At 38.8% G+C, this 144,179-nt stretch overlaps 1 protein-coding gene across 1 annotated transcript; it reads left to right on the top strand.

Moving 5' to 3' along the window:
• Positions 1–26,802: 26,802 nt before the first annotated feature.
• Positions 26,803–139,734, top strand: LEAP2 (liver enriched antimicrobial peptide 2). Its single transcript, XM_053717176.1, has 3 exons — positions 26,803–26,902; positions 61,459–61,601; positions 139,564–139,734. The coding sequence occupies exons 1-3, from the start codon at positions 26,840–26,842 to the stop codon at positions 139,598–139,600; spliced, it is 243 nt and encodes an 80-aa protein (XP_053573151.1). The 5' UTR covers positions 26,803–26,839; the 3' UTR covers positions 139,601–139,734.
• The last annotated feature ends 4,445 nt before the right edge of the window (positions 139,735–144,179 follow it).

Below are 144,179 nucleotides of genomic sequence, written 5' to 3'. Positions count from 1 at the left end.
GCAAAGTTCTCTTTTGCAGCTTGTAAAAGTAGAATGTCCCTTTAAGCAGGTTTTGTTTATCAAAGATAAGGTTTAAAGGTAAAGGCAAAAGCAAGGTCAGGCAGGCAGAAGTCGGCATCCAAATATCAGCAAAAGGTATAGGCAAAAGACAAGGTCAGGCAAGCAGAAGTCGGCATCCAAGTATCAGCAAAAGGGTAAAAGCTGCAGGCAAGGTCAGGCAGGCAGAAGTCTATGTCCAAATATCAGCAAGTAGGGATAAGGCAAGAGGCTTGGTCAGGCAGGCAGAAAATCGGTACACAAAAGATCAGAAAGATACGGTACTCACAATCCAAAGGTAGCAAACAAACGGGCCCAGATTCAGATCTCCCGCCGTTGTTTAAAGGGCAGGAGCGTAACCGTCATCAGAGGGGTGTGTTGAGAAAGCGTCATGTTGCTAAGCAACATGACGTCAGACACACAGAGCAGTTCCGGGAGCCGCGGCGACACGGCGATGAACGGATGCAAACATGACAAGGAGTGAAAAAGCATCAACAAAGGAATTGGAATAATTGTGCTTTATACAAAAAAATCATAACCACCATAAAAAGGGTGGGCCTCATGGACTCTTGCCAATATGAAAGAAATGAATTTATCAGGTAAATTCTTACATAAATTATGTTTTCTTTCATGAAATTGGCAAGAGACCATGAGCTAGTGACGTATGGGATATCAAATACCCAAGATGTGGAACTCCACTCAAGAGTCACTAGAGAGGGAGGGATAAAAATAATGACAGACAATTCCGCTGAAAAAAATTAATCCACAACCCAAATCATAAGTTTTAATCTTATAAAGAAAAAGAAAAAAACTGAAATTATAAGCAGAAGAATCAAACTGAAACAGCTGCCTGAAGAACTTTTCTACCAAAAACTGCTTCTGCTTCTGAAGAAGAAAAAACATCAAAATTGTAGAATTTAGTAAATGTATGCAAAGAAGACCAAGTTGCTGCTTTGCAAATCTGATCAACTGAAGCTTCATTCTTAAAAGCCCAGGAAGTGGAAACAGACCTAGTAGAATGAGCCGTAATCCTCTGAGGCGGGGATTTACCCAACTCCAAATAAGCGTGATGAATCAAAAGCTTCAACCACGAAGCCAAGGAAACAGCAGAAGCCTTCTGAGTTTCCTAGAACCAGAAAAGATAACAAATAGACTAGAAGTCTTCCTGAAATCTTTAGTAGCTTCAACATAATATTTCAAAGCTCTCACCACATCCAAAAATGTAAGGATCTTTCCAAAGAATTCTTAGGATTAGGACACAAGGAATGGACAACAATTTCTCTACTAATATTGTTGGAATTCACAACTTTAGGTAGGAATTTAAATTAAGTCCGCAAAACCGCCTTATCCTGATGAAAAATCAGAAAAGGAGACTCACAAGAAAGAGCAGATAATTCAGAAACTCTTCTAGCAGAATAGATGGCCAAAAGAAACAACACTTTCCAAGAAAGCAATTTAATGTCCAAAGAATACATAGGATCAAACGGAAGAGCCTGTAAAGCCTTTAAAACCAAAATAAGACTCCAGGGAGGAGAGATTGATTTAATGACAGGATTGATATGGACCAACGCCTGTACAAAACAATGAAAATCAGGAAATTTAGCAATTTTTCTGTGGAATAAGACAGAAAGAGCAGAAATTTGTCCTTTCAAAGAACTTGCAGACAAACCCTTATCCAAACCATCCTGAAGAAACTGTAAAATTCTAGGAATTCTAAAAGAATGCCAAGTGAATTTATGAGAAGAACACCATGAAATGTAGGTCTTCCAAACTTGATAATAAATCTTTCTAGAAACAGATTTACGAGCCTGCAACATAGTTTTAATTACTGAGTCAGAGAAACCTCTATAACTAAGCACTAAGCGTTCAATTTCCATACCTTCAAATTCAATGATTTGAGATCCTGATGGAAAAACGGGCCTTGAGATAGAAGGTCTGGTCTTAACGGAAGTGGCCAAGTTTGACAACTGGACATCCAAACAAGATCCGCATACCAAAACCTGTGTGGCCATGCTGGAGCCACCAGCAGCACAAACCATTGCTCCATGATGATTTTGGAAATCACTCTTGGGAGAAGAACTAGAGGTGGAAAAAGATAGGCAGGTTGATAACTCCAAGGAAGTGTCAATACATCCACTGCCTCTGCCTGAGGATCCCTGGACCTGGACAGGTACCTGGGAAGTTTCTTGTTTAGATGAGATGCCATCAGATCTATTTCTGGAAGCTCCCACATCTGAACAATTTGAAAAAACACATCTGGGTGAAGAGACCACTCTCCCGGATGTAAAGTTTGACGACTGAGATAATCCGCTTCCCAATTAACTAAACCTGTGATATGGACTGCAGAAATTAGACAGGAGCTGGATTCCGCACAGGCAAGTTTCCAAGATACTTCTTTCATAGCTTGGGGACTGTGAGTCCCACCCTGATTATTGACATATGCCACAGTTGTGATATTGTCTGTCTGAAAACAAATGAACGGTTCTCTCTTCAAGAGAGGCCAAATCTGAAGAGCCCTGAAAATCGCACGGAGTTCCAAAACATTGATTGGTAATCTCGCCTCTTGAGATTTCCAAACCCCTTGTGCTGTCAGAGATCCCCAGACAGCTCCCAACCTGAAAGACTCGCATCTGTTGTGATCATGGTCCTTGAACTATATGAAGGTGATCTAACCAACAAGTCAGAGATAGTCAAACATTGGGATTTAAGGATATTAATTGTGATATCCTTGTATAATCCCTGCACCATTGGTTCAGCATACAAAGCTGAAGAGGTCTCATATGAAAACGAGCAAAGGGGATCGTGTCCGATGCTGCAGTCATGAGACCTAAAACTTCCATGCACATAGCTACTGAAGGAAATGACTGAGACTGAAGGTTCCGACAGGCTGCAACCAATTTTAAACGTCTCTTGTCTGTTAGACATATATCTAACATCAATTCTGATGATATAAAAAATGGCATCACAAACAAAATTATTAGCATGTTGAATTAACTTAACAATGCTATACATATTATGGTCTAATACTTGTTGCGCTAAAGTTTCCAACCAAAAAGTTGAAGCACCTGCAACATCAGCCAAAGAAATAGCAGGCCTAAGAAGATGACCTGAACATAAATAAGCCTTCCTTAGATAGGATTCAAGTTTCCTATCTAAAGGATCTTTAAAAGAAGTACTGTCTTCCGTAGGAATAGTAGTACGCTTAGCAAGAGTAGAAATGGCCCCATCAACCTTGGGGATCTTTTACCAAAACTCCAATCTATCAGTAGGCAAAGGATACAATTTTTTAAACCTTGAAGGAGGAGTAAAAGAAGTACCCAGTCTATTCCATTCCTTTGAAATCATATCTGAAATAGCATCAGGAACGGGAAAACCCTCTGGAATAACATGAGGTTTATAGACCGAATTTAAACGTTTACTAGTTTTAGTATCAAGAGGACTAGACTCCTCTATATCTAATGTAATCAACACTTCCTTCAATAAAGAACGAATATACTCCATTTTAAATAAATACGAAGATTTGTCAATATCTGAGGCAGGATCCTCTGAATCAGACAGATCCTCATCAGAGATAGATAAATCAGTATGTTGTCGGTCATTTGAAAATTCATCAACTGTATGAGAAGTTTTAAAAGACCTTTTACGTTTTAGAAGGCGGAATGGCAGACAAAGCCTTCTGAATGGAATCAGAAATAAATTCTCTCAAATTGACAGGAATATCCTGAACATTAGATGTTGATGGACCAGCAACAGATAATGCAACACTACTGATGGAAAAGTTTATCATGACAACTATTACAAACTACAGCCGGAGGAACAGTTACTACAAGTTTACAACAAATGCACTTAGCTTTGGTAGAACCGATATCAGACAGCAGGATTCCTGTAGTAGATTCTGAAACAGGATCAGATTGAGACATCATGCAATATGTAAGAGAAAAAAAAACATATAAAGCAAAATTATCTATTTCCTTATATGATAGTTTCAGGAATGGGAAAAAATGCAAACAGAATAAGCCTCTGACAAAGAAAAAAAGGACCAGAGGCAAAAGGAAATGAAGTCTTAAATAATGACAAACAGTTTGGCGCCAAGTATGACGCCCACAACTGAAAAGATTTTTTGTCGCCAAAAACGTCCGCAACAAACATAATTCTCGCGCCAAAAAAGTCTCGCGCCAAGAATGACGCAATAAATTATAGCATTTTGCGCTCACGCGAGCCTAATACAGCCCGCAATCTAGAAAAAAGAATCAATTTGAAAACCTCAGATAAAATTTGTTTTTTTAATGCATTTCCCAAATATGAAACTGACAGTCTGCAAAAAAGGAAATATACTGATAAACCTGAATCATGGCAAATATAAGTATAAACATATATTTAGAACTTTATATACAAAGTGCCAAACCATAGCTGAGAGTGTCTTAAATAAATGAAACATACTTACCAAAAGACACTCATCCACATATAGCAGATAGCCAAACCAGTACTGAAACGAGAATCAGTAGAGGTTATGGTATATAAGAGTATATCGTCGATCTGAAAAGGGAGGTAGGAGATTAATCTTTACGACAGAGAACCTATGAAATAGATCCCTGTTAGGATGACCATTATATTCAATAGGTGATACTCTCTTCACATCCCTCTGACATTCACTGTACTCTGAGAGGAATCTGGCTTCAAAATGCTGAGAAGCGCATGTCAACGTAGAAATCTTAGCACAAACTTACTTCACCACCTCCATAGGAGGCAAAGTTTGTAAAACTGAATTGTGGGTGTGGTGAGGGGTGTATTTATAGGCATTTTGAGGTTTGGGAAACTTTGCCCCTCCTGGTAGGATTGTATATCCCATACGTCACTAGCTCATGGACTCTTGCCAATTTAATGAAAGAAATATACTTTAATCTTTGATATTGTACATCTGCAACCTTGATTTAATAAAGCTTGTCGATGTTAAAAAAAAACTTAAAATTCCTATGTTCTTCACTTCGATAAATATGTTTTTTATTTTATAATATATATACACAATACAATATATAACATAATTTATGTAAGAACTTACCTGATAAATTCATTTCTTTCATATTAGCAAGAGTCCATGAGCTAGTGACGTATGGGATATACATTCCTACCAGGAGGGGCAAAGTTTCCCAAAACCTCAAAATGCCTATAAATACACCCCTCACCACACCCACAATTCAGTTTAACGAATAGCCAAGAAGTGGGGTGAGAAGAAAGGAGTGAAAAGCATCAAAAATAAGGAATTGGAATAATTGTGCTTTATACAAAAAAAATCATAACCACCACAAAAAGGGTGGGCCTCATGGACTCTTGCTAATATGAAAGAAATGAATTTATCAGGTAAGTTCTTACATAAATTATGTTTTCTTTCAAGTAATTGGCAAGAGTCCATGAGCTAGTGACGTATGGGATAATGACTACCCAAGGTGTGGAACTTCCACGCAAGAGTCACTACAGAGGGAGGGATAAAATAAAGACAGCCAATTCCGCTGAAAAAATAATCCACAACCCATATCAAAAAGTTTTAATCTTGTAATGAAAAAAACTGAAATTATAAGCAGAAGAATCAAACTGAAACAGCTGCCTGAAGTACTTTTCTACCACAAACTGCTTCAGAAGAAGAGAAAACATCAAAATGGTAGAATTTAGTAAAAGTATGCAAAGAAGACCAAGTTGCTGCTTTGCAAATCTGATCAACAGACGCTTCATTCCTAAAAGCCCAGGAAGTAGAAACTGACCTAGTAGAATGAGCCGTAATCCTTTGAGGCGGGGATTTACCCGACTCTACATAAGCATGATGAATCAAAGACTTTAACCAAGACACCAAAGAAATGGCAGAAGCCTTCTGACCTTTCCTAGAACCAGAAAAGATAACAAATAGACTAGAAGTCTTTCTGAAATCTTTAGTAGCTTCAACATAATATTTCAAAGCTCTTACTACATCCAAAGAATGTAAAGATCTCTCCAGAGAATTCTTAGGATTAGGACACAATGAAGGGACAACAATTTCTCTACTAATGTTGTTAGAATTCACAACTTTAGGTAAAAAATTAAATGAAGTCCGCAACACAGCCTTATCCTGATGAAAAATCAGAAAAGGAGATTCACAAGAAAGAGCAGATAACTCAGAAACTCTTCTAGCAGAAGAGATGGCCAAAAGGAACAAAACTTTCCAGGAAAGTAATTTAATATCCAGAGAATGCAAAGGTTCAAACGGAGGAGCCTGTAAAGCCCTCAGAACCAAATTAAGACTCCAAGGAGGAGAGATTGACTTAATGACAGGCTTGATACAAACCAAAGCCTGTACAAAACAATGAATACCAGGATGATTAGCAATCTTTCTGTGAAAAAGAACTGAAAGAGCAGAGATTTGTCCTTTCAAGGAACTTGCAGACAAACCCTTATCCAAACCATCTTGAAGAAATTGTAAAATTCTAGGAATTCTAAAAGAATGCCAAGAGAATTTATGTGAAGAACACCAATAAATGTAAGTCTTCCAGACTCGGTAATAGATCTTTCTAGACACAGGTTTACGAGCAGGTAACATAGTATTAATCACTGAGTCAGAGAAACCTCTATGACTAAGTATTAAGCGTTCAATCTCCATATGTTCAAATTTAATGATTTGAGATCCTGATGGAAAAATGGGCCTTGAGACAGAAGGTCTGGCCTTAACGGAAGTGTCCAAGGTTGGCAACCTGCCATCTGAACAAGATCCGCATACCAAAACCTGTGTGGCCATGCTGGAGCCACCAGCAGTACAAACGAACGCTCCATTAGGATTTTGGAAATCACTCTTGGAAGAAGAACTAGAGACGGAAAGATATAAGCAGGTTGATAATTCCAAGGAAGTGACAACGCGTCCACCGCTTCCGCCTGAGGATCCCTGGATCTGTGTGAGGTTCAGTGTTATGTCATAACACTGAAGCTCGAAATACACAACCATATAGATCCCTGGATCTAAACAGATACCTGGGAAGTTTCTTGTTTAGATGAGAGGCCATCAGATCTATTTCTGGAAGCCCCCAGATTTGAACAATCTGAAGAAATACCTCTGGGTGAAGAGACCATTCGCCCGGATGTAACGTCTGGCGACTGAGATAATCCGCTTCCCAATTGACTATACCTGGGATGTGAACCGCAGAAATTAGACAGGAGCTGGATTCCGCCCATACAAGTATCCAAGATACTTCTTTCATAGCCTGAGGACTGTGAGTCCCCCCTTGATGATTGACATATGCCATGGTTGTGACATTGTCTGTCTGAAAACAAATAAACGATTCTCTCTTCAGAAGAGGCCAGAACTGAAGAGCTCTGAAAATCGCACGGAGTTCCAAAATGTTGATTGGTAATCTCGCCTCCTGAGATTCCCAAACCCCCTGTGCTGTCAGAGATCCCCATACAGCTCCCCAACCTGAAAGACTCGCATCTGTTGAGATCACAGTCCAGGTTGGACGAACAAAAGAGGCCCCTTGAACTAAATGATGGTGATCCAACCACCAAGTCAGAGAAGATCGAACATTGGGATTTAAGGATATTAATTGTGATATCTTTGTATAATCCCTGCACCATTGGTTCAGCATACAAAGCTGGAGAGGTCTCATGTGAAAACGAGAAAAAAGGGATTGCGTCCGATGCAGCAGTCATGAGACCTAAAATTTCCATGCACAAAGCTACCGAAGGGAAAGATTGAGACTGAAGGTTTCGACAAGCTGAAACCAATTTCAGACGTCTCTTTTCTGTTAGAGACAAAGTCATGGACACTGAATCTATCTGGAAACCCAAAAAGGTTACCCTTGTCTGAGGAATCAAGGAACTCTTTGGTAAATTGATCCTCCAACCATGTCTTTGAAGAAACAACACAAGTTGATTTGTGTGAGATTCTGCAGAATGTAAAGACTGAGCAAGTACCAAGATATCGTCCAAATAAGGAAATACCACAATACCCTGCTCCCTGATTACAGTAAGAAGGGCACCGAGAACCTTCGAAAAGATCCTTGGAGCTGTTGCCAGGCCAAAAGGAAGAGCAACAAACTGGTAATGCTTGTCTAGAAAAGAGAATCTCAGGAACTGATAATGGTCCGGATGAATTGGAATATGAAGATATGCATCCTGTAAGTCTATTGTGGACATATAATGCCCTTGCTGAACAAAAGGCAGAATAGTCCTTATAGTCACCATCTTGAATGTTGGTATCCTTACATAATGATTCAATATTTTTAGATCCAGAACTGGTCTGAAAGAATTCTCTTTCTTTGGAACAATGAACAGATTTGAATAAAACCCCAGGCCCTGTTCCAGAACTGGAACTGGCACAATTACCCCAGCTGACTCCAGATCTGAAACACATTTCAGAAACGCTTGAGCCTTTACTGGGTTTACTGGAATGCGTGAAAGAAAGAATCTTCTCACAGGCGGTCTTACCTTGAAACCTATTCTGTACCCTTGTGAAACAATGTTCTGAATCCAAAGACTTTGAATCGAATTGATCCAAACATCTTTGAAAAATCATAACCTGCCCCCTACCAGCTGTGCTGGAATGAGGGCCGCATCTTCATGCGGATTTGGGAGCTGGTTTTGACTTTCTAAAAGGCTTGGATTTATTCCAGACTGGAGAAGGTTTCCAAATGGAAACTGTTCCTTTAGAGGAAGGGTCAGGCTTTTGTTCTTTATTCTGACAAAAGGAACGAAAACGATCAGCAGCCCTATATTTACCTTTAGATTTTTTTATCCTGAGGTAAAAAGGCTCCCTTCCCCTCAGTAACAGTTGAAATTATTGAGTCTAACTGAGAACCAAATAATTTATTACCTTGGAAAGAAAGAGAAAGCAAAGTTGACTTAGAAGTCATATCTGCATTCCAAGACTTAAGCCATAAAGCTCTTCTGGCTAAAATAGCTAAAGACATATACCTGACATCAATTCTAATGATATCGAAAATAGCATCACAAATAAAGTGATTAGCATGTTGAAGGAGTTTAACAATGCTATAAGCATTGTGGTCTGACACTTGTTGCGCTAAAGCCTCCAACCAGAAAGTTGAAGCTACAGCAACATCAGCCAAAGAAATAGCAGGTCTAAGAAGATGACCTGAACATAAATAAGCCTTCCTTAGAAAGGATTCAAGCTTCCTATCTAGAGGATCTTTAAACGAAGTACTATCTGCCGTAGGAATAGTAGTATGTTTAGCAAGAGTAGTTTGTGTTAGTTGTAAGCCAGAGATACCAAAAGTTTACAACAAATGCACTTAGCTTTGGTAGAACCGACATCAGGCAGCGCTTTTCCAGAAGTAGATTCTGATCCAGGGTCAGGTAGTGACATCTTGCAATATGTAAAAGAAAAAACAACATATAAAGCAAAATTATCAAATTCCTTAAATGGCAGTTTCAGGAATGGGAAAAAATGCACAATGAAACAAGCCTCTAGAAAACCAGAAGCAACTAAAAAGTGAGACTGAAATAATGTGAAAAAAACTGGCGCCAAGTATGACGCCCACATTTTTGGCGCCAAGTATAACGCCCACATATTTTGGCGCCAAGAATGACGCCCATATTTTTTGGCGCCAAAAAAACGTCCGCAATACACATACGTCAGAAAATGACGCAATTACGTGAAAACTTCCGGCGCAAACTATGATGCCAGAAATGACAAAATTTTTGCGCCAAAAAAAGTCTCGCGCCAAAAATGACGCAATAAATAGAAGCATTTTCTGCACCCGCGAGCCTAACAGCCCGCAATTTTTGAAAAAAAGTAAATTGAAAATTTTAAGGTAAGAAAAATAAAATTTATATGCATTTTCCCTAAAAAAATTAAACTGACAGTCTGAATGAAGGAATATCCTGAATCATGGCAAATATAAGTTTAAACACATATATTTAGAAATTTACATATAAAGTGCCCAACCATAGCTTTGAGTGTCATAAATAGAAATAAGACTTACTTACCCTAAGACACTCATCTACATATAGTAGATAGCCAAACCAGTACTGAAACGAGAATCAGTAGAGGTAATGGTATATAAGAGTATATTGTCAATCTGAAAAGGGAGGTAGGAGAAGAAATCTCTACGACCGATAACAGAGAACCTATGAAATAGATCCCCTAGAGGAAGACCATGGTATTCAAATAGGCAATACTCTCTTCACATCCCTCTGACATTCACTGCACTCTGAGAGGAAAACCGGGCTTCAGCCTGCTGCGAAGCGCATATCAACGTAGAATCTAGCACAAACTTACTTCACCACCTCCATGTGAGGCAAAGTTTGTAAAACTGAATTGTGGGTGTGGTGAGGGGTGTATTTATAGGCATTTTGAGGTTTTGGGAAACTTTGCCCCTCCTGGTAGGAATGTATATCCCATACGTCACTAGCTCATGGACTCTTGCTAATTACATGAAAGAAATATATATATACACACACACACACACACACACACACACACACACACATGTATTTATTGATATGAGCGCTAAAAAGCAAAGGATCTCTGTAGCATGCCCCATAGAAGTCTATGTGGAGATGGAGTTACTAAGGTTGCAATATCTGAAGTCCTGAAGTTAGTGTGCCTAAGTCTTTCACTTGTGCTCTAACTCTTTACTTTCAACTTGAAATACCAACACTATCCTGAGAGCGTTCATTTTTTACCTTGAGTGCAGTTAATGCTCATGAGTGATAAAAATGTATTGCTCCACTTGTGATCTAGGACATTATAATTTTGTGCATGTACATTTAATAGAAATATATTTATGACAGTTAACATCTTGGGAACCAAGTAATTATTTTGATATCAGACATGTCTTGTCCGATACATTTACACAGCTCCTCTGACAGTTTTAGAAAACTTCCTTTTCTCTTTTCCCTTAGCCATAAAACACAATCCAGAGACTAAAATAAATTGCCCACAGATCTTGTGGTGAAAGAAACAATCAATAAAAATTACTAAATTTTCATTTGCTTACTAGACCTTAGTAGTAGAAAATTATATCCACTTAAATAATTAACAGAAATTCACTTTCAGACAAAAAATATCTTAACTCACATCATTCCATATAGTAGTTACCCTGGGATATTGTCATGACAGTACGGATCCCTTGTTTTGTTTATTGAAAAACACTGTTTTTGCAGATCCACTTATTTTTTGTATTCATATACGGTCTATCACATATAAACGCATGAACCATAGCTTTAGATTTTTCCTTTATTTTCCTTACAAATAAATCAGAGGATAAAAAAAGGAACATATGAAAGCACCTTTCTTTTTTTTTTTTTTTTTTTTTTTAAATAATTTTTATTGATTTTCCAACATTATAAAAGATAAAACCAAAAACATAATTTATGTAAGAACTTACCTGATAAATTCATTTCTTTCATATTAGCAAGAGTCCATGAGCTAGTGACGTATGGGATATACATTCCTACCAGGAGGGGCAAAGTTTCCCAAACCTTAAAATGCCTATAAATACACCCCTCACCACACCCACAATTCAGTTTAACGAATAGCCAAGAAGTGGGGTGATAAGAAAAAAGTGCGAAAGCATATAAAATAAGGAATTGGAATAATTGTGCTTTATACAAAAAAATCATAACCACCACAAAAAAGGGCGGGCCTCATGGACTCTTGCTAATTAATATGAAAGAAATGAATTTATCAGGTAAGTTCTTACATAAATTATGTTTTCTTTCATGTAATTAGCAAGAGTCCATGAGCTAGTGACGTATGGGATAATGACTACCCAAGATGTGGATCTTTCCACACAAGAGTCACTAGAGAGGGAGGGATAAAATAAAGACAGCCAATTCCTGCTGAAAATAATCCACACCCAAAATAAAGTTTAATGAAAAACATAAGCAGAAGATTCAAACTGAAACCACTGCCAAAAGTACTTTTCTACCAAAAACTGCTTCAGAAGAAGAAAACACATCAAAATGGTAGAATTTAGAAAAAGTATGCAAAGAGGACCAAGTTGCTGCTTTGCAAATCTGATCAATCGAAGCTTCATTCCTAAACGCCCAGGAAGTATAAACTGACCTAGTAGAATGAACTGTAATCCTTAGAGGCGGAGTTTTACCCGACTCGCCATAAGCATGATGAAATAAAGATTTCAACCAAGATGCCAAAGAAATGGCAGAAGCTTTCTGGCCTTTTCTAGAACCGGAAAAGATGAGAAATAATACAAAGCTCTAACAGCATCCAAAGAATGCAATGATTTCTCCTAGAATTCATAGGATTAGGACATAATGAAGGAACCACAATTTCTCTACTAAGGTTGTTAGAATTCACAACCTTAGGTAAAAAATTCAAAAGAAGTTCGCAGCACCGCCTCATCCTGATGAAAAATCAGAAAAGGAGACTCACAAGAAAGAGCAGATAATTCAGAGACTCTTCTGGCAGAAGAGATGGCCAAAAGAAACAAAACTTTCCAAGAAAGTAATATAACGACCAAAGAATGCATGGGTTCAAAAGGAGGAGCTTGAAAAGCCCCCAGAACCAAATTCAAACTCCAAGGAGGAGAAATTGACTAAATGACAGGTTTTATACGAACCAAAGCTTGTACAAAACAATGAAATATCAGGAAGATTAGCAATCCTTCTGTGAAAAAAGAACAGAAAGAGCAGAGATTTGTCCTTTCAAAGAACTTGCGGACAAACCTTTATCTAAACCATCCTGAAGAAACTGAAAAATTCTTGGTATTCAAAAAGAAAGCCAAGAAAAAATGATGAGAAAGACACTAAGAAATATAAGTCTTCCAGACTCTATAATATATCTCACTAGATACAGATTTACGAGCCTGTCACATAGTTTTAAACACAGAGTCAGAGAAACCTTCTTTGACCAAGAATCAAGCGTTCAAACTCTATACCTTAAAATTTAAGGATTTGAGATCCTGATGGAAAAAAAAAGACCTTGCGACAGAAAGTCTGGTCTTAACGGAAGAGTCCACAGCTGGCAAGAGGCCATCCGGACAAGATCCGCATACCAAAACCTGTGAGGCCATGCTGGAGCTACCAGCAGGACAAACGAGCATTCCTTAGAATCTTGGAGAATACTCTTGGAAGAAGAACTAGAGGCGGAAAGATATAGGCAGGATGATACTTCCAAGGAAGTGATAATGCATCCACTGCCCCCGCCCGAGGATCCCAGGATCTGGACAGATACCAGGGAAGTTTCTTGTTTAGATGAGAAGCCATCAGATCTATTTCTGGGAGTTCCCACATTTGAACAATCTGAAGAAATACCTCTGGGTGAAGAGACCATTCGCCCGGATGCAACGTTTGGCGACTGAGATAATCCGCTTCCCAATTGTCTATACCTGGGATATGAACCGCAGAGATTAGACAGGAGCTGGATTCCGCCCAAACCAAAATTCGAGATACTTCTTTCATAGCCAGAGGACTGTGAGTCCCTCCTTGATGATTGATGTATGCCACAGCTGTGACATTGTCTATCTGAAAACAAATGAACAACTCTCTCTTCAGAAGAGGCCAAGACTGAAGAGCTCTGAAAATTGCACGGAGTTCAAAAATATTGATCGGTAATCTCACCTCCTGAGATTCCCAAACCCCTTGTGCCGTCAGAGACCCCCACACAGCTCCCCAACCTGTAAGACTTGCATCTGTTGAGATTATAGTCCAGGTCGGAAGAACAAAGAAGCCCCCTGAACTAAACGATGGTGAACTGTCCACCATGTCAGAGAGTGTCGTATAATCGGTTTAAAGATATTAATTGAGATATCTTTGTGTAATCCCTGCACCACTGGTTCAGCATACAGAGCTGAAGAGGTCGCATGTGAAAACGAGCAAAGGAGATCGCATCCGATGCGGCAGTCCTAAGACCTAAAATTTCCCATGCATAAGGCTACCAAAGGGAATGATTGTGACTGAAGGTTTTGACAAGCTGATATCAATGTTAAACTTCTCTTATCTGACAAGGACAGAGTCATAGACACTGAATATATCTGGAAACCTAAAAAGGTTACCCTTGTCTGAGGAAACAATGAACTGATTGGTAAATTGATCCTCCAGCCATGATCTTGAAGAAACAACACAAGTCGATTCGTATGAGATTCTGCGAAAATGTGAAGACTGAGCAAGTACCAAGATATCGTCCAAAAAAGGAAATACCAAAACCCTGTTCTCTGATTACAGACAGAAGGGCACCGAGAACCTTTGAAAAAAATTCTTGGAGCTGACGCTAGGCCAAACGGTAGAGCCACAAAACTGGTAATGCTTGTCTAAAAAGAGAATCTCAGAAACTAAAAGTGATCTGGATGAATCGGAATATGCAGATATGCATCCTGTAAATCTATTGTAGACATATAATGCCCTTGCTAAACAAAAGGCAGGATAGTCCTACAGTTACCATCTTGAATGTTGGTATCCTTACATAACGATTCAATATAGATAGATCCGGAACTGGTCTGAAGGAATTGACCTTCTTTGGTACAATGAAGAGATAGAATAAAACCCCAGCCCCTGTTCCAGAACTGGAACTGGCATAATTACTCCAGCCAACTCTAGATCTGAAACACATTTCAGAAATGCTGAGCCTTTGCTGTGTTTACTGGGACACGGGAAAGAAAAAAATCTCTTTGCAGGAGGCCTTAACTTGAAGCCAATTCTGTACCTTAAAAGAAAACGTAAACTGCCCCATACCAGCTGAGCTGGAATGAGGGCCGCACCTTCATGGGTATTTAGGAGCTGGCTACAGGTTTCTATAAGGCTTGGATATATTCCAAACTGGAAATGGTTTCCAAACTGATACCGCTCCTGAGGATGAAGGATCAGTCTTTTGTTCCTTGTTGTGAGGAAAGGAACGAAAATGATTATTAGACCTAAATTTACCTTAGATTTTTTTATCCTTTGGTAAAAAAGTTCCCTTCCCTCCAGTAACAGTTGAGATAATAGAATCCAACTGAAAATCGAATAATTTATTACCCTGGAAAGAAAGGGAAAGCAAAGTTGACTTAGAAGACATATCAGTATTCCAAGTTTTAAGCCATAAAGCTTTTCTAGCTAAAATAGCTAGAGACATATACCTGACATCAACTCTAATGATATCAAAAGATGGTATCACAAATAAAATTATTAGCATGTTATAGAATAATAATAATGCTATAAAATTATGATCTGTTACTTGTTGCGCTAAAGCTTCTAACCAAAAAGTTGAAGCTGCAGCAACATCCGCTAAAAATATAGCAGGTCTAAGAAGATTACCTGAACATAAGTAAGCTTTTCTTAGAAAGGATTCAATCTTCCTATCTAAAGGATCCTTAAATGAAGTACTATCTGCCATAGGAATAGTAGTACGTTTAGCAGGAGTAGAGACAGCCCCATTTAACCTTAGAGATTTTGTCCCAAAACTCTAATCTGTCAGATGGCACAGGATATAATTGCTTAAACGTTTAGAAGGAGTAAATGAATTACCCAAATTATTCCATTCCCTGGAAATTACTTCAGAAATAGCATCAGGGAGAGAAAACACTTCTGGAATAACTACAGGAGATTTAAAAACCTTATTTAAACGTTTAGATTTAGTATCAAGAGGACCAGAATCCTCTATTTCTAATGCAATTAATACTTCTTTAAGTAAAGAACAAATAAATTCCATCTTGAACAAATACAAAGATTTATCAGCATCAACCTCTGAGACAGAAACCTCTGAACCAGAAGAACCATTATCAGTATCAGAATGATGATGTTCATTTAAAAATTCATCTGAAAAAAGAGAAGTTTTAAAAGACTTTTATGTATACTAGAAGGAGAAATAACAGACATAGCCTTCTTAATGGATTTAAAAAATAAAATCTCTTATGTTATCAGGAACACTCTGAAAATTAGATGTTGACGGAACAGCAACAGGTAATGTAACAGTACTAAAGGAAATTTTATCTGCATTAATAAGTTTGACATGACATGCAATACAAACAACAGCTGGAGAAACAGATACCAAAAGTTTATAGCAGATACACTTAGCTTGGTAGCTCCAGCACTGGGCAGCGATTTTCCTGAAGTATCTTCTGACTCAGTTGCAACGTGGAACATCTTGCAATATGTAAAAGAAAAAACAACATATAAAGCAAAATTGATCAAATTCCTTAAATGACAGTTTCAGGAATGGGAAAAAAATGCCAGTGAACAAGCTTCTAGCAACCAGAAGCAATAAATAATGAGACTTAAATAATGTGGAGACAAAAATGACGCCCATATTTTTTAGCGCCAAAAAAGACGCCCACATTATTTGGCGCCTAAATGCTTTTGGCGCCAAAAATGACGCCACATCTGGAACGCCGACATTTTTGACGCAAAAAAACGTCAAAAAATGACGCAACTTCCGGCGACACGTATGACGCCGGAAACAGAAAAAAAAATTTGCGCCAAAAAAGTCCGCGCCAAGAATGACGCAATAAAATGAAGCATTTTCTGCCCCCGCGAGCCTAACAGCCCACAGGGAAAAAGTCAAATTTTTTAAGGTAAGAAAAAATGATTGAAACAAATGCATTTATCCCAAGTATGAAACTGACTGTCTGAAAATAAGGAATGTTGAACATCCTGAGTCAAGGCAAATAAATGTTTGAATACATATATTTAGAACTTTATAAATAAAGTGCCCAACCATAGCTTAGAGTGTCACAGAAAATAAGATTTACTTACCCCAGGACACTCATCTACATGTTGTAGAAAGCCAAACCAGTACTGAAACGAAAATCAGCAGAGGTAATGGTATATATATAAGAGTATATCGTCGATCTGAAAAGGGAGGTAAGAGATGAATCTCTACGACCGATAACAGAGAAACTATGAAATAGACCCCGTAGAAGGAGATCATTGCATTCAAATAGGCAATACTCTCCTCACATCCCTCTGACATTCACTGCACGCTGAGAGGAAAACCGGGCTCCAACCTGCTGCGGAGCGCATATCAACGTAGAATCTAGCACAAACTTACTTCACCACCTCCATAGGAGGCAAAGTTTGTAAAACTGAATTGTGGGTGTGGTGAGGGGTGTATTTATAGGCATTTTAAGGTTTGGGAAACTTTGCCCCTCCTGGTAGGAATGTATATCCCATACGTCACTAGCTCATGGACTCTTGCTAATTACATGAAAGAAACATAAACATACAAGTATCAGGTACATGAAATTTCCAACTATAAATTCCTTTGTCATCATCATTAGACATTTATCTTTTGTCATCATTTGTCAACATTTCGCATTTATACATTTGTCCTCATTTATCATTTATCTTTTGTGATTAATCCTTTATTCTTTCCTTTTAAATATTGCAGTAAGTGTACCAAAAAATACATAAACACGAGAAAAATTCTTCTTATACATATAAATCTTAACAGGGCTTAACATAGTTTACAGTGTATACGGTGCATATTTCTAAACAACGTCAAAATCAAAAAAGGAACAAAAACGCAGCAAAAAAAAAAAATTAAATCCAAAAACCGAAGAGAACAAAAGGGTCCGCCCTCCTCTACCAACCCGCCTTCCCAGGCTCCCATACGTCCCCCAGGCCTCAGTCTTAACCCACTACCCATTCTCTGGGGAAGTGGCCTGCATATATGTTTGTCAGTATGAACTCCGAGTCCCGGAATGGTTTTATCACCTTTCTTTGGCATGCCGGGGGCAAGGACATAACAAAAGTTTCCCACTTCCGAAAAAAAGTGTCTAAGTGCTCTTCCTGAGGGTAAGGAATATTAAATTGTTCTAAGGTAAATTGATTTAGTAAGGCTTTTTTGAAGAGGGATATTTGGGGAGCATCTCGCGCTTTCCACAATTTAAAAATGAGAATACGTCCCGTTAGTATAATTGTGTTAATAAGACTATAATTTTTAATTATGCCTTGATACTTAACCAAGAAGAAAATATCCGTGGGCTTTAATTGATGGTCTAAATGTAGGATTATATTCATCAAGTAAGATATCTTTTTCCAGTATTGGATAATTTTAGGACAAGCCCACAAGCAATGAAATAAATCCGCCTCTGTCGCCGAGCATCTGGGGCAAAAAATATTAGTCTTATACCATTTAGATAGCAGCTTCGGTGTCTGATATCTCAGTAGACCTATTTTGACCTGAGACTCTCTCCATGAAGTTGGAACCCAACTTTGTTGTATTATCTTGAAACTATCGATAATCGTCTGCTCTTCTATGTCTGGGAGATAGGAGGACCATTTTACTGTCATATCCTTAATTTGAGTATTAGAGGGCATTTGAACTATGAGTGAGTATAATGGGGAGATTGCATATACACCAGATGCATACAAAGTTAGCCTAGCTTGGATATCTCCTAAAGACCAATTGTTTCCAAAGTTATAGAATAATTCTTGAAGGTAATGTCTTATTTGCAAGTAAGCGTAGAACTCGCGTGTCCCCAACTCGAATTTCTGCACTAGTTCTGTGAATGATACTGGCGCGCCCGTATTTCCCAGAATCTGCCCTACAAATTTCAAACCCTTTGTCTCCCAATCCTTAAAGATCTGATTAAACAATCCGGGTAAAAAGTTAGGGTTACCACATATGGATAAATAATTTGAGACATGTACAGGGCATTCTAGAGTGCTACATAATTTCTGCCATGCCATTATGACATTCTTGAACATAGTTAGATAAAAAATGTTTGATGGTAGTGACGTCAAGGGGCAATGGAGTAAGGCTTTCAAGTAGAAGGGAGCGACCAACTCTGATTCCCCGAAAAGGAAGAAATTTGATCCTTTTCCGAAAGCCAGTCTATCGCAGTCCTAGAGATACATGCCAAGTTATAAGCCTGAATGTTGGGAAGAGCAAGACCCGCTGCCAGCTTGTTATTCATAAGTCGATAGCTTGCAATTCTAGGTTTGGAACCTTTCCATAGAAAGCGCGTGCATGCTTTATTGTACTTAGTAACCTCTTTATTGTGCAGAAATAACGGTATATTTTGTAAAATATATAGGAGTTTGGGGAAAATTACTGTTTTAATCAGCATCACACGTGTCGAAAGAGATATGGGTAGATCAACCCACTCCTCCAGTTTTTTACCGCATTGTTCCAAGCATTCTATAAAGTTTGCCTTATACCACTCCGCCGGATTACACGATAATTTCAAACCTAAGTAAGAGATTTGTACAACTTCCCGAAATGGGTGATCTATAGTGGATGTGGAGTCCTTATATAGCCATAATAATTCTGATTTAGTGGTATTTATCTTATACCCTGATATCTCTCAAAAATCCGAAATAATGCCCTTCAAAATTGGCAACGCTTTACTAAGATTAGATAAGAATAAAAGTAGGTCATCCGCATACAAAAGGAGAACATGTTTCTCTCCTGCCAACGAAATACCCTCTTGCTCTTGCCGTAATAGTAAAGCCAAAGGTTCTAAGCTGATGTTGAATAGAAGTGGATAGAGGGGGCAACCCTGTCTAGTACCTCTATGTAAGGTCAGTCTTTGGGATAGAACGTTATTAATAATCAATGCGGATGTCGGAGCTTTATATATTAATCTAATATAGTCATTGAATTTACCAGTCAAGCCAAATTGCTTGAGGGAGAATAACAAATGTTCCCAATTAACACGGTCAAATGCCTTTTCTGCATCCACCGTTAAAATTGCTTTGTCCGTATTCTTATGCTGATTGGGAAGCACCTGTCTGTTCCAGTAAGACTCAATTAATATTAACAGTTTGCGCATATTTTTTACGGGATTTCGTCCTGGCATAAAACCCGATTGGTCCACATGTATTATACTCCCAATGCATGGTTTCAGACGGTTAGCGAGAATGGCGGCTAGAATCTTATAATCCGTGTTTAGGACAGATATGGGCCGATACGAATTGGGTATCTCGGGGTCTTTGCCCTTTTTCAGGATTAGGGAAATATTTGCGGCAGCAAAATACTGGGAACAGCTAGCATTTTCTGAGAAATAGTAGTTAAATAACTTTTCTAATACTGGTACCACATGTGGCTCTAAAATCCTATAGAATTCAATGGGAAACGCATCAGGTCCGGCCGCTTTATTTGGTGTGGCATTTTTAATTGCCACTGTTATCTCCTCTGCAGATATAGGAACATTTAAGGAGTTCCTCATTTCCTCAGATAATTTTGGGACCTTTATCTTTTGCCAGAATTCTATTTTCTTAATTGGATTCGGGGTCTCTGATTCGAATACCTCTTGAAAGTATTCCACGAACACCCGTTCAATATCGGGGTGCTTCGTGTAACGTGCACTACCCTGCTTAATTGCAGGAATGGCTTGCCGTGGGGCAGACTTGACCAACCTAGCCAAAAATTTTGCAGACCGTCCTTTATGACCGCCATATAATGCTTGCGATCTGATGTCCTCCTGAACGCTATTTTGTCTTATATGGATATCGCGTACAGTCTTAGCGTTTACATATGTCTCCCAATGTTGTTTAATGGGATTATTAATGTATACTCTGTATGCATTTTTGACGTGATTAGCCATTTGCCTGTCAACCTGAGTGTATTTCTTTTTCAAAGAAATAGTATAGGATTTTATCTCCCCTCGGAGAACAGCTTTGGAGGCTTCCCAAAATACCTCAATCTTTTCCTATTATTCTTTGCGTATTCCACCCACTTGGATTGAAGCCAATTTTGAAAACCTACGTTATTATTTAGGAATTTCGGGAAGAGGAAGCGATTGGCACCCGCATTTCTTACTGCCATATTACATGACAATGAGATGACCACGTGATCCGATATTATAATATCTTCAATTTGTGAGGTCCAGTTCCAACCAAGGAGAGAGTCCGAAATCAAAAAGTAGTCTATCCTGGACAATGCCTGCTGGGCATGAGACATGCATGTGAATGTGCGACTATCCGGGTTCTGTGAACGCCAGATATCGATTAGACCTAATTGTGAAAATTTATGAAAAATACGAACCCTCCTACATCTCGCCCGCAGTGATCTTTTTTTCAAATTATCTAGCACAGTATCAGCAATCAAATTGAGATCACCTGCAATAATTAAGTTATTGCCTATAAATTTATGTAGTTTACATGTTAACTTTGACCAAAAATTATAGTCTATTTGGTTCGGACCATAAATATTACATAATACATAATGTATTTTATTAATTTCAATTTCCACTATTAAAAACCTCCCTTCCGGGTCTACATCCACGTTATGCAAATGGTAGGACAAATTTTTATTGAGTAATATGGCCACCCCTCTTTTCCTAGATAGAGCAGGCGCTGCCACAACCTCCCCGACCCATTTGAATTTAAGTTTGGGGAATTCTTGGGACTTAAGGTGTAGTTCTTGGAGCAGAACTATATCAGGCTGGAATCTACCCAGGTGTTTAATTATGGATTTACGTTTCATTGGGGAGGTTACACCACCCACATTCCAAGACAAAAAATTTAATTTACTTCCCATCGTATTTTACTCGTATATTGCTAATGAGGCGGATGATCGCGCCCGGGGAGCGGGTCGGAAGGAGGAAGGAGGAGAGAGAAGAAAAAAAAAAAAAAAAACATCCTTCTTGCCATAGTTCCTATACATAACAAACCAAATACAGGCAGAGAAAATAGAATATTACTCCCTGCTGGCTACTTTATGGAACCCCCTCCTCTCTACAAAAAGTCTCTGCTTCCACAACATTATTGAGTGTAAGATATTTGCCATCTCTCAGAACTACCAATCTCGCAGGATACATTAATCTAATGTTGTATTGCCCCTTCATAAAAGAAAGACATATCTCTTCTCTTCGCCAGGGTTTCTGATGAGAAATCCTGAAAGATTAGTAGTCTGTGAGAGCGAAACACTAAAGGGTTACATTTTCGATAATATTGTAAGTATAGCATCTTATCCTGAAAATTAAGAAATTTAAATATCACTGGTCTGGGTCTATTCCCCTCATTGTCGTCTCTACGCGCCCCTATCCTATGGGCCCTCTCTATCTGAAAGGGGACAGCAGGAGCCGGAATCTGCAAGGCCTGAGGTAGCGTAATAGATACAAAGGCCATCAAATCCTGAAACTCTAACGTTTCTGGAAGGCCTATCACTTTCAGATTATTTCGTCTTGAGCGATCCTCAAGATCTTCAATCTTAGCTTGTAAAGATGCAATCATTTTTTTATGTGACTCTGTAATGGGTTCCTGTATATTAAATCTATCCTCTAAATCCGAAATCCGATTCTCCGCTTCCTCCATTCGTGAGGAGAATTGTCTGACTTCTACAGTAAGATTTGCGATTTCGGATCTAATTTCTACTTTTACAGATTCGAATTGGGGAGTTAAAATTTTTGCCACCTCAGCGGCAAATTCAACCATATTATTACCCATTGGGGACGGTGAGCTTTTCTCTACTGGAGTATCAATACTAGAGTCCAGCATCCTGCTGCCCCCCTTCTTGTCCTTAGATTTAGGCGGCATAGTGGAGGGAGAGCTCTTTTGGTGCATGTATCTATCCATATACCGCTATTTAAAGCAAAATAAAGCAAAGAAGAGAGAAGGGAGAGAAAAAAGAAAAAAAAAGAGAAAAAAAAAAAGGACTTCTTATGTTTAACCCTTACTATGTCAAAGTAATAGTATACTATCAACTATTATGCAGCGCGAATTTAGGGCCTTACCAAACCTATCTTGTGTTCCTCAAATTTTTATTGTGCGCCTTAATCAATCCCTATAGTGGTGTGTACCCTAATCTAAAACCTAGATCGATTTATAATACGTGTTTTTATCTAAAGAAAAAAGAGGTGAACCATACACTAATCGACCTCTAATAATGCGTGTTCGTACTAAAGTATGTCTGTAGTCCTTATACCCAACTAATTCTATCAGAAGTTCAATTTACCACTATGTGTGAGGAGTCTCCGAGGTGGGGACTATTACTTCTGTCCTACCCCAAGGTGTATTACCGTGTTATTCACTCTTAATAAATTCTATATACGTGCCTAATATATGTACTCCTTAGAGAGCGAGAAAAAAAAAAAAAAAGTGGATGTGGATCAGCTCGTGATTTGTGGAACTTATAGCTTAATTTGTACTATAAGCGAATGTATCCAACCTATGATAATAAAAGCTTCTGATAATCAGACTGATAAAGCTGAATTAAATGGGTGAATTAATCTAAAGCCCACACTTAGGTCGTTTAGGAATTTGTAAGTGACAGAAATGCAATATAGGTTAAAAATTTTTAACTGTACATATTAAATTCCTTTCTTATATGGTTACAATACTATCTACCTTCAGAACTTAATATCTAGGCGCAACAATATACATACGCTGTGGTGCAAACAATGACTGAACAGGATGTCTTTAAACTATCTTAAACAGATTGTATCACTGTTTCATCTATATAGGCCCAACAATATTATTCGGTGTAGCAATACCCTGACTGAACAGATTGTAATGAAACCCTCTTGTGCAGTTTTGGTATTAATATATCTATGTGCCTTTCCTACGTGGTAGCCGTATTATCTGCCTTCAGAACTTAACAACTGAGCACAGCAATATATATTCAGTATAGCATAAGACAAAAAACAAATTGTAATTTTACTGTCTTAAAAAGCTTTGTTACTGTTCGCTCTGTGTACCTATGAGGCTATAGTATTATCTGCCTTCAAGCTATTTAACTGGTCACGACAAAATATGTACAGAGTAGCAAAAACACAGACTGAACAGATTATAATTAGGCTATCTTAAACCCCTTTTGTCGCTGTTACTTCTATATACCTGGATATATTCTAAGCACTGAAACTTATGTGGCAAAACAGGGGAAGATTTTATAGTGTGTCAGAGTTAGTGTAAAGGGTCTTATATACAATCTAAGAGCCCTATGCAAACAGCTCAGAGTGTTTTCAGAGAAAATCGTTTCCAGGCTCAGCCTCCAAACACTTTAGTGTATTGCCACAATAGAGTTAAGATGACATCATAGTCATAACCCAGCTTACTTAATATTTGCACACAACCAGGTCAAGATTGTTACAGAAATTTAGTCTGAGACCCAGTCCATGCAGATTTTGCCCCCATCAGGAATGGTCTTAGCAGCTGGAAGAACAACAATAAATCAGGACATGTCATTCAAGCATTCAAGCATAGAGACCGATATATTTCTTTGATGCAGTTCTGAATGTGTATTATTTTAAACAAAAAAACTTTAGTTCAATGGCTCACCAAAGATGATCTGTCCATACAGGTTTCTATGAGCACCAGCCGCTAAAGCGGTACTTCTATACCGACCTTGTGATGTACCCTCGGGCGTGCATGGTAACCACCGGAAATTATCTCTGCAGAGCTGTATTAACCACAAGCATTCAATTGCTATACCCGGCTTATTATCCCAAAACACACTACTACACCAGGGAGCAGTGTATGGGACGCTGTGGCTGGTAACCGCTCTGCTCCGAGAATGGGTTACAAGAAGATCCGGAGGGAAAGGAAATCATCCGCCGGCTCTGGAAGCCTGGCAGCCCGCACAAACTTTACCAAGCTTCGGGCTCCAGCGCTACTTCATCTGGGGCCACGACAGATAAGAGCTAACAGACCAACCAGGACGCCGTTCCAGCATCTCTCTCCAAGCTTGGCAGCAGACTCCAACTGCGGGAGGCGCGGCGCGCCCTTCTGTATTCGCTCTCTCGAACTACAGGAGGCAGGTAACGGAAACCAAGGAGCAGGTAGGCAGGATCCTCAATGAAGGTGAGTAAGACATCCACCAATACAAGTCTAGGCCAATCAAAAGGTCAAATTTTGTATGTCTGGTTGCAACGCTGAAGGATTACATATGAGCACAAAGTGGGTACCGTGTACTTATTGCCTTATTAAATGTCATGCACGGCCCATCTTATCTGTGAGTTCGATTTATATGTGCAGGACCGGGTGCTGTCTGACCCGACTAAGTAAGGAAAAGCGTGTGCTTCAGCCAACAAGCACTAGTCAGGCTGCTTTAGGGGACTCCTGTTGCGGGATCCGAGGATCCGATATCCGGGCCGGAAGCGTTTCCACAGCCAAGGATAATTCGGCAAACCGCTGGTTGATAGTTTTCTCCAGGCAGCGTGTACCTGGAGCGGGAGCAAACACCTGTGCTACCTGTGTGCTCCGCCTCCAGCAGGAAGTCCCCCCGAAAGCACCTTTCTAATGTACTGTGCAGGGAAAGGTACAGTTCATTGTTAGGTACTTAGGCTCTGATATTCAAAGATTCTCCAGCTTAGAGAGAAATTGTAGTACAGACTTCACAAAGGCTAAACTCACTGAATTTTCAAAAGACAAAGAGCATAACTCTCAAGCACTGCAAGATCTCTCTAATGTATGTATGTGAAGTAGAGAAAAGCCCACTGCAATATAGCACTGCATGATATGAGAGTTTTCTTACACTTACACTTTGTACATTGTATTTTATATTACTATATGTTCCAGATTGGATCCTTTCAGTATTATTGCATTTAAGCTTTGCACTCTCATTTGTATTGTAATACATTTATTTACAATTTTGATCTAGCAGTGATTTTACACATTCTGATTATGCTTTGAAAATTTCTGTTACTTTAATAACTTAGGATCATACTTTGTATATTTCTGTGTATCTTTTACAAATTACATTGTACGTTGTATTTTCTCCATTGTAAGCTTACAGTTTCAGAAAGTGGGAGGGACAGGGTAGTTCTCTTCATTTCTAAAGCTTTATCACCACTCTTGTGAAATTTTGTAAGAATTTTAAACAAGTTGGTCTCACTAATTTGTCTTGCCAGCTGTATGCAGATTAAGTTTGATCAAAGTTCACAATACACTATAGACAAAAGCAAGTTCAATTGTAGTGAAAACATTTCAGTTTAATTTTGAGTTGATACAAATAAGGCCTTTATATCAGCCCTATGGGGTTCTCCAGTTACCTTCTGTCTCCCATGTAAAATTTTGTATCCCAGAGAGCTTTGTTATTTTATATGGAAGGCATCTCTCTGGGATTTCAAGTTTCCTTCCCTTTTCTTAGAATATTCAGTGAGTTTAGCCCCTGTGAAGTCCGCACTATAATCTCTCTCCAAGCTACAGAATGTTTGATTATCTGGCCAATAGAAAGTAATGATGCTGAAGCTGACAGTTTTTCAGTTTTAATTTAAATAAAAGACATGCAAAGTGCAATCTAATTTGTAAAAGATACACATACATATGCAAAGTACAAGATTAATTTGTTCAAGTTACACACAAACTTCTGAAGGCATATATTTAGAATTTGTAAAATCACAATCCTAAATACACTGCTGTATACAAAATAAATTACAAAATAGAAAGTGCAAAGTTTAAATGTAATTCAATTTAATCATAGGTGTAAAGTGATATAAAATAGAATGCACAAAATGTAAATGCAGCAGAAATGTTTTGTTATGCAGTGCTATATTGCACTGGGCTTGTCTCTCCTTCACATACAGAAATACAGGGAACGTCCCTTGAAGTAAAGCAAAATCTGCCTTTTGAAAATTTCACTAGGGATCCTGCAGTGCTGTAGGATAATTTTAGAATATCTCACCTGAGTAGGGAGGTTTTGAATAACAGGGCCTGAGACTGAACTGATTACCATAGAACAGTGGATTGCAGCAACCAGAAGACAGCAGGACAAGGGTTAGTTTACCATCAGTAAAATCTGAATGGTATATTGAGAAATGTTGGCAGTATTAATGTGCTGTTTGTCACAGTGTGTGTAGACATTAACTTATTAAATGTGACTGCTGCACTTTGCCCTTTTTCAAGATGAAAATGATGAAATCTCCCCAGGCTCAGGGGTATAAAGTCACACAAAGAGAAGAAAATTCCCTCTCAATCCTACATCTGACCTCCTAGGAACAGCAGTATCATGGCACTGCAAACTACAAAAGTGACAGCCATCCTTTTATTGTGCACTATATTTATTCACCAGGTGAGCCTAGCTAAGCAACCTAATAGTATTGGGTAGGTGATGTTTTTGTTAACTTTTCTTATGTTTGTGTGTCAGACTGGTAATTTGTTTAATATGCATTTCCTTATTGATTATTAGACTTATAGTTAACTGGAGTATTTAGATCCGGGTCACACAAACTACATCCTGTAGAAAACAGAAATAAATTTATCAAAAAAGCTTCTGGTTAATCCCACTATCAGTGATCAGACCTACTTACAAAAAACATTTGTGCATCTTTGAAGTCAATCAATATAAATATGTACCCTGGTGTGTGTGTGTGTGTATATATATATATATATATATATATATATATATATATATATATATATATATATATATATATATATATATATATATATATATATATATTATATGTTCAATGTTTCACCTGGAATATCCTAGTACAAACGCTAGTGCTGGTCTATATAATCATTTCCTCGGATCAAGTGGGAGTGCTTGCTGACTGACCTGCTGACTTGCAGAGTGAATGGTCCTCAGTTATTAATGGGGAACGGCCTCTCAATTACTCCACTGCATAACAAAACTGCAATGTGGTGGATAGAGTTGATATATATGGGACATAAATATTAAAGGGACAGTAAAGTAAAAATTAAACTTAAAGGGATATGAAACTCACATTTTTTCTTTAATTTTTCAGTTAGAGAATACAATTTTAAAAAAGTTTCCAATTTACTTCTATTATCAAATTTGTTGCATTCTCATGCTATTTTTTGTTGAAGAGATATCTAGATAGGTAGTGTGCACATGTCTGGGGCACTACATGACAGGAAATAGTGCTGCCATCTAGGGCTCTTGCTAATGTATAACATTGTTGCAAAACTGATGCCATATAGTGCTGCAGACACGTGCATACTCCTGAACTTACCTTCCTGCTTATCAACAAAGGATAACAAGAAAACAAAGAAAAAATGATAGAAGTACATTAGAAAATTGTTTAAAAGTGTATGTTTTATTTGAATCATGAAAGAAATTTTTTGGGTTTATGTCCCTTTAAATGGATTGGATAGAGAATACAATCTTAAACAACTTCTAATTTACTTCTATTCTAATTTAGCTTAGTACTTTTTGTATCCTTTGTTAAAGAGTAATCCTAGGTGAGTTCAGAAGTGTGCATGTGTCTTAAGCCATCTGGCAGGAGTGTTTGCAACATTGTTTATAGCAATGTTATTTATAGTTGCAAACACCACTACCATATACTGTTATAGACACATACACACTGCTAAGCTTCAATCAGCCTACATAGGGTTAGTCTTCAATAAAGGAGTACAAGAGAACAAAGCACATTTGATGATAAAAGTAATATGGAAATTTGTTTAAAATTGCATGATCACGCTGAATCATGAAAGCTTAATTTGGACTTTACCTTTAAACTTATGCAATTTATTATGTGTGTGTTTATTGTATACATTTTTTAATTTATATATTTAGTCATAAATTGAAAAGTAATCTCTAAATCCTAGTAAGCACATAGTGATGACTACATGTGCCTATGATATTTCAGTATAATAAGTACATACCATTTCATTTATTATAATTATACATTTTTGTAAATGTAAAAAATAATTTTTATTGTAATATATAACATTTTAGAGTTATATCTATTGTAATGTTATATATATATATACATTACACATATATATATATATATATATATATATATATATATATATATATATATATATATATATATATAGAGAGAGAGAGAGAGAGAGAGAGAGAGAGAGACAAAAGGAGGCACTTGCTGGTCTTTTAATGAGTGAATTTAATCTTTAAAGCGTGACGTTTCGGGGGGACACTCCCCTTCCTCATACAAACAAACACAGATCTCAAATGACATTTTAAACAACATAAGCCCCACCCTAAGTGAGAAATTGCGACAAAATCATAACCATAGTGATCCTCAGTAAACAGGACTTTTGCCTGTCCAACACTTATCCAAATCGAAATCATCTAAAACATTCCAAATACAAAATACATCATTGCAGTGAATATATGTCAAATGGACTTTACTGTACCTTTAAACTTATACAATTTATTATGTGTGTGTTTATTGTATACATTTTTTAATTTATATATTTATTCATAAATTGAAAGGGAGTCTCTAAATCCTAGTAAGCACATAGTGATGACTACATGTGCCTATGATATTTCAGTATAATAAGTACATACCATTTCATTTATTATAATTATACATTTTTGTAAATATAAAAAAACATAATTTATGCTAACCTAATAAATTTATTTCTCTTGTGATGTATCGAGTCCACGGATTCATCCTTACTTGTGGGATATTCTCCTCCCCTACAGGAAGTGGCAGAGAGAGCACCCACAGCAGAGCTGCCTATATAGCTCCCCGCTTAGCTCCACCCCCCAGTCATTCGACCCAAGGCTAGGAAGAAAAAGGAGAAACTATAGGGTGCAGTGGTGACAGAAAGTTTAAAAATAAAAATATATATGCCTGTCTTAATAAACAGGGCGGGCCGTGGACTCGATACATCACAAGAGAAATAAATTTATCAGGTAAGCATAAATTATGTTTTCTCTTGTAAGATGTATCGAGTCCACGGATTCATCCTTACTTGTGGGATACCAATACCAAAGCTTTAGGACACGGATGAAGGGAGGGACAAGACAGGGACCTTAAATGGAAGGCACCACTGCTTGTAGAACCTTTCTCCCAAAAATAGCCTCCGAAGAAGCAAAAGTAACAAATTTGGAAAATTTGGAAAAAGTATGAAACGAAGACCAAGTCGCCGCATTACAAATCTGTTTAACAGAAGCCTCATTTTTAAAAGCCATGTGGAAGCCACAGCTCTAGTAGAATGAGCAGTAATTCTTTCAGGAGACTGTTGGCCAGCAGTCTCATAAGCCAAACGGATGATGCTTTTCAGCCAAAAGTAAAGAGAGGTAGCCGTAGCCTTCTGACCTCTCCGCTTACCAGAATAAACAACAAACAATGAAGATGTTTGACGGAAATCTTTAGTTGCTTGTTAGTAGAACTTTAAAGCACGAACCACATCAAGATTGTGCAACAGACGTTCCTTCTTTGAAGAAGGATTAGGACACAGTGAAGGAACAACAATCTCTTGATTGATATTCTTATAAGCAACAACCTTAGGAAGAAACCCAGGTTTGGTACGCAAAACCACCTTATCTGCATGGAAAATAAGATAAGGGGAATCACACTGTAAAGCATATAGCTCAGAAACTCTTTGAGCCAAAGAGATAGCTACTAAAAACAAAACGGAACCCCTTGAAGAACTTTAAGAACTAAATTTAGGCTCCATGGCGGAGCAACAGGTTTAAATACAAGCTTGATTCTGACCAAAGCCTGACTAAATGCTCGAACGTCTGGGACATCTGCCAGACGTTTGTGTAGAAGAATAGACAAAGCAGATATTTGTCCTTATAAGGAACTAGCTGATAATCCCTTCTCCAAACCTTCTTGGAGAAAAGACAATATTCTAGGAATCCTAATCTTTTTTTTTTTTTTTTTTTTTTAATTGAGGTTCATAAACATACAAAGTAAAAAGAAACAAAAAGAAAACATACAAGAAATAATGAGACTGATTACAATTTTCATAGTCTAGTACAATAAGAACTAGGAAATTATATGATATATACGTACCATAGTTATTAGTCTAGTACAAACAAACAAAAAACATAGATCAATAGTAATCAGAAATATAACATATACTAATATCAGAAACCTCATTTTCTCTTTATAAGCAAACCTTCTGTGTAGGACTAGTGGGGCCACTCTAGGACCCCCGATCACTTATAAGAGGAAGTAACAAAAGGTAGAAGATATAAGACCACTTTTGGGTCTTTATAAACCTAAGCATAAAAGTATCTATGCACTTCAACTATTTTATACAAGCAATTATATATGGGACTAGTAAAATTTTTGTAATTTCTGATTCCTAGATAGGGAACATATAAATGGCTAGAAACTGTTATAGGCGAATCTATGCCATCATATCAGGACCATGAATAGCCATTAATAACCTGTATATCAGCTATAGAACTAAAATATCCGTCCTGAAACCTTAGCAGCTAATATATAAATAGATATAATTATATGTGATCCCATTTTCACTCTCTAGAAGAAAAATCAGTAGGGATTATTTCACTCTGGTGGGGGTCTCTCACCGACATTAAAACTGACCCTTTATTAAGTAATGCTATGAAGGGCTTGTTTGATCGGTGTACACATTTTTAAAATTCTAATCGCCTCTAGTGGAGATTTTCAGTATTGACAAGAGACTATGTTTAGAAATACTTGTTAATCCGTCTAATGGCAGGAGACATGGCTTGAACTAAATGGAACACTAAATAGGGAGAAAGCTTATTCGGGTGATTATAGGCAATACTGACTAATAATTATGAGGCTCCACATTCTAAATATGTCCCTAATTCTCTATAAGAATATAAGATGCCAGGCTACTTGTGAATGTGATACTAAAATCCTCCTGCCCTTATCAGCACATGGAAGGTATCAATAGCGCTGCCAGAAAGTCAGATGTTAAAAGGTGTTAAATTCAGAGTAGTAGTTAATCAACAAATAGCCTTTTTCACTTAGCAGCTCTGTAAAAAATGACGCTAATCTATTAAACAATACTATTCTATAAACATTCACTAACATCAGCAAAAACCTCTATATTCATATGCATTTAACGCACCCAGAATTAAATGCAATTTCTACTATGGGAGCCACAATAGCCTACCCCACACCTGTACGCTCAAGTTCTTGTAAAGTAGAGGTATGAAACCTGCCGCTTTCTCCGCTGACAATCGACTCTGCACTGCAGTTCCAGAGTTCAACAGTTCCTGAGACTGTAACTAGTACTGCTGATAGGGTGCCCAGTTTGACAGACTCAGAAACAAGCGAGCAAAAATCCTCATCCACCATGTTGGACTTGGAGTCTGGAACTATTAGCCCCCACACAGATGTCCAAGTGACTGGGCTCCGCTTCAGAATAGGGTTCTCCCTCACCAATGATGATAAAGCAATGATGGGTAGGAGCTCCGTGTCTGTTAAGGGTATGCTCAGTTGGTATCTCACTCTTTCTTGTTGCGGTAGTTCCCCTTGCTCTCGGTAATCAACTGCATGGTATGTGTCATCAAACTCAGGTCGAACAAGACCGTGCTGCACCTCTCCAACCAGGTGGCTGCAGCAAATCAGGTCTGAGGGCGACATCATCTCCACATAGTGTCGTGACACAGCCAGGCATGACTGGAAACTTGCACCAGAGGCGTGGGTCTCAGATCCAGTCTCCTCCACGCCGTTATAGCATGACTGGGGTATGAATGTCTCCCGTAGCATGGCGCATATGTTATTCTCAAAGTTCAATAGGATTTGCCCTATAGCATTTGTTAAAGCCTCCATTCTCATATTATATGTTGAAATATTTTTATTCAAGAAATTTTTTTACAGATACAATAAATCAATGATTGAACTTTCCAATGGTCAAAGGTCATTCAAATAATAATAAAGATATTACTCCAGAAATACACGTTATGTCCCGCTGATTCAACTTTGTAACAGAACATTCGATAAAATCAATATGGATACCACAAAGAACATTTCGTCTGGCCTAGTCCGTGTCTGCCCCCCCCCCTTCTTCTGGAAGCCTCATGATAATGTATAAAAGGTTCCCACTGTAGTAGGAATGTTTTTTTATCGTTTAGAAATTCTGCTGAGGCACTTGTTTTATCAAAGTGGTATATCAACTTTTTTTTTATCTGTTCAAAGCTCGGGGGGATTCCCTTCCAAAATTGGGCTATGCCTAACCGAACTATTGTGCATATCCATCCTCCCAATTTGTTATTGTGTCTAGAGAGCCCTGGTATCGGGAAGTGGAGTAAAGCTTGTTCCATAGTTAGCTGTATTGTTTTATCAAAGATCTCACTCATGAGAGCTGAAGTTTGATCCCATATCTCTTTAACATATCTACATTCCCACCACATATGTGGGTATGTCCCAAGCTCCCCGCATCCTCTATAACAAAACTTGGTTGATGGGTCACCTCCTCCTCCTGATCTAGTCGGGAATAAGTACCATCTAAAGGCTACTTTAATGAAATTTTCTTTAAGGGTTGCGTTTTGTGTAAAAGCTAATCCACGACTGAGTGTTTCTCTCCAAGTCTCAACTGACCAGGTTCTTCCTGTATCATTTTCCCATTTTATCATTAATGGGGGTTTGCTGTTTGAGGGTGGGTTGTTAAATAAAGTGTATAAAGTTGAAATTCCACTTCTAATGTGGTGATCAGCCAGGCAGAGCCTTTCTAGCGTAGTGGTTACAGGGGCTCTTTCATTCCCCATTATTTGATATACTCTGGATTTTAGTTGTAGATAATGGTACCAGATATTTCTATCTCCTATGTCTAGGTCTTGATATTGTGTGTAAGATATCATTCTACCCTCTTTAAATACATCTGCAATCCTATAAAGTCCTTTATTGTGCCATTTCTGTTGTACAGTGCGGTCAACTGAGGAGGTTTGGGTTATTAGTGGTGTGATTGCTGATTTGTTATTTAGCAAGGGGAATTTAGCATTCAGTATCTTCCATATGTGTAGGGTGTGTTGTATTGCTATGAATTCATTTTTTGTGTGCGAGGTAGGGGTGTCAGGGGTCCATAATAGGTGCGAGAGTGGTGTAATGTTCATAACAGCAGATTCGATATTTAACCATTGTGAGTTGTTTTTAGTTTTGAACCAGTGTAAAGTTTGAGCTATGCGGGCCGAATAGTAGTAGGGGATTAGGTTCGGGAGTCCCACTCCTCCTATCTTTTTGGGAGAGCACATGAGTGTTTTATTGATTCTGGCTCGTTTACCTTGCCACACAAATCGTAAGATGTCTTTTTGAAGCTTATGTAGGTCTGAGAGAGGGAGGGTGATGGGTAAGGAGCGAAATAAGTATAATAATTTAGGTAAGAGGGACATCTTGACCGAGATAATTCTACCGTAAAGGGAAATTTTGAGTTTCATCCATTTGGTTATAAGAGCTCTGATTGTCTTAAACATGGGGAGATAATTTATATGAAAGAGGGAGTGAATGTTGCTAGAGAGATGAATTCCCAGATATTTAATGGATTTTTTAGGCCATCTAAATGAGAAGTTTAGCTCTATTAATTTTTTAGTATGGGCGGGGATTCCAACCCCCAGGGCTTCACATTTTTCCCCATTAATTTTATATCCCGATAGGGTCCCAAATTGTTGAATTATTTGATATACTAATGGGAGGGATAATAGTGGTTTTGTTAATGTCAATATCACGTCATCCGCGAATAGAGATATCTTGTGTTCTAAGTGTCCCACCTCAATTCCTGTTATGTCCCTGTTATCTCTGATTTTGATGGCCAATGGTTCGATGCTTAAAGCGAATAAGAGTGGGGATAATGGGCACCCTTGTCTGGTTCCGTTGTTAATATGTATTGGTGAAGATTGATAGCCTGATAATTTAACAAATGCTGTCGGGGAGGAGTATAATGATTTGATAGCCTTTTGGAACTCCCCCTTAATGCCTACCTTTTCGAGTACTGCGAACATAAAACCCCAATCAACTCTATCGAATGCCTTCTCTGCATCCAGAGATAGAAACAGAGAAGGCATCCGTCTAACAGTGGCCACATTAATAAGGTCTATAATTTTCCTTGTGTTATCTGGGGCTTCCCTTTGAGAAATAAAGCCTACTTGATCTGGGTGGATTAATTTAATAAGGAGTGGGTTTAGACGATTTGCTAATATTTTGGTAAATAACTTGATGTCCTGATTGATCAGGGAAATGGGCCTATAATTTTGGCAATGACATTTATTCTTTCCTGGTTTTGGGATCACTGAAATTCTGGCCATCAACATTTCTTTTGGTATTTCCTTGCCCTGCATCATAGCGTTGAAAACTTTGACTAACTGTGGAACTAATAATGGTTGTAGGGTTTTGTAGAAGATGCCAGGGTATCCATCAGGGCCCGGGGCTTTAGAACCTTTTAGATTTTTAATACTAAGTTTTATTTCTTCTTGTGTTATGGGGCGATTTAAGGAGTTTAATTCCTCCTCTGTTAGCGATGGCATTTTACTATCTCCGAGAAACGAGAGTAAATCTGGGGTTCTATTTTTGTCTTTATGTGGATTAGGGATGTTATACAGTTTAGTATAGTAGTCTGCAAATAAGTTGGCGATATCTTGAGGGTCATTAGTGGTCTTGTTATCTGGGGATTGTATTTGTGGGACAGTTGTGGTCCTAACAATTTCCTTCAATTTGTTTGCTAACATTCGGTCAGGTTTGTTCCCGTAAATATAGTATTGTGTGTCAACAACTTTTATTGATCTGACTGCCTCCGAATTTAAGAGTGAATCTAGTTCTGTGTTTTTGGCTTTAAGCTCGGTTATTAGTGTACGTGAAGGATTGTGTCCAAGTTGTGACCTAAGTCTATTCGTCTCTACTTTTAAACTTAGCAGTTTGGCCTCCCTTTGCTTATTTTGTTTGCTAGATTCGGATATGAGTAGACCCCGTGTGAAGGCTTTCAGTGCCCCCCATTCTAGGGCTGGATTGTCGGTGGAGTTATTGTTAATTTCGATAAATTCAGCAATTTGTTGCTTAATCGTGTCTAAGGTTGGGCCTTCTTTGAGTAATGATGCATTAAGTGACCAGGATTTCACTCTTTGTGGGTTAATTAGTCCCGCCAATGTGGTTTCCACTATAGAGTGGTCTGACCATGAGCAGTTAGTAATGGCTGTATTGACTATTAGGGGGACTAGGATTTGGCTTACAAATATGTAATCTAGTCTAGACTGTGATGCGTGCATGGGGGAATAATATGTGTAGTCGTGTACCCCTTGATTCATAGCGCGCCAGCTATCTGTCAAGTTGTGATCTAGGGTGAAGTCAAGTAATATTCTACTAGATTTTGTGGTTGTGTTAGTGATAGTGGATGCTTGTGTAGATCTATCAATTTTATCATTCATGGTAAGGTTAAAGTCACCCCCTATTATAGTTTTATATTTTTTCCACAATGTTAAGTGTTTGCTGAGCTTAGAGATAAAGTTGGACTGCAGCTCGTTAGGAGCATATACATTCACCAATAGGATTATGATATATCTGCCTTCTTTATCCCTTATTATTGATTCCTCATGAAAATTTAGGGAAGAGTGGATGAGCACTGAGACTCCGCATTTCTTTTTCGGACCTATGGCGTGAAATTGTGTGGGGTATACCTTATCCCAATATTTAGGAGTGAACTTAGGTGTAAAGTGTGTTTCCTGTAGCATCACAATCTTGGCATTCAGGGCTTTATATTCTAGGATTGCCTTTTTTCTTTTGATGTCTGAGTTTAAACCCCTAACATTGTGTGAAATGATTTTTATAGACATGGTGTTTGTTTAGAGGGAGCTTTCTTATTGCGATACCTTAATATCCCTAGAAGTAGAATCAGGATTTCTATCTTTTGAGGGGGGGCTCCCCGGACCAGGCCAAACTTGATTCCCATAGCTGAAAAGCAAAATAAACCTTCATGGAAGATAAGAAGCAAGTATAATGTTATAGATATCTTATCAACAGTTAGTGTCTTTGGAGTGGCAGGTGCATAAACCATCTCATAGGTAGCATGAAGTAACCAAAATAAAGATGACCAATTATATAATAATAGAACATTAGAAATCAACATTGGAAATAATAGAATATAAGTGAATTGAAAAAACAATAACATTTAAGCAGCATCAGAGCCTGAACCTGAATTTAGCTCGATTTGAGTATGGGGTTAGGGAGATCGGAGGGGGGTTAAGGAGGGGTATTGGGATGAATGAGGGAGGATGAGGATGGGGGGGGGGGGAGATCCCAAGATTGCACTGAACTGGAATGAGCACTAATAACCCCTCTTAACTGGGGATACGGGAAGTATAACTTAAGTAACCCTTTAAAAGGCTAGGTGTATCTCAATCTGTCTACCAGGCTAAAAACTTTAAGGCACTAGAGGTTGGTTAGGGTTGGTAGGTAGTTAGTGCTTATGTGGTATCTCTCAGGGGTAAGGGTTATATAATGAGTATGTCGCCTGGGTACTTGACTTTAAATGTAACTATGTAGAAGAAAGGGAACACACAAAAATATTAAACTTCAACAAAGGGAAGAAAAAAGAAAGACAACATATCAATCAGCATTGGGCATAGCCCAACTCAGTGAAACAGTCACAGCCGGAAGTGAGTTAGTCTTATAGTGCTCAATGTATATTGATCTACTTAGCTCTCAAGACAAAGTATTCTCAGTCTCTTCAGATTCCGCATCCCCGGATTCTTGTCTGGGATCAATTCTTTGTTTCTTTGCTTTGCCATTTCTTCTGGAAAGATTTTCTTGGTGGTGATGACCCAGTAGGTGTGGATGGTATATCAGCTTGGATTTGAAGGCGGTGAAGCAGAGCCTTCCCTTCTTCCAGGGTATTGCAGCTATAGCTTCCATTCTGATATGAAAAAACCAGTCTGAAAGGAAAATTCCACCTATATTTTATGTGTTCCTTCGTTAGGGCTGCAGTGATTGGTTTCATATCTCTTCTTTTTCGAAGTGTGATTGGAGCTAGGTCTGTGAAGATTTGTATGTTGTGTCCTTCAAACTCTATGCATTTTTTATCCCTGGATGCTTTCAATATTCTTTCTTTGGCATGAAAATAATGCATTTTTAGAATTATGTCTCTGTTTGTGTTTTGTTGCGGTCTTGTGAGGGCCCTGTGGACCCAGTCCATTAGGAGAGATGTTGGATCAATATCCGGGACTAGTTGCGTGAACAACTCGGTGATGGTTTCTTCTAGATTTTTGTAAGTCTCTGGGAGGTTCCGGATTCTCAGATTAGACCTCCTAGATCTATTTTCTAGATCTTCTATTTGATCTTCAAGCCTGCTAATGTATGCTGAATTATCTTGGATGGAGTCTGTCAATATAGGAATTTCCTCAGTTACATTATCTAACTTCTCCTCTAATTCTGCCGTTCTTTCCCCTATTTCCCTGAGATCTTGTTTTATTTCAGATAGGGCCGTCTTGAATTCCTCATGGAATAGAGACTTGATCTGTTGCAGAAGTTCTTTGTTAGGTTCATCTGTTCTGGTTTCTTCAGATACTCCAGGGCTCTGTGCCTGTGGGCTAGTAGCAGAGTTAGGAATGCTTTTATCCAGACTTTTGTGCTTAGATTGTGATCTAGAAAGGCACTCCTTCACAGTTTGTGATTTATTTTTCATCTTAGAACTGTTAGGAAGTGGGAAGAGAAATCTTGTATGTAGGCTTCCTTGTGGAGCAGCTTCTATAGGTGATATTTAAGCCAATTCAATCTTAGGATCTCTGTGTGCTAGTCAGGGGTTTTTATTCATAACTTGTATTACCCCATACTCTGTAGATATTTATGTTCAAAGTTCAGGCATCTTAGCTATCTCATGTCTCATCTATTTCACATGAAGCTTGTAGAAGGAGGGATATGATGCTAGGGTGATGTCTCTCTTGTCCAATGACTAGTAGGCTCCTGTTAATCCTCTACAATTATTCCCAGGCAGACCGCGTTGTTTACAGCAACCTAGGTAGAGGATTTGGTCTTATTGGAGTCTTGTAAGGAGACTATTTAGGAGAGTTTGGATTAATACTCACATTGGTATGAGTTATTAAGGGATGTTATGCTTTCTGTGTCCCAGCGGTTGTCACGCTTCTATATTCACCAGGTGTAGTGTGTATGGTGAGCAATAGGAGTCCTGGGGGGAGTCCCCTATTGTCGGCAATGGCTGAAGCGTATTGCTAGTATCTATAAAGTGGCAGGGCCCAATTCTGTATCTAAGGGTGGTCAGTAATATGGTGTAGTCAGGCCCGTGCTGTGAGTCTATGTGCCCGGTATCTCTTGCAATAGGTTAGTCGGAGGGTTTAGTGTTTATGCTTACCCCTATCAGAGTTCCAGATGCTGTTGTCAGCCTCTTGAATTAGGCCTCTCAGTTGGGCCCACTTTGGCGTGTCTGCAGATGGGTAAGATGGCGGGTTTTCGCGCCACAGTCTCTCACGATCTCTGACTTGTGGTAATCGACTTGGTTATTGTCTGCTTTTTATTCCTCTGATGGTAGTGATCTTGTTGGTAGCCGCAGCTAAGATCTTAACTGCTGAGCCGTGAGAGACCGCGTGTGCGCCCACGCCTGTTGCTTGTTGGTAAGCCTCGGTATTTTGGTATCTCTGAGCCGGAGTGTTCACTCCTTCTTGAGTCCTGGGATCTTCAATGTCCCTCCGGAGCGGAGCCCCGACCCTCCGGAGTGGCACAGTGATGTTATTTCTGTGAGATGCTAGATCCTTTTTGGCAGCGCTTGTTTCCGGCATTAAAAGTGGTGTGTCTTCACCTCAGGTTTCTAGCTGATGCCTCTGGGGGTTCGTATGTCAAGGGTGGCTGCTTGTGATTTCCCCTTTTATTTTTCTCCGTTTTTGGGGTCTACCACGGGTTCCGGAGCAGGCCGCAGCCGCGGTCTTTCCTGATTTTCTTCCGGTACTGATGTTCCGGCCCCCGGTGGTCTCGCCCAAATTCTTTCAAAGTTTGTTCTAAGGGGATTTAATACCTTTTATAGTGCCTATGTATTGAGGTTAGGGTTTTTGCACTCGAAAATAACAGCTTTTTATCCACTTTTTAGTGATTTATGTGCGGAGCTGCCTGAATCTGCTTCCTCTCCTCTTGCTGGCAAACTCCGCCCTCCATTCTCATATTATAATAGGTATAATTCACTCCAAAACAGAAAATGCTTCAAAACGATCTTGTTTCAAATAAATGAATGCACTTCAGCACAAATGGCTGGTTAGACTGACGGGTCAGAATGATGAAGGGGGGTAGGGAAAGGTATAAGCCGCTCCAAGGCCCCTGTTGCGCACCTTCCCTAGTCAGGTCTGCTCGCTCTTATTATTCCAAAAAAGTTATATGGATCTGTTCCTTAGGTTGCAGTAAACCCAGCTCTCACAAAAAAACAGGGTCTGCTGATCTCTGGAAGAACAGCAGTTTATAACAGCTTCAATGTGGAGCACTAACAGCAGCCATCTTTGTCGGTGGTTGGACACGCCCCCCAGGAATCCTAATCTTACTCCATGAGTAACCTTTGGATTCATACCAATAAAGATATTTGCGCCAAATCTTATGATAGAACTTCCTGGTGACAGGCATACTAGCCTGAATCAGGGTATCAATGACGCAGAGAAATTAGATTTGGATGCGTGAACAGACCTTGGATTAGAAGGTCCTGCCTCATTGGCAGAGTCCATGGTAGAACCGAGGACATGTCCACTAGGTCTGCATACCAAGTCCTGCGTGGCCATGCAGGTGCTATCAGAATCACCGAAGCTCTCTCCTGCTTTATTCTGGCAACCAGACGTAGAAGGAGAGGAAATACATAGGCCAGATTGAAGGACCAAGGCACTGCTAGAGCATCTATCAGTACTGCCTTGGGATCCTGGGACCAGGACCCGTAACGAGAAAGTTTGGCATTCTGACGGGACGCCATCAGATCCAATTCTGGTGTGCCCCATAGCTGAATCAGCTGGGCAAATACCTCCGGATGGAGTTCCCACTCCCCCAGATGAAAAGTCTAACGACTTAGGATGTGGATTGCTGAGAGATGGCAAGAGTGATCCTATGCCCATTGGATTATTTTGGTTACCTCCATCATCGCTAGAGAACTCCTTGTTCCTCTTTGATGATTGATATAAGCTACAGTCGTGATGTTGTCCGACTGAAACCTGATGAATTTGGCCGCAGCAAGCTGAGGCCACACCTGAAGCGCATTGAATATCGCTCTCAGTTCTAGAATATTTATCGGGAGAAGAGATTCCTCCCGAGACCATAAGCCCTGTGCTTTCAGGGAGTTCCAGACTGCATCCCAGCCTAACAGGCTGGTATCTGTCATTACAATGAGCCACTCTGGCCTGCGGAAACACATTCCCTGAGACAGGTGGTCCTGAGACAACCACCAGAGAAGAGAATCTCTGGTCTCCTGGTCCAGATGCAGTTGAGGAGACAAATCTGCATAATCCCCATTCCACAGTTTGAGCATGCATAATGTAGTGGTCTGAGGTGTAGGCGGGCAAAAGGAACTATGTCCATTGCCGCTACCATGAGTCTGATTACCTCCATATACTGAGCCACTGATGGCCGAGGAATGGAATGAATAGCTCGGCAAGTGGTTAAGAGCTTTGATTTTCTGACTGCCATCAGAAATATTTTCATTTCTACGGAGTCTATCAGAGTCCCTAGGAAGGAAACTCTTATAAGAGGGAAGAGAGAACTCTTTTTTATGTTCACCGTCCACCCGTGAGATCTCAGAAAAGCCAACACAATGTCTGTGTGAGACTTGGATAGCTGGAAAGTTGACGCCTGAAATAAGACGTCGTCTAGATAAGGTGCCACTGCTATGCCCCGTGGTCGTAAAACCGCCAGAAGGGACCCTAGCACCCTTGTGAAAATTCAGATGTGTAGATACGCATCCTTTAAGTCCACGGTGGTCATATATTGACCCTCCTGGATCAGAGGTAGAAAAGACCGAATAGTCTCCATCTTGAATGATGGAACTTTGAGGAACTTGTTTAGAATGTTGAGATCCAAGATTGATCTGAAAGTTCCCTCTTTTTTGGAAACCACAAACAGGTTTGAGTAAAAACCTAGCCCCTGTTCCTCTTTTGGGACTGGGCGGATCACCCCCATGGTATGTAGGTCTTCTAAACAGCGTAAGAACGCCTCTCTCTTTGTCTGTTTACAGACAATCGAGAAATGTGAAAAGTCCCCCTTGGAAGAGAGCCTTTGAATTCCAGAAAATATCCCTGGGACACAATTTCTAAAACCTAGGGATCGTGAACATCTCTTGCCCAAGCCTGAGCGAAGAGAGAGATTCTGCCCCCTACTAGATCCGGTCCTGGATCGGGGGCTACCCCTTCATGCTGTCTTAGAGGCAGCTGCAGCCTTCTTGGCCTGTTTACCCTTGTTCCAAGCCTGGTTAGGTCTCCAGACTGACTTGGATTGGGCAAAATTCCCCTCTTGCTTTGCAGCAGAGGAAGCTGAAGCGGGACCACTCTTGAAATTCCAAAAGGAACGAAAATGATTTTGTTTGGTCCTCATCTTATTTGATCTATCCTGAGGGAGGGCATGACCTTTCCCTCCAGTGATGTCTGAAATAATCTCTTTCAGTTCAGGCCCGAATAGGGTCTTTCCTTTGAAAGGGATGTTCAAAAGTTTAGTTTTAGATGACACATCAGCAGACCAGGATTTAAGCCATAATGCCCTGCGTGCTAAAATGGCAAAACCTGAATTCTTTGCCGCTAATTTAGCCAGTTGAAAAGCGGCATCTGTAATAAAAGAATTAGCCAATTTAAGGGCCTTAATTCTGTCCATAATTTCTTCTAATGGAGTCTCCATCTGAAGAGCCTCTTCTAGAGCCTCAAACCAGAAAGCAGCTGCAGTAGTTGCAGGAACAATGCACGCAATAGGTTGAAGAAGAAATACTTGATGGACAAAAATTTTCTTCAGGAGACCCTCTAATTTTTTATCCACAGGATCTTTGAAAGCACAACTGACTTCAATAGGTATAGTTGTACGCTTAGACAGAGTAGAAATAGCTCCCTCCACCTTAGGAACTGTCTGCCACGAGTTCCGCATGGTGTCAGATATGGGAAACATTTTCTTAAAAACAGGAGGGGAAATGAACGGAATACCTGGTCTATCCTACTCCTTAGCAATAATATTCACAATCCTCTTAGGGACTGGCAAAAACATCAGTGTAAACAGGAACCTCTAAGTATTTATCCATCTTACACAATTTCTCTGGGACCACTATAGGGTCACAATCATCTAGAGCCGCTAATACCTTCCTGTGCAATAAGCGGAGGTGTTCAAGCTTAAATTTAAAGGCTGTCATATCAGAATCTGTCTGAGGAAGCGTCTTTCCTGAATCAGAAATTTCTCCCTCAGAAAACAAATCCCTCACCCCTACCTCAGAGCATTGTGAGGGCATATCAGATACGGCTACTAAAGCGTCAGACTGCTCAGCATTTTTCCTTAACCCAGAGCTGTCCCGCTTTCCTTGAAAACCAGGCAGTCAGGATAAAACCTCTGTGAGGGTTGTATTCATAACTGTGGCCATCTCTTGTAAAATAAATGAATTTGACGCACTAGAGGTACTTGGCGTCACTTGTGCGGGCGTTACTGGTTGTGACACTTGGGGAGAGCTAGATGCTAAACCCTCATTTACTTCTGACTGAGAATAATCTATTGCTCTATTTTTAAGTGCTAATATATGTTCTTTATAGTTTATAGACATATCAGTACAATTGGGACACATTCTAAGAGGGGGTACCACAATGGCTTCCAAACATATTGAACAAGGATTTTCCTTGGTGTCAGACATGTTAAAGAGGCTAGTAATGTAACAAGCAAGCTTGGAAAACACTGTAATCAAAGTAAATAACACTTAGAAATAAAACAGTACTGTGCCTTTAAGAGAAAAAAAGCTGCACAAATTCTGCAAAACAGTGTAAAAAAGCACTAAACATAACGAAATTTTTACAGTAGTATCATATAGCCTTAGTAACTTTGCACAGCTATGCAAATAAACAATTAATCCCTTAATGGCAAAACCGGATTGAAAAAACATCAAAACCAGTAAAAAAGACTTTCAGCACTTTGCCACAGTTCTGCTGTGGCTCCTACCTGCCCTTCAGAACAATTTGTCGGGGAAAAAACTTCTTTTACAGCCCTCAAACACGGCAGGAACCTTTGGAGAAGCAGTTAGAAGTCTCAGAGGAAAAGAAACCGCACAACTGACTCGCGAAAATAGGCCCTTCCCACCTCACTCAATGTTTTGAGGCCTAACAGACAAACACTAGAGTGTCTCTAAATTAACCATGTGGTTTAGAAAACTCAAAAACAAGCCACAATGACCCCTTTAGTCCCTTAAAAAAAACGTTATAATTGCATCATTCACTGAATAAACAAAAACGTTTTTACCAAACAGTGTCACCAGTAACTAATGAGCCCTTCATGCAAGATGAAACTCCTATCCAAATGTCTGAATACAGCTTACCCTTCCCTCATGGGGATATTCCCAGCCTTTTCTAGAAATAACATCCTAACATTTTTGTCACCACACTCCTCTTTGCCTTCCTAGCAGTTAAGCAGGCAGAGAGAATGACTGGGGGGTGGAGCTAAGGGGGGAGCTATATAGGCAGCTCTGCTGTGGGTGCTCTCTCTGCCACTTCCTGTAGGGTAGGAGAATATCCCACAAGTAAGGATGAATCCGTGGACTCGATACATCTCACAAAAGAAATTATTTTTATTGTAATATATAACATTTTAGAGTCATATCTATTGTAATGTTATATATACTATTACACACACACACATATATATATATGGACAAAAGGAGGCACTTGCTGGTCTTTTAATGAGTGAATTTAATCTTTAAAGCGTGACGTTTCAGGGACACACTCCCCTTCCTCAGACAAATAAACACAGATCTCAAATGACATTTTAAACAATATAAGCCCCACCCCCAGTGAGAAATTGTGCCAAAATCGTAACCATAGTGATCCTCAGTAAACAGGACCTTTGCCTGTCCAACACCTATCCAAATCTAAATCATCTAAAACATTCCAAATACAAAATACATCATTGCAGTGAATATATGTCAAATGTATAGTAGATAAAACCAAACTCCCTGTGTGGTCCACATATGTATAAATTCTAAAATTGAAAAATCATAATAACGTGAACACCAGTGGAAAAAACCTGAGTGGAGATACAATGCATGTTATACATTACTATAAATCTATAGACCAGAGCTATGCGCCACTTGTACCTACAACATATCAAAGAAGCATATTAATACTCGGATCATCATAACAAAATAAATAAATTACCATGAACCACTAGCATGGCACTTAGCAATTCGATTAACTTAAAGAGCAGCCCATTGTATTACCCTCTATGAACTATTTCTCAAAGTATTACTGCAGTGGCACATGACGCCGGTCCGCCTATTTAAAATATCACACACCAACTCCCCAAATGCTGGAGGGGTTGTGATGCTCTAGGCACTCCAGCCCACATTTGGTGGTCCTGCCCGGTTATTGCACCGTTATGGCAAAAAGCAGTTCAATACTGTAATATGAAGGGCATTTCAATACCAGCAACACCCAGTGTAGGCTTGTTCCACATTCTCCCTCCAAAGTTACCCCTTCCACAGAAACTGTTCTGCGTCTATCTATTCCTAGCGATCAAGTTATCCATTGCCAAAACATGGCTTCAACCGACCTCTCCACTCTGGGAACAAATTATGGATACCTTAAGATACATCAAATCAATGGAAGCATATGTCTCTCATATACATAGTTCTGAAGACCTCCATAACTTGGTTAGGGACTATAGTCCTGTGTAGTTTTCTTTAAACTTAGAGGTCTTTTCCTCAGCTGATTGGGATACCGACCTATTGCGACTTATGGCTATACAGCCAGAACTTTCAGTCACTAAGAGGCTGTATTTAAGCCTTATTCACCCGCCCTTAATAATGTAACCCCCCCTCCTTTTTTTTTTTTTCTCTCTCCTCTTCTCCCCCCCTTCTTTCTACTGGTATATATGACTTCTTCTTTCTCCACATTTCCACTCGGAGTTATCTTATTCATTGAAGATCTTTGAATACAAAATAATTTACTGAGTTGATCTCATTTGTTAATCCATATTTCCTTATCATAAGTTAATCTTGAAATATGTTAATCATATGTTAGTTTTATGATTGTTACTGTGTCATAACTACGTATTATTGTTGAACATAAATGTTGTCTTCCTGTTTGCACTGATGGACATTAGACGTTGATGGGACTTGTGAGGTTTAAGCTCTTATATCACGCAACAAGGACTATACTGAGACTATCTCATTACTATAAAAGCTTTATTGAATGTTGTTACTGTTCACACAATATTGATGTACAATGTTTCTCATTAAGACTGTATTACATATGTCCTAATAACAAATTTATATATAAAAATAAATAAATAAATTAAATAATAACATCTACCTTCTATACCGCTTTTCTGGTGGTTCTAGGGCTGTAACAATCTTACCTACAACTGCGTGCAGCACAGCCTGAGTATCCCTGTGTAACATGCATCATGTCGCATACTAGCGGAACAGCGGTGCTATATCAGACAAAGAGGTATCATAACACCTAAGTGGAGACAACAGATGTAAGGAATGAATAAGTGGGGAACAGGAAGTGCAAGAGAGGAAAAGAATAAGGGGAAAGCCAATAAAGAGAAGCCCATAAAGTATGATAGTAAGAATTGCACTTCCTGTTCTCCTATTTTTCATTCCTTACATCTATTGTCTCCACTTAGGTGTTATGATACCTCTTTGTCTGATATAATACTGCTGTTCCGCTACCTAGTGTGTAAACATGTATTCCTTCTTTGGCTGATGGTTGCTATGACAATATGCGAAGCTGCTAGGGCAGGTCTCCTTTGTATTACGCCATCAGTATGCGGCATGATGCACGTTATACAATCTTGTAGGTAAGATTGTTACAGCCCTAGAACCGCCAGAAAAGCGGTATAGAAGGTAGATGTTATTATTTAATTTATTTATTTTGATATGATGATCTGAGTATTAATATGCTTCTTTGATATGTTATAGGTACAAGTGTCGCATAGCTCTGGTCTATAGGCTGATCGTAATGTATAACATGCATGGTTTTTTCCACTGGTGTTCATGTTATTATGATTTTTTCCAATTTTAGAATTTATACATATGTGGACCACACAGGGAGTGTGGTTTTATCTACTATTCATTTGACATATATTCACTGCAATGATGTATTTTGTATTTGTAATGTTTTAGATGATTTAGATTTGGATAAGTGTTGGACAGGCAAAGGTCCTGTTTACGGAGGATCACTATGGTTACGATTTATGCGCAATCTCTCACTGGGGGTGGGGCTTATATTGTTTAAAATGTAATTTGAGATCTGTGTTTGTTTGTCTGAGGAAGGGGAGCGTGTCCCCGAAACGTCACGCTTTAAAGATTAAATTCACTCATTAAAAGACCAGTGAGTGCCTCCTTTTGTCCTTATATTTAACTGTACACCCTGGCATTTGTAACTGAGGTGAGAGTGCTCTCTTTTGAACATTGTATTATTAACTTTTGTAGCACCCACTATTTATAGATTGCCTCTCTCAGTGAGGGTTTTCTCAACAGTACTTTCTTTTCTTTTTACTCCATTGCACTGGGCGATCAATCACCACAAGATTGCACATCACTTAGCACTGTATAGCAAGCTATCAGCCCTATGGATACAGACACTGGGATTGAGGACACTCAAACTCTAACTTTCACAGAAAGTGATGCAGCATGCATCTTATTTGAATATGAGGAGTAAACACAATCCAATATAGATTCAAGTAACTCAATCTTTTTAGCCTTATTAAAACTAAAGAAAAAAGAAATAGATTTGAAGCTGCACGGCATCTATTTATCTGAATACTATCGGAAAAAGCTGGTACCACAGGGATTTCCCATCAAAAACATACCCACTATAGGCAGAACCAACACAGATTTTTGTAAGAAATGGTGCGCAATTTTGAATAAATGCTCCTTAGACCTAATATTGCTGGTTACCGAAGAAATTAGAGCACAGCTGGATAAGATCAAGAGTGACATACCTGATAAATTCATTTCTTTCATATTAGCAAGAGTCCATGAGCTAGTGACGCATGGGATATACATTCCTACCAGGAGGGGCAAAGTTTCCCAAACCTCAAAATGCCTATAAATACACCCCTCACCACACCCACAAATCAGTTTAACGAATAGCCAAGAAGTGGGGTGATAAGAAAAAAGTGTGAAAGCATAAAAAATAAGGAATTGGAATAATTGTGCTTTATACAAAAAAATCATAACCACCACAAAAAAAGGGTGGGCCTCATGGACTCTTGCTAATATGAAAGAAATGAATTTATCAGGTAAGTTCTTACATAAATTATGTTTTCTTTCATGTAATTAGCAAGAGTCCATGAGCTAGTGACGTATGGGATAATAAATACCCAAGATGTGGAACTTCCACGCAAGAGTCACTAGAGAGGGAGGGATAAAATAAAGACAGCCAATTCCGCTGAAAAATAATCCACACCCCAAAATAAAGTTTAAATCTTATAATGAAAAAAACTAAAATTATAAGCAGAAGAATCAAACTGAAACAGCTGCCTGAAGTACTTTTCTACCAAAAACTGCTTCAGAAGAAGAAAACACATCAAAATGGTAGAATTTAGTAAAAGTATGCAAAGAAGACCAAGTTGCTGCTTTGCAAATCTGATCAACCGAAGCTTCATTCCTAAATGCCCAGGAAGTAGAAACTGACCTAGTAGAATGAGCTGTAATCCTTTGAGGCGGAGTTTTACCCGACTCGACATAAGCATGATGAATCAAAGACTTTAACCAAGACGCCAAAGAAATGGCAGAGGCCTTCTGACCTTTCCTGGAACCGGAAAAGATAACAAATAGACTAGAAGTCTTTCGGAAATCTTTAGTAGCTTCAACATAATATTTCAAAGCTCTTCCTACATCCAAAGAATGTAACGATCTCTCCAGAGAATTCTTAGGATTAGGACACAATGAAGGAACCACAATTTCTATACTAATGTTGTTAGAATTCACAACTTTAGGTAAAAATTTAAATGAAGTCCGCAACACCGCCTTATCCTGATGAAAAATCAGAAAAGGAGATTCACAAGAAAGAGCAGATAACTCAAAAACTCTTCTAGCAGAAGAGATGGCCAAAAGGAACAACACTTTCCAAGAAAGTAATTTAATATCCAGAGAATGCATAGGTTCAAACGGAGGAGCTTGTAAAGCCCCCAGAACCAAATTCAAACTCCAAGGAGGAGAGATTAACTTAATGACAGGTTTTATACGAACCAAAGCCTGTACAAAACAATGAATATCAGGAAGATTAGCAATCTTTCTGTGAAACAGCACAGAAAGAGCAGAAATTTGTCCTTTCAAGGAACTTGCAGACAAACCTTTATCCAGACCATCCTGAAGAAACTGTAAAATTCTAGGAATTCTAAAAGAATGCCAGGAAAATTGATGAGAAGAACACCAAGAAATGTAAGTCTTCCAGACTCGATAATATATCTTCCTAGACACAGATTTACGAGCCTGTAACATAGTATTAATTACAGAGTCAGAGAAACCTCTATGACTGAGAATCAAGCATTCAATCTCCATACCTTCGAATTTAATGATTTGAGATCCTGATGGAAAAAAGGACCTTGAGAAAGAAGGTCTGGTCTTAACGGAAGAGTCCAAGGTTGGCAAGTAGCCATCCGAACAAGATCCGCATACCAAAATCTGTGAGGCCATGCTGGAGCCACCAGCAGAACAAACGAACGCTCTTTTAGAATCTTGGAAATCACTCTTGGAAGAAGAACTAGAGGCGGAAAGATATAGGCAGGATGATACTTCCAAGGAAGTGACAATGCATCCACTGCCACCGCCTGAGGATCCCTGGATCTGGACAGATACCTGGGAAGTTTCTTGTTTAGATGAGAGGCCATCAGATCTATTTCTGGAAGTCCCCAGATTTGAACAATCTGAAGAAATACCTCTGGGTGAAGAGACCATTCGCCCGGATGTAACGTCTGGCGACTGAGATAATCCGCTTCCCAATTGTCTATACCTGGGATGTGAACCGCAGAAATTAGACAGGAGCTGGATTCCACCCATACAAGTATCCGAGATACTTCTTTCATAGCCAGAGGACTGTGAGTCCCCCCTTGATGATTGACATATGCCACGGTTGTGACATTGTCCGTCTGAAAACAAATGAACGATTCTCTCTTCAGAAGAGGCCACGACTGAAGAGCTCTGAAAATCGCACGAAGTTCCAAAATGTTGATTGGTAATCTCGCCTCCTGAGATTCCCAAACCCCCTGCGCTGTCAGAGACCCCCATACAGCTCCCCAACCTGTCAGACTCGCATTTGTTGAGATCACAGTCCAGGTTGGAAGAACAAAAGAAGCCCCTTGAACTAAACGATGGTGATCTGTCCACCACGTCAGAGAGTGTCGTACAATCGGATTTAAAGATATTAACTGTGATATCTTTGTATAATCCCTGCACCACTGGTTCAGCATACAAAGCTGAAGAGGTCGCATGTGAAAACGAGCAAAGGGGATCTCGTCCGATGCAGCAGTCATAAGACCTAGAATTTCCATGCATAAGGCTACCGAAGGGAATGATTGAGACTGAAGGTTTCGACAAGCTGAAACGAATCTCAGACGTCTCTTGTCCGTCAGAGACAAAGTCATGGACACTGAATCTATTTGGAAACCTAAAAAGGTTACCCTTGTCTGAGGAATCAATGAACTCTTTGGTAAATTGATCCTCCAACCATGTTCTTGAAGAAACGACACAAGTCGATTTGTATGAAATTCTGCTAAATGTGAAGACTGAGCAAGTACCAAGATATCGTCCAAATAAGGAAATACCACAATACCCTGTTCTCTGATTACAGATAGAAGGGCACTGAGAACCTTTGAAAAAATCCTTGGAGCTGTTGCTAGGCCGAACGGCAGAGCCACACACTGGTAATGCTTGTCTAGAAAAGAGAATCTCAGAAACTGAAAGTGATCTGGATGAATATGCAGAAATGCATCCTGTAAATCTATTGTGGACATATAATGCCCTTGCTGAACAAAAGGCAGAATAGTCCTTATAGTTACCATTTTGAATGTTGGTATCCTTACATAATGATTCAATATTTTTAAATCCAGAACTGGTCTGAAGGAATTCTCCTTCTTTGGTACAATGAATAGATTTGAGTAAAACCCCAGACCCTGTTCCAGAACTGGAACTGGCACAATTACTCCAGCCAACTCTAGATCTGAAACACATTTCAGAAATGCTTGAGCCTTCACTGGGTTTATTGGAATGCGAGAAAGAAAAAATCTTCTTGCAGGAGGCCTTACCTTGAAACCTATTCTGTACCCTTGTGAAACAATGTTCTGAATCCAAAGATTGTAAATCGAATTGATCCAAATTTCTTTGAAAAATCGTAATCTGCCCCCTACCAGCTGAGCTGGAATGAGGGCCGCACCTTCATGTGGACTTGGGAGCTGGCTTTGGCTTTCTGAAAGGCTTGGATTTATTCCAGACTGGAGATGGTTTCCAAACAGAAACCGTTCCTTTAGGGGAAGGATCAGGCTTCTGTTCCTTATTCTGACGAAAGGAACGAAAACGATTAGCAGCCCTATATTTACCTTTAGATTTTTTATCCTGAGGTAAAAAAGTTCATTTCCCCCCAGTAACAGTTGAAATAATAGAATCCAACTGGGAACCAAACAATTTATTACCTTGGAAAGAAAGGGAAAGCAAAGTTGACTTAGAAGACATATCTGCATTCCAAGTTTTAAGCCATAAAGCTCTTCTAGCTAAAATAGCTAAAGACATATACCTGACATCAACTCTAATGATATCAAAGATGGCATCACAAATAAAGTTATTAGCATGTTGAAGAAGTTTAACAATGCTATGAGTATTATGATCTGACACTTGTTGTGACAAAGCCTCCAACCAAAAAGTGGAAGCTGCCGCAACATCAGCCAAAGAAAAAGCAGGCCTAAGAAGATTACCTGAACATAAATAAGCTTTCCTTAGAAAGGATTCAATCTTCCTATCTAAAGGATCCTTAAAGGAAGTACTATCTGCCATAGGAATAGTAGTACGTTTAGCGAGAGTAGAGATAGCCCCATCAACTTTAGGGATTTTGTCCCAAAACTCTAATCTGTCAGATGGTACAGGATACAATTTCTTAAACCTTTTAGAAGGAGTAAATGAATTACCCAGATTATTCCATTCCCTAGAAATTACTTCAGAAATAGCATCAGGGACAGGAAAAACTTCCGGAATAACTGTAGGAGGTTTAAAAACCGAATTTAAACGCTTAGTAGATTTAGTATCAAGAGGACTAGATTCCTCCATCTCTAATGCGATTAAAACTTCTTTAAGTAAAGAACGAATAAATTCCATTTTAAATAAATATGAAGATTTATCAGTGTCAATATCTGAGACATAATCCTCTGAACCAGAAAAATCATCATCAGAAACAGACAAATCAGAATGATGATGTTCATTTAAAAATTCATCTGAAAAATGTGAAGTTTTAAAAGACCTTTTACGTTTACTGGAAGGAGGAATAACAGACATAGCCTTCCTAATAGATTTAGAAACAAAATCTCTTATATTAACAGGAACATCCTGAGTATTAGATGTTGATGGAACAGCAACAGGTAATGGAATATTACTAATGGAAATACTATCTGCATTAGCAAGCTTATCATGACATTCATCACAAACTACAGCCGGAGGAACAGTTATCACAAGTTTACAGCAAATACACTTAACTTTGGTAGAATCAGCATCAGGCAGCGTTTTTCCAGAAGTAGCTTCTGATCCAGGGTCAATCTGAGACATCTTGCAATATGTAAGAGAAAAAACAACATATAAAGCAAAATCTATCAAATTCCTTAAAAGACAGTTTCAGGAATGGGAAAAATGCCAATGAACAAGCCTCTAGTAACCAGAAGCAAATGAAAAATGAGACTTAAATAATGTGAAAAAAAGGTGGAGACAATAATGACGCCCACATTTTTTAGCGTCAAAAAAGACGCCCACATTATTGGCGCCTAAATGCTTTTGGCGCCAAGGATGACGCCACATCCGGTGACACCGACATTTTTGGCGCAAAACATCAAAAAAATTACACAAACACGAACAACTTCCGGCGACAAGTATGACGCCGGAAATGACAAAGGAATTTTTTTGCGGCAAAAAAGTCTGCGCCAAGAATGACGCAATAAAATGAAGCATTTTCAGCCCCCGCGAGCCTAACAGCCTACAGGGAAAAAAGTCAATTTTAAGGTAAGAAAAAATGATTTATTCATATGCATTATCCCAAATAATGAAACTGACTGTCTGAAATAAGGAATATTGATCATCCTGAATCAAGGCAAATAAATGTTTAAACGCATATATTTAGAACTTTTTATAAAAGTGCCCAACCATAGCTTAGAGTGTCACAAAAATAAAACTTACTTACCCCAGGACACTCATCTACATGTAGTAGAAAGCCAAACCAGTACTGAAACGAGAATCAGTAGAGGTAATGGTATATAAGAGTATATCGTCGATCTGAAAAGGGAGGTAAGAGATGAATCTCTACGACCGATAACAGAGAACCTATGAAATAGATCCCGTAGAAGGAGACCATTGAATTCAAATAGGCAATACTCTCTTCACATCCCTCTGACATTCACTGCACACTGAGAGGAAAACCGGGCTCCAGCCTGCTGCGAAGCGCATATCAATGTAGAATCTAGCACAAACTTACTTCACCACCTCCGTGGGAGGCAAAGTTTGTAAAACTGATTTGTGGGTGTGGTGAGGGGTGTATTATAGGCATTTTGAGGTTTGGGAAACTTTGCCCCTCCTGGTAGGAATGTATATCCCATACGTCACTAGCTCATGGACTCTTGCTAATTACATGAAAGAAATATCAATACTCAGAAATTAGAAGCGGACACCAGCACAGATTGGTTGAACCAACTTCAGTCACAGATCAAGGAGTACAAAGAGGCCTTGATATTTAATTATACTTTAAGAACAGGAAATTGGCAATAGTTACAGACGACTACAGAGAAAAAAGTGTATATAGGTGGTTGACCGTAGGTGAAGGGGGCAATAGAGGATACAGACCTAGAAGACAGAGGCGTAACAGACAATACACAAGGGAAGCCTCCAGACTATTGATATCAGCTCAGGCACTGATTCGGATACCCCGTCGACCACACAGGCTTCTACACTACCTTACAGAGGAACCACACTGCCTTATAGAGGAAACAGACAGCCACAACCTTTTTTAGGGGTGACTACTCGATCAGCAATAAGGGGAAGAGGAGGCCACATCCAAGAAGGGGTGGTCAGAGGCAGACCACCGTTCCCCCACCAATCCCTATAGAGGTATTACCAAGTAACAATTTGGTCATTAATATCAGTGACCATATATTATCGGACTCTGAAATTCAGCTTCTAAACAAAGGACTTAATTTTGTACCGACCAGAAAAAGTGACCCCTTTGACATATGGATAGACCATCAGAAATTCCAGCGATCCCTTAGGTTAAAGGAACACTTCAGCAGTAACCAGACTTCTGACATCAGTACCCCATTTCCCAAACCTAGTAAATTTGACCCTACAAGCTACAACTCAAGTATTAAGACATACTCTTGTTTGATAAGCAGGGATGCCAATATGGCTCCAATGCCAAAATATAGAAATAATCTGACAAAAGAGGAGGTTCTAGCAATAAAATCTCTAGCCACGGACCCTATGATTATCATCCACCCGGCAGATAAAGGGGGAGCTACGGTGGTGATGAAATTGAGTACTATCAATCAGAGATTATGCACCAACTCAGTGACACCACAACCTACCAACATCTACAAAGGAACCCGATCAAAGAATTTCAGAAAGAGATTGAAACACTGGCATTGGGGGGTGTATCTCAGGGCTTTATTGATGAAAAAAATAGGAGATTTCCTGGTAAAGGATCACCCGAAATGCCAAATATTGTACACTTTGCCAAAGGTTCACAAAAATCAAACCCATCCGCCAGGTAGGTGTATTGTCTCTGCCCGAGACTCTATTACATCACCACTATCCCAATTTGTGGACTTCTTTTTACAGCCCATGGTCAAGAATGTGAGATCATATGTCAGAGATTCAATTGACCTTATACAGAAATTGAAGGGCTTGAAAATGGAAGATAACTGGATATTAGCAATGGCTGATGTTACCAGCCTCTATACGATTATACCACAAAAGGAGGGCATTAATACGGTAGCAAGAGCATTCAGCAGGTACCCTTATGTGGGCCCACCAGCGACATTCCTGCTACAAATTATGGAGTTGAGTCTTAAGTTAAATTACTTTAAATTTGAAGAGTCCTACTACTGTCAAAGGGAACAGCCATGGGCTTGAACGTTGTCCCCTCATTTGCGAATCTTTATATGGAGTACTATCAGGAGGAAATTATGAAAGTCTTCCAGAAAAAAGAAGTAATAATATACCAACGGTATATTGATGATCTCTTCATCGTCTGGGGTGGTTCGAGTGAAACACTACAAAACTGGTTTCAAGAACTGAATGAATTAAAGCATCCTATTCAATTTAAAATATCCTATAGCCAAGACAAAGTGGAATTCCTGGACCTGTGTATATATAAGGATGGTGTTGGCCTAGGAACCACATTATACCAAAAACCGACAGAAAGGAATTCAGTACTACATGCACAGACTTGCCATCCAACATCTCTCCTCAGAGCCACCCCACAAGGTCAAATGTCAAGGGTTAACAGAAACAACAGTGACTCAGAGACAATGAAAATACAACTTCAGGATATGGTGAATAAGTTCATGATAAGGGGATACAAATGGCAATATCTTTTAGAGTGCATAACTGGACAGGACAACCGCAAGAATAAGAGTGAGAGGGATTGTACAAAACGTATGACCTTTGTGACAAAATATTGCCCTGACACCAAACATAATGGACAGAATATAAAAACTCATTGGCATATTATTCAAAGTGATCCTTCACCACCTTTTGGAGATTGGGGCAGCCCAAGAGTGGGCTATAAAAGGAACCGGAACCTAAAGGACCAATTGGTGTTGACTGATCCTAAACATTGCTATGAAAAGAACACATGGCTGACAAATATTAAAAAGGGATTTTTTTCGTTGCATAGGGTGCACCACATGCCATGCTATGATCCCAGGATCCACATTTCATCACCCTGACACGAACCAACAATTCAACATTATCTCACATGTACAACACCATTTGTGGTTTATATGATCAACTGCCCATGTGGGCTTTTTTACACAGGAAAAACAGTTGATGATGTCCGCACCCGCATGGCTAACCAAAGGTCAGCAATCAGAACGGCAAAGAACCAAAGAAGTGATCAACCGGTGGCACACCACTTTGCCATTAGTGGACATACTGTACAGGACCTTCAGTTCAAGATTATTGATCATGTGCCCATACTCCTAAGGGAAGGAGATAGACATTGCAAGTTATTGCAAATAGAATCTAAGTGGATATTTAAATTGAATACCTTACGTCCAAAGGGACTGAATGTGAGCCTAAACTGGCACTGTTTCTTGTAATTGGGACTAGTTAGTCTACAAAGGATCTGAGTGCTTTCCTCCTGTGCAGTAACAACGTTGAAGAAGAAGACCCCCCCCCCTATACTCCCTATTTGAGACTGTGTTTTACATAAAGACTTATAATGTTAAGCATGAGAGTCTGGAGTCCATTCTATGAGTGACAACAGTTCATTATGTTATTTGTACTTGTATTTTATTTTATTTTTATTTATTATATTATTATTTTTATTTATTTTTTATTTTTCATTTATCATTATTATTATTTATTTTTTATTTATTTCTATTATTATTTCTATCACTATATTTAATTTATTTTACTTTTTATTCTTCTTACTATGCCCCAGCAGCTTCACATATTGTCATAGCAACCATCAGCCAAAGAAGGAATACATGTTTACACACTAGGTAGCGGAACAGCAGTATTATATCAGACAAAGAGGTATCGTAAAACACCTAAGTGGAGACAACAGATGTAAGGAATGAAAAAGTGGAGAACAGGAAGTGCAATTCTTCTTACTATCATTCTTTATAGGCTTCTCTTTATTGGCTTTCCCCTTATTCTTTTCTTTTCCTCTTTTGCACTTCCTGTTCCCCACTTTTTAGGTGTTATGATACCTCTTTGTCTGATATAGTACTGCTGTTCCGCTTCTTATTGTGTAAACATGTATTCCTTCTTTGGCTGATGGTTGCTATGACAATATGCGAAGCTGCTGGGGCAGGTCTCCTTTGTATTACGCCATTAGTATGCGGCATGATGCACGTTACACAGCAATACTCAGGCTGTGCTGCACCCAGTTGTTGTAGGCAAGATTGTTACAGTAGGTTGTAAGTAAGATTGTTATGGTACCTCTTTGTCTGATATAGCACTGCTGTTCCGCTATCTATTGTGTACACATGTATTCCTTCTGTGGCTGATGGTTGCTATGGCAACTATGCGAAGCTGCTGTGGCAGGTCTCCTTTGTATTACGCCATTAGTATGCGGAATGATGCACGTTGCACAGGGATACTCAGGCTGTGCTGCACGCAGTTGTAGGTAAGATTGCTACAGCCCTAGAACCGCCAGAAAAGCGGTATAGAAGGTAGATGTTAGTATTTAATTTATTTATTTTGATATGATGATCCGAGTATTAATATGCTTCTTTGATATGTTGTAGGTACAAGTGCTGCATAGCTCTGGTCTATAGGCTGATCGTAATGTATAACATGCATTGTATCTCTACTCAGGTTTTTTCCACTGGTGTTCACGTTATTATGATTTTTCAATTTTAGAATTTATACATATGTGGACCACACAGGGAGTGTGGTTTTATCTACTATACATTTGACATATATTCACTGCAATGATGTATTTTGTATTTGTAATGTTTTAGATGATTTAGATTTGGATAAGTGTTGGGCAGGCAAAGGTCCTGTTTACTGAGGATCATTATCATTATGATTTTGGTGCAATTTCTCACTGGGGTGGGGCTTATATTGTTTAAAATGTCATTTGAGATCTATGTTTGTCTGAGGAAGGGGAGTGTGTCCCCAAAACGTCACGCTTTAAAGATTAAATTCACTCATTAAAAGACCAGCGAGTTCCTCCTTTTGTCCTTATATTTAACTGTTGGCACTCTGGCATTTGCAACTGAGGTGAGAGTGCTCTCTTTTGAACATATATATATATATATAAATAATACAATGTAAAGGGAGATTACAAAAAGATTATAATTACCTCTTTTTACATAAAAAGGGAATACAGCACTCTTTTATTGGATATAAAACATATTTATTTATTGGTTCATCCAATTCATACCTCTTATGACCTCACCAAGTTCATTGTGAAAAAAAATCAAAGACCCAAACTTACTGAATATACATTGCTGAAATCAGAAACTACTACATACATGTGGCTCTAAATATACATAGCGGAAAGCAGAACCTACCACGTGTATAGCGCCAAAATGCTGATGAAGTACCTTCATTTTACATTGAACAATCATATGCAATGAATAAACATAGTCCCTGCTCGAGTCCTCTATAAGTATGAATTACAGCAAGGCAGGTTAGTTCATAGTAAACAATCTGATATGAGCCCAGTTAGAAAGTTTTCACTTTATAGTGGCGGTTTTCACAGCTTGCTCATAAAGACAGACAAACAACCGTTGAAGACAATTACTCCAAAGGTATAGCGGTTGCCGGTAAATGACCGCAGTATTCATACCGCACTTATGGTCTATCCGGAAGGCTCTCACCCTTAATTTGCTATTTCAAAATAGAAAAGAGTACCTTTCCTCTAGGTGTTTATTCGTTACAGGATCGGGACACACAGCTCAGCCAAACGCCTCCAAGGCGTTATCGAGAGGCCTTGGAGGCGTTTGGCTGACATGTGATACCCAATGTAAAATTAAGGTTTTGCTAGCTCACTTTAAAAAGCTACATTTTTTATTTTATTATTACCAACACTACACTGAAATTTGGGAGCAATTGGGGAACATTTAGAAAATTAACCAGAGTTCTGGTTATTTATTGTGCGCCCGTATTTACCCGTTTCCACTTGTAATCTACCCTTTAATCTATAAAGGTTTTGAAGGTCATGGGGGCATTCCAGGGGTGTATTTTGAACTAGGGTGGCTTAATTTGGGGGGGGGGGAGCAAATTCTTGGGATAATTTCTTTGGGATGATGCCTTCCCACTCCAAATGTTTAATTTATTCATTTTATTGCAAACTGATTATCCCTGATTTTCTAGCTGGGGAATTGTATTGATGCATCTTTGGTCGATGGTCTTGAGAAATATGTGAGCAAAGATATCTTTTGGGGATGGGGTTTCAGAGGGTAGAAGACTTTCCAGTGCTTAGGTCAGAACAAAAACTAAAATACACAACTGAGCATTCATTGAAATTCCATAATGAAAACATTCAGCTATTACTAGTGTTAATATTTAGGAACCTACCCTCTGGAATGCTCTCCCTTGCACTGTCAGACTTTTCCTAATCTACTTTCTTTTAAACGCTCCCTTAAGACATTTTTATTCAGGGAAGCCTACCAACCAACTCAGTAACAAATTAATTCCACTTACCCAATAATTGCCCTCATCTAAATCTGTATTAACATCATTCTCACATATAATAGGGAAAGCGAGATGAAGTATCCCACAGCATACAAAATGAGATCAGTAGAAAGTGTGAGTACCCATAAAATTGTAAACCTACACAAACACTTAATAGGTATCTTACTATAGCCTACTCACCCCTAGGAAGTCCAAGATCTCAGCGCATCCGTGTCAGGATAACGAACAATTTGTCACTTCTCCTATCAAGCAGTTCTAGTAAGCCGTCAGAGGAAGCAGGGTATCCAGGGATCCGTATGTCTTACGGGGCTGAGAGCTTACTCAGCACAAAACTATACGTCTACCCTTCGATTAGAGCCTCTGTCTGAGATCCGGCATACGGCACTGAGCTGTAAGGAGATGACGTCAGAGTAGGCGTTTCGGCATGAAAAGAGGGGTGAAGGCTTTCTTCGTCCAGTTCAGGTACTCACAGCAAGAGTTATAAAGCAAGAGCCGAGTAGCTGGTGGTAGTCACAGTAAAAAATAGGAAGAAGTGGTCTTGCTTAGAATAAAAGATCCTTTATTAGACATAAAACATTTTTTAAAAAAAAACATGCAGGTTCAGAGTGCAAAAAGAGAGTGAAAGCACTAGACAGTTGACATGTACAACATTTTGCCACCACACATAATTGTGAATTACATACATTTAGATGGACAGCCAATGAAAAGGTTATGGTACCCAAGAGAGGAGGTGATATTGACATTCTTCTAGCCAAAGTGAGGTGTTCTGGAGGACCAGAACACCCCAAGGCTTAAATTCTAAATACAACCTCATACATTTTTGGGAGTAATAGTTCATGCCTGTACACTTTAATATGTCTTCCATAGTGTCCTAATAGTGGTTTAATACTTGGTTCCACTTTCACATGACCCTACATATTTCTTTACTTTGCTTCTTATGACAATTCCTTCTCCAATATAATTTAGGTCTCATTTTTATACCAATTTATATTGGACTTCCTCTGCTCGTTGTATAGCTAGAGTATATATATATATATATATATATATATATATATATTCTATATTTGGTATTTATTATGTGCATTTTCTGGACAATTGGCCTATATGATATATACAATGAATCAATTTATATAATTAAATTGATATATATATATATATATATATATATATATCCCCCTATTGTTCCTTACTATTTCAGCGATGGACAGTATGATATTTAGTGCCTTGTATATTTTTATACTCCTGTTTATCCTATTTCATTTCAGCATATTATCCTCTTTATTTACTTTCTAGGAGCATATCATTGTTGTTACTATATCTGTTTTCTTTTACAGTACATTATAATATTATTATTTTCATATCATATAACATGTACTATAGCATTATCTATATTGTTTCAGTATATATATACCGCACTCTGTATTTTTTTATTTATTCTTTATATTTATGGCAGTGTGCCTAATCCAGTATTTGCCATTAATATACATTGTGTATTGCTATATGAAATATTTTATTATAGCTTTTGTGCTCCTGTCACATGTTTTATGTATGTATTTACCAGTCCTTTCATTTGCTCATGCAGCATTTTGGGTAAATTTATTTCACTGCACAACATCTGAGGGTGTTTCAATCAATTAGTTTTAACCAATTATTAGTCTTATCTGTTATATTATCTGTTATATTCACCTGTTATATTCACCACGGCCGAAACATGTCAACCGTCTAGTGCTTTCACCCTCTTTTTGCACTCTTAACCTGGATGTTTTTTTTTTACATTTTGATGTCTAATAAAAGAACTTTTATTCTAAGCAAGACCACTTCTTCCTATTTTTTACTTTAACATCATTCTCACCGCATGTTTCCCACCCTCCTACATTGTACTTTCCTACGGGAAAAGGGCCCTCAATTCCTCATGTATGCATTTGTCAAATTTTGTTATTGTCTCTTTCAAGTTTTGTATCATTTTTTTTAATTTAAACAAATTGTACAGATGAACAGCGCAGGAAAATATGATGGCGCTTTATAAATAAAGTATAAGAAAAATAATAATTGAAAATTGAGCTGGGAGCATACAAAGTTTAGGCATTGCCTTTAACAAGGTTTTGGAAACATTGCAGTAGATCTATGTATTACTTAATGTTGTCTCATCAAGCTTCAGTGTGCTCAGATATAATGAGTGGAAACTAACATATGTCAATTTATTTTCTTTAGTTTGATTGTGCTTCTTTAAGTCACATGGCATTAAGAGCAGCAGTGAGAATCCCAAGAATGACACCATTTTGGAGAGGATTGTCCTTGCGCCCTATAGGGGCCTCATGCAGAGATGCAACAGAGTGCTCTACAAGGCTGTGCAGGTAAATACCAGATATATTTTCCATGTTTATTATTAAAAGAACACAGAAGTCTAAAAAAACAATTTATGTAAGAAGTCCATGAGCTAGTGACGTATGGGATATACAATCCTACCAGGAGGGGCAAAGTTTCCCAAACCTAAAAATGCCTATAAATACAACCCCCACCAGACCCACAATTCAGTTTAATGAATAGCCAAGTAGTGGGGTGATAGAAAAAGGAGTAAAAAGCATCAAAAAGGGATCTGGAAATATAATTGTGCTTTATACAACAAAACATAACCACCATAAAAAGGGTGGGTCTCATGGACTCTTGCCAATATGAAATAAATGAATTTATCAGGTAATTTCTTACATAAATTATGTTTTCTTTCATGTAATTGGCAAGTGTCCATGAGCTTGTGACGTATGAGATAGTGATACCAAATATGTGGAACTCCATAGAAGAGTCACTAGAGAGGGAGGGAAACAATAAAAAGCCATTTCTGCTGAAAAATGTAATCCACAACCAAAAGAATAAGTTTTTCTTATAATTGAAAAGAAAAAAAACTTAAAACATAAGCAGAGGAATCAAACTGAAACAGCTGCCTGAAGAACTTTTCTACCAAAATCTGCTTCCGAAGAGGCAAATACATCAAAATGGTAGAATTTAGTAAATGTATGCAAATAAGACCAAGTCGCTGCTTTGCAAATCTGATCAACTAAAGCTTCTTTCTTAAAAGCGCACAAAATGGAGACTGATCTAGTAGAATGAGCTGTGACTCTCTGAAGGGGCCTGACCCGACTCCACATAAGCCTTATGAATCAAAAGCTTTAACCAAGATGCCAAGGAAATGGCAGAAGCTTTCTGACCTTTCCTAGAACCAGAAAAGACAACAAATAGACTAGAAGTCTTCCTGAAATCTTTAGTAGCTTCAACATAATATTTTAAAGCTCTTACAACATCCAGAGAATGTAAGGACCTCTCCAAAGAATTCTTAGGATTAGCACACAAAGAGGGGACAACAATGTCCTTATTAATGTTGTTAGAATTCACAACTTTAGGTAAAAATGTAAATGAAGTCCACAAAACTGCCTTATCTTGATGAAAAATCAGAAAAGGTGACTCACAAGAAAGAGCAGATAATTCAGAAACTCTTCTAGCAGAAGAGATAGCCAAAAGGAACAACACTTTCCAAGAAAGTAGTTTAATATCCAAAGAATGCATAGGCTCAAAAGGAGAAGCTTGTAAAGCTCTCAGGACCAAAATAAGACTCCAAGGAGGAGAGATTGATTTAATGACAGGCTTGATACGGACCAAAGCCTGAACAAAACAGTGAATATCAGGGAGTTTAGCAATCTTTCTGTGAAATAAAACAGAAAGAACAGAGATTTGTCCCTTCAAGGAACTTGCAGACAAACCTTTATCCAAACCATCCTGAAGAAACTGTAAAATTCTAGGAATTTTAAAAGAATGCCAGGAGAATTTATGAAAAGAACACCATGAAATATAAGTCTTCCAAACTCGATAATAAGTCTTCCTAGAAACAGATTTACGAGCCTGTAACATAGTATCAATCACTGAGCCAGAGAAACCTCTATGACTAAGCACTAAGTATTCAATTTCCATCCCTTCAAATTTAATGATTTGAGATCCTGATGGAGAAACGGTCCTTGAGACAGAAGATCTGGTCTTAAAGGAAGTGGCCATGGTTGACAACTGGACATCCGGACAAGGTCCGCATACCAGAACCTGTAAGGCCATGCTGGTGCTACCAGAAACACAAACAAATGTTCCATGATGATCTTGAAAACATAAAAAAGACAGATGCGCCACATGGCCCAATATTGTATGTTCAGCGGGGTAGATATATTCTAGTGGTGTCAATATTAACTCACAATCTAGGGAGCACTTCAGTTAGTGCAGCAGGAGCAGTCTGGGATCAATCACAGTCACCCAGCAGACCGACCTCTAGGGCAAAATAGTATGGTTCTGTAGTGGAGATACAAGCAGAAACAAAAGTGCCTATATGGCCTAGTACTGTTTGAACCAGAGGATGGTGTTCTGTGTATTTGAAAATATACTCACAATTTGTATAGCATCTTTATTGATGCTAATCAGGCAGGAAGGGATCAATGCAGTCACCCAACAGACTATGGCAGGTTTTTACAGCAGGCAGAGCCGCAGAGCTCTCAAGAATCAGGTTAGGTCCAAATGATACACAATAGCAAGTGTTTAAATAAAAAGTTGGTACTTTACTAGATAAAACCAATAAGAACAAGCGACGCGTTTCTCAGTCTCAGACTGTTTCCTCAGGCTTAATAAAATAGTTTACAAACACTTGCTTTATATACCTAACCAAACTAATTACCACAATTGACACCACTTGTTGTGGGTGTGGTCTATGACATCATTAGTATCCTAGCTGCAGAGATATTTTGACAACAACAATGTCTACATATACCCAATTTGTATGTTCTAAATCACACAATATAAATATACATTGTAACATACAATGCATAAATTCATCACAGATGGTTTATACAATACAAAACAATTTGCATGTTTTTTTGTGAAGCAGACCAAAAACAATTGTAACTTGTGATGGATGAATTAGTCATAAATCAAAATTCATTATATACAATGTATAAGCTAAACATATATAGATTAAACACTTTAGTTATTTCTACACAGTTCCTTATTTTATTATTTCTAACGGATCATTCTCAAACGACATTGCCCCATTGTGATCCCTAGTAGAGAAGTAATACACTTTGTGTTGATAGTACTCAAACAGGCATTGGTATTAAGGCCATTGATTTATCTTAATCTAAATTACAGATGCAATAACATTACCCTTTTGTGATGAGGAATATTCCTACTAGGGAGTGAATCGAGATAAACCAAGCTTGTACATTAATTTCAAAGCTAGATCACTTACTTTATTCAAACCGCCAGTTTGACTTTCTAACTGGCGTGCATGTGAAGCTAGTGCGCATGTCTGTAGCGTTACCATAGGTACCCGGAGACCTATTCGGCTCCACGCTAAGCGCAAGTGAATGTGATTACGTGATAGGATAATGTAATCCTATGAGTGAGAGTAGCTATTGGCTGGGTTCCATCTATGGGCGTTGGTTATACCAATCGCTCTGATCATTGTCAACATTAGCGCTAAAAATATTCTACCTATAATTAATGATCACAATATTGTCATGTTGATGATTATTGTTATTTGCTATTATATCATACACGAAATGTGTTATATAGAATTAAGGTGTATATATATTTTGTATTACTAGATAAAGTGATAACATAGTAGTAGACATGATATGTGGGGATTATATGTCGGCGTTTCTTAATGCAGTCAGCGCATGCGTATGCGTTCGTCTATAGGTCATTACATAGCGAGAGCGCATGCGTATGAAAGAATAGGCACATTGGGTCTAGCCAATGAAAGAGAGTAGAGCCTTGGGCCAATCAAATGGTTGTTTCCCATCACGTGATGTGCCCGATTTCGTCACTAGAATATATGTTATAGATCGGAGCTGCGGGTAGCAGGTTCAATCCATAACATTAGAGACGGAACTGTTAAAGACAGTCTGCTAGATAATAATTAATAATAAAGTCAGTGCGTTCATGTAGGGCTAGATGTACAGGTCAAAGAAGTATAATCCTTGATAATAAGCGACTACTATATTTATCGAGTCACTGATCCCATAACAAGCTCATAATAAGCACCATTCAGCAATATTATAACCAATCAAATTAATAAATAACTGTTGTATATCGGTAGGGAACAGAGTCTGTGAAAAGGTGTAAAATATTATTAATATAAATATTAGAGAGCGACACACGCTCACTGTAGGCTACAAATTATTGGGCATAATAAAGTGTTAAATTAGCGTGTTTGTTCCTAACCATCAAACTCCATGTAGACAATAATGGCAGTTTAGTTCATAAAATTCAGATTGCTATTAAACTATGGTGGACGTGAGTGAAGTGAAGAGTGTAATATATGTTTTTAACAAGTAAATATTATAATTGAACTGACCCTTCCTAAATAAATACATAACATTTTAATATTCCCTAAATAGTGAACTGCATTTATTGAAATCGTAAAAGACATATTAAAGCAGAGTTGTTTAATTAGTAGGTATAAACATATTATAAGGAATGTTATAAAAATGGGTTATTCTTAATAGATGTTAGAAACACTGAAGTGATAGAAACTAAACAGAATCATATAAATTGTCATGGTGCGATAGTGTAAGGACATACTAATGAGTGATGGTGAACTAGGAGTAAAATGTAACAATAATAAGTGATAGTAACTGTAGTGAAATTTAGATACACTCACCATCAGTTAATTTTGTACATAATAATTTGTGAAAAACCTCATAATGGGTAAAAACATATGTGATAGAGTGTCAAAAATAAGCTATTATTATAAAAAGATATAATAATAGATAATACCTAAAAAAATAATAAAATAATATAATAATAAATGTGTGAGTGAAGAGGCAACCCTATTAAATTAATCGGTTAGTAGAGACATGGAAATCTAAAGGCCAGGATTGTCAAACTTGCATTAATAGAGAGGGAATAGGTCCTATTTGGGCAGATCCAGCTATAACTTGAGCCTGAATAGGTTACTGGGTTAACATAGTCAGATATTGAATGCAGCTAAATCTACACATTCGTTGAGCCCATCTGGTGCCAACGTGTGTAGTTTATGTATCCAGTAAGTCTCTCTACGACGCAAACTAAGAAATGGATTGTGACTATTTCTAGAAATTTGTTCAATGGGTATTATTGATAGTGTTTTCATACTGCCTTTGTGTGCAAAAGCACAGTGTCTCGAGAGGCTGTGCTTCAGATATTTTCTTTTAATATTATAAGCGTGTTCATTCCAGCGTTTCTTAATAGCGCGACTCGTACGCCCTACATATTGAGCCCCACATTGGCAACTCACCAAATAGATGACATAGGTTGATTCACAAGATAGTCTCTTATTAATTTTGAAATGTTCTCCTGTCTGATTGGAGGAAAAAAGATTAGTGCCACTTTTAACAATTTTGCACATATTACATTTGTGCTTCATGCACTTGAAGATTCCATTTTGAGGGACAAAATTGCCCAAGAAGGTCTTCCTTTGGCCTATTCGATGGTTAGAGGTACCGGCCTTATCTCTTACGATCTTGCTAGGGGCTAGTTTGTTTTTAAGGGTGGGAGCCCTTCTATAAACTATCCTAGGCTTGGACGGGATAAATTTCCTAAGATGTGGATCATCACAAATGATGGGCCAATGTCTAATTATGATTTTCTGAATCTCGCGAAAGTTACTGTTAAAACCAGTAATAAATAGCGGTGTTTTATTATACTTTTCAATAGTTCTTTCCCTTGTTTTATTTATTTGGTTCTTGTCTGATATAAAATAGGAGTTCCTGTCATCCTGTAATGCTCTAAGGTATCCTTTTTGGATAAGATCCAAAGGATAACCTTTTTCTAAGAATCTATCCTTCAGAATCAGTGATTGCCTTTTGTAACTTTCTACGGTGCTACAGTTTCGTCTTATCCTTCTAAACTGCCCATAGGGCACGTTTCTCTTCCAACTCATATAGTGGTTGCTGGAGAAATTTAGGAAACTGTTGCAATCGACTTTTTTAAAAAAAGTTTCTGACATAATTGTACCATCACTACCGAAAGATAGTGATAGATCCAGAAATTCTATCTTATTAGATTGGATATTGGAAGTAAATTCCAAATCAAATTCGTTGGCATTAAGTGATGTAGTAAATATGACCGCCTCCTCATGACTCCCCCTATACAAGATAAGTAGGTCGTCTATATATCGGCCATAGAACACCAGACCCGCACCCATAGGAGACCCATATATGTGTGTCTCCTCAAATTTGCCCATATACAAATTGGCAAAACTGGGTGCGAATCTGGTGCCCATGGCCGTACCCTTTACCTGGAGATAGTGTAGTCCCTGATATAAGAAGTAATTATGGTGGAGTATGAAGTGAATAATTTCGCAAATAAATTGTTGTTGTCTAGGCGGCATGTAAATATCAGTGGCTAGGTATGATTGGATGACCGTTAGTCCTTTATCGTGTGGAATGTTGGAGTAAAGTGAACTTACATCACTAGTAATCCACCAAAGCTTGTTATCAGTTTTCTTAATACCTAGATTATTTAATTTATTTAGCAGATCTGTAGAATCCCTAATGAATGAGGGTAAATTTATAACGTGTTTTTGTAAAAAAGAATCAACATAAGCAGAAAGGTGGTCAGTCAGACTATCTATACCTGCCACAATAGGGCGGCCTGGGGGGTGAGATGTATTTTTGTGAATCTTAGGCAAGTGGTAGTAAAATGCTACACAGGGATTTTTAGGATAAAGATATTCTTTTTCCTTCTTAGATATAATGCCCTCATCAAATCCTTCTTTAAGAAGTGAGTAAAGTTGTTTTTGGTATATGGGGGTAGGATCTTTCGCTAAGAGTTTATAATAACTTTCATCTTTCAAGATTTTATCAGCTTCTAAAATGTAGTCAGATCTATTTTGGAGGACAATACCCCCACCCTTGTCCGCCTGGCGTATTATGATGTCTGAATTTGATGAAAGTATTTCAAGAGCTTGACGTTCACCAGGACTTAAATTGTGTCTGTATTTGGTTTTTTTAGACAGTTTTTCTAAATCTTTGAGTACCATTGATTGAAAAATGCTGATGTGCGAGTTTCTCACACGAGGAGGATTAAAATTTGATTTGGGCTTAAAGTCTGTTTGTATATATTTCTCATTGAGTTGTTGTAATAATGTATCAGGATCAAAAGAGACCACACCATCTCTCAGGTGTTTATCCATAGAATCCAAAACTATGGGTAGACTATCAGTATTTTTTAAACGTTTTTCTGCGAAATACTTTTGTAGGGAAAGCTTCCTAGTGAAGCTGTTGATGTCCACAAATAGTTGGAACATGTTGGGACCATTAGTAGGGCTGAAAGATAACCCTTTTCCTAATACTCTGATTTCGTCATCAGATAATATATGATCTGACAAATTGAAAATTCCCTTTTTGTATTTTAATAACTTCTCTTTTTTGGAGGTTGAGGATTTTCCTCTATTTCCTCGTTTGTGTGTATCCTTTTTTGTCTTGGTGGTCGAGGGGACATGGACCAATGTTCTACACGGGGGTCTGGGCCCATCTCTAAAAAAGGAATATTATTGTGTTCATTGTTAGTAGATGTACCTGGAGTATTAGGGGACTGATAATTATCAGAATTTAGTGGCTGGAATCTATTTATAGATTCAAATGATCTATTAGAGGGTCTAGAACCATTAGAGTTATCAAGGCCTCTGGGATCATTAGTGAAAACTCTTTCTTTCATAACTGATCTTTCGTTATATGTATCAGTGTTCGTATTGAATGGTCTATCAATATGTTTAGGGTCTTTAAACCTGTTTGAGGGGTATGATGATCTTGGAAATCACTTTTGGAAGAAGAACTAGAGGCGGGAAGATATAAGCAGGTTGGTAAAACCAAGGAACTGCTAACGCATGCAGCGACTCCGCCTGAGGATCCCTGGACCTGGACAGGTACCTGGGAAGTTTCTTGTTCAGATGGGAAGCCATCAGATCTATTTCTGGAAGACCCCACATCTGAAAAATCTGGAAAAACACATCTGGATGGAGTGACCACTCCCCCGGATGTAAAGTCTGACGGCTGAGATAATCTACTTCCCAATTATCTACACATGGGATATGTACCGCAGAAATTAGACAAGAGCTGGATTCCGCCCAAGAAAGTATCCAAGATACTTCTTTCATAGCTAAGGGACTGCGAGTCACACCCTGATGATTGGCATATGCTACAGTTGTGACATTGTCTGTCTGAAAACAAATGAATGGTTCTCTATTCAATAGAGGCCAAACCTGAAAAGCCCTGAAAATAGCACGGAGTTCTACAATATTGATTGGTAACCTCGCCTCTTGAGGTTTCCAAACCCCTTGTGCTGTCAGAGATCCCCAGACAGCTCCCCAACCTGAAAGACTTGCATTTGTTGTGATTACAGTCCAGGTTGGATGAACAAAGGAGGCCCCTTGAACTATATGATGTTGGTCTAACCACCAAGTCAGAGAGAGTCGAACATTGGGATTTAAGGATATTAATTGTGATATTTTTATATAATCACTGCACCATTTATTTGGCATACAAAGCTGCAGAGGTCTCATATGAAAACGAGAAAAGGGGATCGCGCCCGATGATGCAGTCATGAGACTTCCATGCACAAAGCCAATGAAGGGAATGACTGAGACTGAAGGTTCCGACAAGCTGAAACCAATTGTATTCGTCTCTTGTCTGTTAGAGACAGAGTCATGAACACTGAATCTATCTGGAAACCTAAAAAGGGGACCCTTGTCTGTGGAATCAAGGAACTTTTTGGTAAATTGATCCTCCAACCATGTCTTTGAAGAAACAACACTAGTTGATTCGTGTGAGATTCTGCAGAATGTAAAGGCTGAGCTAGTACCAAGATATCATCCAAATAAGGAAACACCACAATACCCTGCTCTCTGATTACAGAAAGTAGGGCACCGAGAACCTTTGAAAAAAATTCTTGGAGCTGTCGCTAGGCCAAATGGAAGAGCGACAAATTGGTAATGCTTGTCTAGAAAAGAGAATCTCAGAAACAGATAGTGGTCTGAATGAATATGAATATGAAGATATGCATCCTGTAAGTCTATAGTGGACATATAATGACCTTGCTGAACAAAAGGCAGAATAGTCCTTATAGTCACCATTTTGAAAGTTGGCACTCTTACAAAACAGTTCAAAATTTTCAGATCCAGAACTGGCCTGAATTAATTTTCTTTCTTTGGGACAATGAATAGATTTGAATAAAACCCCAGACCCTGTTCCTGAAATGGAACAAGTATAATTACCCCTGAAAGCTCTAGATCTGAAACACTCTTCAGAAAAGCCTGAGCCTTCACTGGATTTGCTGGAACGTGTGAGAGAGAAAATCTTCTCACAGGAGGTCTCATTCTGAATCCTATTCGATACCCTTGAGAGACAATGCTCTGAATCCAATAATTTTGGACAGAATCTGCCCAAATGTTCTGGAAAAATTTTAATCTGCCCCCACCAGCTGAACTGGAATGAGGGCCGCACCATCATGCAGACTTGGGGGCTGGCTTTGGTTTCTTAAAAGGATTTGATTTATTCCAACATGAAGAAGGATTCCAATTGGAACCAGATTCCTTGGGTGAAGGATTTGGTTTCTGTTCCCTATTCTATCGAAAGGAACGAAAACGATTCGAAGCTTTAGATTTACCTTTAGATCTTGTATCCTGAGGTAAAAAAACTCCCTTCCTCCAGTGACAGTTGAAATAATGGAATCCAATATTTGAGCCACAAAGCTCTTCTAGCTAAAATAGCTAAAGACATAGATTTAACCCCTTAATGACCACAGCACTTTTCCATTTTCTGTCCGTTTGGGACCAAGGCTATTTTTACATTTTTGTGGTGTTTGTGTTTAGCTGTAATTTTCCTCTTACTCATTTACTGTACCCACACATATTATATACCGTTTTTCTCGCCATTAAATGGACTTTCAAAATATACCATTATTTTCATCATATCTTATAATTTACTATAAAAAATATTATAAAATATGAGGAAAAAATGGAAAAAAACACACTTTTTCTAACTTTGACCCCCAAAATCTGTTACACATCTACAACCACCAAAAAACACCCATGCTAAATAGTTTCTAAATTTTGTCCTGAGTTTAGAAATACCCAATGTTTACATGTTCTTTACTTTTTTTGCAAGTTATAGGGCTATAAGTACAAGTAGCACTTTGCCATTTCCAAACCACTTTTTTTCAAAATTAGCGCTAGTTACATTGGGACACTAATATCTTTCAGGAATCTCTGAATATCCATTGACATGTATATATTTTTTTTTAGAAGACATCCCAAAGTATTGATCTAGGCCCATTTTGGTATATTTCATGGCACCATTTCACCGCCGAATGCGATCAAATAAAAAAATTATTTTACTTTTTCACAAATTTTTTCACAAACTTTAGGTTTCTCACTGAAATTATTTACAAACAACTCATGAAATTATGGAATAAATGGTTGTAAATGCTTCTCTGGGATCCCCTTTGTTCATAAATAGCAGACATATATGGCTTTGGCTTTGCTTTTTGGTAATTAGAAGGCTGCTAAATGCCACTGCGCACCAACCGTGTATTATGCCCAGCAGTGAATGGGTTAATTAGGGAGCATGTAGGGAGCTTCTAGGGTTAATTTTAGCTCTAGTGTAGTGTAGTAGACAACCCCAAGTATTGATCTAGGCCCATTTTGGTATATTTCATGCCACCATTTCACCGCCAAAAGCAATCAAATAAAAAAAAATTGTTCACTTTTTCAAACTTTAGGTTTTTCACTAAAATTATTTACAAACAGCTTGTGCAATTATGGCACAAATGGTTTTAAATGCTTCTCTGGGATCCCCTTTGTTCATAAATAGCAGACATATATGGCTTTGGCGTTGCTTTTTGGTAATTATAAGGCCGCTAAATGCTGCTGCGCATCACATGTGTATTATGGCCAGCAGTGAAGGGGTTAATTAGGTAGTTTGTAGGGAGCTTGCAGGGTTAATTTTAGCTTTAGTGTAGAGATCAGACTCCCACCTGACACATCCCACCCCCTGATCCCTCCCAAACAGCACTCTTCCCTCCCCCACCCCACAATTGTCCCCGCCATCTTAAGTACTGGCAGAAAGTCTGCCAGTACTAAAATAAAAGGTATAAAAAAAAATAAATAATTTTTTTTAAGCATATTTACATATGCTGCTATGTAGGGTCCCCCCTTAGCCCCCAACCTCCCTGATCCCCCCAAAATAGCTCCCTAACCCTCCCCCTCTGCCTTATTGGGGCCATCTTGGGTACTGGCAGCTGTCTGCCAGTACCCAGTTTGCAAATAAAAATGTTTTATTTTTTATGTTTTACTTTTTGTTTCTGTAGTGTAGCTTCCCCCCCACAGTCCAATACCCCACCAGCCAAACCGATCACCAAAAAAACCATATTAACCCCTTTGATCCCCACTTCTAACATAAACATTTTCTGTAGCGTAGTGGTTCCCACCCGCTCCCTCCCCGTGCACGCGCCCGCCCGGCCTCCCCGTGCACGCGCGCGCGTCCGTGCGCGTCCCCCCCGGTCGTCCCCGCCCCCGATCCCGCCCCCCTCCGCATCACAAAGGCCATCGATGGCCGCCACCCACCTCCCATACCGGCTCCCACCCACCAACGAACGTAGCCGTTAATGTCCGGTGCAGAGAGGGCCACAGAGTGGCTCTCTCTGCACCGGATGGCTACAAATGGTTATTGCAGGATGCCTCGATATCGAGGCATCACTGCAATAACCGGAAAGCAGCTGGAAGCGAGCAGGATCGCTTCCAGCTGCTTTCCAAACCGAGGACGTGCAGGGTACGTTCTCAGGCATTAACTGCCTTTTTTTTGAGGACGTACCCTGCACGTCCTCGGTCATTAAGGGGCTAACATCAATTTTGATGATATAAAAAATAGCATCACAGATAAAATGATTAGCATGTTGAAGTAAGCGAACAATGCTAGAAAAAACATAATTTATGTAAGAACTTACCTGATAAATTCATTTCTTTCATATTGGCAAGAGTCCATGAGCTAGTGACGTATGGGATATACATTCCTACCAGGAGGGGCAAAGTTTCCCAAACCTCAAAATGCCTACAAATACACCCCCCACCACACCCACAAATCAGTTTAACGAATAGCCAAGAAGTGGGGTGATAAGAAAAAAAGTGCGAAGCATATAAAATAAGGAATTGGAATAATTGTGCTTTATACAAAAAAAAAAATCATAACCACCACAAAAAAGGGTGGGCCTCATGGACTCTTGTTAATATGAAAGAAATGAATTTATCAGGTAAGTTCTTACATAAATTATGTTTTCTTTCATGTAATTAACAAGAGTCCATGAGCTAGTGACGTATGGGATAATGACTACCCAAGATGTGGATCTTTCCACACAAGAGTCACTAGAGAGGGAGGGATAAAATAAAGACAGCCAATTCCTGCTGAAAATAATCCACACCCAAAATAAAGTTTAACAAAAAACATAAGCAGAAGATTCAAACTGAAACCGCTGCCTGAAGAACTTTTCTACCAAAAACTGCTTCAGAAGAAGAAAATACATCAAAATGGTAGAATTTAGTAAAAGTATGCAAAGAGGACCAAGTTGCTGCTTTGCAGATCTGGTCAACCGAAGCTTCATTCCTAAACGCCCAGGAAGTAGATACTGACCTAGTAGAATGAGCTGTAATTCTCTGAGGCGGAATTTTACCCGACTCAACATAGGCAAGATGAATTAAAGATTTCAACCAAGATGCCAAAGAAATGGCAGAAGCTTTCTGGCCTTTCCTAGAACCGGAAAAGATAACAAATAGACTAGAAGTCTTACAGAAAGATTTCGTAGCTTCAACATAATATTTCAAAGCTCTAACAACATCCAAAGAATGCAACGATTTCTCCTTAGAATTCTTAGGATTAGGACATAATGAAGGAACCACAATTTCTCTACTAATGTTGTTGGAATTCACAACTTTAGGTAAAAATTCAAAAGAAGTTCGCAACACCGCCTTATCCTGATGAAGAATCAGAAAAGGAGACTCACAAGAAAGAGCAGATAATTCAGAAACTCTTCTGGCAGAAGAGATGGCCAAAAGGAACAAAACTTTCCAAGAAAATAATTTAATATCCAATGAATGCATAGGTTCAAATGGAGGAGCTTGAAGAGCCCCCAGAACCAAATTCAAACTCCAAGGAGGAGAAATTGACTTAATGACAGGCTTTATACGAACCAAAGCTTGTACAAAACAATGAATATCAGGAAGAATAGCAATCTTTCTGTGAAAAAGAACAGAAAGAGCAGAGATTTGACCTTTCAAGGAACTTGCGGACAAACCCTTATCTAAACCATCCTGAAGAAATTGTAATATTCTCGGTATTCTAAAAGAATGCCAAGAAAAAAGATGAGAAAGACACCAAGAAATATAAGTCTTCCAGACTCTATAATATATCTCTCTGGATACAGATTTACGAGCCTGTAACATAGTATTAATCACAGAGTCAGAGAAACCTCTTTGACCAAGAATCAAGCGTTCAATCTCCATACCTTTAAATTTAAGGATTTCAGATCCTGATGGAAAAAAGGACCTTGAAACAAAAGGTCTGGTCTTAACGGAAGAGACCACGGTTGGCAAGAGGCCATCCGGACAAGATCCGCATACCAAAGCCTGTGAGGCCATGCCGGAGCTACCAGCAGAACAAACGAGCATTCCTTCAGAATCTTGGAGATTACTCTTGGAAGAAGAACTAGAGGCGGAAAGATATAGGCAGGATGATACTTCCAAGGAAGTGAAAATGCATCCACTGCCTCCGCCTGAGGATCCCGGGATCTGGACAGATACCTGGGAAGTTTCTTGTTTAGATGAGAAGCCATCAGATCTATTTCTGGAAGTTCCCACATTTGAACAATCTGAAGAAATACCTCTGGGTGAAGAGACCATTCGCCCGGATGCAACGTTTGGCGACTGAGATAATCCGCTTTCCAATTGTCCATACCTGGGATATAAACCGCAGAGATTAGACAGGAGCTGGATTCCGCCCAAACCAAAATTCGAGATACTTCTTTCATAGCCAGAGGACTGTGAGTCCCTCCTTGATGATTGATGTATGCCACAGTTGTGACATTGTCTTATCTGAAAACAATGAACAACTCTCTCTTCAGAAGAGGCCAAGACTGAAGAGCTCTGAAAATTGCACGGAGTTCCAAATTGATCGGAAATCTCACCTCCTGAGATTCCCAAACCCCTTGTGCCGTCAGATACCCCCACACAGCTCCCCAACCTGTAAGACTTGTATCTGTTGAGATTATAGTCCAGGTCGGAAGAACAAAGAAGCCCCCTGAACTGAACGATGGTGATCTGTCCACCATGTCAGAGAGTGTCGAAAAATCGGTTTAAAGATATTAATTGAGATATCTTTGAGTAATCCCTGCACCATTTGTTCAGCATACAGAGCTGAAGAGGTCGCATGTGAAAACGAGCAAAGGAGATCGCATCTGATGCGGCAGTCCTAAGACCCAACATTTCATGCATAAGGCTACCAAAGGGAATGATTGTGACTGAAGGTTTTGACAAGCTGATATCAATGTTAAACTTCTCTTGTCTGACAAGGACAGAGTCATAGACACTGAATTTATCTAGAAACCTAAAAAGGTTACCCTTGTCTGAGGAAACAATGAACTGATTGGTAAATTGATCCTCCAACCATGAACTTGAAGAAACAACACAAGTCGATTCGTATGAGATTCTTCGAAAATGAGAAGACTGAGCAAGTACCAAGATATCGTCCAAATAAGGAAATACCAAAACCCTATTCTCTGATTACAGAAAGAAGGGCACCGAGAACCTTTGAAAAAAATTCTTGGAACTGAGGCTAGGCCAAACAGTAGAGCCACAAAACTGGTAATGCTTGTCTAAAAAGAGAATCTCAGACACTAAAAGTGATCTGGATGAATCGGAATATGCAGATACACATCCTGTAAATCTATTGTAGACATATAATGCCCTTGCTAAACAAAAGGCAGGATAGTCCTATAGTAACCATCTTGAATGTTGGTATCCTAACATAACGATTCAATAATGATAGATCCAGAACTGGTCTGAAGGAATTGACCTTCTTTGGTACAATGAAGAGATAAAATAAAACCCCAGCCCCTGTTCCAGAACTGGAACTGGCATAAATACTCCAGCCAACTCTAGATCTGAAACACATTTCAGAAATGCTGAGCCTTGCTGTGTCGACTGGGACACGGGAAAGAAAAGAATCTCTTAGCCGGAGGCCTTAACTTGAAGCCAATTCTGTACCTTTCTGAAACAATGTTTCTGAAACCAGAGATTAAGAACGGAATTGATCCAAATTTCTTTGAAGAAAACGTAATCTGCCCCATACCAGCTGAGCTGGAATAAGGGCCGCACCTTCATAGGTACTTAGGAGCTGGCTATAGGTTTCTATAAGGCTTGGATATATTCCAAACTGGAAATAGTTTCCAAACTGATACCGCTCCTGAGGATGAAGGATCAGGCTTTTGTTCCTTGTTGAGGAAAGGAACGAAATGATTATTTACCCTGGAAAGAAAGGGAAAGCAAAGTTGACTTAGAAGACATGTCAGCATTCCAAGTTTAATCCATAAAGCTTTTCTAGCTAAAATAGCTAGAGACATATACCTGACATCAACTCTAATGATATCAAAAGATGGTATCACAAATAAAATTATTAGCATGTTATAGAATAATAATAATGCTATAAAATTATGATCTGTTACTTGTTGCGCTAAAGCTTCTAACCAAAAAGTTGAAGCTGCAGCAACAACCGCTAAAAATATAGCAGGTCTAAGAAGATTACCTGAACATAAGTAAGCTTTTCTTAGAAAGGATTCAATTTTCCTATCTAAAGGATCCTTAAATGAAGTACTATCTGCCATAGGAATAGTAGTACATTAGCAGGAGTAGAGACAGCCCCATAACCTTAGGGATTTTTGTCCCAAAAAACTCTAATCTGTCAGATGGCACAGGATATAATTTGCTTAAACGTCTAGAAGGAGTAAATAAATTACCCAAATTATTCCATTCCCTGGAAATTACTTCAGAAATAGCATCAGGGAGATAAAACACTTCTGGAATAACTACAGGAGATTTAAAAACCTTATTTAAACGTTTACATTTAGTATCAAGAGGACCAGAATCCTCTATTTCTAATGCAAATAACACTTCTTTAAGTAAAGAACGAATAAATTCCATCTTGAACAAATACAAAGATTTATCAGCATCAACCTCTGAGACAGAAACCTCTGAACCAGAAGAACCATTATCAGTATCAGAATGATGATGTTCATTTAAAAATTCATCTGAAAAAAAGAGAAGTTTTAAAAGACTTTTATGTATACTAGAAGGAGAAATAACAGACATAGCCTTCTTAATGGATTTAAAAAATAAAATCTCTTATGTTATCAGGAACACTCTGAAAATTAGATGTTGACGGACAGCAACAGGTAATGTAACAGTACTAAAGGAAATTTTATCTGCATTAATAAGTTTGACATGACATGCAATACAAATAACAGCTGAAGAAACAGATACCAAAAGTTTATAGCAGACTTAGCTTGGTAGCTCCAGCACTGTGCAGTGATTTTCCTGTAGTATCTTCTGACTCAGTTGCAACGTGGAACATCTTGCAATATGTAAAAGAAAAAAACAACATATAAAGCAAAATTGATCAAAATTCCTTAAATGACAGTTTCAGGAATGGGAAAAAAATGCCAGTGAACAAGCTTCTAGCAACCAGAAGCAATAAATAATGAGACTTAAATAATGTGGAGACAAAAATGACGCCCATATTTTTTAGCGCCAAAAAAGACGCCCACATTATTTGGCGCCTAAATGCTTTTGGCGCCAAAAATGACGCCACATCCGGAACGCCGACATCTTTGACGCAAAATAACGTCAAAAAATGACGCAACTTCCGGCGACACGTATGACGCCGGAAACGGAAAAGAATTTTTGCGCCAAAAAAGTCCGCGCCAAGAATGACGCAATAAAATGAAGCATTTTCAGCCCCCGCGAGCCTAACAGCCCACAGGAAAAAAAGTCAAATTTTTGAGGTAAGAAAAAAATATGATAATTCAATGCATAATCCCAAATATGAAACTGACTGTCTGGAAATAAGGAAAGTTTAACATTCTGAGTCAAGGCAAATAAATGTTTGAATACATATATTTAGAACTTTATAAATAAAGTGCCCAACCATAGCTTAGAGTGTCACAGAAAATAAGACTTACTTACCCCAGGACACTCATCTACATGTTTGTAGAAAGCCAAACCAGTACTGAAACGAGAATCAGTAGAGGAAATGGTAAATATAAGAGTATATCGTCGATCTGAAAAGGGAGGTAAGAGATGAATCTCTACGACCGATAACAGAGAACCTTATGAAATAGACCCCGTAGAAGGAGATCACTGCATTCAATAGGCAATACTCTCTTCACATCCCTCTGACATTCACTGCACGCTGAGAGGAAAACCGGGCTCCAACTTGCTGCGGAGCGCATATCAACGTAGAATCTAGCACAAACTTACTTCACCACCTCCCTTGGAGGCAAAGTTTGTAAAACTGATTTGTGGGTGTGGTGGGGGGTGTATTTGTAGGCATTTTGAGGTTTGGGAAACTTTGCCCCTCCTGGTAGGAATGTATATCCCATACGTCACTAGCTCATGGACTCTTGTTAATTACATGAAAGAAATCAGAATCTGTTTACTGTTGCGCTAAGCTTTCCAACCAGAGGGTTGATGCAGCTGCAACATCAGCTATATAAATTGCAGGCCTGAGAAGATAGATAGAAAATAAATAAGCTTTCCTTAGATAGGATTTAAGTTTTCTATCTAAAGGTTCCTTAAAAGAAGTACTATCTTCCATAGGGATAGTAGTATGTTTGGCAAGAGTAGAAATAGCCCCATCAACTTTGGGGATTTCTTCCCAAAACTCCAATCTGGCTGCTGGCAAAGGATACAACTTTTTAAACCTAGAAGAAGGAATAAAAGAAGTACCAGGCCTATTCCATTCCTTTGAAATGATATCAAAAATAGCATCAGGAACTGGAAAAACCTCTGGAGTAACCACAGGAGGTTTATAAACATAATTTAAATGTTTACTAGTTTTAATATCAGTACTAGTTTCCTCAATATCCAAAGTAATTAACACTTCTTTCAACAAGGAACAAATATACTCCATCTTAAAGAGATAAGTAGATTTGTCAGTGTCAATATCTGAGGTAGGATCTTCTAAATCAGATAGATCCTCATCAGTGGAGGATAATTCAGTATGTTTTCAGACATTTGAAAATTCATCATCTTTATGAGAAGTTTTAAAAGACCTTTTACGTTTATTAGAAGGCGGAATGGCAGAAAAAGCCTTTTGAATTGCATCAGCAATAAAATCTTTTATATTCACAGGGATATCATGTACATTACATGTTGAAGGAACAACAGGTATTGTACTAGTACTGATGGATACATTCTCTGCAGGTAAAAGCCTATCATGACAACTGTTACATACTACAGCTGGAGATATAATCTCCACTAACTTACAACAGACAAACTTATCTTTGGTAGAACTTATCAGGCAGCAGGAATCCAACAGTGGTTCTGAGACAGGATCAGATTGAGACATTTTGCAAATGTAAGATAAAAAAACAACATATAATGCAAAATTATCAATTTCCTTATATTACAGTTTCAGGAATGGGAAAAAATGCAAACAGCATAGCCCTCTGAGCATAGAAAAAAAGCAAGAGGCATATAGGAAGTGGGGTTTAAATAATGATTTAAAATTATTTGGCGCCAAGCATGACGCTCAACGCAAAATGAAATTTTGTGGCGCTAACCACATCCGGAAATGACGCAACTCGCATCATAGCAGACACAACCTTGTGCAAGGAAACCTGATGTCAACTAAGACGCTGGAAATTACGAATTTGCGTCACCGAACGTACCTTCGTGCCAAAAAAATTATCGCGCCAAGAATGACGCAATAAATATCAGCATTTTGCGGCCTCGCGAGCCAAAATTTGGCCCACGAAAATTAATGAAAACAGTCAATTTTGAAGAAAAGACTATACCTCTGGTAAGAAATATACATAAACCTGACTCATGGCAAATATAAGTACAATACATATATTTAGAACTTTACATTAATACATAAAGTGCCAAACCATAGCTGAGAGTGTCTTTAAGAAATAAAAACATTAGAAAATATAGAACCTAACTGTAGAAAGAAAAAAACAAACGCATCCACGATTCACTGTATTTATTTTGTATTTGGTCACATATAAAAGCTTAAAAATGCACACTTACAAGATATGTGCATAAAATATGCACGTAATATGTCTTTACTTTGCCCCCTCGTTCAAGTCCCCATTGTGAGAGTCAGATTAGGATAGCGGTGTCCATTTCTTATTAGTCTCGACTTTCTCACACAGACCCGGTAACTTCTGATGTTTGCGGCTGTCAGAGGTGAAAGGCTTTTCGCCGTAAGAGGAAATGTATTCCAATTCTGGCTTGCTTCTGTGCTGTGGCTATCTTCTGAACGCGTTTCGTTCACACTCAGGTGAACTTTGTCAACAGAGTAATTTATATTCCACTGCTGCTAATTCGGCAATTTAAATTTACCGGGCTTCCTTTTTATTGGTCAATGCTCCTACTATCAGGTTGTAAGCTGGAGTCGATCTCCCTCATTTTGAACTGATATATACATATAAATACACATTTGCCGAAGCAAGATAGTACCTGGGCAACAACAGGGCGTATCTAATCTATACACCCCTTCCAGTACGAGTGGCGATTGGATATCCCATAGGAAGGCGTTGGTGCAGGTCTGTGGCCATTGCTGTTTGTTGTCTGTCAGGCGACTAAGAGGTCCCGGCTTGTGAGTTCTGGCACATTCAAGTGCCGCTTTGTTTGTGAGTTCATAATCGTTATTCTGTTTTGTATGTTTCTATTTGACGTTATTATCCTATTGGCGCCTTCTTACCCCTTTTTTAGGACTTTCATCTAAGAAATGAAAACATACTTACCGAACGACACCCATGCACATATAGCAGATAGCCAAACCAGTACTGAAACAGTTATCAGTAGAGGTAATGGAATATGAGAGTATATCGTCGATCTGAAAAGGGAGGTAGGAGATGAATCTCTACGACCGATAACAGAGAACCTATGAAAAGATTTCCCACAAGGAAAACCATAGAGATCAATAGGTGATACTCCCTCTTCAGGTCCCTCTGACATTCACTGTACTCTGAGAGGAATCGGGCTTCAAAATGCTGAGAAGCGCCTTTTACAGAAGAAAATCAAGCAGAAACCTTTCTTCTAAAGACACGATGAGTCCACGGATCATCTCCATTACTTATGGGATATTCACTTTCTGGTCAGCAGGAAGAGGCAAAGAGCACCACAGCAGAGCTGTTAAATAGCTCCTCCCTTCCCTCCCACTCCAGTCATTCTCTTTGCCTACGTTAGTGATAGGAAGCAGGTAAAGTGAGGTGTTAGTTTAGATTCTTCAATCAAGAATTTTTTTTGTTTTATGAGTAGTGCCAGAGTGTGCTACTTTGTTCTGGGGTGTAGCCTAGTCCATATCAGTCTCTACAGTAGAGCTCTGGTGGCTTTAGAGCTATGGGGTGAATGTAGTCCAGCACTAGATTAGCACGGGTAGAGTATTTAGTTAAATTCTATAATTTGAATATATTGTATTTTGTGATTGGATAAATGTTTAATGTATGTACTGCAATGTTGTTATTATATATTTATTGTAGGTAATCCTAAGTATTTATCAACATTCAGTTAATAAAAAGATATAAACAGGTATATACAACTGATATATATAAACTTGTTGTCTAATGTGAGCTTCTTATCTATATATAAAAACTAATAAAACATTTGTATAATTAGACAGAAATTTAATAACTTGTTAAAAGCATACATAAAATAAAAAGGGACGTCTCCCTTATAACAATGATTTCATCAGAGAAAACAATTGAATAACTATAGTATTTATTTCCGCTATTTGATAATCAGGTACCTGTTATATAGTGTAACAAATGATAATGTCCAGAGATTGGATTAAAAAAACGTAAAGATCCAAACAAGATGACCTCCCCGCTATTGTGGCGGGTGTGTGTTACCGGTCCGTTAGTGAGAGACTGGTATTTAAAAATATGTCATGTGACTTTTCCTACGTCACACTTGTGATCGTAGCTGTTACAATATAGTTGTAATGTAACCAGTGATCCTTGATATTCTGTCAAGTGCTTATTATGTTGCAATTTTTTTAACTTTAATCTGTATGTGTATCAGAAGGTGTATTCCCCTATTCCGTGTGTAATTAGGGAGTCTTGGGGGAGATTGCAATTTACGCTGGTCTCTTGGCACACCTGATTTCTCTTTTAGTGTGGTCTTTGCGGTCACATTCAGTGACTTGGATGTTAAACTTTGCGGTCACGTGCAGTGACTATAATGCAATCCTCGCAGTGTGGACTTGGCGGTCACTTGTAGTGGTGGGAATTGAACTCTTGACCTTTAGGGTTAGAGAGGGAGATCTTAACCATTAGGCTATGTGTATCTCACTTTCTGTGTTAGCATAGTGGACTTGGCGGTCACTTGTAGTGACTGTAATGAGGTCTTTGCGGGCACGGAGGTGACTAGTGGTGGGGTCTTTGCGGTCACAAGTGGTGACTAGGAGTAGAATCTTTAGCGGACATCAGTGATGTTATACAGCAAGGTCTTTGCAGTCACAGATTGTGACTTGCATGTATTAACTTGCGGTTGTATCTTTGCGGTCACAGATTGTGACTTAAAAGTGGTCTTTGCGGTCACTAACAGTGGTGACTTAGAGGAAATCTTTGCGGTCACTAGTAGTGACTAACAGAATGATCTGTATCGTTGGAGATCAAAGTAAAACTTGGCAATCTCTCTGTGCAACTTAGTAGAGCTGATTAGAAACAAATGCAGGTTGTAACAACGTCCAGCTGCAATGTTGCAGGAGGTAATCAGCAAAGGAAGTCTTGTAGTAGTTGTCTTTCCTTTCTTGTCAATTATGACAGCAATCAAAATAAAAACATAAAGTGCAGAGTGACAACAGTGTCAAGGTCAACGCGTTTCGCCCTTAGGCTTTATCAAGACAAAGACCCCAAAACTAGTCACCTCCGTGACCGCAAAGACCTCATTACAGTCACTACAAGTGACCGCCAAGTCCACTATGCTAACACAGAAAGTGAGATACACATAGCCTAATGGTTAAGATCTCCCTCTCTAACCCTAAAGGTCACAAGTTCAATTCCCACCACTACAAGTGACCGCCAAGTCCACACTGCGAGGATTGCATTATAGTCACTGCACGTGACTGCAAAGTTTAACATCCAAGTCACTGAATGTGACCGCAAAGACCACACTAAAAGAGAAATCAGGTGTGCCAAGAGACCAGCGTAAGTTGCAATCTCCCCCAAGACTCCCTAATTACACACGGAATAGGGGAATACACCTTCTGATACACATACAGATTAAAGTTAAAAAAATTGCAACATAATAAGCACTTGACAGAATATCAAGGATCACTGGTTACATTACAACTATATTGAAACAGCTACGATCACAAGTGTGACGTAGGAAAAGTCACATGACATATTTTTAAATACCAGTCTCTCACTAACGGACCGGTAACACACACCCGCCACAATAGCGGGGAGGTCATCTTGTTTGGATCTTTACGTTTTTTTAATCCAATTTCTGGACATTATCATTTGTTACACTATATAACAGGTACCTGATTATCAAATAGCGGAAATAAATACTATAGTTATTCAATTGTTTTCTCTGATGAAATCGATGTTATAAGGGAGACGTCCCTTTTTATTTTATGTATGCTTTTAACAAGTTATTACATTTCTGTCTAATTATACAAATGTTTTATTAGTTTTTATATATAGATAAGAAGCTCACATTAGACAACAAGTTTATATATATCAGTTGTATATACCTGTTTATATCTTTTTATTAACTGAATGTTGATAAATACTTAGGATTACCTACAATAAATATATAATAACAACATTGCAGTACATACATTAAACATTTATCCAATCACAAAATACAATATATTCAAATTATAGAATTTAACTAAATACTCTACCCGTGCTAATCTAGCGCTGGACTACATTCACTACATATCAACCACTGTTTTCTTAGAGGGGAATACATTAGTCTAGCAGGGTCAATTCTCCAGCGCCTCATCTTTCTCACTACCAGTTTAGAGCTATGGGAACTGGTGGGACATAATTCTCACTGCGCCTCCCATTTTCAGCTGCCCCATATCCTTCAGCCTGAGATTATTACTGACTCAGCATTGCTTATCTCTCAGGCCAATGTGAGGGAGAGGACCTCTCAAGCTTGGGAACTGCCCTACTGCCAGGCAGTGTTTGAGGTAAGTGCTGCCTTTTTCTGGAATCTAAGGAGTCTCAGTGTTTGTTTCATTAGCACTATGGTACATAAGGGGTTAATGGTAAACCTTACTTATGTGGTGACAGTTTCAGACTTTCAGAAAAGAAGCCTTACTTGGGCAGTGATTAGGTGCAGGCACTGGGGCTGGAGTTATGTTGCTAAGTTTATTTTCACTAAAATGGAGGGCTCTGGTGGTTTCACTTTAGTTTTTTCCCTGAGAGGGAAGCAGAGACTTGCAGCACGCCCACGAAGGACTGTTTTTTGGAGCCTCTGCTTGTAGCACTATTTCCAAGCAGTTGCAGGTCTTCAGATGTGCTCTACTGGGGTTTATCTGGGATAGAGCAGCATGTAGAATACTTTTCATGCGCTTTTAGCACAGATGCGGTCCTAGTTTGGTTTTTCTGGCAGGTTGCAGTAACGGATCATTTCTACAAGGGATCCAGTAGCATTGGTTAAGGTAACAGTTTTGTAACTACAGCAAAATTATTGTTATTCCCAGTATTTTTTCTGCTCAATACCAATATTGCATGTGAAAAAATGGACCAAGATGAGGTGCAAGCTGTTACATGTGCTTTATGTCTTGATGCAAATGTGGAACCACCAATCCCTTTGTGTCCTACATGTATTGATGGGACTGTGAATTTTAGGGATACAATTTTTGCTGAGCCAATCTCCTCTCAAACAGATGTTGTCCAAGAGTTCTCTGATGAGTGTTAATTTCTGCAGCAACTTTCTCCCCAAGTGTCCCAAAAATGATTGCCCTCACCAGCAGTGCCCTGCATGTCTACTGTAGTTCCTTCTGGAATTTCACTACAGGACAAAGCTTCTCTTATGTCTACTACTATCTCTGATGCTCTATCAGCCTTTCCAATGCTGCAGGGCGATCGCAAGAGAAAGTCCATTTCTGCAGTTAACAAGGTTTCTGATGCTGTGGTAGCTATCTCAGAAGTCTCTTCTCACAGATCTGAGGAAGAGGTTCCTGCTCTGGCATCTGAAGGAGAAATCTCAGATTCGGAGGAGGTGTTACCTTTGACCAACTCAGAAGTGGTATCTTTCAGGTTTAAATTGGAACATCTTCATCTCTTACTTAGAGAGGTTTTAATTACCCTAGATGATAGTGACTCCACAGTGATGGTTGTCCCCCCATAGTCTAGCAAATTAGACAGATATTATGAGGTACCTTTCTTTACAGATGTTTTTCCAGTTCCTAAGAAGGCCTCTGAAATTATTAATAGAGAATTGGAGAGACCTGGTATTCCTTTCTCTCCTTCTCCTATTTTCAAGAAGATGTTTCCTATAGCTGACTCAGTTAAAGAGGTTTGGCAAACTGTTCCTAAGGTAGAAGGAGCTTTTTCAACCTTGGCTAAGAGAACTACTATCCCTATAGAGGATAGCTGTGCTTTTATAGATCCAATGGACCAACAATTAGAGAGTCTACTCAAGAAAACTTATGTTCACCAGGGTATGCAGTGGCAACCAGCGGTCTGTATAACTACCGTCACGAGTGCGGCAACTCTGGCTGATGCCCTCAGGCAAGAAACTCCCTTGGACGAGATCCAGGACAGGTTAAAGGCTCTTAAGTTAGCTAATGCCTTTATCTCAGATGCCACCCTTCAAGTTTTTAAGTTGGAGGCCAAAATTTCGATCTTCTTTATCTTGGCTCGCAGGGCCTTATGGCTGAAACCTTGGTCTGCGGACGTTTCATCTAAGTCAAAGCTTCTAGCTGTCCCTTACAAGGGGAAGACCCTGTTTGGTCCTGAGCTGAAAGAGATTATTTCTGACATTACGGGAGGTAAGGGTCACCTTCTCCATCAGGACAAAAAGATTAGGCAGAAAGGAAGAAAAAGTAATTTTCGTTCCTTTCGCAACTTCAAGGGATTCTCTTCCTCTTCTCCCTCAACTAAGCAGGAACAGGCTAAATCTAATTGGAGACCCACCCAATCTTGGAATAAGGGTAAGCAATCCAAGAAGGCAGCCAATGACTCCAAGACAGCATGAAGGTTTTGCCCCCGATCCAGGACAAATGGATCCGGTAGGGGGCAGACTTTCTTTTTCTGCTCAAGCATGGGTTTGAGACGTTCAGGATCCCTGGGCTATAGAAATAGTGTCTCAGGGACAAGCTGGAGTTCAAAAGTTGTCCTCCCAGGGGCAGGTTTCTAATTTCAAGGTTATCTGCAGACCAGACAAAAAGAGAGGCGTTCTTACATTGTGTAGAAGACCTCTTAGCTCTGGCAGTGATCGTTCCCGTTCCACCTCAAGATCAAGGTATGGGATTCTATTCCAATCTGTTTGTGGTTCCCAAGAAGGAAGGAACCTTCAGACCAATTCTAGACCTCAAGAGTCTAAACAAGTTTCTCAGAGTGCCATCCTTCAGGATGGAAACTATTCGTTCCATCCTTCCCTTGATCCAGGAGGGTCAGTTTATGACAACAGTAGATTTAAAGGATGTGTACCTGCATGTTCCCATTCACAGGGATCATCACAGGTTCTTACGGTTTGCCTTTCTAGACAAGCATTTCCAGTTTGTGGCTCTTCCTTTTGGTCTTGCCACGGCTCCCAGAATCTTCACAAAGGTTCTGGGGTCTCTTCTTGCGGTGCTTTGTTCAGGAGGCATTGTTGTGGCGCCGTATCTGGATGATATTCTAGTTCAGGCGCCGTCCTTTCAGCTAGCAAAATCACACACAGACCGGGTAGTGGCTTTCCTAAGGTCACACGGGTGGAAGGTGAATGTAGAAAAGAGCTCTTTAGTTCCTCATACAAGAGTGACCTTTCTAGGGACCATCATAGACTGTCTATAAAGATTTTTCTGACAGAAGTCAGGAAATTAAAGATTATCGATACTTGTCGAGCTCTGCAGTCTTTTCCTCGTCCTTCTGTGGCACAGTGCATGGAGTTAATAGGTCTGATGGTAGCAGCAATGGACATCGTCCTGTTTGCTCGCTTTCATCTCAGAGCTCTGCAGTTGGACATGCTCAAACAATGGAACGGAGCTTATTTGGACTTGTCCCCTCGACTTCTATTGGCACAGGAGACAAGGAAGTCTCTTCTTTGGTGGTTGTCTCTAGATCATCTCTCCCAGCGAACATGTTTTCACAGACCATCCTGGGAGATTGTGACAACAGATGCCAGCCTTCAGGGGTGGGGAGCAGTTTGGGGCTCCCTAAGGGCTCAGGGGATATGGTCTCAGACAGAGTCTCTTTTGCCCATACACATTCTGGAACTGAGAGTGATCTACAATGCTCTCCTGACCTGGCCTCAGCTAGCTTCGGTTCAGTTTATCAGGTTCCAGACGGACAACATAACGTCAGTGGCCTACATCAATCATCAGGTAGGAACAAGGAGTTCCTTGGTGATGACAGAGGTTTTCAAAATAATTCAGTGGGCAGAGGCCCATTCTTGTTGTCTGTCGGCAATCCACATCCCAGGGGTGGACAACTGGGAGGTGGATTTTCTGAGCAGACAGACCTTTTATCCGGGGGAGTGGGAACTTCATCCTGACGTGTTCTCCAGTCCTCAAATGGGGTCAGCCGGAGTTGGATCTCATGGCATCCAGACAGAATGCCAAACTTCTCAGGTACGGGTCGAGATCCAGAGATCCTGAGGTGGAGCTGATAGATGCTCTGGCGGCCCCTTGGTCCTTCAATCTAACATATCTGTTTCCTCTGTTTGCTCTCCTTCCACGAGTGATTGCCCGGATCAAACAGGAAAGGGCTTCAGTGATTCTCATAGCACCGGCCTTGCCCCGCAGGATCTGGTATGCAGACCTGGTGGAGATGTCGTCTCTACCTCCTTGGAGGCTTCCGCTTTGAAAGGACCTTCTGATTCAGGGACCCTTCCATCATCCAAATCTAGATTCTCTGAAGCCGACTGCTTGGAGATTGAACGGTTGATTCTAGCCAAGCGAGGTTTTTCTGACTCAGTCATAGACACTTTGATTCAGGCTTGTAAGCCTGTCACTAGAAAGATTTATTACAAGATTTGGCATAAATACCTTTATTGGTGTGAATCCAAGGGCTACTCCTGGAGTAGAGTTAGGATTCCTAGGAATTTATCTTTTCTCCAGGAAGGATTGGAGAAAGGATTATCTACAAGTTCTTTAAAGGGTCAAATTTCAGCATTATCTATCCTGTTACACAAGCGTCTAGCTGATGTCCCTGATGTTCAGTATTTTTGTCAGGCCTTAACCAGAATTAGGCCTGTGTTTAGACCAGTTACTCCTCCATGGAGTCTTAATTTAGTTTTCAAGGTTCTTCAAGGGGTTCCATTTGAACCTATGCATTCCTTAGTTATCAAGTTGTTATCTTGGAAGGTTTTATTTTTGGTAGCGATTTCTTCTGCTCGTAGAGTGTCTGAGCTTTCAGCATTACAATGTGAGCCCCCTTACCTTATTTTTCATGCGGATAAGGTTGTCTTACATACGAAATTCGGATTTCTTCCCAAGGTTGTTTCTGATCGGAACATTAATCAGGAAATTGTTGTACCTTCCTTGTGTCCTAATCCTTCTTCTTAGAAGGAGAGGCTCTTACACAATTTGGATGTAGTTTGTGCTTTAAAGTTTTATTTACAGGTGACTAAAGACTTTCGCCAGTTTTGCTCTTTGTTTGTGGTATTTTCAGGCAAACGTAGGAGACAGAAAGCTATGGCTGTTTCTCTTTCTTTTTGGCTGAAGAGTATTATACGTTTGGCTTACGAAACTGTTGGAGAGCAGTCTCCTGAGTGGATTATGGCTCATTCCACTAGGGCTGTTGCTTCCTCATGGGCATTCAAAAATGAAGATTCTGTGGAACAGATTTGCAAGGCTGCAACTTTCTTCTCTTCACACTTTTACAAATTTGATACTTTTGCATCGGCTGAGGCGGCTATTGGGAGAAAGGTTTGTCATGCAGTGGTGCCTTCCGTTTAGGTATCCTGTCTTGTCCCTCCCGTATCATCCGTGTACTCTAGCTTGGGTATTGGATCCCATAAGTAATGAAGATGATCTGTGGACTCATCGTGTCTTTAAGAAGAAAAGAAAATTTATGCTTACCTGATAAATTTATTTCTTATTAGTAACGATGAGTCCATGGCCCGCCCTGTCATTTTTAGACAGGATGTTTTTTTATTGTAAACTTTAGTCACCTCTGCACCTTGGCTTTTCCTTTCTCTTCCTAACTTTGGTCGAATGACTGGAGTGGGAGGGAAGGGAGGAGCTATTTAACAGCTCTGCTGTGGTGCTCTTTGCCTCTTCCTGCTGACCAGGAAGTGAATATCCCATAAGTAATGAAGATGATCCGTGGACTCATCGTGTCTAAGAAGAAATAAATTTATCAGGTAAGCATAAATGTTCTTACTTCACCACCTCTATAGGAGGCAAAGTTTGTAAAACTGAATTGTGGATGTGGTGAGGCGTGTATTTATAGGCATTTTGAGGTTTGGGAAACTTTGCCCCTCCTGGTAAGATTGTATATCCCATACGTCACTAGCTCATGGACTCTTGCCAATTACATGAAAGAAATTAATTTATCAGGTAAGTTCTTACATAAATTAGGTCTTCTTTCATGTAATTGGCAAGGGTCCATGAGCTTGTGACATATGGGATAGAAATACCCAAGATGTGGGAGACCACAGAAGAGTCACTAGAAAGGGAGGCATAAAATAAAAACAGCTACTTCCGCGCTGCAAAAAATAAATCCACAAATACATAAGCCTCTTATAAATTTCACATAAATTTCAAGAAAAAAACTTAAATCATAAGCAGAAGAATCAAACTGAAACAGCTGCCTGAAGATCTTTTCTACCAAAGACTGCTTCAGAAGAAGCAAATACATTAAAATGGTGAAATTTAGTAAATCTATGCAAAGAAGACCAAGTTGCTGCTTTGCAAATTTTATCAACCGAAGCTTCATTCTTAAAAGCCCAAGAAGTGGCGACTGATCTGAGCTGTAATTCTTTAAGGCGGAGACTGTCCTGCCTCTAAATAAGCCTTGTGAATCATAAGCTTTAACCAAGATGCCAAAGAAATGGCAGAGGCTTTTCTTCATTCAAAATCCACTCAGTAGGGTCATTGCTAAATTTCTTTAACAAGAGTACTTGAACTTGAAGCCATAGAGTGTCCTGCTGCAATGCTTTCTAAACTCGCCAGTTCTTCTGACTCTGGATTCAGAGCACTAGTGTCTAAACAATCAGCACTTGCAGTGCTGCTAGGGGAGACTGCAATGTTCCCAGACCCAGAAGGTCCTGCAATCACCTCACAATCATATTCTGACACTGGTACTTGAGGCTTCAGAAGCTGCAAGGTTACAAGAAGTGGATAAACTACTGCTCTCCAGATTGCCTGCAAAAATATCTTCATCATCCTTTGGTCCAACACGGACAGACACAATAGACTTATTTAAAAAAGTGTCAATTTTAGAAGATGTTTCAACATCACGCTCAGCTTGCTCCTTCCTTTGCTTTGCTTGTAATCTGTATCCAGCACCACTTTTCCTTTTCCTGCCATCACTCATGTTTAAACACTGTAAGCAAAAAGAAGATCAAATGTCCACACTTCCCTTGATGAAGAGGAAAAGATCATAAAATGTAATGGACTGGTCCTTAAGCCTGCATGCATCTCATACCTGTTAATTCCGGTATTATGCTGCTCGGCGCTCCTCCAAAGACCGCCTGTCCCCACAATCAGCAACTGCGTCTGCTACTGCTCTGCTTCCCTAATACCAACAGCAGCCGCTCCCTAACATCATTAATAGATAGCTAGATAGATAGATGACAGGCACAGAGTCTTTAACTTTTAGTAATGTAAAACTTTTATTGTTTTAAATAATTATGACGCAGTGCGCACAACATACAAAGTAAACAGGTATGATCAAGTTATTGAGTGCTCTCATCAAACAAGAAGTACATAATTTATCAGAACAACTTTAGAATTACATATAAAAATGTTTTTAGGATTAATTATGCATAATGAAACAAGTTAGCAATATATTAACATTTATTTTCCATTTTCCTGCAAATTAGCATTTAAAATAGAGAAATTTCTACTTCTCAGACTCAGACATTGAAACGCACCTGCTGACTTCTAAAGGATAAACACAATGCTACATAGCTGTCCCTAATTGGCTTTAAAAGGGATGTTAAAGGGATAGGAAAGTCAAAATTAACCTTGCATGATTCAGATAGAGCATGTCATTTTAAGATACTTTTAAATTCACTTCTATTTTCAAATGTGCTTTATTCTCTTAGTATCCCTTGTTAAAAAATGAATACACACACATGACATATAATAAACTAGTCGGAGCTGTTGCTAATTGGTGCCACACTGACTGCACTGTTGTGTCTCTTGTGATTGGCTAAATAGATATTTTCAGCTTCCTGCCAGTAGTGCAATGCTGACCCTTCAGCAATGGATAACAAGAGAATGAAGAAAATTTGATAATAGAATAAAATTGGACAGTTATTTAAAATTGTATGTTCTATTTTTATATGAATCCTAAAAGAAAATTTTGGGGTTTACTATCCGTGTCCCTTTAAACACTAAATTATACATTTTGTAAGCATAGCATAGCACTTATTATGGGGTTTTCTTTTTTTACTATTTAAATAAATACTATGAATGACACATGTAAAAAACCACAAAAACAAAGCCATAAACACACAATAAAAGTGTATGCATCAACTAGTCAATGATGCTTTTCATCCTTAACTCCTCTCCAGTAGTTCATATGTTAGGATTGGAATCATCATGCCAATAATAACCACATACAGGATGTAACATTAATAGTGTCTGTAAAAGATAAAGTTTAACTAAACATATATTATTTCAGCCTGGCAAAATATAACTTCATTTATATTAATTGAAAGCGCTAGCATATGACAGCGCAGAACGATTGTAGACTAGTGATAACCCAAAAAATTAAAACATGTTAATGAAATCATGCTGTGCAGTGCAGCACATTTCAGTGTTAATGGGACACACTGCAGTAAACACCGAAAGTTATTGTTTAAAAAGATAGATAATACCTTTATTTACCATTCCCCAGTTTAGCAAAACCAACACTGTTAGATAAGGCAATAAAACATGTAAAAAGTATATTAATAAAACTAAAGCCTTTAGCTGCATAATTCCACATTATCTCAGTTATTTAGACAGACTTGCATTTCAGGCAATTATTGATGCTGACTGACTCTTAAATAACTTTGTGCTCACTGACGCAAGTGGAATTATCAATAAGGCACACACACGTGAACTAACACACTATAGCAGTGAAAAACTGTCAAATGCATGATTCAGATAAGAGGTGGCCTTCAAGGGCTTAGATTAGAAAGTAGCATGAGCCTAACTACGTTTAGCTTTCAACCAAGAACGCCAAGAAGAAGAGAATATACATGGGCCTATCTAGGTTTAGCTTTCAACAAAGAAGAACACAAGAAGAAGAGAACATGAGTCTACCTAGGTTTAACTTTCAACCAAGAACGCCAAGAAGAAGAGAACAAAGAAAATATGATACACGTAAATTTGAAAGTTGTTAAAATTGCATGCCTTATCTGAATCATGAAAGTTTAATTTGGACTTTACTGTGACTTTTCTTTCAAGATTCAGATAGAGCATTTAATTTTAAACAACTTTCTAATTTAATCCAATATAAACTTTTCTTTGTTCTCTTGGTATCTTTAATTGTAAAATAGGAATGTAAGTTTAGGAGCTGGACCATTTTTGGGTCAGAACCTGGGTAATACTTGCTGACTGGTGGGTGGCAAAATGTAGACAGCCACCAATCAGCAAGCACTACCTAGGATGCTGAACCAAAAATGGTCCTCACCGTCCTCTGTCTACTAAGCTTACAGGTTGCATGCTCTATCAGAATTGTACAGCAGCTCAGCTGCACTCCACTACCACACAGGGACAGGACAGGGTGAAGTTTATTCAAATTACTGTGTTTTCATTTTTCTAAGTTCAATCAGACAGACTGTAGTAGTATACTAAGTACTGTACTGTAATAGCCAGGCCCCACAGCCCATATTATCCCATAACCATGCATTTTATCCATTATTTATGATATGAATGATTGATGCCAAATATTGTATACATAGCTTCATGCAAACTAAAGTTATTCCTGTTGGTTAGCGCATTTTAGCACAAAGGGACATTGTGGTGTAAAATTATCTCCCCTTTAATGTGTTCCTATTTCCTAATGATCACTGTTACTTGCTGAAATGTATTAAACAGCTCATTTAACTTTATTTTATTTTTCATTTGAAATAGCTGATGTTTGCTTGTTAAAACCACAACCTGTACTGAAAATATGAAAATAGCTATGTAACCATTAATCTGTACTAGCATAAAGCAGTCTTTCAGTGGGGTGGTGAGAGAGAGATTGTTGAATCTGAAATAGCTGTTTTGCTTACTGAACTCCCACAAACTAAATCAGCATTTCAATAATTATTTGGCTTGTTTAAAGTATATTTAACATGAGCAGATCTTTATATCTTTGAGAAAAATGAAAAAAGAAAAATGAGCAAAACCAACTACTCAAAATACAAAAAAACACAAGAATGAACAATTTCACATACATTTAATTCTCTGCAGTGGGTATAACAAGTCATTGGGAGCAAACTAAGGGAAACAAATTTATAGTAAAGCTAAAGCGTCACTTTAAGGGGACTACTTCTCAGGTAAAGAAGGTTTATTATACTTGTTCAGTTGTATCATTGTCCACTCATAGAACTGTGGGAACCGCCTTATCACAGCCAGCCTAGTAGAATACATTTGCGCAACCATAAATTTCCTGTTAGTTTCAATATCAACTTAAACAGCATTAACTTTGATGTTTTTATATGCACAAACAATTCTGTTCACATATTTTATTTTGTTAGTCAAATAAGCCTTTATATGCATAAATAACATTTTCTGTATGGATTCATATAGATCTCATAGGATAGGTCCCAAAGAAATCCAGCACTCAAGTGGTCTGGCGGTGCAAATTTATATGAGATGCTGCTCAATGTCATCAACTGCTACAAAGTCTATATAAACACATCACATCACCTTCACCAGCAATCGCCACTCACTCTTCAATGGAAAATCCCATAGAAAACAAACAACATTTAGGGCTACCATGTCACATGGATGTGTGCCCGGATTCTGCCCTGGCCTGCCCCCCTTCCGTGATGGTCAAAATTAAAATCTCACCACCACACTCTCACTCACCAACTGTGCCCACTGCCCGCCCCAGGCTCACATTTTTTACAAATTCAAAGTAGAAGACAAACTAAGTAGTAGCAAGGAGCTAAGAGTAACTAAGAAGTTCACTGTGTACTGTAAAAGTAAGTAGTAGTATAGTAAGACTGTAGTAGCTGTACTGCTGTAGTACATAATAGCCATCTGCCATCCATGAATGATAGCCCAGTGACTGGTCTGAAGCCCACAAAAGCGGCACAATGACCCACCCGGCTGTCACAATCACTCACCCCACCTCCACCATAGAAACCGATTACAAAAATAGTACCTTAATTAAAGTTCAATTTTTAAAATGCAGGCAGTGCATCGTGAGTCGTCACCGTTGGCATCTGTCTGTGTCTGTCTGCAAACTCACAGGCTCTCCGAGACTCAGCAATGTCCGGTACCGTCTCCAGTCCTCCAAGGCAGCTCTCTGCTGCGTGTCTAGTCTCACAGTGAGTCAGTGGTCACATGATCTCATCTGTCACTTACTGAGTCACTGTTACTTACGGCCTGGGTTCCGCTGCTGCTGGGGTCATGGGGAGACTGCCTGTGTGCCTGCTGCCAGTGATCACGTGTGTGCATGTGTGTGTTGCTCCCAGTCCCTCCAGTGCGGCATGTGAGGCGGGCGCCGGGGCATCAGCAAAAGCTGGGTCATGTGACCGCAGAACGGCAATTTTTTTTTTCTTTTTTAATATAACAATTAACCATGCCAACTTTGCCAACATAGTGCCAGTGCCGCCCCCTCAAATCTGCCACTCTAGGCACCAGCCTTGTTGGCCTCTGCATAAATACGCCCCTGAAAATACATATTTAAAACTTTATATAAATAGATAAAGTGCCAAACCATAGCTGAGAGTGTCTTAAAATAATGATACATACTTACCGAAAGACACTAATCCACATATAGCAGATAGCCAAACCAGTACTGAAAGCTATCAGCAAAGGTAATGGTATATAAGAGTATATCGTCAATCTGAAAAGGGAGGTAGGAGATGGATCCATAAGACTGATAACAGAGAACCCTTGAAAAAGATTTCCCGCAAGGAAAGGCATAAAATCAAACAGGCGATACTCTCTTCACATCCCTCTGACAAACACTGTACTCTGAGAGGAATTGGGCTTCAGAATGCTTAGAAGCGCTTATCCCAGAAGAAATCATAAAAATCAAGCACAAATTTACTTCACCACCTCCATAGGAGGCAACATTTGTAAAACTGAATTGTAGGTGTGGTGAGGGGTGTATTTATAGGCATTTTGAGGTTTGGGAAACTTTGCCCCTCCTGGTAGGATTGTATATCCCATACATCACTAGCTCATGGACCGCTAATATGTTAGAGCATTTTATTATTGCTCTGTTGCTTGCATATTACTATGTGCTTGCCATGTTTTCCAGAGGTTAAAGTTCAGTTCTGAAGGAGATGGATCTGCTTTCATTGGCCATGAGGTTGAGATAGTCCTTGAACAATCAACAACAAAAAATCACTCCGGAACTGAAATTCCCTTTGGCTTGTATACCTTGACAATGCACCGTACTATACAATGTAAAAATATAATTTATGTAAGAATTTACTTGATAAATTCATTTCTTTCATATTGGCAAGAGTCCATGAGCTAGTGATATATGGGATATACAATCCTACCAGGAGGGGCAAAGTTTCCCAAACCTCAAAATGCCTATAAATACACCCCTCACCACACCCACAATTCAGTTTAACGAATAGCCAAGTAGTGGGGTGATAAAGAAAGGAGTAAAAAGCATCAACAAAGGAATTTGGAAATAATTGTGCTTTATACGAAAAAATCATAACCACCATAAAAAGGGTGGGCCTCATGGACTCTTGCCAATATGAAAAAAAATTAATTTATCAGGTAAATTCTTACATAAATGATGTTTTCTTTCATGTAATTGGCAAGAGTCCATGAGCTAGTGACGTATGGGATATCAATACCCAAGATGTGGAACTCCACTCAAGAGTCACTAGAGAGGGAGGGATAAAAACAACAGCCATTTCTCGCTGAAAGAATAATCCACAACCCAAAATATAAGTTATTCTCATAATGAAAAGAAAAACTTAAAACATCAGCAGAAGAATCAAACTGAAACTGCTGCCTGAAGAACTTTTCTACCAAAAACTGCTTCTGACGAAGCAAATACATCAAAATGGTAGAATTTAGTAAATGTATGCAAAGAAGACCAAGTTGCTGCTTTGCAAATCTGATCAACTGAAGCTTCATTCTTAAAAGCCCACAAAGTGGAAACTGATCTAGTAGAATGAGCTGTAATCCTCTGAGGCGGGGCCTGACCCGACTCCAAATAAGCTTGATGAATCAAAAGCTTTAACCAAGAAACCAAGGAAATAGCAGAGGCCTTCTGACCTTTCCTAGGACCAGAAAATATAACAAATAGACTAGAAGTCTTCCTGAAATTTTTAGTAGCTTCAACATAATATTTCAAAGCTCTCACCACATCCAAAGAATGTAAGGATCTTTCCATAGAATTCTTAGGATTAGGACACAAGGAAGGGACAACAATTTCTCTACTAATGTTGTTAGAATTTACAACTTTAGGCAAAAATTTAAATGAAGTCCGCAAAACCGCCTTATCCTGATGAAAAATCAGAAAAGGAGATTCACAAGAAAGAGCAGATAGCTCAGAAACTCTTCTAGCAGAAGAGATGGCCAAAAGGAACAACACTTTCCAAGAAAGTAGTTTAATGTCCAAAGAATGCATAGGCCAAATGGAGGAGCCTGTAACGCCTTCAAAACCAAATTAAGACTCCAAGGAGGAGAAATTGATTTAGTGACGGGCTTAATACGAACTAAAGCCTGTACAAAACAGTGAATATCAGGAAGTTTAGCAATCTTTCTATGAAATAAAACAGAAAGGGCAGAGATTTGTCCCTTCAAGGAACTTGCAGACAAACCCTTATCCAAACCATCCTGAAGAAACTGTAGAATTCTAGGAATTCTAAAAGAATGCCAAGAAAATTTATGAGAAGAACATCAGGAAATGTAGGTCTTCCAAACTCGATAATAAATCTTCCTAGAGACAGATTTACGAGCTTGTAACATAGTATTAATTACTGAGTCAGAGAAACCTCTATGACTTAGTACTAAGCGTTTAATTTCCATACCTTCAAATTTAATGATTTGAGATCCTCATGGAAAAACGGACCTTGAGACAGAAGGTCCAGCCTTAACGGAAGTGGCCAAGATTGGCAACTGGACATCCGAACAAGATCCACATACCAAAACCTGTGTGGCCACGCTGGAGCCACCAGCAACACAAATGATTGTTCCATGATGATTTTGGATATCACTCTTGGAAGAAGAACTAGAGGCGGAAAAATGTAAGCAGGATGATAACACCAAGGAAGTGTCAGCGCATCCACTGCTTCCGCCTGAACATCCCTGGACCTGGACAGGTATCTGGGAAGTTTCTTGTTTAGATGAAAAGGCCATGAGATCTATCTCTGGAAGACCCCACATCTGAACAATCTGAGAAAACACATCTGGATGGAGAGACCACTCCCCTGGATGTAAAGTCTGACGGCTGAGATAATCCGCCTCCCAATTGTCTACACCGGGGATATGTACCACAGAGATTAGACAGGAGCTGGATTCTGCCCAAGCAAGTATCCGAGATACTTCTTTCATTGCTTGAGGACTGTGAGTCCCACCCTGATGATTGACATATGCCACAGTTGTGATATTGTCCGTCTGAAAGCAAATGAACGATTCTCTCTTCAACAGAGGCCAAAACTGAAGAGCTCTGAGAATTGCACATAGTTCTAAAATATTGATTGGTAATCTCGCCTCTTGAGATTTCCAAACCCCTTGTGCTGTCAAATATCCCCAAACAGCTCCCCAACCTGAAAGACTTGCGTCTGTAGTGATCACAGTCCAGGTTGGCCGAACAAAGGAGGCCCCTTGAACTAAACGCTGGTGATTTAACCACCACGTCAGAGAGTGTTGAATATTGGGATTCAAGGATATTAACTGTGATATCTTTGTATAATCCCTGCACCACTGATTCAACATGCAAAGCTGGAGAGGTCTCATGTGAAAACAAGCAAAAGGAATCACGTCCGATGCTGCAGTCATGAGGCCTAAAACTTCCATGCACATAACCACTGAAGGGAATGACTGAGACTGAAGGTGCAGACAGGCTGTAATCAATTTCAAACGTCTCTTGTCTGTTAGAGACAGAGTAATGAACACTGAATCTATCTGGAAACCTATAAAGGTGACCCTTGTCTGAGGAATCAAGAAACTTTTTGGTAAATTGATCCTCCAACAATGTTCTTGAAGAAACAACACTAGTTGATTTGTGTGAGATTCTGCAGAACGTAAAGACTGAGCTAGTACCAAGATATCGTCCAAATAAGGAAACACCGCAATACCCTCTCTGATTACAAAGAGTAGGGCACCTAGAACCTTTGAAAAGATTCTTGGAGCTGTTGCTAGGCCAAATGAAAAAGCAACAAATTAGTAATGCTTGTCTAGAAAAGATAATCTCAGGAACTGATAATGTTCTGGATGAATCGGAATATGAAGGTATGTATCCAGCAAGTCTATTGTAGAAAACTAGAAATATAATGTACTTGCTGAACAAAAGGCAGAATATTCCTTGTAGTCACCATCTTGAAAGTTGGTACTCTTACATAGTGATTCAAAATTTTCAGATCCATAACTGGTCTGAATGAATTTTCCTTCTTTGGGACAATTAATAGATTTGAATAAAACCCCAGACCCTGTTCCTGAAAAGGAACCGGCATGATTACCCCTGAAGACTCCAGTTCTGAATCACACTTCAGGAAAGCCTGAGCTTTTACTGGATTTGCTGGGATACATGAGAGAGAAAGAATCTTCTCACAGGAGGTCTTACTCTAAATCCTATTCGATACCCTTGAGAGACAATGCTCTGAATCCATTGATTTTGGACAGAATTTATCCAAAAATCCTTGAAAAACCTTAATCTGCCCCCTACCAGCTGAGCTGGAATGAGGGCCGCACCTTCATGCGGACTTAGGGGCTGACTTTGGTTTCTTAAATGGCTTGGATTTATTCCAATTTGAGGAAGGCTTCCAATTGGAAGCAGATTCCTTGGGGGTAAGGATTAGATTTTTGTTCCTTACTTTGACGAAAGGAACGAAAACGGTTAGAAGCCTTAGATTTACCCTTAGGTTTTTTTATCCTAAGGCAGAAAATCCCCTTTTCCTCCAGTAACAGTTGAAATAATAGAATCCAACGGAGAACCAAATAAATTATTACCTTGGAAAGAAAGAGATAATAATCTAGATTTAGATGTCATATCAGCATTCCAAGATTTAAGTCACAAAGCTCTTCTAGCTAAAATAGCTAAAGACATGGATCTAACATCAATTTTGATAATATCAAAAATGGCATCACAAATAAAATGATTAGCATGTTGCAGTAAACGAACAATGCTAGATATGTCAGAATCCAATTCTTGTTGCGCTAAATTCTCCAACCAAAAAGTTGATGCAACCGCAACATTAGCCAAAGAAATTGCAGGTCTGAGAAGATGACCTGAATATAAATAGGCTTTCCTTAGATAAGATTCAAGCTTCCTATCTAAAGGATCCTTAAAGGAATTACTATCTTCCATAAGAATAGTGGTACGTTTAGCAAGAGTAGAAATAGCCCCATCAACTTTGGGGACTTTTTCCCAAAACTCTATAGAAATTGCTGGTAAAGGATACAATTTTTTAAACCTTGAAGAAGGAATAAAAGAAGTACCTGGCTTATTCCATTCCTTATAAATCATATCAGAAATAGCATCAGGAATAGGAAAAACCTCTGGAGTAACCACAGGAGGTTTAAAAACAGCATTTAAACTAGACTTAACGTCAAGTGGACTGGTTTCCTCAATATCCAAAGTAATTAACACTTCTTTTAATAAAGAATGAATATACTCAATTTTAAATAAATAAGTAGATTTGTCAGTGTCAATATCTGAGGAAGGATCTTCTGTATCAGATAGATACTCATCAGAGGAGGATAAATCATTATGTTGTCGTTCATTTGAAATTTCATCAACTTAGTGAGAAGTTTTAAAAGATCTTTTACGTTTATTAGAAGGTGGAAATACAGACAAAGCCTTCTGAATAGAATCAGTAACAAATTCTTTAAAATTCATAGGTATATCATGTACATTAGAAGTTGACGGAACTGCAACTGGCAATGTACTATTACTGATGGACACATTATCTGCATGTAAAAGTTTATCATGACAACTATTACAAATGACATTCGGAGATATAATTTCCACAATCTTACAACAAATGCACTTAGCTTTGGTAGAACCGATGTCAGGCAGCAAAGTTCCAACAGATACTTCTGAAGCAGGATCAGATTGACACATCTTGCAAAATGTAAAAGAAAAAACAACATATAAAGCAAAATGATCAATTTTCTTATATGACAGTTTTAGGAATGGGAAAAATGCAAATAGCATAGCCCTTTGACATAGAAAAAGGCAAGAGGCAAACAGCAATGGGGTATTAAATTAATGAAAAATTTGGCGGCAAGTATGACGCACAACGTAACTGAAATTTTTTTGGCGCCAACAATATCCGGAAATGACACACTTGCGTCACTAACGACGCAACCGTGTTTAAGGCTTCGGCATCAACTACGATGCCGGAAATGACGAACTTGCGTCAACGGACGTACTTTTCGCGCCAAAAAATTCTCGCACCAAAAATTACACAATAAAGACTAGCATTTGGTGCACCCGTGGGCCTAGTACTGCCCGCAATTTTCAAGAAAAAATGTAGTCAATTTGAAAAAAAGACTAAACCCCCAGGTAAGAAAAATATTTCTTAATATGTTTATTTTCCCTAAATATGAAACTGACAGTCTGCACAAGGAAATACATGAACCTGACTCATGGCAAATATAAGTACAGGTGGCCCTCGTTTTACAACGGTTCAGAATAACAACCTTTTTTCCCAGTCATGTGACTGCTATTGAAAAGCACTGAGAAGCAGAGCATTTATTAAAATAGCCAGTAGGTGGAGCTGTCCGCTTGTGTTGCAGCAAAGCCAAGAAAGCTGAAATTAAAAGGACACTGAACCCAAATTTTTTCTTTCGTGATTCAGATAGAGCATGAAATTTTAAGCAACTTTCTAATTTACTCCTATTATCAAATGTTCTTTATTCTCTTGGTATCTTTATTTGAAATGCAAGAATGTAAGTTTAGATGCCGGCCCATTTTTGGTGAACAACCTAGGTTGTCCTTGCTGATTGGTGGATAAATTCATCCACCAATCAAAAACTGCTGTCCAGTGTCCTGAACCAAGAAAAAAAAGCTTAGATGCCTTTTTCATATAAAGATAGCAAGAGAATGAAGAAACATTGATAATAGGAGTAAATTAGAAAGTTGCTTAAAATTGCATGCTCTATCTGAATCACAAAAGAAAAAAACATAATTTATGTAAGAACTTACCTGACAAATTCATTTCTTTCATATTAGCAAGAGTCCATGAGCTAGTGACGTATGGGATATACATTCCTACCAGGAGGGGCAAAGTTTCCCAAACCTCAAAATGCCTATAAATACACCCCTCACCACACCCACAATTCAGTTTAACGAATAGCCAAGAAGTGGGGTGATAAGAAAAGAGCGAAAGCATCAAAAATAAGGAATTGGAATAATTGTGCTTTATATAAAAAAATCATAACCACCACAAAAAAAGGGTGGGCCTCATGGACTCTTGCTAATATGAAAGAAATTAATTTATCAGGTAAGTTCTTACATAAATTATGTTTTCTTTCATGTAATTAGCAAGAGTCCATGAGCTAGTGACGTATGGGATAATGAATACCCAAGATGTGGAACTTCCACGCAAGAGTCACTAGAGAGGGAGGGATAAAATAAAGACAGCCAATTCTGCTGAAAAATAATAATAATCCACAACCCAAAACAAAAGTTTTTAATCTCAAAATAATGAAATTATAAGCAGAAGAATCAAACTGAAACAGCTGCCTGAAGTACTTTTCTACCAAAAACTGCTTCAGAATAAGAAAACACATCAAAATGGTAGAATTTAGTAAAAGTATGCAAAGAAGACCAAGTTGCTGCTTTGCAAATCTGATCAACAGAAGCTTCATTCCTAAACGCCCAGGAAGTAGAAACTGACCTAGTAAAATGAGCCGTAATTCTTTGAGGCGTGGAATTACCCGACTCTACATAAGCATGATGAATCAAAGACTTTAACCAAGACGGCAAAGAAATGGCGGAGGCCTTCTGACCTTTTCTGGACCCAGAAAAGATAACAAATAGACTAGAACATAACATAACATAGCTTCAACATAATATTTCAAAGCTCTTACTACATCCAAAGAATGTAAAGATCTCTCCTTTGAATTCTTAAGATTAGGACATAATGAAGGAACAACAATCTCTCTACTAATGTTGTTAGAATTCACAACCTTAGGTAAAAATTTAAATGAGGTTCGCAACACTGCCTTATCCTGATGAAAAATCAGAAAAGGAGATTCACAAGAAAGAGCAGATAACTCAGAAACTCTTCTAGCAGAAGGGATGGCCAAAAGGAACAGAACTTTCCAAGAAAGTAATTTAATGTCCAGAGAATGCATAGGTTCAAACGGAGGAGCTTGTGAACCAAATTAAGACTCCAAGGAGGGGAAATTGACTTAATGACAGGTTTGATACGAACCAAAGCCTGTACAAAACAATGAATATCAGGAAGAATAGCAATCTTTCTGTGAAAAAGAACAGAAAGAGCAGAGATTTGTCCTTTCAAGGAACTTGCAAACAAACCTTTATCCAAACCATCCTGAAGAAACTGTAAAATTCTAGGAATTCTAAAAGAATGCCAGGAAAATTTATGAGATGAACACCAAGAAATGTAAGCCTTCCAGATTCGATAATAAATCTTCCTAGACACAGATTTACGAGCCTGTAACATAGTATTAATTACTGAGTCAGAGAAACCTCTATGACTAAGAATCAAGCGTTCAATTTCCATACCTTCAAATTTAATGATTTGAGATCCTGATGGAAAAAAGGGCCTTGAGATAGAAGGTCTGGTCTTAACGGAAGAGTCCAAGGTTTGCAACTGGCCATCCGAATGAGATCCGCATACCAAAACCTGTGAGGCCATGCTGGAGCTACCAGCAGCACAAACGAACGTTCCATTAGAATTTTGGAAATCACTTTTGGAAGAAGAACTAGAGGCGGAAAGATATAGGCAGGATGATAATTCCAAGGAAGCGACAACGCATCCACTGCCTCCGCCTGAGGGTCCTTGGATCTGGACAGATACCTGGGAAGTTTCTTGTTTAGATGAGAGGTCATCAGATCTATTTCTGGAAGACCCCAGATTTGAACAATCTGAAGAAATACCTCTGGGTGAAGGGACCATTCGCCCGGATGTAACGTCTGGCGACTGAGATAATCCGCTTCCCAATTGTCTACACCTGGGATGTGAACCGCAGAAATTAGACAGGAGCTGGATTCCGCCCATACAAGTATCCGAGATACTTCTTTCATAGCCTGAGGACTGTGAGTCCCACCCTGATGATTGACATATGCCACGGTTGTGACATTGTCTGTCTGAAAGCAAATAAACTATTCTCTCTTCAGAAGAGGCCAGGACTGAAGAGCTCTGAAAATCGCACGGAGTTCCAAAATGTTGATTGGTAATCTCGCCTCCTGAGATTCCCAAACCCCCTGCGCTGTCAGAGATCCCCATACAGCTCCCCAACCTGAGAGACTCACATCTGTTGAGATCACAGTCCAGGTTGGGCGAACAAAGGAAGCCCCTTGAACTAAACGATGGTGATCTATCCACCACGTCAGAGAGTGTCGTACATTGGGATTTAAGGATATTAATTGTGATATCTTTGTATAATCCCTGCACCATTGGTTCAGCATACAAAGCTGAAGAGGTCGCATGTGAAAACGAGCAAAGGGGATCGCGTCCGATGCAGCAGTCATGAGACCTAGAATTTCCATACACAAAGCTACCGAAGGGAATGGTAGAGACTGAAGGTTTCGATAGGCTGAAACCAATTTCAGACGTCTCTTTTCTGTTAGAGACAAGGTCATGGACACTGAATCTATCTGAAAACCCAAAAAGGTTACCTTCTGAGGAATCAACGAACTCTTTGGTAAATTGATCCTCCAACCATGTTTTAGAAGAAACAACACAAGTTGATTTGTGTGAGATTCTGCAGAATGTAAAGACTGAGCAAGTACCAAGATATCGTCCAAATAAGGAAATACCGCAATACCCTGTTCTCTGATTACAGAGAGAAGGGCACCGAGAACCTTTGAAAAGATCCTTGGAGCTGTTGCTAGACTTGGGAGCTGGTTTTGACTTTCTAAAAGGCTTGGTTTTATTCCAGATTGGAGAAGGTTTCCAGACAGAAACCGTTCCTTTAGGGGAAGGGTCAGGCTTCTGTTCCTTATTCTGACGAAAGGAACGAAAACGATTAGTAGCCCTGTATTTACCTTTAGATTTTTTGTCCTGAGGCAAAAAATGTTCCTTTCCCCCCAGTAACAGTGGAAATAATAGAATGCAACTGGGAACCAAATAATTTATTACCTTGGAATGAAAGAGCAAGCAAAGTTGATTTGGAAGACATATCTGCATTCCAAGTTTTAAGGCATAAAGCTCTTCTAGCTAAAATAGCTAAAGACATATACCTGACATCAACTCTAATGATATCAAAGATGGCATCACAAATAAAGTTATTAGCATGTTGAAGAAGTTTAACAATGCTATGAGTATTATGATCTGACACTTGTTGTGACAAAGCCTCCAACCAAAAAGTGGAAGCTGCCGCAACATCAGCCAAAGAAATAGCAGGTCTAAGAAGATTACCTGAACATAAATAAGCTTTCCTCAGAAAGGATTCAATCTTCCTATCTAAAGGATCCTTAAAGGAAGTACTATCTGCCGTAGGAATAGTAGTACGTTTAGCAAGAGTAGAGAGAGCCCCAAATCTAGCACAAACTTACTTCACCACCTCCACGGGAGGCAAAGTTTGTAAAACTGAATTGTGGGTGTGGTGAGGGGTGTATTTATAGGCATTTTGAGGTTTGGGAAACTTTGCCCCTCCTGGTAGGAATGTATATCCCATACGTCACTAGCTCATGGACTCTTGCTAATTACATGAAAGAAATTTGGGTTCAGTGTCCCTTTAATCAGTTTAACCAGACCTGAGCTATCGAGTAGATTTCAAAGGAACAAGATCTTCCTGTCTATAAATCAGTCCAGATTGGAATGCATAGAAAGAACTGTTTGCAGAAAAATGCAAGTGAAGTCTGTGTTGTGTGATTATTTTATTAGGTTTATAATGCTGTTTAGCAAATGTTTTTGTTCATTTACCTTAGTTTAATTATATATTCTGTGTTGTGTGATTATTTTATTAGGTTTATAATGCTGTTTAGCATTTAAAGTCTTCATTTCAAAGCTTTAAAAATAATGTATTAGGTGTTACTTATGACAATTTGAGAGGGGCCTGGAACCTATCTCCCTCACTTCCCATTGACTTACATTATAAACTGGGTTTCAATTTACAACTGTTTCGATTTACCACCATTCCTTCTGGAACCTAACCCCGGCGTAAACTGAGGGCTACCTGTACAATACATATATTTAGAACTTTATATAAATGCATAAAGTGCCAAACCATAGCTGGGGTGTCTTAAGTAATAAAAAACATACTTACTGAAAGACACCCATCCACATATAGCAGATAACCAAATCAGTACTGAAACAGTTATCAGTAGAGGTAATGGTATATGAGAGTATATCGTCAATCTGAAAAGGGAGGTAGGAGATGAATCTCTACGGCCGATAACAGAGAACCCATGAAATAGATCTCCCGTGAGGAAAACCATTGCATTCAATAGGTGATATTCCCTTCACATCCCTCTGACATTCGGAATCGGGCTTCAAAATGCTGAGGAGCGCATGTCAACGTAGAAATCTTAGCACAAGCTTACTTCACCACCTCCATAGGAGGCAAAGTTTGTAAAACTGAATTGTGGGTGTGGTGAGGGGTGTATTTATAGGATTTTGAGGTTTGGGAAACTTTGCCCCTCCTGGTAGGATTGTATATCCCATACGTCACTATCTCATGGACTCTTGCCAATTACATGAAAAAAAAAAAAATATATATATATATATATATATATATATATATATATATATATATATATATATATATATATATATATATGTATTACAAATATCTAAAAAAAAAAAAAGAGGGGGAGGGGGAACGATTAAAACATCTTAATATTGATGGACACCAGAAGATACAGCATATGAATGTGTCATTAAAATAATTCATGTCATACTCCCTGTTCATGCCCAATGGGCTACGTGTTTTTAATTTCAGGATTCAATAGAGCTCTTTTTTCTCTCAAGGATTTGTATCTGTTACCTCCCCTAGGGGCACTAGAGCTCTATCAATAACCTGAATGGACATATCAGCTATGTTGCTGAAATGTTCACTATTGAAGTGGTTGGCCACTGCAGATTCTTTGACATCATTTTTAACATCACAAGCATGCTCTCCAAATCTGATTCTTATTTGTCTAGACGTTTGACCTATATATTGGCACTGACATAAGTTGCAGGTGATTAAATACACAACAAAGGTGGTGCTACAATTTGCATAGAAGTCTATATTAAAACTTCTAGAATTAGTGCTACAAGTGAAGGTGGTACCCAAATGTATATATGTGCACATGTTGCAATTTCTGCTCCCACATCTAAAGTTACCCTTTTTGGCTAACCATGTGTACTTAGGAATATTATTGTTTTGCACCATGTTAGGTGACAATCTTTGAGCAAGTGTTCTTGATTTTTTAGGGACAAATTTGCATGTATCAATAAGTGGTTTCAGAATGTTGTCATTGCTGGGAATTGTCGGAAATATTCAGTTGTGAATACTGTTGAGTTTTTGAAATCTTAGGGGTTTTTTTTTGTCTGACAGTACCAGTTTTGTCTTGGTGTGCATGTAGAATCTTAATTTCTCTGCAGCATTTTTCTAATTTGGTGGCATCATAATAACCTCAGTTTGTTTTTTAATTCAATTGATTGTTGCTCATAAATGGCTTCTGATTTGGTATTTCTTTTAAGGCAAATTAATTGGCTCTTGGGTATAGATTGTATGAGATGACCAGGATGTTGTGAAGTGGCGTGTAAAATTGTGTTTCCTGCAGTATGTTTTCTGTATGTTTTGGAAACTATAGTAGTGTCAATCTGTAAAGAGAGGTCTAGCCAGCCCCCGGACATGAAGGAACGTAGGGGGAGGGGGATTTTGATCCCTGGGAGGAGTTAGTCCCATATTTGGTGGAGTGGGGTGGGTCCCAGGAGGATGCTATATAAGGAAGTGTGGGGCGGCCATTTTCAGGAAATTTTTCATAGGCAGCAAAATGTTTTTTGTTCGTCTGTGTCTGTCATTCCTGAGATGCTGAACCTGCCCTGCATCTGGGCTCCTAAGGTAATTGCTTATTCCTTCTAAGTTAGAAGGTCCAAGCTTTAGGTGTTAACCCCCCTCCTTTAAAGATGTTGGAGCCCTTAGCATAAGTATATTTACTCTGGGATTTAGTGTGTGCAGTGGATGTGGGGCATGGTCGTGTTTATGCAGGGATAATTTTGTAATTCTTCTACATAGGTGTGAGTGGTATAACGGTCTGTTTTTCCCCCTCACAGGCATCAGAGGGTTAATATAATTTCTGTGTTTATCACCTTCCTGTCAATGGGATATTTTATACTGCTTTTCTTGTTTTCCTTGCAACCCTGTGTTGGTATGAGAAGTACGTTCTCTCTAGCATGGAGGCTGTTTTTCTGCAGCCGTTATACTATTATCCCAGATTGTGATGCCTTTATACACGGTATCCCTCAGACACAAGGGGTTTATTGTTAGCCCTCTCCCTTAATTTTAGCTATGAGTTGTGTAGTCTGGTAGCGGATTGTAGATTTGGAGTCCTATTCAGCTGTAAGTGTAGGAAAGTGTAAGGTCTGGGTCCGTCTGAGGAACTGCAGCATCAGTCTTAGTGGTTTCTTTTCTTTCACACGCATATCTGTTAGAGAAGCAGTCAGAGCGATAGGGGGACGTTAGTTGGTACGGCTAAACTAGATTGCTGTTACACCTGGTATTTGCCGTAGGAAGTTTCTTTGAGTTGTGATATATGCTTAAGGAACGCAAGTAGCTGCACAAACGAATCTAGGGTGTGTTGTGGCTGCGCAGGCTATATTCCTATATGGCGCTGCAGCGCCTTTTCTAATGAGGGGTCGGCAGCAGTTCTTACTTTATTCTCTGCAGTTCTGTTGAAAATTAAAGTATGCATAAACTCCTTTTCCCTTTGAGTGCCTGGAATTTCCTGACTTTAAAGGGTAACCGGCATTTTAGGTACATGTCCCTTAAATTTTCAGGTGTTGTGTAGACTCCCTCACTGTCATTACAGTTATTATATTGTACCTTAGGTTTGCTCCTGCTTCCTATACTTATGTATGTGGATGTGCATAGTATGTGGATTTTCGTTACACTGGGCAATGTGGGCATAGTACTTTAATGCGTTCCGGAATAAAAGGAATTCTTTAAACTGCACCTTATTAAAGTTCAAAGTTATGTTTATGATTAATTCTAAGGGGGAACTTTATGTGAGATCCGGCGTGGCGGGGTTAACTTTCCCGCCGCTGGTATTTTTGGCGCAATCTAGCTCTCTTCCAGATCAGTGGCGAGTCTACGGCCTAATATTTGCAGTCTTATCAGGTAGTGGCATAAAATTATTATATCTTTGCTGAATAAGGGAATATAGAGGATACTTCTTGATCGCTAAGCTATATTGAAATTTTCTCTTTTCAGAGGGGGTTGGTGTTTTCTCTCCTCGTGTCAAAGATTGGTCCCATAGGGGATATTTATATTATGTATGTTAATTTTCGCATTTGTAAGTACTAATTATCTGGTGTTCCGGTTTACTGTTTTTTTACGGTTATTTGCTCTTATTTCTTAGGATCCCTTTGTTTTGTCTGCCATCTAGTGGCAGTTAACTGTATTTTGCATCTAATTTTCTTTAAAGGGACAATCTAGTCAAAATTAAACTTTCATGATTCAGATAGGACCTGCAATTTTGGACCACTTAACAATTGACTTTTATCATTAAATTTGCTTTGTTCCCTTGGGGGTAATTTTGAAAAGCCAAACCTAGGTAGGATCAAACTGATTTCTAAACCGTTAAAAACCGCCTCTTTGCTCAGTGCATTTTGAAAGTTTTCACAGTTAGACAGTGCTGGTTCATGGGTGTCATGTGGATAGCCTTGTGCTCATTCCCATGGAGTCATTTGGGAGTCTGTACTGATTGCTGGACTGCATGTCTGTCGGAAGCACTGAGATGATGGGGAAGTCTGGGGAGGCTTGGGTGCAGGGTTGTCACAGAGGTAAAACATATATTGATATGGCTGTGCTGGTTGAGCAAAGCTGGGGAATGGGTAATAAAGGGATTTTCTATCTATTATAACAATAAAAATTCTGGTGCAGACTGTCCCTTTAAGGTACAGTCTAGTCAAGATAAATTTTTCATGATTCGTGGGGTATGGAGTTTTGGACAACTTTCTACTTGACTTTGGTTGTTAGATTTGCTTTGTTCCCTTGGTGGTAATCAAGAAATGGGGGAACATTAATTAAGGTATTATCTATAATTTTTAAATAAAAAAATCCGTGGTAGTATGTCCCTTTAAGTCTTTCATGTTTTGTTTCCTCTGGAGGATATATATTTTGTGCGTATGTGATGTCATACAAATATTTCTATAATTTATAGTATTTAATATAGGCATTGTATGTGTGGTCCATACATTTCTTTGTTGGAAAATTATCCTTCTCTAAGGTTTTCCACTTTTATTCCTCTGAAGGATTTATATCATAATATGGAGGATATTCTTTCATCTATATTGTAGTATGGGAGGGCGAATATTACAATCTCTTTCATAACAAAGGGTCACAGCTCCGTCGGCGGCGCCATCCCTTCTGTTATGTAGTATCTGGTGGCACTAATAGGGTACGGTTATATCCTATGAGCCCAGCGGTTTGAAGATCGCCTTTCTAAGAGCCGAATACAGCAGTTAAACTTTGGGTGGGCCCTCTACCCGGTTGATCTCTATAAATGTTACCTTGTGTACCGCTTAGCTGTTGGTGCTTTACAAATACCTGATGTTAATAATATTGTATATATGTGTGATAATTTTATATCGTTCTCTTACGGGGGGAACTCAGATATTGCATTGCAACTGCTATGATTTTACTGTTTTGAGATCACTAATATGATTATTGTATGTACTGTCAATATGGTATTCTCTCTGGTGAGGAGACTTCCGGGTATGTGTCAGATCCTATCGGTAGTATTTTCCATACTTTTTGTCTTGAAGGGATAGTTTCCTCGATGTGTCCCCCCCTTTTGATTTGTTCCCAATGATCCACTTTGCCTAATGGAGTATATTAAATTGTTTACAAGTATTTCCATTACCCTTATAGTGGCAGAGGTAAAAGGGTATTTCGCCTGTGGTATCCCCACCCATCCTTGAAGTTTTTTGGCATCAAGGACAAGCTGAGTTAGCATACCTTGTAGAGGAAATTACACTCCTAGTGGGGGTATTGAAGTGGATAAGGTAATAAAATGTTAATTTTCCATTGTTCTCTCAAAGTACTGGTGATTGGTTGAGAGACCGTTATAAGATAAAGAAACAGGTATATGTATGCAATGTTGATGAAGTAATAAGATCTGATTGTGCCTACAAGCTCAACTCATTTTGTTAGGTGGTGGCTTTAATACGCGGAATCAGCAGGTTCATATTCGCGAATAAGGCCTAAATGAGCAAATCTCATATTTATTTTTTATGGTACGGCTTTCTGTTTGTCTGGCCTGCCAACACCCTTGCCTGTTTACGCATCAGGGATAATTTTATAGAATGGAGGATTGTGGAGTACATAGCATTTGATAAGTCGGAAGGATTGGGGTCAGTGCTTATTTTCTTCGTATTACAAATGAGTCTATTGGAATGGAGTGCAGAATACTAGGATCAAAGGTGGACTTGCAGAAGGAGATGAGGCCTTCCAGGAGTCGGCTATGGTCATGCTACAGACTTTGCACTTTTGCTAGGGAAATAAAATTTTCCCACAGCATTATCCATGGCGGGAGAATTTTTTTACAGACTTTTGGGCATTGGCTGCGGCCGTCGGGAAGCGACCTCATTTTATTAGTTTTTTCAAGGGTGCTAAACGGGGTCTTCATTTGGATGTTTTTGTCTCGATCTTAACGGGCCTGCAATGATTCAAGCGTCCAGATTTATTGAGGAGTTGGGACTGGCTGCTGGTGCAGCTGGAAGGGTAGGTGTTGGTGCAGTTTTAGGGATGGATGGTGCTCGGCTGAATGACCAGCTAAATGAAAAGAGGTAGGATTGGTGATAACTTAGTTTTCTTGAGTTTCCAGTGCTGGTGTCCACGTTTGTGTGGGCAGAATCATTTGAGAACGGGTCAGTGTTGTCTGCACTGACAACAGGGGGATTGTGTCAAAGTTTGTTAGGGTACGTCAAATTATGAAGGTTAAGAATGGGGCCGGGGTTCTAGAGATGGACAGTGCCCGTTTTTTTCCTTTTCATTTCTGGTTAGGTTGCTTGAAGTATTTTGCTGGCAGTGTGTTTCTGGGTTCGAAGTTGCCCTGTGCAAGGATGCTTTAGCAAATTTTGGGGCATTTCGGATATCCGATTTGATCAGCCATAATAAATGGCCCCATGGGGGACTGGGTTATGGGGATGTGGTTGTCATGGACTTGCAAGTGTCCATTTGCCTTGAGGATTGGGGCAGCCACTGAAGCTGCTGTATTGGGTTTGGTTGCGAAGGTTATTACAGGTGGGGGTAGGTGGAGGTTCTGCTAGTCTTCCTTCGTTGGTGGTGTCTACAAATTGTGTGTTTTATTTTGTTATGGTTGTTCTGTTCATATTTTGTTGGTCTGGAACACATGCTGGTGGTGGCCTACTCTTTCATTTCTTGGTCCAAGCGTGCTGCTGTGGTTTAGAAGGAGGGCTTCCAGCCAAAGTTTTGTTAAGCAAAACATGCTATTGGATGGTTTGGAGTAGGGGGCCTCAGATTGGCTTGCGTGTTGCTGGTGGTGGATTACGCTGAACAGTTCCTGTCTCCAGGGGTAATAATGGTCCAGGCCGAGGTAATGATTTAGGTTTCTTGCCTCCAAGAATCCTGGTGAGTTAAGATTAAGGAGGAGTTGGAGAGCTTGGAGAGTTTTGTGAGCTTTTCCAGGGTTAACTGTCGTATGGTCTGCCATGGTTTCGAGATTGGTTGTAGGGCGGCATGGTTCCATTATTGACTTAACAGGAGGAAGAAGGTGAACAGACTGGTTGCAGCTTTATGCGTAGAGTGTTAAGAGTGGTTGTGCGTCAGTGATGTGGAGGATGCAGGTAATGGGGACTTTTATTGCAGGATGGTGTACACCTTAAGGTTTTTTCTATTTAAGGCGGTTTCTCTTGGGGCTCCAAGGAATTTTGGTATCCTTGGTGTGAGGGGTGGCGGGCTGGTCTGCCTGTCAGTCAGTCCAGTCTTTGGCGGGTGCTAGTTCCCTCATGTCTGCAATTGGACTATGGCCATAAGTGAATGGGTTAACCTCCCCACGCGGTGGGAGAGCAGGTTAAGTAGCTTCTTGGACACGGGGTTCCTTGGAGCTTGAGGTTTTAAAGCAATAACGGACTTATTTAAGTCCAGGTGAATTTATATACGGCCTGGTCAACAAGAAAAGGGAGATTAATTAATTAAGTTTGGGAGCTAGCATCTTCAGAGTTAATGGAGTTTATATGGTTCAAAGAGTTATTTATTTGGTGTTTTAAATGTGTTATTTAATAAACAGGCTGTGGCCAGTATTTTACCAAGCAACAGGTGTCTATGTATTGTTTAATGGTTGAATGATTTAAGTTAATGAAAGTTTTTAATAGGGGACGATAATCGACGACTCATGGGGTCAAGATAATTTACCTCACATTGACTAAATGTTCCAGTGAACTTTAGATTTATGTAACTGTTGTTAAGATGCTGAAGAAATTAGTCAAATGACTCATCATTCACAGATTTTTTTTCTCACAATTAACAAGAGATCATCTATGTATCTTACAAACAAATAGATGTCCTCTAGCCAGGGATTTAGTGTAATGTATATGTAAGTTCACACAATTCATATGCTATATCTTCTGGTGTCCATCAATATTAAGAGATGATTTATTAATCCTCCCCCCCTCTTTTTGAGAGAGGGGGGGGGGGGGCGTGTGTGTGTATACACACACATATCTTTTGGATAATCTGTGATGGTGATATCATTGCATCAATTTTAGTATATTTCCTCAAGATATTATGCAGTGGGCATAGTGTATTTATAAGTTTATTCTCTTCATATTTTCATTGTCATTTATATATTTTGTACATATATAATTGTTTTATATGTTTCTTTACATGTTTTGTTTATTTTAGCATTTAATTTGATGAAATTTCCTTCCTTTTGTTTATTTTCAAAATTAGTTTTCAGCTTGATCATGTATTAAGATTGTATCTAATCATGTAAGAGGTTTTGTAGTTCTGATTCCTTATTTTTTGTGTCCTTCATTAGTATTCCTATTTTTAACACATTTAGGTTGTTTTTATATGCACCATTAGTGGTTAATGTGTAATTGGTTGGGGTATATATAGGATATGAATTAGATATAGAACATGTCTATGAGTAAGCACCTGTAGGAGGCACAAAACATGTTAGACGGATGCCTGTATGTCGTCCTGTGTTTTGTTTGCGTCTTATTTTTTGACTACGTGTCTTTCTAAATTGCCAATAAGTTTGGAATAAAGATTAGATGTTTTAACCTTCAATAGAGTACCTGCTACCTCCTTCCTGCATTGATTATTGCAGTTTGATTTGACCGCTGCTACGGCATTCTAAGCTGGGCTGCAGTTTCTGGATAACCTTTTCCGCATACAGTTCCGCTTTGGGAGATAGTCATTCATGAGACGCCGAGATCGTCCGCTCCCTGTATCTCTTGCTTTCTAATCCATCTCTATCCATGCCAACCATATTTAGTCTAATTGACTATTTTAGCAAAATCAGTTACTACAAAATTACCTTAACAAAACGGAAGCATATGTCATCAATATGAACCAACTTACTTTAGCAGAACTACAATCCTCATACACCTTTACCTGGTCTACACAACAACTCAAACACTTAGGGATCTTCTTAAGTGCAGATCCAGATCACATTATTTGTAAAAACTTTGAAGCTTTAATCACAGAATTTAAATCACTACTTACAAAGTGGGATTTTAAAGAACTTTCATGGCTAGGGAGAGTAGCCTTGATTAAAATTTAATTATTACCTATGGCTTTATACTTATTTTGGTGTAGCCAACATTCTACTTTACATCAAATCCATAAGTTATTCTCTGACTATATCTGGTAAAATTAAAAAAACCAGGGTGGCATACAATACACTTCAACGACCATACTCTAGAGGTGGTATTGCGCTCCCACTATGAAGCGACTAGATTATCACATAGCTCTGAGCGGATCCTTAAACTTGACAGGCCAGGTTGGTTTCGCTTAGAGGAAGCGGCTATTCCAATAGAACTAAAACTGAGTGATGTTATTTGGACCCCTAACCACTGAAAATGATCTCTCCAAATCACTAACATTATTGTTAAACAGAACATTTCAATCTGGCACACTCTCAGAGACCGTTCCATGATTGCCCCCCCAGCACATAATTCAAAAGGTCTACTCTGGGACCTTACTAACATAAATACAGACAACTAGAAGGTAAAGGATTGGATAGTCGTAGCGAACCTATATGATCAATCCTCATTAAATAATACAGCATACCTGGCTCAGAGATTTGAGGTGATACTCATGTGGTTTACCTTTGAAAGTTTTCGGATCCTTAGCTACATTATAACATGGGGTTCCCCTAAACACTCCTTTCAAGAAAACACACCATGGGAAAATAAAGGGATTAGCGGATCTAAAATTATGTAAACCCCTTACAGTACACTACAACCAGCTCTTATCCAACCTCACTACTGGGTTACCTTGGCAACTTAAAGGGACAGTAAACCCAACATTTTTCTTTCATTATTTAGATAGAGAACACAATGTTTAAAAAGTTTCCAATTTACTTCTATTATCAAATTTGCTTCGTTCTCATGTTATTCTTTGTTGAAGGGATACCTAGGTAGGTACCGTGCACATGCCTGAAGCACTACATGACAGGAAATAGTGCTGCCATCTAGTGCTCCTGCTAATGTATAACATTGTTGCAAAACTGCTGCCATATAGATTTGTGGACACGTGCATACTCATAAGCTTACATCCCAGCTTTTCAACAAAGGATAACAAGGAAAACAAAGAAAATTTGATAACAGAAGCAAATTGGAAAGTTGTTTAAAATTGTATGCTCTATCTGAATCATGAAAGAAAAAAATTGGGTTTTATGTCCCTTTAAGGCATGGAGTAGGGAACTTGAGACAATATTCTCCGATGAAGATTTTGACAATGCCATCCTCTTGACCAAGAAAACTGTACATTGTGTTACCATGCTCGAGGTCTACATTAAATTATTACTTAAATAGCATAGATCCCCGGCTCGGCTTGCTAAAATGTTCCCAACAGCCTCACCACTTTGTTGGCGAGCATGTGGTTCCTCAGGTGCAGATCTACATATATGGTGGACTTGCCAGAAATTTTCCCCATTATGGGAAGAAATCAAACTACTTTTAGACTCTTTGCATCTTACTTCACATCTAACCCCCTCCCAGGCGCTACTACACGTATTTGAGAGGGATACCCCCGACACGTCAGAGACTGACTATATTTATCTTAATTGTCTCTAAACTTTGCATTGACTGGGCTTGGAAAAAACAGACCCTCCATGACTATCCGAAATACTCGCAACGGTAGAATATATGGCCACAATCGAGAAGTATTTTTATAATTCAATTGACCAAATGGAAACATATTGGTTTATCTGGGACACATGGTTACCTTGTTAATGAGCCTCTATACTCCTGGAATCTAAATTACAGTGAGCTGCCCCTCCCTTCCCAGGCCTTCCCCTGCCCTCCTCCCCCTTAATGTGTACACTATAACAGAAATATAAGACTGCTAATGCCCGACACTAACGTGAAGCTGAATACTATACTTCTGTCACTAGTGGCGCTTATGTCATGTGTATATACAGACATTTCTAAGTTTTGTAAGACTGTTGTATATTGAAACAAATATGTTTATTACTATCCGTATATTGAAATATTTCAGATTTTGTAATATTGTGTATATTTGAAAAAAAAACATAATTTATGTAAGAACTTACCTGATAAATTCATTTCTTTCATATTGGCAAGAGTCCATGAGCTAGTGACATATGGGATATACAATCCTACCAGGAGGGGCAAAGTTTCCCAAACCTCAAAATGCCTATAAATACACCCCTCACCACACCCACAATTCAGTTTAACGAATAGCCAAGCAGTGGGGTGATAAAGAAAGGAGTAGAAAGCATCAACAAAGGAAATTTGGAAATAATTGTGCTTTATACAAAAAATCATAACCACCATAAAAAGGGTGGGCCTCATGGACTCTTGCCAATATGAAAGAAATGAATTTATCAGGTAAGTTCTTACATAAATTATGTTTTCTTTCATGTAATTGGCAAGAGTCCATGAGCTAGTGACATATGGGATATCAATACCCAAGATGTGGAGTCTTCCCTCAAGAGTCACTAGAGAGGGAGGGAATAAAATGAAAAACAGCCATATTCCGCTGAGAAAATAATCCACAACCCAAAAATAATTTATTTTCACTTTTGAAAGAAAAAAACTTAAATCAAAAAGCAGAAGAATCAAACTGAAACAGCTGCCTGAAGAACTTTTCTACCAAAAACTGCTTCCGAAGAAGCAAATACATCAAAATGGTAGAATTTAGTAAATGTATGCAAAGAAGACCAAGTGGCTGTTTTGCAAATCTGATCAACTGAAGCTTCATTCTTAAAAACCCATGAAGTAGAGACTGATCTAGTAGAATGAGCTGTAATTCTCTGAGGCGGTGTTTGACCCGACTCCAAATAAGCTTGATGAATCAAAAGTTTCAACCAAGAAGCCAAGGAAATAGCAGAAGCTTTCTGACCTTTCCTAGGACCAGAAAATAAAACAAATAGACAAAGTCTTCCTGAAATTTTTAGTAGCTTCCACATAATATTTCAAAGCTCTTACCACATCCAAAGAATGTAAGGATTTCTCCAAAGAATTCTTAGGATTAGGACATAAAGAAGGGACAACAATTTCTCTACTAATGTTGTTAGATTTCACAACCTTAGGTAAAAATTGAAAAGAAGTCCGCAAAACTGCCTTATCCTGATGAAAAATCAGAAAAGGAGACTCACAAGAAAGAGCAGATAGCTCAGAAACTCTTCTAGCAGAAGAGATAGCCAAAAGGAACACTTTCCAAGAAAGTAGTTTAATGTCCAAAGAATGCATAGGTTCAAATGGAGGAGCCTGTAAAGCCCTCAGAACCAAATTAAGACTCCAAGGAGAAGAAATTGACTTAATGACAGGCTTAATACGAACTAAAGCCTGTACAAAACAGTGTATATCAGGAAGTATAGCAATTTTTCTGTGAAATAAAACAGAAAGAGCGGAGATTTGTCCTTTCAAGGAACTTGCAGGCAAACCCTTATACAAACCATCCTGAAGAAACTGCAAAATTCTAGGAATTCTAAAAGAATGCCAGGAGAAATTATGAGAACACCATGAAATGTAAGTCTTCCAAACTCTATAATAAATCTTTCTAGAGACAGATTTACGAGCTTGTAACATAGTATTAATCACTGAATCAGAGAAACCTCTCTGACTTAGAACTAAGCGTTCAATTTCCATACCTTCAAATTTAATGATTTGAGATCCTGATGGAAAAAAACGGACCTTGAGATAGTAGGTCCGGCCGTAACGGAAGTGGCCAAGGCGGGCAACTGGACATCCGAACCAGATCCGCATACCAAAACCTGTGTGGCCATGCTGGAGCCACCAGCAACACAAAAGACTGTTCCATGATGATTTTGGAAATCACTCTTGGAAGGAGAACTAGAGGCGGGAAGATGTAAGCAGGTTGATAACACCAAGGAAGTGTCAGCGCATCCACTGCTTCCGCCTGAACATCCCTGGACCTGGACAGGTATCTGGGAAGTTTCTTGTTTTGATGAGAGGCCATGAGATCTATCTCTGGAAGCCCCCACATCTGAACAATCTGAGAAAACACATCTGGATGGAGAGACCACTCCCCTGGATGTAAAGTCTGGCGGCTGAGATAATCCGCCTCCCAATTGTCTACACCTGGGATATGCACCGCAGAGATTAGACAGGAGCTGGATTCCGCCCAAGCAAGTATCCGAGATACTTCTTTCATAGCTTGGAGACTGAGTCCCACCCTGATGATTGACATAAGCCACAGTTGTGATATTGTCTGTCTGAAAACAAATGAATGGTTCTCTCTTTAGTAGAGGCCAAAACTGAAGAGCCCTGAAAATTATTGGTAATCTCGCCTCTTGAGATTTCCAAACCCCTTGTGCTGTCAGAGACCCCCAAACAGCTCCCCAACCTGAAAGACTCGCATCTGTTGTGATCGCAGTCCAGGTTGGGCGAACAAAAGAAGCCCCTTGAACCAAACGATGGTGATCTATCCACCATGTCAGAGAGTGTCATACATTGGGATTCAAGGATATTAATTGTGATATCTTTGTATAATCCCTGCACCATTGATTCAGCATACAAAGCTGTAGAGGTCTCATGTGAAAACGAGCAAAGGGGATTGCGTCCGATGCTGCAGACATGAGACCTAAAACTTCCATGCACATAGCCACTGAAGGGAATGACTGAGACTGAAGGAGCCGACATGCTGCGACCAATCTTAAACGTCTCTTGTCTGTTAGAGACAGAGTCATGGACACTGAATCTATCTGGAAGCCTAAAAAGGTGACCCTTGTCTGAGGAATCAAGAAACTTTTTGGTAAATTGATCCTCCAACCATGTTTCCGAAGAAACAACACTAGTTGATTCGTGTGAGATTCTGCAGTATGTAAAGACTGAGCTAGTACCAAGATATCGTCCAAATAAGGAAACACTGCAATACCCTGTTCTCTGACTACAGATAATAGGGCACCCAGAACCTTTGAAAAGATTCTTGGAGCTGTTGCTAGGCCAAATGGAAGAGCAACAAATTGGTAATGCTTGTCTAGAAAAGAGAATCTCAGAAAATGATAGTGTTCTGGATGAATCGGAATATGAAGGTATGCATCCTGCAAGTCTATTGTGGACATATAATGTCCTTGCTGAACAAAAGGCAGAATAGTCCTTATAGTCACCATCTTGAAAGTTGGTACTCTTACATAACGATTCAAAATTTTCAGATCCAGAACTGGTCTGAACAAATTTTCTTTCTTTGGTACAATGAATAGGTTTGAATAAAACCCCAAACCTTGTTCCTGAGGAGGAACTGGCATGATTACCCCTGAAGACTCCAGGTCTGAAACACACTTCAGAAAAGCCTGAGCTTTTACTGGATTTACAGGAATGTGTGAGAAAAAATCTTCTCACAGGAGGTCTTATTTTGAATCCTATTCGATACCCTTGAGAGACAATGCTCTGAATCCAATGATTTTGGACAGATTTTATCCAAAAATCCTTGAAAAACCTTAATCTGCCCCCTACCAGCTGAGCTGGAATGAGGGCCGCACCTTCATGTGGACTTAGGGGCAGACTTTGGTTTCCTAAATGGCTTGGATTTATTCCAATTTGAGGAAGGCTTCCAACTGTAAGCAGATTCCTTGGGAGGAGGATTGAGTTTTTGTTCCTTATTCTGACGAAAGGAACGAAAACGGTTAGAAGCCTTAGATTTACCCTTAGGTTTTTTATCCTGAGGCAAAAAAACTCCTTTTCCTCCAGTGATAGTTGAAATAATAGAATCCAACTGAGAACCAAATAAATTATTACCTTGGAAAGAAAGAGATAGTAATCTAGATTTAGATGTCATATCAGCATTCCAAGATTTAAGCCACAAAGCTCTTCTAGCTAATACAGCTAAAGACATGGATCTAACATCAATTTTGATAATATCAAAAATGGCATCACAAATAAAATGATTAGCATGTTGTAGTAGGCGAACAATGCTAGATATGTCAGAATCCAATTCATGTTGCGCTAAATTTTCCAACCAGAAAGTTGATGCAGCCGCAACATCACCCAAAGAAATAGCAGGTCTGAGAAGATGACCTGAATATAAATAGGCCTTCCTTAGATAAGATTCAAGCTTCCTAAAGGATCCTTAAAGGAAGTGCTATCTTCCATAGGAATAGTGGTACGTTTAGCAAGAGTAGAAATAGCCCCATCAACTTTGGGGATTTTTTCCCAAAACTCTATAGATTTTGCTGGCAAAGGATACAATCTCTTAAACCTTGAAGAAGGAATAAAGGAAGTACCTGACTTATTCCATTCCCTAGAAATCATATCAGAAATAGCCTCAGGAATAGGAAACCTGGAGAAACCACAGGAGGTTTAAAAACAGCATTTAAACGTTTATTAGACTGAACGTCAATAGGACTGGTTACCTCAATATCCAAAGTAATTAACACTTCTTTTAATAAAGAACGCATATACTCTATTTTAAATAAATAAGTAGATTTGTCAGTGTCAATATCTGAGGAAGGATCTTCTGTTTCAGATAGATCCTCATCAGAAGAGGATGAATTATTATGTTGTTGGTCATTTGAAATTTCATCAGCTAAATGAGAAGTTTTAAAAGACCTTTTACGTTTATTAGAAGGTGGAAATGCAGACAAAGCCTTCATAATAGATTCAGAAACAAATTCTTTAAAATTTACAGGTATATCATGCACATTAGAAGTTGAAGGAACTGCAACTGGCAATGCACTATTACTGATAGAGACACTATCCTCATGTAAAAGTTTATCATGACAACTATTACAAACGACATTCGGTGGAATAATTTCTACAATTTTGCAACAAATGCACTTAACTTTGGTTAAGGCAGCAATGTTCCAGCAGAAACTTCAGAGACAGGATCAGATTGGGACATCTTGCTCAATGTAAATTATCTATTTCCTTAAATGACAGTTTCAGGAATGTGAAAAAATGCAAAAGCATAGGCCTCTTGATAGAAAAGAAAGCAGGAGGCAAACAACAATGGGGTATAGAAATAATGAAGAAAAATTGGCGCCAAGTATGACGCACAACGTAACGAAAACTTTTTTGGCGCCAAAAATGACCGGAAATGACACACTTGCGTCACTAATGACGCCGCCGTGTGAAATGTCTCGACATCACGTATGACGCCGGAAATGACGAAGTTGCGTCAAAAACGTAATTTCCCGTGCCAAAAAAGTTTGCGCCAAAAATGACGCAATAAAGTCTAACATTTAAACAAATTTCTTAAAGTGTTTATATTCCCAAATATGAAACTGACAGTCTGCAGAAGGAAATACATGAACCTGACTCATGGCAAATATAAGTACAATACATATATTTAGAACTTTACATAATTTGCATAAAGTGCCAAACCATAGCTGAGAGTGTCTTAAGTAAATGAAAACATACTTACCAAAAGACACCCATCCACATATAGCAGATAGCCAAACCAGTACTAAAACAGTTCTTTAGTAGAGGTAATGGTAAATTTGAGAGTATATCGTTGATCGGAAAAGGGAGGTAGGAGATGAATCTCTACGACCGATAACAGAGAACCTATTGAAATAGACCCCGGTTAGGGAAATCATCGTATTCAATAAGTGATACTCCCTTCACATCCCTCTGACATTCGCTGTACTTTGAGAGGAATCAGGCTTCAACAAAGCTGAGAAGCGCATATCAACGTAGAAATCTTATCACAAACTTACTTCACCACCTCCATAGGAGGCAAAGTTTGTAAAACTGAATTGTGGGTGTGGTGAGGAGTGTATTTATAGGCATTTTGAGGTTTGGGAAACTTTACCCCTCCTGGTAGGATTGTATATCCCATATGTCACTAGATCATGGACTCTTGCCAATTACATGAAAGAAATAAAAATGTTCATATGTTGGCATCCGACAACATCCATACTTAATATCAAGGAAAATGTTCCAATATCTATCTTACTGCACCATTGCTTGTCTATACCTATGTGTTCAACTCTTGCAAAGTGGTTAAACACTTATCTACGTCAGCTCAAGTTGATTGGTGACTACAAACACAAGGTTCCTTGCTCAGTGTCATTGCAGGGAATAATAAAACAGTCATAGGCAAGCAACAGTGCAATAAGAAAACATTCTAATACATTTCAGCATTGTGACCTGTAGATTTCTAGGGTTAAAGGGACACTGAACCCAAATTTTTTCTTTCGTGATTCAGATAGAGCATGAAATTTTAAGCAACTTTCTAATTTACTCCTATTATCAAATGTTCTTTATTCTCTTGGTATCTTTATTTGAAATGCAAGAATCTAAGCTTAGATGCTGACCCATTTTTTTTCAAATAAAGATAGCAAGAGAACAAAGAAAAAACATAATTTATGTAAGAACTTACCTGATAAATTCATTTCTTTCATATTAGCAAGAGTCCATGAGCTAGTGACGTATAGGATATACATTCCTACCAGGAGGGGCAAAGTTTCCCAAACCTCAAAATGCCTACAAATACACCCCTCACCACACCCACAATTCAGTTTAACGAATAGCCAAGAAGTGGGGTGATAAGAAAGGAGCGAAAGCATCAAAAATAAGGAATTAGAATAATTGTGCTTTATAGAAAAAAATCATAACCACCACAAAAAGGGTGGGCCTCATGGACTCTTGCTAATATGAAAGAAATGAATTTATCAGGTAAGTTCTTACATAAATTATGTTTTCTTTCATGTAATTAGCAATAGTCTATGAGCTAGTGACGTATGGGATAGCAGATACCCAAGATGTGGAACTTCCACGCAAGAGTCACTAGAGAGGGAGGGATAAAATAAAGACAGCCAATTCCGCTGAAAAAATAATCCACAACCCAAATCAAAAGTTTTAATCTTTATAATGAAAAAAACGGAAATTATAAGCAGAAGAATCAAACTGAAACAGCTGCCTGAAGTACTTTTCTACCAAAAACTGCTTCTGAAGAAGAAAAAACATAAAAATGGTAGAATTTATTAAAAGTATGCAAAGAAGACCAAGTTGCTGCTTTGCAAATCTGATCAACCGAAGCTTCATTCCTAAATGCCCAGGAAGTAGAAACTGACCTAGTAGAATGAGCCGTAATCCTTTGAGGCGGGGGACTTACCCGACTCTACATAAGCATGATGAATCAAAGATTTTAACCAAGATGCCAAAGAAATGGCAGAAGTCTTCTGACCTTTCCTGGAACCAGAAAAGATAACAAATAGACTAGAAGTCTTTCTAAAACCTTTAGTAGCTTCAACATAATATTTCAAAGCTCTTACTACATCCAAAGAATGTAAAGATCTCTCCAGAGAATTCTTAGGATTAGGACACAATGAAGGGACAACAATTTCTCTACTAATGTTGTTAGAATTCACAACCTTAGGAAAAAATTTAAATGAAGTCCGCAACACCGCCTTATCCTGATGAAAAATCAGAAAACATAATTTATGTAAGAACTTACCTGATAAATTAATTTCTTTCATATTAGCAAGAGTCCATGAGCTAGTGACGTATGGGATATACATTCCTACCAGGAGGGGCAAAGTTTCCCAAACCTCAAAATGCCTATAAATACACCCCTCACCACACCCACAATTCAGTTTAACGAATAGCCAAGAAGTGGGGTGATAAAAAAGTGCGAAAGCATATAAAATAAGGAATTGGAATAATTGTGCTTTATACAAAATCATAACCACCACAAAAAAGGGCGGGCCTCATGGACTCTTGCTAATATGAAAGAAATGAATTTATCAGGTAAGTTCTTACATAAATTATGTTTTCTTTCATGTAATTAGCAAGAGTCCATGAGCTAGTGACGTATGGGATAATGACTACCCAAGATGTGGATCTTTCCACACAAGAGTCACTAGAGAGGGAGGGATAAAATAAAGACAGCCAATTCCTGCTGAAAATAATCCACACCCAAAATAAAGTTTAACGAAAAACATAAGCAGAAGATTCAAACTGAAACCGCTGCCTGAAGTACTTTTCTACCAAAAACTGCTTCAGAAGAAGAAAATACATCAAAATGGTAGAATTTAGTAAAAGTATGCAAAGAGGACCAAGTTGCTGCTTTGCAGATCTGGTCAACCGAAGCTTCATTCCTAAACGCCCAGGAAGTAGAAACTGACCTAGTAGAATGAGCTGTAATTCTCTGAGGCGGAGTTTTACCCGACTCAACATAGGCAAGATGAATTAAAGATTTCAACCAAGATGCCAAAGAAATGGCAGAAGCTTTCTGGCCTTTTCTAGAACCGGAAAAGATAACAAATAGACTAGAAGTCTTACGAAAAGATTTCGTAGCTTCAACATAATATTTCAAAGCTCTAACAACATCCAAAGAATGCAACGATTTCTCCTTAGAATTCTTAGGATTAGGACATAATGAAGGAACCACAATTTCTCTACTAATGTTGTTGGAATTCACAACTTTAGGTAAAAATTCAAAAGAAGTTCGCAACACCGCCTTATCCTGATGAAAAATCAGAAAAGGAGACTCACAAGAAAGAGCAGATAATTCAGAAACTCTTCTGGCAGAAGAGATGGCCAAAAGGAACAAAACTTTCCAAGAAAGTAATTTAATGTCCAATGAATGCATAGGTTCAAACGGAGGAGCTTGAAGAGCTCCCAGAACCAAATTCAAACTCCAAGGAGGAGAAATTGACTTAATGACAGGTTTTATACGAACCAAAGCTTGTACAAAACAATGAATATCAGGAAGAATAGCAATCTTTCTGTGAAAAAGAACAGAAAGAGCAGAGATTTGTCCTTTCAAAGAACTTGCGGACAAACCCTTATCTAAACCATCCTGAAGGAACTGTAAAATTCTCGGTATTCTAAAAGAATGCCAGGAAAAATGATGAGAAAGACACCAAGAAATATAAGTCTTCCAGACTCTATAATATATCTCTCGAGATACAGATTTACGAGCCTGTAACATAGTATTAATCACAGAGTCAGAGAAACCTCTTTGACCAAGAATCAAGCGTTCAATCTCCATACCTTTAAATTTAAGGATTTCAGATCCTGATGGAAAAAAGGACCCTGTGACAGAAGGTCTGGTCTTAACGGAAGAGTCCACGGTTGGCATGAGGCCATCTGGACAAGATCCGCATACCAAAACCTGTGAGGCCATGCCGGAGCTACCAGCAGAACAAACGAGCATTCCTTCAGAATCTTGGAGATTACTCTTGGAAGAAGAACTAGAGGCGGAAAGATATAGGCAGGATGATACTTCCAAGGAAGTGATAATGCATCCACTGCCTCCGCCTGAGGATCCCGGGATCTGGACAGATACCTGGGAAGTTTCTTGTTTAGATGGGACGCCATCAGATCTATTTCTGGAAGTTCCCACATTTGAACAATCTGAAGAAATACCTCTGGGTGAAGACCATTCGCCCGGATGCAACGTTTGGCGACTGAGATAATCCGCTTCCCAATTGTCTACACCTGGGATATGAACCGCAGAGATTAGACAGGAGCTGGATTCCGCCCAAACCAAAATTCGAGATACTTCTTTCATAGCCAGAGGACTGTGAGTCCCTCCTTGATGATTGATGTATGCCACAGTTGTGACATTGTCGGTCTGAAAACAAATGAACGATTCTCTCTTCAGAAGAGGCCAAAACTGAAGAGCTCTGAAAATTGCACGGAGTTCCAAAATATTGATCGGTAATCTCACCTCCTGAGATTCCCAAACTCCTTGTGCCGTCAGAGATCCCCACACAGCTCCCCAACCTGTGAGACTTGCATCTGTTGAAATTACAGTCCAGGTCGGAAGCACAAAAGAAGCCCCCTGAATTAAACGATGGTGATCTGTCCACCATGTTAGAGAGTGTCGAACAATCGGTTTTAAAGATATTAATTGAGATATCTTCGTGTAATCCTTGCACCATTGCTTCAGCATACAGAGCTGAAGAGGTCGCATGTGAAAACGAGCAAAGGGGATCGCGTCCGATGCAGCAGTCATAAGACCTAGAATTTCCATGCATAAGGCTACCGAAGGGAATGATTGTGACTGAAGGTTTCGACAAGCTGTAATCAACTTTAGACGTCTCTTGTCTGTTAAAGACAGAGTCATGGACACTGAATCCATCTGGAAACCCAGAAAGGTTACCCTTGTCTGAGGAATCAAAGAACTTTTTGGTAAATTGATCCTCCAACCATGATCTTGAAGAAACAACACAAGTCGATTCGTATGAGATTCTGCTAAATGTAAAGACTGAGCAAGTACCAAGATATCGTCCAAATAAGGAAATACCACAATACCCTGTTCTCTGATTACAGACAGCAGGGCACCGAGAACCTTTGTAAAAATTCTTGGAGCTGTAGCTAGGCCAAACGGCAGAGCCACAAACTGGTAATGCTTGTCCAGAAACGAGAATCTCAGGAACTGATAATGATCTGGATGAATCGGAATATGCAGATATGCATCCTGTAAATCTATTGTGGACATATAATTCCCTTGCTGAACAAAAGGTAAGATAGTCCTTACAGTTACCATCTTGAACGTTGGTATCCTTACATAATGATTCAATATTTTTAGATCCAGAACTGGTCTGAAAGAATTCTCCTTCTTTGGTACAATGAAGAGATTTGAATAAAACCCCATCCCCTGTTCCGGAACTGGAACTGGCATAATTACTCCAGTCAACTCTAGATCTGAAACACATTTCAGAAATGCTTGAGCTTTTACTGGATTTACTGGGACACGGGAAAGAAAAAATCTCTTTGCAGGAGGTCTCAACTTGAAACCAATTCTGTACCCTTCTGAAACAATGCTCTGAATCCAAAGATTGTGAACAGAATTGATCCAAATTTCCTTGAAAAAACGTAACCTGCCCCCTACCAGCTGAGCTGGAATGAGGGCCGCACCTTCATGTGGACTTAGAAGCAGGCTTTGCCTTTCTAGCTGGCTTGGATTTATTCCAGACTGGAGATGGTCTCCAAACTGAAACTGCTCCTGAGGATGAAGGATCAGGCTTTTGTTCTTTGTTGAAACGAAAGGAACGAAAACGATTATTAGCCCTGTTTTTACCTTTAGATTTTTTATCCTGTGGTAAAAAAGTTCCTTTCCCACCAGTAACAGTTGAAATAATGGAATCCAACTGAGAACCAAATAATTTGTTACCCTGGAAAGAAATGGAAAGTAAAGTTGATTTAGAAGCCATATCAGCATTCCAAGTTTTAAGCCATAAAGCTCTTCTAGCTAAAATAGCTAGAGACATAAACCTGACATCAACTCTGATAATATAAAAAATGGCATCACAGATAAAATTATTAGCATGCTGAAGAAGAATAATAATATCATGAGAATCACGATGTGTTACTTGTTGCGCTAAAGTTTCCAACCAAAAAGTTGAAGCTGCAGCAACATCAGCCAAAGATATAGCAGGTCTAAGAAGATTACCTGAACACAGATAAGCTTTTCTTAGAAAGGACTCAATTTTCCTATCTAGAGGATCCTTAAACGAAGTACCATCTGACGTAGGAATAGTAGTACGTTTAGCAAGGGTAGAAATAGCCCCATCAACTTTAGGGATCTTGTCCCAAAATTCTAATCTGTCAGACGGCACAGGATATAATTGCTTAAAACGTTTAGAAGTTGTAAATGAATTACCCAAATTATCCCATTCTTTGGAAATTACTGCAGAAATAGCATTAGGAACAGGAAAAACTTCTGGAATAACCACAGGAGCTTTAAATACCTTATCTAAACGTTTAGAATTAGTATCAAGAGAACCAGAATCCTCTATTTCTAAAGCAATTAGTACTTCTTTAAGTAAAGAACGAATAAATTCCATTTTAAATAAATATGAAGATTTATCAGCATCAACCTCTGAGACAGAATCCTCTGAACCAGAGGAATCATCAGAATCAGAATGATGATGTTCAGTTAAAAATTCATCTGTAGGGAGAGAAGTTTTAAAAGATTTTTTACGTTTACTAGAAGGAGAAATAACAGACATAGCCTTCTTTATGGATTCTGAAACAAAATCTCTTATATTATCAGGAACATTCTGCACCTTAGATGTTGAAGGAACTGCAACAGGCAATGGTACTTTACTAAAGGAAATATTATCTGCTTTAACAAGTTTGTCATGACAATCAATACAAACAACAGCTGGAGGAATAGCTACCAAAAGTTTACAGCAGATACACTTAGCTTTGGTAGATTCAGCACTTGACAGCGATTTTCCTGTAGTATCTTCTGACTCAGATGCAACGTGAGACATCTTGCAATATGTAAGAGAAAAAACAACATATATATAAAGCAAAATTGATCAAATTCCTTAAATGACAGTTTCAGGAATGGGAAAAAATGCCAAAGAACAAGCTTCTAGCAACCAGAAGCAATAAAAAATGAGACTTAAATAATGTGGAGACAAAAGTGACGCCCATATTTTTTTCGCGCCAAATAAGACGCCCACATTATTTGGCGCCTAAATGCTTTTTGGCGCCAAAAATGACGCCACATCCGGAACGCCGACATTTTTGGCGCAAAATAACGTCAAAAAATGACGCAACTTCCGGCGACACGTATGACGCCGGAAACGGAAATAGAATTTTTGCGCCAAAAAAATCCGCGCCAAGAATGACGCAATAAAATGAAGCATTTTCAGCCCCCGCGAGCCTAACAGCCCACAGGGAAAAAATCAAATTTTAAGGTAAGAAAAATGTTAAATTAAAATGCATTATCCCAAATATGAAACTGACTGTCTGAAAATAAGGAAAGTTGAACATTCTGAGTCAAGGCAAATAAATGTTTGAATACATATATTTAGAACTTTATAAACAAAGTGCCCAACCATAGCTAGGAGTGTCACAGAAAATAAGACTTACTTACCCCAGGACACTCATCTACATATAGCAGATAGCCAAACCAGTACTGAAACGAGAATCAGCAGAGGTAATGGTATATATAAGAGTATATCGTCGATCTGAAAAGGGAGGTAAGAGATGAATCTCTACGACCGATAACAGAGAACCTATGAAATAGACCCCTTAGAAGGAGATCACTGCATTCAAATAGGCAATACTCTCCTCACATCCCTCTGACATTCACTGCACGCTGAGAGGAAAACCGGGCTCCAACTTGCTGCGGAGCGCATATCAACGTAGAATCTAGCACAAACTTACTTCACCACCTCCATCGGAGGCAAAGTTTGTAAAACTGAATTGTGGGTGTGGTGAGGGGTGTATTTATAGGCATTTTGAGGTTTGGGAAACTTTGCCCCTCCTGGTAGGAATGTATATCCCATACGTCACTAGCTCATGGACTCTTGCTAATTACATGAAAGAAAAGGAGATTCACAAGAAAGAGCAGATAACTCAGAAACTCTTCTAGCAGAAGAGATGGCCAAAAGGAACAAAACTTTCCAAGAAAGTAATTTAATATCCAGAGAATGCATAGGTTCAAACGGAGGAGCCTGTAAAGCCTTCAGAACCAAATTAAGACTCCAAGGAGGAGAAATTGACTTAATGAAAGGCTTGATATGAACCAAAGCCTGTACAAAACAATGAATATCAGGATTATTAGCAACCTTTCTATGAAAAATAACAGAAAGAGCAGAGATTTGACCTTTCAAAGAGCTTGCAGACAAACCCTTATCCAAACCATCCTGAAGAAACTGTAAAATTCTAGGAATTCTAAAAGAATGCCAAGAGAATTTATGAGAAGAACACCAAGAAATGTAAGTCTTCCAGACTCGGTAATAAATCTTTCTAGACACAGATTTACGAGCCTGTAACATAGTATTAATCACTGAGTCAGAGAAACCCCTATGACTAAGAATCAAGCGTTCAATCTCCATACCTTCAAATTTAAAGATTTGAGATCCTGATGGAAAAATGGGCCTTTAGATAGAAGGTCTGGCCTTAACGGAAGTGTCCAAGGTTGGCAACTTGCCATCCGAACGAGATCCGCATACCAAAACCTGTGAGGCAATGCTGGAGCCACCAGCAATACAAACGAACGTTCCATTAGAATTTTGGAAATCACTCTTGGAAGAAGAACTAGAGGCGGAAAGATATAAGCAGGTTGATAATTCCAAGGAAGTGACAACGTATCCACTGCTTCCGCCTGAGGATCCCTGGATCTGGACAGATACCTGGGAAGTTTCTTGTTTAGGTGAGAGGCCATCAGATCTATTTCTGGAAGTCCCAAGATTTGAACAATCTGAAGAAATACCTCTGGGTGAAGAGACCATTCGCCCGGATGTAACGTCTGGCGACTGAGATAATCCGCTTCCCAATTGTCTACACCTGGGATGTGAACCGCAGAAATTAGACAGGAGCTGGATTCCGCCCATACAAGTATCCGAGATACTTCTTTCATAGCCTGAAGACTGTGAGTCCCACCTTGATGATTGACATACGCCACGGTTGTGATATTGTCTGTCTGAAAACAAATAAACGATTCTCTCTTCAGAAGAGGCCAGAACTGAAGAGCTCTGAAAATCGCACGGAGTTCCAAAATGTTGATTGGTAATTTCGCCTCCTGAAATTCCCAAACCCCCTGCGCTGTCAGAGATCCCCATACAGATCCCCAACCTGAAAGACTCGCATCTGTTGAGATCACAGTCCAGGTTGGATGAACAAAAGAAGCCCCTTGAATTAGACGATGGTGATTCAACCACCAAGTCAGAGAAGATCGAACATTGGGATTTAAGGATATTAATTGTGCTATCTTTGTTTAATCCCTGCACCACTGCTTCAGCATACAAAGCTGGAGAGGTCTCATGTGAAAACGAGCAAAAGGGATCGCGTCCGATGCAGCAGTCATGAGACCTAGAATTTCCATGCACAAAGCTACCGAAGGGAATGATTGAGACTGAAGGTTTCGACAAGCTGAAACCAACTTCAGACGTCTCTTTTCTGTTAGAGACAAAGTCATGGACACTGAATCCATTTGAAAACCCAAAAAGGTTACATTGAGGAATCAAGGAACTCTTTGGTAAATTGATCCTCCAACCATGTCTTTGAAGAAACAACACAAGTTGATTCGTATGAGATTCTGCAGAATGTAAAGACTGAGCAAGTACCAAGATATCGTCCAAATAAGGAAATACCGCAATACCCTGTTCTCTGATTACAAAGAGAAGGGCACCGAGAACCTTTGAAAAGATCCTTGGAGCTGAAAGAATTCTCCTTCTTTGGTACAATGAATAGATTTGAGTAAAACCCCAGACCCCGTTCCAGAACTGGAACTGGCACAATTACCCCAGCCAACTCTAGGTCTGAAACACATTTCAGAAACGCCTGAGCCTTCACTGGGTTTACTGGAATGCGTGATAGAAAAAATCTTCTCACAGGCAGCCTTACCTTGAAACCTATTCTGTACCCTTGTGAAACAATGTTCTGAATCCAAAGACTGAATCGAATTGATCCAAATATCTTTGAAAAATCGTAACCTGCCCCCTACCAGCTGTGCTGGAATGAGGGCCGCACCTTCATGCAGATTTGGGTTTTGAATTTCTAAAAGGCTTGGATTTATTCCAGACTGGAGAAGGTTTCCAAACGGAAACCGTTCCTTTAGGGGAAGGGTCAGGCTTCTGTTCCTTATTCTGACGAAAGGAACGAAAACAATTAGCAGCCCTATATTTACCTTTAGATTTTTTATCCTGAGGCAAAAAGGTTCCTTTCCCCCCAGTAACAGTTGAAATTATAGAATCCAACTGTGAACCAAATAATTTATTATCTTGGAAAGAAAGAGAAAGCAATGTTGACTTAGAAGTCATATCTGCATTCCAAGATTTAAGCCATAAAGCTCTAAAATAGCTAAAGACATACACCTGACATCAATTCTAATGATATCAAAAATGGCATCACAAACAAAGTTATTAGCATGTTGAAGAAGTTTAACAATGCTATAAGCATTATGGTCTGAAACTTGTTGCCCTAAAGCCTCCAACCAGAAAGTGGAAGCTGCAGCAACATCAGCCAAAGAAATACCAGGTCTAAGAAGATTACCTGAACATAAATAAGCTCTCCTTAGAAAGGATTCAAGCTTCCTATCTAAAGGATCCTTAAAGGAAGTACTATCCGCCGTAGGAATAGTAGTACGTTTAGCAAGAGTAGAGATAGCCCCATCAACTTTGGGGATTTTGTCCCAAAACTCTAATCTATCAGATGGCACAGGGTACAATTTCTTAAACCTTGGAGAAGGAGTAAATGAAGTACCCAGACTATTCCATTCCCTAGAAATTACTTCTGTAATAGCATCAGGAACTGGAAAAACTTCTGGAATAACTACATGAGGTTTAAAAACCAAATTTAAACGCTTGGTAGATTTAGTATCAAGAGGACTAGACTCCTCCATATCTAATGCAATCAACACTTCTTTAAGTAAAGAACGAATAAACTCCATCTTAAATAAATATGAAGATTTATCAGTGTCAATATCTGAGGCAGAATCTTCTGAACCAGATAGATCCTCATCAGAAACAGATAAGTCAGAATGATGGCGGTCACTTAAAAATTCATCTGAAATATGAGAAGTTTTAAAAGACCTTTTACGTTTACTGGAAGGAGGAATAACAGACAGAGCCTTCCTAATAGAATTAGAAACAAATTCTTTTACATTAACAGGGACATCCTGAACATTAGATGTTGAAGGAAAAACAACAGGTAAAGGATTATTACTAATGGAGACATTATCTGCGTTAGAAAGTTTATCATGACAACTAACACAAACTACAGCTGGAGGAACAGTTACCAAAAGTTTACAACAAATGCACTTAGCTTTGGTAGAACCAACATCAGGCAGCGTCTTTCCAGAAGTAGATTCTGATCCAGGGTCAGGTTGTGACATCTTGCAATATGTAATAGAAAAAACAACATATAAAGCAAAATTATCAAATTCCTTAAATGACAGTTTCAGGAATGGGAAAAAATGCAAAATAAACAAGCCTCTAGCAACCAGAAGCAATGAAAAAGTGAGACTTAAATAATGTGAAAAAAAGTGGAAACAAGAATGACGCCCACAATTTTTTTTTTTAGAATCAAAGTTTTTTATTGAGGAATACCAGAAATACAAAGGTAACATACAATAAACATTATACATAGAATTGAAAGATGTCACCTCTAAGGTTTTATCAAGCCATCAACCTCTAGCATAACATGAAGTAATCACATTCTGGCACTACCTCTTTTTCATTTTGTTTCCTATGTCAAAATACAGAATGAAGAGAAAAAAAAAAAGCCATTCACAGTTTAAATATCCAAAACAACTTGTACATCCTATAGTATGGTAAACTAAGGATAACATAAAGATGTAAGAAAAACTTATAACAATATATTAGCAATTGCGGATATTAACAGTTGCGGATAAATACTGCTTATTTGTTCACTTACAGTAAGGGTGAACAGTAGCTAAAGGTGAAGGCGGGGAGCGGAGCCATAAATTATATTGGTGCTAACGGGCTTCCCAGGTTATTATCGTGATAGCTGATCTATATAAGTATACTTAGGTGGAAACCTGATGAAAGTCCCTGGGATAAGATGAGATATAGGGGGCTTCTAGATAAGCTCCTCTCCTGGGGTTTAAGGAAATTTCTCTCCATATATGGGGGCTTCTAGATAAGCTCCTCTGTTGAAGGAAAAACAACAGGTAAAGGATTATTACTAATGGAGACATTATCTGCGTTAGAAAGTTTATCATGACAACTAACACAAACTACAGCTGGAGGAACAGTTACCAAAAGTTTACAACAAATGCACTTAGCTTTGGTAGAACCAACATCAGGCAGCGTCTTTCCAGAAGTAGATTCTGATCCAGGGTCAGGTTGTGACATCTTGCAATATGTAATAGAAAAAACAACATATAAAGCAAAATTATCAAATTCCTTAAATGACAGTTTCAGGAATGGGAAAAAATGCAAAATAAACAAGCCTCTAGCAACCAGAAGCAATGAAAAAGTGAGACTTAAATAACGTGAAAAAAAGTGGAAACAAGAATGACGCCCACATTTTTTTTTTTAGAATCAAAGTTTTTTATTGAGGAATACCAGAAATACAAAGGTAACATACAATAAACATTATACATAGAATTGAAAGATGTCACCTCTAAGGTTTTATCAAGCCATCAACCTCTAGCATAACATGAAGTAATCACATTCTGGCACTACCTCTTTTTCATTTTGTTTCCTATGTCAAAATACAGAATGAAGAGAAAAAAAAAGCCATTCACAGTTTAAATATCCAAAACAACTTGTACATCCTATAGTATGGTAAACTAAGGATAACATAAAGATGTAAGAAAAACTTATAACAATATATTAGCAATTGCGGATATTAACAGTTGCGGATAAATACTGCTTATTTGTTCACTTACAGTAAGGGTGAACAGTAGCTAAAGGTGAAGGCGGGGAGCGGAGCCATAAATTATATTGGTGCTAACGGGCTTCCCAGGTTATTATCGTGATAGCTGATCTATATAAGTATACTTAGGTGGAAACCTGATGAAAGTCCCTGGGATAAGATGAGATATAGGGGGCTTCTAGATAAGCTCCTCTCCTGGGGTTTAAGGAAATTTCTCTCCATATATGGGGGCTTCTAGATAAGCTCCTCTCCTGGGGTTTAAGGAAATTTCTCTCCATATATGGGGGGGGGGGAAGCCAACATGATTCAAAGCCCTTAGATTTTTGAGTATGGCTATTCTAGGTATGTAGATACACTATGAGGAGGTTAATGGACTTAGAGCCCTTTACTTTCAAAGACGCTAGCGGACCAGAGAGATAGATTAGTACTCTAGGCAACTAAATCGAATATCAATTTAATGTCACAAAAATTAAGTGTGCAAACTCGGCTATCATCTATTATGCGCTTTATGTGGGATGAATAGCTATGGAGATAAATGGCGCCCCAAGCCCTAGCCTAGGGGATATGGAATACTATGTATGCAAAGCTATACAAGTAGTTTTGAGATATCTAGTAATTCCCTATGAAAATACTACAGTATGCCGCTCCGGCCGCAAGCGACACACTCCAGCACTTAATAAAATAAGGCCATCCCATCTAGCCTAGACGCCTAAGTTACCAGGGTCCTAATAATGAGATTATGTCCCATATATATAACTCAGTAACATCACTGCCTGTATGCTCCGCTGATGTAGAAATATGACATGGCATCTCTAAACAACATATTAAAAATAAACTATCTTTAAACTAGCAGAGAATAGAAATGCCACGGGAGGTGTGAATAGTTACACAAAAATTCGGTGAGATGGCAATAAATACTATATAAACAGTTCTAGTGTTCATCTTAGTTATAAAGTGGTAAGATAACTTGCTTTGCGATATTAATTATATATAAGACAACTAGGGTATCTTTGCTTAGAGGAACATGTAGTAAGCTATTGGGGGTACATAAAACAGAGAGCTGGTGGAAGAACAGTTCATGCATACAGTATAAGAATTATCAACAGACAATAAATGGTATGTGCTTGAATCCCATTCCTGAGAGCTAAACATAAATTACCATATATAATAGCTGCATGCAGTTATGCCATACAACACCTAAATTCAGTTCAACAGCCAAACGTAGCCATCTGAAATTTTCTCATAGAAATGTCTAGCGGCAACAGATTCACAGAAGGCTTATGTATTAAGGGGGGGGTCACATAAAACCAAGCCCTTACATAGAAAGTGGTTTGGGGTTGTATCGTGAAACAAACTACAATCCTTATTCTCAAACTTTAAGGTCATCATCCAGGGAGTAGTGTAATACAAAGTAAGGCATTTTAACGACAAGACTGTCTGGGAGCTGAATAATAATTAGGCATAGAAGCTCCAGATTTAGGAGCAGCACTAACCAATATCTCTCCGGTGGAACTGATCTAAGCCAGGGGAGTCATATATCTTGAAAGAACAGCAGGGAACATTTCTAAACTGCCGCCGGCAGAGTTGTAATAGCAGCTTGTCTGCGAGGGTAAAGCTACCTATAACCTCTCCATACACTTCAGCCGAAAAAAATAAATGTCGTACAGCCCATAAGCTCTCAGTTATCTCGGCATCGCCGATTAGCAGGGCAATCATACTGACTCGGGCTTCGAGTGGATAGGATACTGGGAGCGGGCCCCCACCCTGCGCTCCAAAGTAACGATCATCCGGCGTAGCAGGCCTCCTGAGCTGCCTCACAGCTGTAGCATGGTGTGGCACCGCTTCCACTACATTAGCCCATGGTGAGTGATCTTGCGTTTGCTCTTCAAAGTGCTTTTCGTCTCAGAGGCAGTGGGCCGCAGAATGCAACATCGCTGATAGTAATCCGTTCTGCTCACTGCAACAGGCTCAGCACTCCGCACATCCACATAACACCTTTCCTCCAGGACTTGAGATTCCTCTCCTCCATGGTAAGGGATATCTAGGGTGCCCGGTCTGGTAATTTCCTCTGTCCCCCATAGAACCGATGGGTTTCTTTTGAGGATTGTAACTGCCTTCAGTTCTTCAGTGAGTTCATGGTAGTGGGCTTCGGTGGAGAGTAGTAATTTGCGTAGCGCTAGTATAATTTGCTGCTCCATAGATTGTGTTAAATCTGGGTTCGAGTGTGAAAAAATAAAGGCAGTCCTGCCGATATCCACTATGCATACGTGTTTCATATAATGGCGGCTTACTCCAAATATTTATCTCAGCAGGCCAGAATGATCTCCGTGCTGTTACTTCGCCAAATATTCTGACAGGGAAGTCTGTATCAGCTGCTGCAGGTTCTAGGACTCAAGTATTGCATAAGTTACAGTTTAGGATTCCATTTTTTGTGTTAAAAACTACTTTTTGAGATTCTACTGCAGGAGCTCTGGTAAAAGACGTCTTGTTGTTTCGGCTACCGGCTCCGCCCCCGACGCCCACATTTTTTGGCGCCAAGTATGACGCCCACATTATTGGCGCCAAGTACAACGCCCATATTTTTGGCGCCAAGTATGACGCCACATCCTTTGGTGCCGAAAACGACGCCCACATTTTTTGGCGCAAAAAAACATCTGTGATACACATGCGTCAAAAAATGACGCAACAACGAACAAACTTCCGGCGTCAATTTTGGCGCCGGAAATGACATTTTGCGCCAAAAAAGTTTGCGCCAAAAATGACGCAATAAATTGAAGCATTTTCGGCCCCCGCGAGCCTAACAGCCAACAGGGAAAAAAGTCAATTGAAAATTTTTAAGGTAAGAAAAAAAATATTTATTTATATGCATTATCCCAAAATAATGAAACTGACAGTCTGAATGAAGGAATACTGATTATCCTGAATCATGGCAAATATAAGTTTAAACACATATATTTAGAACTTTACATATAAAGTGCCCAACCATAGCTTAGAGTGTCATAAATAAAATAAGACTTACTTACCCTAAGACACTCATCTACATATAGTAGATAGCCAAACCAGTACTGAAACGAGAATCAGTAGAGGTAATGGTATATAAGAGTATATCGTCGATCTGAAAAGGGAGGTAGGAGAAGAAATCTCTACGACCGATAACAGAGAACCTATGAAATAGACCCCCTAGAGGAAGACCATTGTATTCAAATAGGCAATACTCTCTTCACATCCCTCTGACATTCACTGCACTCTGAGAGGAAAACCGGGCTTCAGCCTGCTGCGAAGCGCATATCAACGTAGAAATCTAGCACAAACTTATTTCACCACCTCCATGGGAGGCAAAGTTTGTAAAACTGAATTGTGGGTGTGGTGAAGGGTGTATTTGTAGGCATTTTGAGGTTTGGGAAACTTTGCCCCTCCTGGTAGGAATGTATATCCCATACGTCACTAGCTCATGGACTCTTGCTAATTACATGAAAGAAATTGATAATAGGAGTAAATTAGAAAGTTGCTTAAAATTGCATGCTCTATCTGAATCACAAAAGAAAAAAATTGGGTTCAGTGTCCCTTTAAACCTTAGAACTTTATAATATTATAAAATAATTATACTATGCATGAAGATAAAAGGACACTAAAGTCAAAATAACCTTTCATGATTCAGATAGAACATGCACTTTTAAGAGACTTTCTGATTTACTTCCATTATCGAATTGTACACAGTCTTTTTATAGGCACACTTTGAGGCACCAGCTCCTAAAGGGTGTGTGCAAAAGTTCATAGTGTATATGTATATGAGTCTGTGATTGGTTGATGGCTATCATATGATATAGGGGCTGTCAAAATGAAATGCATTTTGAAATTTGTCAGAAAAAAAAATAAATTTACTGCTCATTTAAAATTCAGAGTAGGTGCTATTGCATTGTCTTTTTATTATGCATGTGTTGATTATGGAGTTCTACTGTGTTAAATGTTTAAATAACAAAATTACTTTAGGTAACTTTCTTTTTTTTCTTTTTCAGCAACAATCGCTGTTCTCTGAAGACATTCAATGATTAATTTGATCTCCCCCTTTGCTGCAGCGAACAAAATATACAACATATTACTAACACCAAACAAGTTGCTTTAGTGAAACTTATCTAAAAATACTTTATTTATTAATATTGAACTCCTGTTTGCAAAATTTGCACTTATATTGTATGTGTATTTATTTATTTAGAATACATTTTCTAAACAGCATCACTGTGGAGTGGCAGGTGATTATATTTCTGATACTGCTGCAGTTAACACAACTTACCTGTGTTTTTGCAAGTCCGCAATAGATATTTATTTTCCAAATGGGAATGTTTCAAGCAGGTCTGCAAATCATAATTAATATTCGACAAACTGTGCAACAGCTCTCTTTGTCTCTATTTCGGTTTAGTTTCTATAATCTATTAAAGACATCAATCTTTTTGTGTTGTTTAAAAAGGAAATAACAATGTGAAAATAAACTGTGCACAAAGTCCTTGTGTAAATAAACAAAGAAACCATTAAATGCCTTTGATATAAGTACCCAAAGATTCTTAAGTGAGTGTATCCAATAGTTGCAACATGTAGTTAACCGTCTCAGTATTGAACCCTGATGTCCAAATTCCAAACTTATAGGGGCCGATTTATCATGGCCCGAATAGGGCCAAATCCCTGTTTCCGCGTGAGCCTTTTTGGGGCGGTATTGCACAAGCAGTTCAGCAGAACTGCTTGTGCAATGTTAAATGCCAACAGCGTATGCTGTCGGCATTCAGCAATGTCTGGCAGACATGATACGCTACAGCGTACCATGTCCACCAGACATTGATAAAGCGGCTCCATGGTCTTACTGCTGTGCTTCAACAGGATTCAATGTAAGAGGAAATTTGTATCCAATAGTTGCAACTTTCTTGTAGTTAATGTGGGCTTGAGCTATTCCACAATTAAAAAAAAAAAAAAAAAAGTCACTCAGGGCACAAATATTGAAACCAAAAGTAAAATAATACCACAATAGAAACAGGTTTCATAAGCTCAATAGCTCACAGGTACTGATTGTAAAGCGGTAAGAGTTTCTCAGAATGTTGCAGTAGTCATATGATGTCCCTTCCTGGTTACAAAGCCTGATGTACGTTTCACCTTGATGGCTTTTTCAAGGAATACCATCTGTTGTGATTCTCTTCCTTATATAGATCCAGTCCCAATCTGATTGGATATTTCAAATATCTGCTATATTAACTATTCAAATTCCAGAGAACTTAAAATGAACAATGAATTAAACAATATACTACACTTATCTAATAAATATCAGATACAAGTTAAATTAGCAGATCAAATGTATAAAAAGTAACATTTGCATATGTACAGTTTTGTAGAAAATTACTCCCTATTCCATATATCAATGAAATCACAATACCAGCCCAAATAATGTGATTATGGTTCATATTGAAACAAGGGGAGTTTTATACAATTACAAATTAATAATAAAAAAAAAAAAATGTAAATACAAATACATGTTTAACCCATAATGAAAAAGATAAATTGTAATATTTTAAATTTCTTGAAAGCATTGTAACATTTTTTATTAAGTTGTCATTTTTACAAAACTGCCCTATCTTCAATTGTTATCTTATTGTACATAGATTTTACATGACCTCGACTCACTTTAAGGGACATTAAGTGCAAAAAGAAAACACTGTGTTAGAGAATTGTATGATTGCACTATTGCTTGTATGTAACTATGTTTAACCTGTGCAAAGAGATTAAACACATAGTTAAAGTTAGCTCCAGAGAATAAATGCACTATTGGCAAGATAGCAGAGCACATTATTAAGCCAGTAACAAGAATCATAGGTATGAAATCACCAATCACCAGCTAGCTCCCAGCAGTTCGATTTGCTCCTTAGCCTTCCTAGGTATGCTTTTCAATAAAGGATACCAAGACAACAAAGCAAATGTAATGAAAGATGCAAATTGAAAGATCTTTTACATTTTGATGCTCTATTTGTCGTTTTAACTTTATCAACAAGGATGAACAATAGTGTATTAGGAGTTGTCTACATTTGTTTGTTTAGAAATGTTGCACAAACATACATTCATTTTAAAATGTTAAATGTCATTATTTTAAATATTATGCCCTACAGACTTACTCTCAATCTGGGCTGTCTCTGTAAACTTTTTATGCTGATGTTCATAGAAGTGCATTGCTTACATAAGTCTGATGCATAAACACACATAAACATGCACTTTTTTATAGTTTCACTTTAAAGGGACATGAAACCCAATTTTTTTCCCATCATGATTCAGAAAGAGAATACAATTTTCCAATTTACTTCAATTATCTAATTTGATTAGTTCTCTTGGTATATTTGTTGAAAAGCATACTGAGGTAGGCTCAGGAGATGGGTGCTAGCTACTTATTGGTGGCTATACATATATGTCTCTTTTCATTGTCTTACCAATGTGTTCAGCTAGCTCCCATTAGTGCATTCCTTCAACAAAGGATAACAATATAATTAAGCAAAATTAACAATAGAAGTAATTTGGGAAGTTGTTTAAAAGTGTATGCTTTATCGGACTTGTGATAGAAAAAAAACAATTTATGTAAGAACTTACCTGATAAATTCATTTCTTTCATATTGGCAAGAGTCCATGAGCTAGTGACGTATAGGATATACAATCCTACCAGGAGAGGCAAAGTTTCCCAAACCTCAAAATGCCTTTAAATACACCCCTCACCACACCCACAAATCAGTTTAATGAATAGCCAGGTAGTGGGGTGATAGGAGTAAAAAGGAGTAAAAAGCATAAAAAAAAAAAAGGAACTAGAAATATAATTGTGCTTTATACAAAAAATCATAACCACCATAAAAAGGCCTCATGGACTCTTGCCAATATGAAAGAAATGAATTTATCAGGTAAATTCTTACATAAATTATGTTTTCTTTCATGTAATTGGCAAGAGTCCATGAGCTAGTGACGTATGGGATAGAAATACCCAAGATGTAGAAGTCCACAGAAGAGTCAATAGAGAGGGAGGGATAAAATAAAAACAGCTATTTCCGCTGAAAAAATTAAATCCACAAAAAAAATAAGCCTCTCATAAATTTCAAGAAAAAAACTTAAATCATAAGCAGAAGAATAAAACAGACAGCTGCTTGAAGAACTTTTCTACCAAAGACTGCTTCAGAAGAAGCAAATACATCAAAATTGTAAAATTTAGTAAATGTATGCAAAGACCAAGTTGCTGCTTTGCAAATCTGATCAACCGTAGCTTCATTCTTAAAAGCCCAAGAAATGGCAACTGATCTAGAAGAATGATCTGTAATTCTCTGAGGCTAGAATGAGCTGTAATTCCCTGAGGCGGAGATTGCCCCGCCTCCAAATAAGTTTTGTGAATCAAAAGTTTTAACCAAGATGCCAAAGAAATGGCACAGGCTCTCTGATCTTTCCTGGAACCAGAAAACACAACAAATAGATTAGAAGTCTTTCTGAAATCCTTAGTAGCTTCGATATAGTATTTCAAAGTTCTTACAACATCTAAAGAATGTAAAGATCTTTCAAGAGCATTCTTGGGATTAGGACACAAAGTAGGAACAACAATTTCCCTAATAATGTTAGAATTCACTACCTAAGGAAGAAATTTAAATGAAGTCCGCAAAACAGATTTATCCCGATGGAAAAGGAGACACGCAAGAGAAAGCAGTCAATTCAGAAACTCTTCTAGCAGAAGAGATAGCCAAAAGAAACAACACTTTCCAAGAAAGTAGTTTAATATCCAAAGAATACATAGGCTCAAAAGGAGAAGCCTGCAAAGCCTTCAAAACCAAAATTAAGACTCCAAGGAGGAGAGATTGATTTAATAACAGGCTTGATATGAACCAATGCCTGAACAAAACAGTGAATATCAGGAAGTTTAACAATCTTTCTATGAAATAAAACAGAGAGTAGAGATTTGTCAAAATACTTGCAGACAAACCTTTATCCAGACCATCCTGAAGAAACTGTAAAATTCTAGGAATTCTAAAAGAATGTCAAGAGATTTTATAAGAAGAACACCATGAAATATAGGCTTTCCAAACCCGATAATAAATCTTCCTTGAAACAGACTTACGAGCCTGTAGCATAGTATTAATTACGGAGTCAGAGAAACCTCTATGACTAAGCACTAAGCGTTCAATTTCCATACCTTCAAATTTAGTGATTTGAGATCCTGATGGAAACCCCTGAAAGATCCAGATCTGAAACACACTTCAGAAAGGCCTGAGCTTTCACAGGATTTGTGGGAGAGAAAAAAACAATTTATGTAAGAACTTACCTGATAAATTCATTTCTTTCATATTGGCAAGAGTCCATGAGCTAGTGATGTATGGGATATACAATCCTACCAGGAGAGGCAAAGTTTCCCAAACCTCAAAATGCCTATAAATACAACCCTCACCACACCCACAATTCAGTTTAACTAATAGCCAACTAATAGCCAAGTAGTGGGGTGATAGAAAAAGGAGTAAAAAGCATCAAAAAAGGAACTGGAAATATAATTGTGCTTTATACAAAAAAACATAACCACCATAAAAAGCGTGGGTCTCACGGACTCTTGCCAATATGAAAGAAATTAATTTATCAGGTAAGT

This window comes from Bombina bombina, chromosome 6 (assembly GCF_027579735.1).
Source record: "Bombina bombina isolate aBomBom1 chromosome 6, aBomBom1.pri, whole genome shotgun sequence".
Lineage (NCBI taxonomy): Eukaryota > Metazoa > Chordata > Amphibia > Anura > Bombinatoridae > Bombina > Bombina bombina.
The sequence above is the reverse complement of the archived record's forward strand: the minus strand, read 5'-3'. Positions and strand labels throughout refer to the sequence as shown.

Bases quoted from the DNA above. Each gene is read 5' to 3' on its own strand.
- LEAP2 (XM_053717176.1), top strand. From the start codon at position 26,840: ATGGCACTGCAAACTACAAAAGTGACAGCCATCCTTTTATTGTGCACT. The intron at 26,903-61,458 runs GTGAGCCTAGCT...TATTTTCTTTAG, and splicing joins GCACTATATTTATTCACCAG to TTTGATTGTGCTTCTTTAAG. The intron at 61,602-139,563 runs GTAAATACCAGA...TTTCTTTTTCAG, and splicing joins TGCTCTACAAGGCTGTGCAG to CAACAATCGCTGTTCTCTGA.